The sequence below is a fragment of the Neoarius graeffei genome, chromosome 24, assembly GCF_027579695.1.
Source record: "Neoarius graeffei isolate fNeoGra1 chromosome 24, fNeoGra1.pri, whole genome shotgun sequence".
NCBI lineage: Eukaryota > Metazoa > Chordata > Actinopteri > Siluriformes > Ariidae > Neoarius > Neoarius graeffei.
The window spans coordinates 10,869,613-11,013,791 of NC_083592.1; the positions used below are offsets into that span (position 1 = coordinate 10,869,613).

The following is a 144,179-nucleotide window of genomic DNA, read 5'->3' on the forward strand; positions in this document are numbered from 1 at the left end:
GAAGCCATGGCCTAATGGTTTGAGACCAAAAGGTCACAGGTTTGATGCCCCGGACCAGCAGGAATGGCTGAATTGCTCTTGAGCAAGGCATCTAACCCCCAACTGCTACTCTGGGTATGTTGTACATTGCTCTGGATAAGAACATCTGCTAAATGCCTGTAATGTAATGTAATGCCAATGGATTTTTAAAATAAATTAAATAGTCTTTGTTTGGGTGGAATGGTGGTGCAGTGGTTAGCACTGTTACCTCATAGCAAGAAGGTTCCAGGTTCTAACTTCACAGCAGACAGAGTTTGCATATTCTCCCCGTGTCTGCCTGGGTTTCCTCTGGGTGCTCCGGTTTTCTCCCACAGTTCAAAGATGTGCAGATTTGCCAGTGTCTGCTTAGTGCTGGTCCCGAGCCCAGGTAGATTGAGGAGGGTTGAGTCAGGAAGGGCATCTGGTGTAAAAACCTATGCCAAATCAAATACAGTATTTGGAACAGGATCTGCTGTAGTGACCCCTAACGGGAGCAGCTGCAAAAGGAAGAAGAAGAAATAGTCTTTGTTTGAAGGCAGGCTAGGAAATTGATGTACCTCCTGGGGGACAGGATAGAGAAGTCTTGGTGCATGCCTTCCTTGTACCTTGAGGGACAGTGGGTCCAGTGGAGCCATGGTAAAAGCTTAAAGGGAGCATGTTGCAGAGTGGAGCATGATAACTGCCTTCGGGTACTCCAGGCCGGTCCATTTTTGGCTTTGTAGGCATCAGTGTTTTAAATCTGATGTGGGCAACTACAGGAAGCCAAGGGTGGGAACAGAGCAATGGGGTGATCTGGGAAAACTTGGGAAACAAATCTTGCTGCTGCATTCTGGATCAGTTGCAAAGGTTGGAAGGAATGCAGGTGTATGCCAGGAGTGAGTTGCAGCAGTCCAGTCATCTCGTTATATAAACTGATTGAAATTTCACAAGGAAAGTACAGGCTTTGAAGGTTAGAAGTGGACAGCTTTGAGTACCCTTGGAGGTCACTGAATTTTTGCTTATGCCAAAAAGGCTGCCAAATGCTCTGGCACTATTCCAATCATTCCTCAATGACAGATGGTAATATGGATAAATGACAGTTGCAACTATTCTGCCACCCTAGATGATCATATTCAACATGTGTATAAGTTTCTAAAATTATGAGTACTCTTCATAAAAGCCAAGAAAGACCTTTTCAGAAACATCCAGAACCCAAGATGGTGTATGAATTACAATTTCTCAGATTCTACCAGTTTCAATTACAGATTCAGTTGTAACTTCAGTGTCGAATTATGCTGTTCTATGTTCTTACCCAAAAGAGGTCCACTTCAGCCACTGTCCAAACTTTTCAGAGTCTTAAATAACATCTTATATTTGCTTAAATATCCTGATCCAAGTGTCACTTTTACAGTAGAAGCAGACACCACAGAGATGGGATTCATTCATCTTCAGTAGCCACTTTATCCTGGTCAGGGTCATGGTAAACTCAGAGTCTACAAATAATGGGATGCAAGTCCTTCACAGTGCATCACACACTCATTCACACCTAGGGGCAATGAATAGGGATCGACCGATATGTTTTTTTCAGGGCCGATACCGATACCGATTATTATGGAATTGGGATGCCGATAATCGATATGTGCAACCGATAAATGTAAACATTATAATTCACATGAAATTAAACATAGCACACACTGACACAGACCTTCATATCCATGAAATGTATGTTTAATTGTAAAATTGAACGAAATTTTGTGCAGGGAGATGCCAGCAGCATTTGTATAATAAAGTCAAACATTAGTTAGAATAAAATGAGAAATAAAATAATAATAATAAAATAAATATTCACGAATAAAAAAATAAATCACTCCCTACTATATTACAGCTCACCATTTTCAGTGGAAAATAAATGAAAATACACTCTGGGTTCTTTTACACTAAGAACTAAGTAAGACTTACCAACTTCAAGTAGTTTTTAAATAACAAATCAAGTGTAGGGAGCTGCCTGCAGCATTTTTTAAAAAGTAAAATCAAACATAAAATAGGCTATCACTCCCTATTATGTAACAACTTAACAAGTAACCATCTACATTCTAATGCTTTTAATGCCCAAGCCTAATATTCCCAATTTAGGAGGATTATATTGTAGTGAAGGAAGCATTACATGTAGTTTCAGCGAGACTAGTTGATTGTAGGCTAATTCAAGTGCTTCCTTCCGTAAGCTAAGTTTGCCTGGCTACACAGATGCAAATGGACAATTTTAACGAGTAGTAGATGAAGAATGTAAACATATAATGATGTTGTGCTTTTGCAACTTGTGTGTTTGTGACTTATTGCGGCAAAAGCAGCGTGTCCTGACCTTGAAGTGGGATCTGCTTCTGCCCGAGTGCCCATACGGCCGCCTTGAAACAGTTCACAGCGTTTAGCTACGCGTGTTGATTGGCTATATCTCTTATGCCAAACAAATCAGATGTTGCGGTGGGCGGGACCGTGTTCTTGAACTCAGAGAGGCGAGTGCAGGAAAGGACGTGCAGTGACAGTCGCGTTAGGAACGAAATGGCTGTAAAAAGGCATGCCGGTGGAAATTATGGCTGATACCGATAACCCTAAAAATGCAGAATATCGGCCCGATATATCGGCCAGGCCGATTATCGGTCGACCCCTAGCAATGAAGAATAGCCCATACTTGGTGTTATGTTTTCGGATTGTCGGAGGAAACCAGAGAACTTGGCGTAAACTCAGCCACTAACCCTCAGGTTTGAACCAGGGACCCTGGAGCTGTTAGTTGGAAACTACCCATTGCATCAGAGGTGGCAGTAGGGGCCACTCCATCGAAATGCCAAGGTGATCCTCACTATTTATACCATTGCTCATATTTCTCAAAGAAAAAAAAAAGGCAAATCATGGTTCTGACTGGTTGTCAGGTAGTTCAATATTTGCTTTGGGTCAAGAACTGAATCTATTAGATTTTAGGTACACAGCAACAATTTAAGAGTCAGCAAAAGTAACAGCTTCTGATGGGGGAATGGAATGATGGATGAGAAGACAGGAGGGTCAGATGTTTGTTGTGAATATATGCATAAGTAAATGTTTTAAATGAACAATTTTTGAACTTTTGCCAATTTTGATGGCCTAGCTGAAATAGTAAAGGCATAAGAAAACCAATGTGGGTCAACAGTCTTAGGAAATTTGTTGTTAAAAATTTTTAAAGGTCTTATGTGGAACACTGCAATGCAGGGAGTTTCAAAGAAGAATCATTTTAGGGGGAAGCAACCCTTATTACCCAATAAATCCTTTAAAATAATAAAAGATGAATAATAATGATGAATTAAACAGGAGCTTGGAAAGTACGGCACTGAAATATGAATAGAAATCCAGGCCATAAATTGACAAATAATTCATAGAGTGAAATTCAAAAACTTTCAGCTGAAGAAGTTGACGTAAAGGAGAATATAAAATGTGCTGATAACTTTTTGAGCATGAGAAATTTTATCCCATCTGCCAACAGATTGTTACCTATGCCAACTTTGTTGGAGGGGGTTATGGTTTTGCCTCAGTTTGTTTTCCTGTTCCCAGTGCAACTCAAAAAGTAGTTTACGGATTTTAGTGAAATTTGGAGGAAAGGTGGACCATGGGCCAAGGAACAATTGATTCAATTTTGACGCAAATCCGGATATGTATGTGGATCCAGGATCCAGATATGTACGTGGATCCAAGACTTTGTCTCTTCCCAAAGTAACCCAAAAAGTACTGAATGGATTTTGATGAAATTTGGAGGAAAGGTGAGCCACAGGCCAAGGAACAGTTGATTAGATTTTGATGACAATCCGAATATGTGGCTTGGCGGAGGTATGTAGATTAAATCATGCGCAGAGGTGGCAACATTGCTAAAAAGAAAAACCTGGATTCTATTGACGCACAACACTAAGACTTGTGCATTCAAGCTAGACGGCCTTTTAATTTCATAAAATCAGTGAAATTTAGTTCTCTCTGAAATTTGGTCATTGTGATATATGTTTATTTCTGTAATATCTCAAAAAAAAAAAAAAACAGCCGATTCTGTGGCTGGGAAGGGATTTAATTTGAAGGGCTTCCCAAGCAAATATTGTGCATGAAATCGCTTGCTTCGCACAGTCAAGCAGACAGAGTAAGTCTGTGTGTGCATGTGCAGGTTTACCTTCAACTTCTTCTTTGGGGTTTTACAGCAGCTGGCATCCACAGTGTTGCATTACTGCCATCTACAGGTTTACCTTTGGGCGTGCACTGACAGTTCCATCATTCTGTCGCTAAACGAACAGCTGATCACACCGAGGTGCTCGCTGACCGGAAAGCCCACCATGTAATGCATGACATAGTATCTTGAATTGGGTCATGGTGAAGCAGGAAAAAATAGCGGAAAATTTAGGGCCATGTGACCTTGAATTCATTAATTGTTCTATTAAAAAAAAAACTAATAACATTGGAAGTCTGTGATTCGAATTCAGTAGCTTTCGGTCCACTAAACAAAAATAATTGGGTGTCGGGAAAATTCTTTTTGTGACCTACACTTGAAAAATCTGAAAAGCAGCCTACCTTTAATAGGTCACCTTGATAAAATCAGTGTCAAGCAAAAGTAATTACTACCAGAAGCACGTGTGTCTTTCATGGTCTGTGTCCTTTCCCCTTCAGTGATTCGACTTTTCTGATAGGTGAATTTGATTTGAAAAAGTAGGGTCACATTCAGGCGTCTCCTGTCTTGCCGGAGAAACGTATCAAAAAGAGTAAATGCTACAATTAAACATGTGATGCTGACATATCTGCATACATGAGACATTTTTTTTAATAGACAATACCTGAGTAAATTCTAATTACTTGAATTTTTCATGGAACATTCCTGACTGGCTCGTCTGTCTTCTTGCTTGTTTCCCGTTATCTTCCCCCCCCCTTGGGGCTTCCTGCTATTTAATGTGGCAAAAGCAAAAAAAATTCAACCAAACCACAAGTTACAAGAAAAGAACAGGATATGCTCAAGCAAAAAAAAACAAACACAGCAACGTGCAAAACAGGGACTGATGAATACACTTAGACCACTTAAGAGGGCTGCAAGCGTCTTTTATTCGATATTTACACTTGATCGCATGATCCACAGCACAAGGAGGGAGTGTGTTCAGGCAGAACTGAAGCTTGCTCTCTAGAAGGGAACACACCACCATTCACATACAGCTTCAGTGCAACAATGAGCAAACTGAATTACTCAGACTTTGAGAACATTTATGCTGACTTGTTCGTGCACAGAATCGGCATCGTTAATATCAAATGTTATTAAAAATTTTTTCTAATATTAAGATGATGAATCATCTTAAAGGAATAGTTCAGTAAACAATCAAATTTACACATTTCCCCTTAGAGCTTGAAATTAATCAGCCATCAGGTTGGTGTTTGACATTAGTTTTTTGGAGCTATGTGCGAATCAAATAATGGAAGCCTCATACAAAATTCTCCAAAACGCATCCAGCCCTTCAGACTTTCTGATGTGGATTAGGACACAGTGGGACTTCCTGTATATAAACATCTATAAGCATGAGCCAAACTTCATCGTGTAGTGTGAACATCTGGCTATCTTGGACAACCAGAATCATGTTTCTCCTGAGCACAGCTGCATGCTCAACCAAAATTGTATCAAAGTTTCAAAGATAAAAGGACTCTTCCTGGAAAGCTGAATTTCAAAGCCTCGCAATGTCATTTGTGAATTTACAGAAGATTTTGGGTGAGCTACAGTACAATCATCTCATAGCTCCAGAGCAAAAATCCTGCTAGGACAATTTGTACCACATGAGTACAACGGCATATTAGGGCCATGGAAAAAAAAAAAGGAGCTGAGGTGGGGGTAATATTCTGAGAGGGAAAAAAATAAACTTGCAAATTTATGAGAAAAAACTTGGATGTTCTCTGAGATTCAAGAAAAAAAAACTCAGAAGTTCCAAGATAAGACAATCACAAAATAGTGTTTTTTTCTTTTTTGTCAAAGAACTAGACTGCTTCACTGTGCAAGGTTGGGTCAATGTCATCGCACCACAGACGTCACTTTCCTCCTTGATCATGCAATATAAAAAATTATTATACATCCAGGACACTTTTTCCATGGAATAAAAACATGTTCTATTCCCTTCGAGTGGGTTTCATTCATTTGGTTCGATAGCATGCAATATTGTTAGCATATCGTTTATCCTACGTGTATTATGTCACTCTACCCATTGGAGAATGAGCGTTGAATATGGTTTACAACATCATGACGTCACACATTGGAGACATAAAACTTTCACACTAGTGGAAACAAACATGGCCGCCAGGTTTGCTTCGTTAAATACGGAAGATTTTGAGAGAATTTTGAAAGAGAAAGACGCACTGAACACCCAAAAGGAATGTGTACGTATAATAGTAATAATATTAGCTGGCTGTTTTTCGTGGTATATCAGATATATTCCATTCAGCTATCATGATATTGAATGAGTCGAAGACGAGTAGCTGAATGGAATATATCTGACATACCACTCAACGCCAGCCAATATTATTTAAATAATGTGCTAAGAGATTTTCAACTACATCTCTCAGAATGCACTGCAGCCAGGAAGCGATAGTTTTGTTCTTGTAAAATTGGGACTTCTTAATCTTGGTATTTCTGCGTTTTTAATTCCTGAAGTTTTTTCTTGGAATTTCTGAGGGATTTTTTTTTTTTTATTCCTGATGAATTTGATTTTTGATGACTTTTTATGAAGTGTTTCTTTTTCTTGTAAATGTACAACTTTAAAGCGAGACAGCCTTTCGATTTCATAAAATCAGTGAAATTTAGTTCCCCCTGAAATTTGGTTTATATGTTTATTTCTGTAAGTTCTCAAAAAAACCCCAAACAAACAAACAAAGAAAAACCCCAAAGTTATTTCATTTGAGGGGATTCCTGAGCAAATAATGTGCATAAAATCTCTTGCTTCGCGCAGTCAAGCAGACAGAGGAAGTTCGTGTGCGCATGTGCAGGTTTACCTTCTTCTTCTTTTGGCTTTTACGGCAGGTGACATCCACAGTGTTGCATTTCTGCCATCTACAGGTTTACCTTTGACCGTGCACTGACAGTTCCATCATTCTGTCGCTAAACGAACAGCTGATCACACCGAGGTGCTCGCTGAGCACCGATATTTATTAGTTTGGTCCTGTGTTTCCTTTCCTTCGTATATAACATAACGTCTTTTCTTCTCGCTTTCTTTCCATTACTGTAGTCGGTCTTTCACGTGTCATTCGCACACTCACGTCCTCTATTTTTCTTTCCTGTTTCAAATTTGTATCCCACAATGCTTTGCGCGAATGGGGAAAGCCCAGCACATGATGCATGATGTAGTATCTTGAATTGGGTCATGGTGAAGCAGAAAAAAATAGCAGAGAATTTAGGGCCACGTGGCCCTAAATACATGAAATTTTCTATTAGGAACAAAAAAATCTAATAAAATTGGAAGTCTGTGATGTGAATTCAATAGCTTTTGGTCCACTAAACAAAAATAATTGGGTGTCGGGAAAATTATTTTTATGACCTACACTTGAAAAATCTGACAGGCAGTCTAGCTTTAATCTTGAAAATTGGAGTATTTTGGAATCCTGGGAGTATTTTTCTCAGAACATTACCCCTTGTCTCAGCTCAGTTTTTTTTAACCTACAGTGGTCCTAATACACCATATTAAACACGCTGAGAAAAAAAAAGAAAGAGACACTAATAGAGAATCAATAACATTTTTATGTGCTGTTTGATGACAATAAACTACATCTCATAACCAGGAAAATGTAGCATCAATGATGTGCCACATAAATTTTATCCGAAGTCAATAATAATCCGAGACTTGTTTCTCTTAGTCTGTCCTACTGTACTAATACTTTATAACATTACATTATTTGATGAATGTAGACTCTCTGTACTCCTGGACAAATTAGATTCCATAGCTTTACAATGCCATTTTCGCCTCATAGCTCACGTGTACAATTAAATAAGTGAACGGGGAAATTGTGCATAATTTTTTTTCTGAACTTTTCCTTTAAAAACTCAAATCACTCTCAATATTATATAATGCATCCGTTGTTCATAGTAAAATAAGCATCAGATTAAAAAAAGAACAAATATCCAGACACATAACCAACTAAATGACTTTCAAACATACACAGCAAGTCGTTAATGACAAAAAAATAAATGCTATTTTTTCTAATAATAAATAAATAATCTAATCCATTCATTATAAAATGGCAATGCAGTTCTTAGTTTGTTAATTCTCCATAATATTGATACCTCTAAGAATTTAATAGTCACACTTAAAAATGTAGCATATACTGTATCTATTAAAAGAAAATGAACTTTTGTTTTGTAATATTAAAAAGAACACAGTCACAATACTTTTAAAATGAGACTGAATCTTAAAACTTACACAAGTTTTCTCATTAGCACAAACATAGTTGATTACCACGTTTTGGTGTCTGAACTTTGCTTTGGCATGCAGGTAAACGATGCTAAACTGGAGGATTGATGCTTTTCATACTTGTGAACCTCGAAGCTCCAGGGTACAAAAAAAAAAAAAAAAAAGCAAAGATCGGACACCAAACATTTTGGCTGATCCACTATATTTTGGACAAAATGAGGAACTTTGTGTAAAAAAGTTGTTGCACAAGTCAATTTAAACCCTTTATTAAAGCCAAAGACCTGGTGAGATCTTTGTATTACAAACCCTGATGATATGGCCGTATCTCCTATCACACTACCCACAATGCCCTTGTTGTAGAATGTGAGATGCACGTACATCCGGCTTTAAAGTATTTAAAGTACTATTTGTCATTTTTCTCTTTCAGTGTTGCTATTAAATCAGAATCCATTTCACTGATAATACATTTGACAGATTCTCCATACATATTGCTTAGCTGGGATGAAAATAATAATTAAAAAAAAAAAAAAACTCGCTCATGCACGCAAAAATCTGGCTGACAGAATGCAATGCAAGTTGAAGTCGTTCAACCTACAAACATACAAAGACGAGACAGAGGATACGATTCCCACCAAGCTGTAAGTAATCCCGCAAACGTGACATCAACAATGCAGTCTATGCATTTTCAAAGTCAGAACAACAGAACATAAAGTGCGCTGAAAGTCTAAAAAAAAAACCAAACAAACAAACAAAAAACTTTTGTTTGGTCTTCCTGGTTGGGGTGGACAGATAAAGAGAAATGGAGAACCAAACAGACAGAGGGAGGAGGCAGAGATTTCAGAGCGAGCCGATCAAAGCCCGTGTGACATCAATCAATCTGACGGTTAGCTTCCTGCACGGCTTTACTGGACACATCACTGATTCTTTAAGCTGTGAGAGAGAAAGACAAAGAGAGTTGCACACACCATCAGCACACAGTAAATACGAGCGTACAGTGTAAATATAAACCATACGACCTCAGAGCAATCATTTATTCTCTCTTCAGTTTCTCCATCAGTACTGAAGATGGGACATGATAAATAACATGTTCATCACACACTCATTGATCTCAGCTCATTATCTGTAGCCGCTTTATCCTGTTCTACAGGGTCGCAGGCAAGCTGGAGCCTATCCCAGCTGACTACGGGCGAAAGGCGGGGTACACCCTGGACAAGTCGCCAGGTCATCACAGGGCTGACACATTGACAAAGACAACCATTCACACTCACATTCACACCTACGGTCAATTTAGAGTCACCAGTTAACCTAACCTGCATGTCTTTGGACTGTGGGGGAAACCGGAGCACCCGGAGGAAACCCACGCGGACACGGGGAGAACATGCAAACTCCACACAGAAAGGCCCTCACCGGCCACGGGGCTCGAACCCAGACCTTCTTGCTGTGAGGTGACATCACTAACCACTACACCACCGTGCCGCCACTCATTGATCTGGGGTTTTGAATATATATTTTAGCAGTCAATAATACTGCCTATAGCTCTTTTATTCAGAGTCAGTTAATCCAATAAAAAAAAAGTGTCAATATTTTTGATTATTATTCATACAGGACACTTTTTCGATGGAAGAAATACGTGTTCTATTCCCTTCGAGCGGGTTTCATTCATTTGGTTTGATAGTGTGCAATATTGTTACCATATTATTTATCCTACGTGTATTACATCACTCTACCCAATGGAAAACGAGTGTTGAATATGGTTTACGATACTGCATGGTTGTTAAGACAACATGACGTCACATGCCGGAGACGTAAAACTTCTGCGCTAGTGAGCGACTGGGACAATTTGTAAACAAACATGGCCGCCAGGTTTGCTTCGTTAAATACAGAAGATGTTGAGAGAATTTTGAAAGAGAAAGACACCTGAAAGGAATGTGCATGTATAATAATAATACTGGCCAGCATTTTTTCGTGGTATATCAGATATATTCCATTCAGCTACTCGTCTTTGACTCGTTCAATATCATGCTAGCTGAAGGGAATATATCTGTTAGACCATGAAAAAAAAAGCCAGCCAATATTATTTAAATAGCATCTAGCCTGCTGTCTACCCTCTTATAATTCTGCAGCTTATAAAATAGCTGCTGTCGTCGGCTGTCCATCGCTAGCAATGATGACTGCTTCATTAGGATGTGCAGAAACATACTGTAGATGTCGCACCAGAGTCGTCCGCAGCAGCGGCACGAATGGCCCGGCTGAGCCGCCACTGAACATCTGGTCTCATGAGCTCCCGCATACTAGTCTCCTCTCCTAGCGAAGCACCTTGCACAGGAAGGTAAGACAAACGATGTCGTGTCCCTATCGTGTTGTCTCTAGGGACCTCCAGACCTGATGCTAAGCGGTGCACAAAAGTGCCACCGACCTGACGGGTATGGAAGTTGCCCCACAGTGACAAATGACTTGCTGAGTGATGCCATCCATTGGCCATTTGAGAGGCTCTTCCGCATGCCATCTGGTGGTGTGCCATTGACCCTGTTAGGTTCATCTGCCACACTGCAACAAAAAGCACCCTTTTGTTAGCACCTTATTGGTGATATGCTATTTAACCCATAGCTGGAACACAGGCAGGTGCTACCACTCTGGGTCACTTTCCCCAATACTCAAGTCCTCCTGGACCTGAGACTCCCCACCGGTTGCAGTTTAAAGTCATACCCAGGACTAAATATAAAATAGCACTTGATCCAGCACATTATACTCATTTATATTTTATTATTTCATATCATGCTCCAACAGTTACTCATGCCACAAGATACTAAATCATGGTCATGAAATCATCCTCCGATTGGCATATAATCTGTTTGATCAATTTTGTTCATTAATAGAAAAAATGCCTTTAGCTAACAAATTCATGATTTGTCTGTTCATGTAGTTCACTTGTCAAAGGCCACACCTCCTTTACTGAGACTGACCGACACAGACACCAACCCCACTTCCCCACTCCACTAGCTGTCTTTGCTCTCACATTAAGCCTTATCTACATGGGCACACTCTCATGCTCCTGCTCTTTGTCATGTTGCTGTTAACAACATCCCTCTTACTGAATCTGTTATCACACATAAGGAGCTCAACAACAGTCCCTCATACTCCTTGTGCAGTAACTGGAGGTTAATTGAGTGTCATTTATGTGTACTCAGGATAATGATACCTTGGCTAGAATGCTGCATTGAAGACATGTCTGTACAGGATTTAAAGCATGTCTTTATGATCTTTATAAAACTTCAAGGACAGTTTTAGGACCATTTTTTAAAATATATGTTTTATATATAGATAGAAAAACTCAGAACCTTTTTGTTCTTCTGGATTTTTACATTTTTCAAGGTATAAAAGTTGTGCTGGATAAAAACACATGTTGAATATGTCAATTATATGAATTATTATGGGTTTGCAGCATGGTTTAAGCTGCAAAACCAAATAAAAGCATTTGGAGTTAAGTCAAGGATGTCCAGCTTGCTCAAGCGGTTATCAAACCAACAGGAATTACATCTTTCTTATGAAGGTTCTCAACATCTATTACTTATACAGCACTTCCCTTCCTGATGACTTTCTTGAAACTCAGAAGTATTTGCACAAGATCATCACTATTATACCAAAAAGACTGAGCTTCACCAGTGCAGCCTTCCATATTGTCAGATTAGATCAGACCAAATAGGGAACCCATCCTCTTCTGGGTGACGCTGAATAGTAGGATACAAATATAGAAGAGTGAAGACTAGCGCTGTAGTCCGACCACCTAAACCGAGACCAAGTCATGACCAAGACCAAAGTGTATACTGTAGAGACCAAGACAAGATCAAGACTTTCAGAGGTTGAGATCAATCAAGACCGAGACCAAGGCAGGACGAAACCGAGTCAAGACCAGGACCAGACCAGTGTGTGTGAAGGGGTGACAGCCGTTAACAGGAAGAAAATTTTCAAATTAGCAATGAGTCATGTTGCATATGAAGCAGGAAATTTTACATCCAGTCACAGTAACAATGTTAAAAATCAATTAGGCAAAGCATAGGCAGTTTACTGAAATCCCAGCAGTTGTGGTCTTGACTGGTCTTGAAATGAAATCCCGAGTCCTCTATATCTGAGTAGACCAGACCGAGTAAACATGTGGTCGATACCGAGACCTTCAAAAAGTGGCCTCGTGACCGGTCTCAAGGCCAAGCCCAATCTCAAGTACTACAACACTAATAAAGACAAATAGAAATGTTTGCCAAGTGTGTTGAAAGGATGTTCAGTATGAACAGATTATGAATAAGTGTCCTGGGATGAGAACAGGACAGTCTTTATGAATACATCAGCTGTTCTTAGGTACAAATCAACAGTATCCAGGTGGGATTATCTACTGAAGCAAGGATGACTATTGGGCATAACTCATTTATCTTCATTAACTGCATTATCCTGGTCAGGGTTGTGGTGGGTCCGGAGCCTATGCTAGGAACACTGAAGTGAGAACACACCCTGAATGTGACACCAGTGACACCATCACAAGGCTCCACCTACCAGCATGTTTTGGTAGTGTTGTAGACTTGAGATCGATCATGGTCTCTTGGTCTCAGACACTGAGGACTCTGGTTTTTATTTCAAGGCCAGTCAAGACCACAACTGTGGGGACTTCAACAAATTGCCTGTGCATTGTCTGATTTATTTGTTAACATCGTTACTGTGATTTGGTTTAAAACTTCCTGCTTCAAATGCAACCAGTAATGTGACTCATTGTTAATTTGAAATGTTTCTTCCTGTTAACAGTTGTCACCCCTCCCCTCCCCCATCCCCTTCACATCCACTGGTCTGGTCAGGGTCTTGACTTGGTCTCGCGCCCTCAAAGTCTTCATCTTGTCTCGGTCTCAATAAACTCTGATCTTGGTCATGACTTGGTTTCAGTTTAGGTGGTCTAGACTACACACTAGTTTTTGAAAGGTGAGAGGAAACTGGAGAACCTGGAGGAAACTGGGACACAAGAGGAACATGCAAAACTCCACATAGGGAGGAACCCAAGCTCAGGATCAAACCAGGGACTCTGGTGCTGTCCTGGAGGAATCATCGCATCGCTCCTGTGGAGGGCGGCCCCATGTGGACAGTTGGGGGTTGCACCTGGAGGACGCTCTGGACTCTTGCAGTGGTGTTTTTGTGGCTGGGGACTGCAGTTGACTTGCTGACTTTGGGACTGCGGTTGTCATGAACGGTTGTGCACTCGGGTTTCCGTTGGTGGGAGGTTTATAGCATCAACGAAGCTGACTTTGTTAGGATGTTATAGTCATGTTGTCTGTTGTTGCCCGGATGGGGATGGGTTCCCTTTTGAGTCTGGTTCCTCTCGAGGTTTCTTCTTCGTGTCGTCTGAAGGAGTTTTTCCTTGCCACCGTCGCTACAGGCGTGCTCGTTGGGGATAGACTGGGAATAAAATTAGCTCATATTTTAAGTCGTGGGGTGGCACGGTGGTATAGTGGTTAGCGCTGTCGCCTCACAGCAAGAAGGTCCGGGTTCGAGCCCTGTGGCCGGCGAGGGCCTTTCTGTGCGGAGTTTGCATGTTCTCCCCGTGTCCGCATGGGTTTCCTCCGGGTGCTCCGGTTTCCCCCACAGTCCAAAGACATGCAGGTTAGGTTAACTGGTGACTCTAAATTGACCGTAGGTGTGAATGTGAGTGTGAATGGTTGTTTGTGTCTATGTGTCAGCCCTGTGATGACCTGGCGACTTGTCCAGGGTGTACCCTGCCTTTCACCCATAGTCAGCTGGGATAGGCTCCAGCATGCCTGCGACCCTGTAGAACAGGATAAAGCAGCTAGAGATAATGAGATGAGATGAGATTTTAAGTCGTTCAAATTCTGTAAAGCTGCTTTGCGACAATGTTTATTGTTAAAAGCGCTATACAAATAAACTTGACTTGACTGTGGCAATGCTACCAGCAGCACTGCTGTACTGTCTCTTGGAACTGTAATTGTATAAAAATGATATGGTGAGGCCAAACCCTGCATATCCTATCAAAAGCATGCAGCCAGACACATGTAGGGAGTTGCAAGGAAGAATAATAGCTCAAGAAAACAAGCCCAATGGGTAGGTTTGCACTGTGGATATTGCAAATCCTTTTGCTATTTATTTTTTCTCCAAAACAGCAAAGACATTGGCTTTGATTCACACCTAAACCCAATGTATCATTTGCACATGAAAACTGGTGAGGCAATTTGGGCAATTTGCCTGTGCTTCCAAATAAATCATCTCATCTCATCTCATTATCTCTAGCCACTTTATCCTGTTCTACAGGGTCGCAGGCAAGCTGGAGCCTATCCCAGCTGACTACGGGCAAAAGGCAGGGTACACCCTGGACAAGTCGCCAGGTCATCACAGGGCTGACACATAGCCACAAACAACCATTCACACTCACATTCACACCTACGGTCAATTTAGAGTCACCAGTTAACCTAACCTGCATGTCTTTGGACTGTGGGGGAAACCGGAGCACCCAGAGGAAACCCACGCGGACACGGGGAGAACATGCAAACTCCGCACAGAAAGGCCCTCGCCGGCCATGGGGCTCGAACCCGGACCTTCTTGCTGTGAGGCGACATCGCTAACCACTACACCACCGTGCCGCCCCAAATAAATCATCTCATCTCATTCCTTCTACAGGGTCGCAGGCAAGCTGGAGCCTATCCCAGCTGACTACGGGCGAAAGGCGGGGTACACCCTGGACAAGTGGCCAGGTCATCACAGAGCTGACACATAGACACAGACAACCATTCACACTCACATTCACACCTACGGTCAATTTAGAGTCACCAGTTAACCTAACCTGCATGTCTTTGGACTGTGGGGGAAACCGGAGCACCTGGAGGAAACCCACGCGGACACGGGGAGAACATGCAAACGCCGCACAGAAAGGCCCTCGCCGGCCATGGGGCTCGAACCCGGACCTTCTTGCTGTGAGGCGACAGCGCTAAACACTACACCACCGTGCCGCCCCAAATAAATCATCTCATCTCATTCCTTCTACAGGGTCGCAGGCAAGCTGGAGCCTATCCCAGCTGACTACGGGCGAAAGGCGGGGTACACCCTGGACAAGTGGCCAGGTCATCACAGGGCTGACACATAGACACAGACAACCATTCACACTCACATTCACACCTACGGTCAATTTAGAGTCACCAGTTAACCTAACCTGCATGTCTTTGGACTGTGGGGGAAACCGGAGCACCCGGAGGAAACCCACGCAGACACGGGGAGAACATGCAAACTCCACACAGAAAGGCCCTCGCCGGCCCCGGGGCTCGAACCCAGGACCTTCTTGCTGTGAGGCGACAGCGCTAACCACTACACCACTGTGCCGCCCCCAAATAAATCAATATTATTTAAATACTGCATTGTATAGATGCAATAGAATTAATAATTCCTAAAGAGGACATGGTGGTGCAGTAGTTAGCACTGTTGCCTCACAGAAAGAAGGTTCTGGGTTCAAGCCCAGTGGCCGACAGGGGTCTTTCTGTGTGGAGTTTGCATGTGCCTGTGTGGGCTTGCTCTGGTTTCCTCCCACATTCCAAAGGTTTATATGTGTACCCAGCCACCAGATGAGGGTTTGGGTCCCTCTAGTGTGCTATAATTACCCAGGAGAATTCATGGAAGCTAGCTGACAGCTTCCTGGATCGTCGACCCACAACTGTGAGGATGGCAGCAGACAGACAGACAGACAGAGGACAATTTTAATTGGTGTCTGTACTTTAAAAAAAGCCAAAGGAGATGTTCCTATTTTTCAAGATAGGAAACAAAGCATCAGTAACTTGTATGACATTTTAAAGGTCTGCTTGATGCAGGCAATAGACAAGGAGTGGCACTGTTTGTCCATTACCTTGGCAACAGAAAACACCTGATGCTTTTCGACAGGACTGTCCTGTATCCCAGTCAATTGTTCATTCTGTTCAAAATGCCAAGCTTAAAGGGCAGCATTTGGTTTGTAAAAATGGCCATCTTTCTAAAACACAAAGGGGCATTCCTCTTTCTGCTGGTATTCAAAAACATCTGCATAATTGGATATTTAAAGAGGAAACAAAGACATTTAGATGGTTTAAAAAAAGTCCATCCATCCTTAAGATAGTAACCAGACCTCAAATCTCCAGAACTTCCATTCCTGAGTGTTTGGACAACCTTTGAAATGGTCTGTAAAGTCCCAATGTTTTCCAGTTGCCCTTACCAGTAATTTGATCTCTAGTCTGGTCTGAGAAATGGCAGCACATTATTCATCTCATTCCCAGCACGTGCCATCTACATATTAATATGCTGTACGAAAATTCAAATCCTCAGTTCACTGTAGTGAAAAAGTACCATGGTCCTTGACTGGGGGTTCATTAATATGCATGAACTCCAAGCATTTCTGAGTGTGCCACATGATGTCTGTTTCTTCAAAGATGGAGGAATTTGCAAGAATTATGTATTGCTGAGTCTTACCAATTCCCACCAGAAAGCAGTTGGATAAGCTGCTCTTGGAAATGCTGTGTAGGCTTACATACAAGCCAATGATAAATGCATTGTATCAATGAGTCGGCGTAGTTAATTCCACTGGTGTCCTAGCAATGTGCAGCAGTGCTGTTCAAACAAACTGTGAATGGTGGAAGATATAGATTCCCTACTGGAATCGTGTGTGTATTCATCAGTAGGCGTTCTTTCAAAGATGCCATTTGTGTTCTAATATGGGGGAAAAAGTGTCTCACTTGATGTGAATAAGATAAGATAGCCTTTTATTATCCCACAAGGGGAAATTTACATTGTGTACAGCAGCAAAATATATAAAGAGAAAGATAAGGCAGTGAAGGAGTAGTGCAAAAGTACTAAGTATACAAAAAAGGATATATATATAAAAGAAATAAGCTACAAATTTAGAGATAAAAAAATTAACAAATTTGCATAAATTAACAGGTTTGCAGATATACAGTGGTGCTTGAAAGTTTGTGAACCCTTTAGAATTTTCTACATTTCTGCCTAAATATAACCTAAAACATCATCAGATTTTCACACAAGTCCTAAAAGTAGATAAAGAGAACCCAGTTAAATAACTCAGACAAAAATATTATACTTGGTTATTTATTTATTGAGGAAAGTGATCCAATATTACATATCTGTGAGTGGCAAAAGTATGTGAACCTTTGCTTTCAGTATCTGGTGTGACCCCCTTGTGCAGCAATAACTGCAACTAAACATTTCCGGTAACTGTTGATCAATCCTGCACACTGGCTTGGAGGAATTTTAGCCCGTTCCTCCATACAGAACAGCTTCAACTCTGGGATGTTGGTGGGTTTCCTGACATGAACTGCTCGCTTCAGGTCCTTGCACAGCATTTCAATTGAATTAAGGTCAGGACTTTGACTTGGCCATTCCAAAACATTAACTTTATTCTTCTTTAACCATTCTCTGGTAGAACGACTTGTGTGCTTAGGGTCGTTGTCTTGCTTCATGACCCACCTTCTCTTGAGATTCAGTTCACGGACAGATGTCCTGACATTTTCCTTTAGAATTTGCTGGTATAATTCAGAATTCATTGTTCCATCAATGATGGCAAACCGTCCTGGCCCAGATGCAGCAAAACAGACCCAAACCATGATACTACCACCACCATGTTTCACAGATGGGATAAGGTTCTTATGCTGGAATGCAGTGTTTTCCTTTCTCCAAGCATAACGCTTCTCATTTAAACCAAAAAGTTCTATTTTGGTCTCATCCGTCCACAAAAGATTTTTCCAATAGCCTTCTGGCTTGTCCATGTGATCTTTAGCAAACTGCAGATGAGCAGCAATGTTCTTTTTGGAGAGCAGTGGCTTTATCCTTGCAACCCTGCCATGCACACCATTTTTGTTCAGTGTTCTCCTGATGGTAGACTCACGAACATTAACCTTAACCAATTTGAGAGAGGCCTTCAGTTGCTTAGAAGTTACCCTGGGGTCCTTTGTGACCTTGCTGACTATTACACGCCTTGCTCTTGGAGTGATCTTTGTTGGTTGACCACTCCTGGGGAGTGTAACAATGGTCCTGAATTTCCTTCATTTGTACACAATCTGTCTGACTGTGGATTGGTGGAGTCCAAACTCTTTAGAGATGGTTTTGTAACCTTTTCCAGCCTGATGAGCATCATCAATGTTTTTTCTGAGGTCCTCAGAAATCTCCTTTGTTCATGCCATGATACACTTCCACAAACGTGTGTTGTGAAGATCAGACTTTGATAGATCTCTGTTCTTTAAATAAAACAGGGTGCCCACTCACACCTGATTGTCATCCCATTGATTGAAAACACCTGACTCTAATTTCACCTTCAAATTAACTGCTAATCCTAGAGGTTCACATACTTTTGCCACTCACAGATATGTAATATTGGATCATTTTCCTCGATAAATAAATGACCAAGTATAATATTTTTGTCTCATTTGTTTAACTGGGTTCTCTTTATCTACTTTTAGGACTTGTGTGGAAAATCTGATGATGTTTTAGGTCATATTTATGCAGAAATATAGAAAATTCTAAAGGGTTCACAAACTTTCAAGCACCACTGTATAGTTAACATAAGTGTATTACAAAGGTGGTATTGCACGTGTAAGTATTGCACAGGTATTATTACCAGTATTGCCCAGATAGTATTGCACAAGTAAGTCGGTATATTGCACAAGAGCCATTTTAACCATGTCTAGCTAGCAGTTTGCTGTACTGATGCTGATAGTCAGTGCACACAGTATACGTTCAGAGGGGTTTCTATGGATGTAGACGTGATCTGGACAGTATTGTTGATTATTGTGAGGAGTGTCTGGTGCTGTGCTTGGTGAGATGCTGGTTGTACAGTCTCACAGCAGGAGGGAGGAAGGAGCTGCTGTATCTCTTCTTAACACACGCAGATGGAGGAGCCGGTCACTGAAGGAGCTGCCCAGTGCTGCTACTGTCTCCTGCAGTGGATGGGAGGTGTTCACCATTAAGGATGACAACTTGGCCAACATCCTCCTCTCCCCCACTACATCCACTGAGTCCAGTGCACAGCCCAGGACAGATTCTGCCTTCCTAATCAGTTTGTTCAGTTTTTTCCTCTCTGCTGTTGTGATACTGCTTCCCCAACAGACAACTCCATAGAATATGACTGATGCCACCACAGAGTCATAAAAAGAATCCAGAAGTGGACCCTGTACTCCAAAGACCCTGAGCCTCCTCAGCAGGTGGAGTCTGCTCTGGCCTTTCTTGTACAGGGCATGTGTGTGATCAGTCCAGTCCAGTTTATTGTTCAGATGAACACCCAGGTACTGTACTTGTAGGTATGTTGTAATGCTGTAACCATAACTACATTACAAATCCAAGCGAACTAGCTTGGTCTCGAGATTAGATTTATGGTGATGAGCAGGTTGTTTGTCTTTGCTGTAATTCTGGCAGGACAAAAATGAAGAGAATGTGAACTGCTTGTGTGACTTGACTGTACGCAGCTACAGTTAAAGTGGGATGTCACATTGCATACGAATAAAAATAATCCAAAATTTACAAGCTACATTGCAATATTGGAAAATTTTCTATTCAATTTCATAAATCTACTCATAATCAGAGTCGATACTCTCCATCAAGACACATGCCTCCAGTTTGCTTTTCTTGCTCATCAACCAATGTGCAACCTGATTGGTTGGGAGTAAAGTAAGCCCTCGATATCAGTTGGTGCTTTTGTGAAAAGTATCATTTTTCATAAAACTGGAAAGGATATTTTAGCAATGACAGGAAAATCAACTAGCGCACAAGGATACCAAAGAGTACAAATGTATTTATGCTACAGCTAAGGTCCAACATGGACACATCCCATAGAATAACATGTTCTGGCAGTTGAGGAAACAAATACCAGCAGGTCTGAAAGTCGTCAGTGGCTGTCCATCGCTAGCGATGACAACTGCTTCATTAGGATGTGCAGAAACGCAGATGAGCCGCGAGGCCCGCACCAGAGCCGCCCACAGCGGCAGCATGAACGGCCCAGCCGAGCCACCATGGAATGTCTGGCCTCACAAGCTCTCATATACTATTCTCCTCTCCTAGTGAAGCACCTTGTACAGTAAGGTAAGACAAACAATGTCGTGCCCCCATCGTGTTGTCTCTGTGGACCTCCAGACCTGATGCCAAGTGGTGCACAAAAATACCACAAACCTGATGGGTATGGAAGTTGCCCCGCAGAGAGAACTGACTTGCCAAATGATGCCATCCATTGTCCATTTGAGTGGCTCTTCCGCATGCCATCTGGTGGTGTGCCATTGACCCTGTTGCGTTCATCTGCCAAACTGCACTGAAAAGTGTCCTGCTGCCAGCACCTTATTGGGGATGTACTATTTAACCCATAGCTGGAACCCAGTCAGGTGCTACCACTCCAGGTCACAGCGGACCTGGGAGCAATGGTGATTAAGGGGTAACTCCACTTTCCCCAATACTCAAGTCCTCCCGGAACTGAGACTCACCACCGGTTGCAGTTTAAAGTCCTACCCAGGACTATGACTAGGTCTGAAAGTAGTCAAAATATTTCTCAGTGTTTAGCTATGGACTCACCAAAGAGTACCTTTCATTGAACCTTTGAGGAATTGTTCGCAGAACCGCTTATGTTTTAGAGGATCCACCTGCCATATGGCTTGTTTTGGTTTGTGCTCTCACTACAAAGTGAATATCTAATTACTCGAGGGAAAGAAGGTCGACTTTGTACACGAATTAAAAGGGAAAGATGGAGCAGATGGTGCCTATTAGCAGGCAAAACTCCGATATTCCGGTCGCTTACTGTGTTATGGAGGATGAAAAGACATCTTGGGTACTTCAGAGCTCTCTATGGCTTTATACCTCTTTTCTTCTCAGCTTGCCAGCAAAGACATGAGAAGGCTTTTTCTTTCCTGTTTGTCCACTGACGGTTTGTGTTTCAGTACACAGTCAGGGGAAACCCCCCCCCAAGCTGTTGGGTTGTTCTCAATTCACCGGGCATGGACACGGGTTTTCGGAGTGGTGCCAGGCTTGCCTGATGAGGATCTCAGGAGAGTTATGAAAATTGATTTTCACCATTTTCTACTTCTTTCCTTACACGGTCTTTGCTTTTTCTTTATAATAATTATTACCATTGACTCATGTACTTGTTGTAACATTAAAACATTGACACGTTAAAAGTTTCTCATTTGTCTGAGGTACAATTCCCTGCCTTACCCAATTTGTTATTTTTATCTTAATTATTAATTTATCCATGTATATAATGATGGTTGTTAATATTAAATTATAATTTATTGAGAATTTCCATTACATTTTAATTTACACAATTTTCTGTTTTGTCATTTGAGCTGCATTTGTATGCACTGATGTTTTGTTTCTTTTTTTAATGTATTTGTGTCTTTCAACATTTTTTATTATTTATTTAATGGTTGCTTTATTGAATTTTCTGATTCTTCTGCTTATGTATTCATGTAGTATTATTTGACAGTTGATAAGCCATTAATGATTTTATTTGTATTAAATACTACATCAATTATTATTATTATTATTACTACTACAACAGCCTTATCATATCTTCTTGCATTACAGATGAGCACTGAACAACAGCACTGACTGCTTTACACTTCACACTGAACACCAACTGTGGTGATCAGCCTCTTTTCATTACCTCCTCTTTTCTACTCTACTTCCTGTCCTCACCATGCCTTTTTGAGCGGGACACTGAGCTTTAACCTGGGAAATGAGGAGTGGTGTTTGGCGATAAACCAGCAATCCTGAGGCGCGCTCAAGTCACACTTGCGGGCTTTAGAGAGATCGCAGAGTCTCAAGCTACATCCGTCAAAGTCAAACATCAAAAGCTTATATTTTCACCAAAGCTGGAGGGTTAAGCGGGTGGAATAAAGGTGGATTTGTGAGTATGAGTCACATTCTGCAGCATTCTGACACATGGAAGCCAAAAAATGAAATGAAATGAAGCCTCAAAAATGAAGCTTATAGCTGCCAGTGTAGCGTTAAACACACTTGAAGAGGCTTTTTTTTTGTATGCCTGAGCCAAAAAATTAATACATGAAGAGTTTAAAAATACAGTGTCTTGCAAAAGTATTCATCCCTCTTGGTGTTTGTCCTGTTTTGTCGTATTACAAGCTGGAATTAACATGGATTGGGGGGGGGGGGGGGGGGGGGGGGGGGGTTAGCACCATTTGATTTACGCAACATGCCTACCACTTGAAAGGTACACATTGTTGATTTATTGTGACACAAGAATTAACATGAAAAAACAGAAATCTGGAGTGTGCATAGGTATTCACCCACCCCCCAAGTCAATACTTTGTAGAACCACCTTTTGCTGTGCTGCAATTACAGCTGTAAGTCTCTTGGGGTATGTCTCTATTAGCTTAGCACATCTAGCCACTGGGATTTTTGCCCATTCCTCAAGGCAAAACTGCTCCAACTCCTTCAAGTTAGATGGATTGTGTTAGTGTACAGCAATCTTCAAGTCATGCCACAGATTCTCAATTGGATTGAGGTCTGGGCTTTGATTAGGCCATTCCAAGACATTTAAATGTTTCCCTTTAAATCACTCCAGTATAGCTTTAGCAGTATGTTTAGGGTCATTGTCCTGCTGGAACATGAACCTTCATCCCAGTCTAAAACCTCTGGCCAATTCAAACAGGTTTTCCTCCAGAATTGCCCTGTATTTAGTGCCATCCATCTTTCCTTCAATCCTGGCCAGCTTTCATGTCCCTGCAGATGAAAAACATCCCCACAGCATGATGCTGCCACCACCATGCTTCACTGTAGGAATGGTGTTCTCAGGGTGTTGGGTTTGCGCCACACATGGTGTTTCCCATGATGACCAAAAAGATCAGTTTTAGTCTCATTTGACCAGAGAATCTTCTTCCATGTGTTTCAGGAGTTTGCCACATCCTGTTGGGCAAACTCCAAATGTGTTTTCTTATTTTTTTTTCTTTAAGCAATGGCTTTTTATTGGCCACTCTTCTATAAAGCCCTGCTCTGTGGAGTGTATGGCTTAAAGTGGTCCTATGAACAGATACTCCCATCTCCGCTGTGGATCTTTGCAGCTCCTTCAGTGTTATCTTTGGTGTCTTTGTTGTATCTCTGATTAATGCCCTCCTTGCCAGGTCTGTGAGTTTTAGTGGGCGGCCTTCTCCTGTCAGGTTTGTAGTGGTGCCATATTCTTTCTATTTTGCTATAATGGATTTAATGGTGCTCCGTGGGATATTCAAAGTTTGGGATATTTTTTATAACCCAACCCTGATCTATACTTCTCCACAACTTTGTCTCTGACCTGTTTGGAGGCTCCTTGGTTCTCATGTTGCTTGCGTAGTAGTGTAGCAGAATCAGGGTCCTTCCAGAACAGGTTGATTTATACAGACATCATGTGACCGATCATGTGACATTTTGATTGCGCACAGGTGGATCTTAATCAATTAATTATGTGACTTATGAAGAGAATTGGTTGGACCAGCTCTTATTTAGGGGTTTCATATGAAAGGGGGTGAATACCTATGCACATTCCAGATTTGTTTTTTCATCTTAATTATTGTTTGTGTCACAATAAAACAACAATTTCCCCCTTTAAAGTGGTAGGCATGTTGTGTAAATCAAATGGTGCTAACCCCCCAAAAATCCATTTTAATTCCAGCTTGTAATGCGACAAAACAGGACAAACACCAAGGGGGATGAATACTTTTGCAAGACGCTGTATGTGGCTCACGTGATGTGCACAGAAACCATAAAAAAATGTAGTCCTGGCTTGTAGAACAGCTAACTACCTCACCTAGTTCGTGCTCGAGATTAGTGTTATGATCAGTAATGCAGATGTAATACAGATGGGCGTGACGTGATGAGGAGGATGAATTTCCTTTGCTGTATCTTGGAAACGCTGTTATTTTCTTTTGAAATGTTGAAATATCAGACAATTCAACATGTCAAAAATCTCCTCGTGTTCATGCATTCACTTTGTACTCCCTGTTTGCTTTCCTCTCTTGCCCTCCAAATTGTGATCTTATTGGTCAGGATGTAAAAATGCGCTTGGCATCACTCTGCTCTGCACTTTTCTAAAAAGTTGAACTTTTTTCAACTTTGGAAGCGCCGCACCATGTGACCTCTTCCCATAGGACTGTGTGTAAAATATGTGCTGGCAGCTGAAGGTAAAAAAAAAAAAAAAAAAAAAGGCTGGTGTGAAAGTAACAATCAATACTTCTTGTTTTGTCTCTTCTCTCTGTGGAGATGTGTTTATTTTTCACATGGATAAACTGCAGGTCTCCACTGCACATTCGAAATCAAGAACGGGCTATAACGGGAGACAAGAGTTTCCACCAAGTTAAGAAAACTGGAATGGTTATTTTTGGCCAATAGAGAGCAACGTCATGACAGAGCATGAGCTCGGCTATTTATTTTCCTGTCAAAGTCCGACAGGAAAATAAGTTTATTCGATTGATCATTTGTTTGTTTGTTTCAATGCATTTGATCAAAAAAAAAAAATTCAATAGTAGAAGCTCCATCTAGATAGCCAGACCATCAAGGGTTTGAAAGGACATCAACTGGAATCTTCTGCCTCAATTGTGTCATTAAATATTATGGAATGAGTGTCATGTGACTTGTCCATATTAGCTTTGAAGTTATTAACGTGAGGTTATGGGTGACCTAATTCGCTAACACTGTTTTCAATCTGGAGAGTCAATGGCCCTTCATACACGGATATGGTTGTAAATGTGGCCAGTAAGATTGTGGGGGTGAAGTTTGATAGTTTAACTGAATATTTTAATAAGCAGGTGTTTAACAAAGCCATTCAAATCTATCAAGATCCAGCTCATCCCATGTATTCTGAATATGTGTTTCTGCCATCTGGTCTACGTCTCAAAACTCCCATTGCTTTCAAACAAAGGTACAAAAACTCTTTCATCCCCTTTTCTATCTAACTACTGAATGCACATATCAGAAAAAGATAGCTTTGTCCATTAAGTACCTATTTCTTCTTTTTATATGCATCTTATTTATTTATTGAGCATTTTTATCTTGTTTGTAATGTGCTGTGTATATTGTGGTGTGGTATGTGTCCTGTCTAGCAATTGGATTGCTAATTTGTGCTGTGTCCATGGTGGTGTGGTATTGTATGTGGTCCTGTCTGCAATCAAATTGCCCATTTGGGATAAAGTAATAAACTGAACTGAACTGAATGGCTAGAAGGAAGTATGTATCATGTTGTGAGGTTGTAGATGGAAGACAGAGGAGGAAACTGAGAGCTACATTAGAAGATTCCACTGATAAGACAAAGGAAGTAGGTGTGAATGGAAGGAGTCCTCGAGAAGGTGATGGACCATGTTGTGAGGTTGAAGATGGAAGACAGAGGAGGAAACCAAGGGCTATATTCGAAGACTCCACTGGGACGACAAAGGAAGTAAGTATGAATGGAAGTAGGAGTTCTCGAAAAGGTTATGGACCATGTTTTCAGATTGTAGATGGAAGACAGATTAGGAGATTGAGGGCTATATTAGAAAATTGCACTGATAAGACAAAGGAAGTAGGTATGAATGGAAATAGGAGTTCTCGAGAACGTTATGGACCATGTTGTGAGGTTGAAGATGGAAAACAGAGGAGGAAACCGAAGGCTATATTAGAAGATTCCACTGATAAGACAAAGGAAGTAGATGTGAATGGAAGTAGGAGTTCTCGAGAAGGTTATGGATCATGTTGTGAGGTTGTAGATGGAAGACAGAGGAGGAAACTGAGGGTTATATTCAATGACTCCACTGATAAGACAAAGGAAGTAGGTGTAAATGGAAGTAGGAGTTCTCAAGAAGGTTATGGACCATGTTTTCAGGTTGTAGATGGAAGACAGATTAGGAGATTGAGGGCTATATTAGAAAATTGCACTGATAAGACAAAGGAAGTAGGTATGAATGGAAGTAGGCGTTCGCAAGAAGGTTATGGACCATGTTGTGAGGTTGAAGATGGAAAAAAGAGGAGGAAACCGAAGGCTATATTAGAAGATTCCACTGATAAGACAAAGGAAGTAGATGTGAATGGAAGTAGGAGTTCTCGAGAAGGTTATGGACCATGTTGTGAGGTTGTAGATGGAAGACAGAGGAGGAAACTGAGGGTTATATTCAATGACTCCACTGATAAGACAAAGGAAGTAGGTATGAATGGAAGTAGGCGTTCTCAAGAAGGTTATGGACCATGTTGTGAGGTTGAAGATGGAAAACAGAGGAGGAAACCGAAGGCTATATTAGAAGATTCCACTGATAAGACAAAGGAAGTAGATGTGAATGGAAGTAGGAGTTCTCGAGAAGGTTAAGGCCCGGTCCCACTGCACTTACGGATGCAAAGAGGATGTAAAACGTAAAAAAATCTTTGCCATCCATTGGAAAACGCTATGCATCCGTTGTGTACTCATTGCATACATGCTTCATACGCTCTATCCATCGAGCATCCGTCCACTGTGATTTCATCCGCGCAAAAAGTTTTGAGCTGCACAAAACTTTTAGAACGGATGAACTTTCCGCCGTGTACGATGTAAATCCACGACATATACGAGCAACAAACGTTCTATGTCCGTTATCCTCCGTTAAACGTCTGCTGTATCCTCTCTGCATCCTCTGGGCATCCTCGCAACTCACATCCGCTGCAGCTGAAAACGGAAAGAGGGAGGAAAGATAAGGTACATGAAACGTCTATTCATCGTTAGTAGCACGGAAATAGAAAGGATGTAAGCGTATGCATTTCGTATATAAAGTATTCAAAACGGACAAAGCGTTTATATCTGGGATGTATCTCGTATATTTAGGATGTCTGGAGTATGTCTAGAGTATGTAGAAGGACACCTAGCGGACAATCGATATTTTGTATAAAAAGGGGGTTGAAAATCATCTGGATCTCAGTATGAGTCGAACAGCCATGGTGTACAGATCTCATCACCCTTGGTCTTGGTCGTAGTAGAGATGTATCGATGTAGCCGCCAGCACGTCTTTCCGCTTTATGCTGACGGCGTGCGTGCTGCATCCAAATTTATATCCGCGGAGCAGACGCAATTCATACCCCCCGCATGCGCAGTGAACGGTCTGCATCCGATATACATCCGCGCAACATCCCCTTTGTTTCCGTTAGGCGTACGTGATGCATCCCCTTCATCCGCTATGCATCCGCTCTTTCTGCTATGCGTCCGCTTCTCAGTTATCACCGGTAACCCCTTCGGAGCTGTCATCCACTTCCATCCGCTTTCATCCACTAGGCTTCCTATGAACATGCGTTTAACATCCCCACTATATACTACCCACGTTCGTTCTTCTCCATTCTGTTTTCGCAAATTTTCGCCAATTTTGTCCATTTCTGGAGTGGATGAAAACGGATAGAGCCACCCCCAAAATTTTGCTCGTCCGCTGTGTCCTTTTTGCATACGTTTTGTGTCCATCGGCCAGTGGGACCGGGCCTTTATGGACCATGTTGTGAGGTTGTAGATGGAAGACAGAGGAGGAAACTGAGGGTTATATTCTATGACTCCACTGATAAGACAAAGGAAGTAGGTATGAATGGAAGTAGGCGTTCTCAAGAAGGTTGTGGACCATGTTGTGAGGTTGAAGATGGAAAACAGAGGAGGAAACCGAAGGCTATATTAGAAGATTCCACTGATGAGACAAAGGAAGTACGGTAGATGTGAATGGAAGTAGGAGTTCTCGAGAAGGTTATGGACCATGTTTTCAGGTTGTAGATGGAAGACAGAGGAGGAAACTGAGGGTTATATTTGAAGACTGCACTGATAAGACAAAGGAAGTAGGTGTGAATGGAAGTAGGAGTCCTTGAGAAGGTTATGGACCATGTTGTGAGGTTGAAGATGGAAGACAAAGGAGGAAACTGAGGATTATATTCGAAGACTCCACTGGGAAGACAAAGGAAGTAGGTGTGAATGGAAGTAGGAGTTCTTGAGAAGGTTATGGACCATGTTGTGAGGTTGAAGATGGAAGACAGAGGAGGAAACTGAGGATTATATTCAAAGACTCCACTGATAAGACAAAGGAAGTAGGTGTGAATGGAAGTAGGAGTTCTCGAGAAGGTTATGGACCATGTTGTGAGGTTGTAGATGGAAGACAGATTAGGAGATTGAAGGCTATATTCGAAGATTCCACTGATAAGATAAAGAAAGTAGGTGTGAATGGAAGTAGGAGTTCTCGAGAAGGTTATGGACCATGCTTTCAGGTTGTAGATGGAAGTTGCTGGAAGTGAGTGTATATCATGTTTCAGCATTGTGGATCCAAAATGCAGGACAAGTTAGCTTGTTGGAAGAGCACCAATCGGCAATTTTTACCGTGACGCCTTTTCTTTATCCAATAATAAGGGACAGAATTAGATTTTGCGCATGTGGCTTGTCGCTGATTTATGCATGGAAGAAAGTTTTCCTATATTAGGCTGCATTATAGGGCTGCTGAAGGATGAGAGAATTTAATCTGCACCACCTGTGAGCCAAAATCTATCAGGGACAGCATGACAGATATAAGAACTGACATTTTACACATACTCACAAAAACTCAGCTGGGAGCTTGTTAGACAGCACACATACATACACGCGCAACATATCTCCTTGTCATTCCGGAACCTAAATACAGCAGTGTTTGAACATTATCATCAGTGTGTATTGAACGAGTGTATCCTCACTTGTTTTGGTGTTTGGAGCCCTGCAGATGTGCATGGTATTGTGCCACCGAGTTGAGTGTCACGCTGCACACGTCGCAAGTGTAGCTGCGCTTCAGACCTGCAACGACAAACCAGAAACACACACACACGCATGGTTAGCAAAGAGGATGCAGCACGACACAACACACACAGCAACGCATAATAGGCAAGCGAGTCGTGTAGCTCAGATCCGTTTCTGGGGACCGACGGAAATGAGCTCTAGAGAGAAGAACATAATTAAAATGTATGATGTTGGGAGATCTTTATTAATGTGACATCAGAGGTCATTAAGAGACACGGAATTAAGTCACGGAATATTAAATCCGGAGCTATTTCCATAATGCTCTATTTCATAAGTGTGATTAAATGGAGGGGAAAAATGATCTATCAGCCGTGTGAATGAGAGAGATGACACAATATAAACAAGATTCTGTAGAGACCTCCTAGAGATACACTCTTATCTAGAAGAACACACACATACATCCACACACATGCAGACTTCTGTTATTATTTACTGCGGTTTATCCACTGACTTGTGTATTGCATAGCTAACTTTTGTTTATTTATAAATTTTTTTTTTATCCTTTAATGCTTAAATGCTTGTGGGCGGCACGGTGGTTTAGTGGTTAGCGCTGTCGCCTCACAGCAAGAAGGTCCTGGGTTCAAGCCCAGCAGCCGGCAAGGGCCTTTTTGTGTGGAGTTTGCATGTTCTCCCCGTGTCCGCGTGGGTTTCCTCCGGGTGCTCCGGTTTCCCCCACAGTCCAAAGACATGCAGGTTAGGATAATTGGTGGCTCTAAATTGACCATAGGTGTGAATGTGAGTGTGAATGGTTGTCTGTGTCTATGTGTCAGCCCTGTGATGACCTGGCGACTTGTCCAGGGTGTACCCCACCTTTCGCCCATAGTCAGCTGGGATAGGCTCCAGCTCGCCTGCAACCCTGTAGAACAGGATAAGCGGCTACAGATAATGGATGGATAAATGCTTGTTGTAGGGGGTGTGGCTATCCAAGCTGTGCTTGATCAGCAGTAGGTCTCACGGCCATAACATCTGCAGGTTCTGATTCTCTAAACTCATCTTTTTAAACGTCATCCATATGTATTGTTCTGTCTTAAACTCAGACAATACTTGGTTTCATTTTAATTTTGGTTGAACATGATAAGAAGAAAAAGAAATCCAAGCGCTTCCTGGAGTGTACCATTTATACCGAAGAAAAAGCGACATAACAGAATTTTACCAACATGTTAATACAGACGTGATATACCATGTTTTCGTATAACCTCATGGCTGATCAGTGCAGGCTGATCATGCATAAGTACTGTATGATTAAAAAGAATGAATGACAATGAACCTCCCACATCTGTTCAGTAACAGGCAGATGGTGTAAAAATAATAATCATGGCAAGCTGATCTGCGATTGCCGATCCTAGCAGATGGGAAGGACAGCATAATTAGTTTCTTACCTTATTGAGCGGAAATATTGGAAGAGTTAAGCACTGAGGGTTCCTAGGACTCTACTGTAAAAACTGCACTAGATTAGTTTTTGAGGCCCATAGACCTCAACAACTAGACCATCTCTCATAGCTGCAGCGCTCACATTTCTTCCTCAAAAAGTATTGAAGCAACAAGATGTACTATAATAATAATAATAATAATAATAATAATAGAAGGAAGACGAAGATGAATCATCCTTAAGTATTGGCTGGTGGTTTCACTGTGGTCACCAAAAGTAAACAATATTAATAATCCAGTGGAAAATGATGAATGATATTAAAGGCTGGCTAAAGGCAAGCTAGAAAAGGTCAGCTCAAGAAGATTCTCAGCCTGGCTGACATTTTAAAGGAGAACAGATCTATGTGTATATATATATATATTTTTAGTTCAAGGATACAAAAATCAAAGTGTATAATGTCACTCAGAGAAACTGTGATTAAGAAAAACAGATAAACAAACAGTGCGGGGGAAAAAATGCCTCGTCATTGACACTGACTGACAGGCAGAGAGATTGGACTAAATGAAAATACTGGAGTGGGTAAAAAAAAAAATGGACACAGTTGCTACGGCAATCACAGCAGCCCTTGATAGAAAATGAGAACCTACTGGTTCACAACAAGTGAGAACAAAAAACACTGGCAGTTTGAAACCTGTGAATTTCTGCTTGAATACATACAGTGTAGATGTTTGGGAATTCCTATTTTCATAATTCCAACATGTCAGGTATCAAGAAATTTCTGCTCCAGTATTTCCAATGTGTCAGGTATCAAGGAAGTTCTGCTCCAGTATTTCCAACGTGTCAGGTATCAAGGAAGTTCTGCTCCAATATTTCCAACATGTCAGGTATCAAGGAAGTTCTGCTCCAATATTTCCAACATGTCAGGTATCAAGGAAGTTCTGCTCCAATATTTCCAACATGTCAGGTATCAAGGAATTTCTGCTCCAATATTTCCAACATGTTGGGTATCAAGGAAGTTCTACTCCAACATTTCCAACATGTCAGGTATCAAGGAATTTCTGCTCCCATATTTCCAACGTGTCAGGTATCAAGGAATTTCTGCTCCCATATTTCCAACGTGTCAGGTATCAGGGAATTTCTGCTCCAATATTTCCAACGTGTCGGGTATCAAGGAACTTCTGCTCCCATATTTCCAACGTGTTGGGTATCAAGGAACTTCTGCTCCCATATTTCCAACGTGTCAGGTATCAAGGAATTTCTGCTCCCATATTTCCAACGTGTCGGGTATCAAGGAATTTCTGCTCCCATATTTCCAGCGTGTCAGGTATCAAGGAATTTCTGCTCTCATATTTCCAACGTGTCAGGTATCAAGGAATTTCTGCTCCAATATTTCCAACATGTCGGGTATCAAGGAACTTCTGCTCCCATATTTCCAACGTGTCGGGTATCAAGGAATTTCTGCTCCCATATTTCCAACGTGTCAGGTATCAAGGAATTTCTGCTCTCATATTTCCAACATGTCAGGTATCAAGGAAGTTCTGCTCCACTATTTCCAACATGTCAGATATCAAGGAAGTTCTGCTCCAATATTTCCAACGTGTCGGGTATCAAGGAATTTCTGCTCGGCATATTTCCAACGTGTTGGGTATCAAGGAATTTCTGCTCCCATGTTTCCAACATGTCGGGTATCAAGGAATTTCTGTTCCCATGTTTCCAACGTGTCAGGTATCAAGGAATTTCTGCTCCCATATTTCCAACGTGTCAGGTATCAAGGAAGTTCTGCTCCAATATTTCCAACGTGTCAGGTATCAAGGAAGTTCTGCTCCAATATTTCCAACGTGTCAGGTATCAAGGAAGTTCTGCTCCAATATTTCCAACGTGTCAGGTATCAAGGAAGTTCTGCTCCAATATTTCCAACGTGTCCAGTATCAAGGAATTTCTGCTCCAATATTTCCCCTTTTGCCAGGTACCGTATCAAGGAATTTCCAGTGTGATGAGTATGGTACAGCTTCTGCTTTTGTAATTCCATTCTTTGGAAAAGTTTCTGCTCCCCTGATTTCAATGTGGCAGCCAATTCTACTCCACTTAATTTTGGCAACAATGTAAAAGTATCTGTTTCTATTATTCCAGTGGGAATGCTTTGGAAGCGTTTCCACTTCCCAGATTCCAGTGTGGGAGTTTTGGAAGACTTTCTGCTTCCCTGATTGAAGTGTGGGAGCTGTAGAAATATTTCTGCATCTAAACTTTAGTATGACACCCAAGTAAAATCATCTGTGACCATAATTCTACTGTAATAGCTATGAGAAAATCTCTGTTCCAATTATTTCTAGAAGAGTTTTTCCTGTCCTGTGAATCCAGTGCAGTGATTTAGAAAAAAATATATATGTAGACTTCTACAATTTCAGTGAGCTTTTCAGTTCTGCTGTAATAATTTCACTATGATAGCAATGGGACAATTTCTGCTCCCAACATTCCCTGGTGACAACTACAGCCAGCGTAAAGGCCGTTTCCATTATTCTACTGTGGTGACTGCAAAATAGTCTCTGCTCCGCTAGTGTCATTGTTATAATTATGAAAGGAGATTTTGTGCTCAGCTCTTTTAATTGTGGAAGCTACGAGATAATTTCCCATAATTTCAGTATTGCACCCCAATAAGAGTTTCTGCTCCCATAATTTCATTAGGGCACTCCTATAAGAGTTTGTGCTCCCATGATTTCAGTGTTGCACCCTATTAATAATTTCTGCTCCCATAATTCCAGTATGGACCCCAATAAGAGTTTCTGCTCCCATAATTTCATTAGAGCACACCAATAAATCTTTTTGCTCCCATGATTTCATCAGAGCATGCCAACAGGAGTTTCTGCTCCCATGATTTCATCAGAGCATGCCAATAGGAGTTTCTGCTCCCATGAGTTCAGTATTGCACCCCAATATGAAGTTCTACTCTAATCATTTCATTATGGCACCCCAATAAGAGTTTCTGCTCCCATAATTTCAGTATGGCACCCCATTAAGAGGTTCTACTCCAATCATTTCATTATAGCACCCCAATAAGAGTTTCTGCTCTCATAATTTCAGTCTGGACCCCAAAAAGACTTTCTGCTCCCATAATTTCATTAGAGCACACCAGTAAATCTTTCTGCTCCCATGATTTCATTAGAGCATGCCAACAGGAGTTTCTGCTCCCAAGAGTTCAGTATCGCACCCCAATAAGAGTTTCTGCTCCAATTATTTCTGTATGGACCGGGTGCTCCGGTTTCTCCCACAGTCCAAAGACATGCAGATTAGGCTAATTGGTGGCTCTGAATTGTCTGTAGGTGTGAGTATGAATGGTTGTTTGTCTCTGTGTGTCAGCCCTGTGATGACCTGGTAACTTGTCCAGGGTGTGCCCTGCCTCTCGCCCATAGTCAGCTGGGAGAGGCTCCAGCTTGCCTGCAACCCTGAACAGGATAAGTGGCAGATAATGGATGGATGGATAGATGGAATAAGAGTGATAGGTAGGGGTCAAAACTGAGCAACACCCACAGAGAAAGTCACACACAAACACAAATAAACAAACAACAGCCAAAAAAGTCAACTCAAGGGTAAGCCATGCCACTGAAAAACTATGAATATTTTATCATATGGCAAAGTCTTCTTCCAGCTTTCTATTGTGCAGTAGAAACTCCCTCAAAACACGAAAAGGACACTGCAGAGCTGAGGATGGGCAGGAAAGAAAAAATACAAATGCTGAAAAGGGTGGCGAGAGAGACAATGAGCGAGAACAAGCTGATCTTGCAGCTGACTCTACACTCATTGTGTGAAAGATGAGGCTGCTTCCAGCAGTCCGACGAATTACACAACCCCATCTCGTCCTTCGACTGGAGTTACTCAGCCGTCACACCATTGTTTCTCTCTCCTTTTAAAGGTTATAATGATTTGCAACATCATTACTAATTGATAATTGTGATGGCGAGGCTCCCTCATTAGGACCATGTTGACATTTACAGCCCGAGGAAATGGCCGCATGACTTTATCAAACAGCAAGCCAAGACAAACACAGACTTTCTTATTAGGAAGGAGAGGGAGGGAGAATCTGCAGTTACCACAAGACATGATTTGTTTGCACTGAATAAATTCTCAAAATCTCCAATATGCATTATTCAGGGATGGATGTTAGTCCAACATTCTTCACATTAGATCATAAACCATTCATCGACATACAGGGCCGTAAAACAGGATCAAAATGTTTTTAATAATAAAGTGTGCATGTGAACTTCTCGAGTGTGTACATTTTGACGAAGACAAAAAGAAGCTATGTCCCACAAGCGCCGGGTGGTTACTGTAAAACCCCTTATATACACAAAAGAAACCACCCGAAAATACATGAAAAATAAGTGTTCTCAAAGCTAGTTATGACCAAAGTCATATTTCACTAACATTTTTCAAAAACACAAGGCTATTGTGGGTTTTCCCATCTAACCACTGTCTCTTCCTGCAATGTCTAACATGACTGGCAACATTTATGGAAGGATCTTTGACTATTCTGTTATGTAGAGCATTTCAAGCTCCATAATATTTCTCAGATTTTGTGTAAGTGGAGGCCATGTAGTTTCAGTAGGGGTCAAATCCAGCGACAAAGATGGGTGCTGCCGAACAGTGATTTTGAGTTCCAGTAACCACTTCTGTGACGATTTTGGTGTAGGTCTGGGGTCATTATCTTGTTTGAACCTCATAGTAACCAAGGCAACCAGGTCTTGGGCTCAAATAGGTACTTTCAGAATACATGATGCTATTAATCTTCCCAAGGGTCTGTGCACCACCAACTACAAACCAGCCCCAAATCCTTAATAATTCACCTCTTCATAGCCATCTGCTTCATTTGAGCTGAAGTCTATTTTTTTCCAATTATGGATGATGTGATTTGACACGTCTCAGAGAAACAGAATATAGACAAAGGCAACAATATATTATTTTTTCTTCCAAATTAAATGGAATTTATTTTTACATGTTTATAGGAGTGTCAATATTTTTGTATACTTGTATTTTTGGAAGAAAATACTGACATTTAAAAATGATTTTTATATATATATATATATATATATATATATATATATATATATATATATATATATACACACACCCAGATAGATAGATAGATAGATAGATAGATAGATAGATAGATAGATAGATAGATACACGCACAATATATATCTGGAGCAGGCTGTATGATTATACTATTAAATATTATAAATTAAATATTAAAAATTATACTATTAAATATCAAAGATGAAATTATACAATTAGATGTTGATGTATTACTGAGTACATAAGTATTGATTGCTTAAAGCATCACCAAATATAGGATAGTAAATAAAGTAACTAAGTAATTAAGTACAACCCCAGTTCCAAAAAAGTTGGGATGCTGTGTAAACTCTGAATAAAAACAGAATGCGATAATTTGCAAATCACGGAAACCCTATATTTCATTGAAAATAGTACAAAGGCAACATATCAAATATTGAAAATGAGAAAGTTTATTGTTTTTTGAAAAATATATGCTCATTTTGAATTTGATGTCAGCAACACATTTCAAAAAAAGTTGGTACAAGAGCATGTTTACCACTGTGTTGCATCACCTCAACTTTTAACAATACTCTGTAAACATTTGGGAACTGTAGTTTTGAAAGAGAAACGCTGTCCCATTCTTGCCTGATCTACAATTTCAGTTGCTCAACAGTTCGGGGTCTCCTTTGTTGAATTTTGTGCTTCATAATGCACCAAATGTTTTAAATGGGAGACAGGTCTGGACTGCAGCAGGCCAGTTTAGCACCTGGACTCTTTTACTACGGCACCATGCAGTTTTAATATGTGCAGAAAGCGGTTTGGAATTGTTTTGCTGAAAGAAGGAAGGCCTTCTCTGAAAAAGATTTTGTCTGGATGGCAGCATATTGCTCTGAAACGTGTGTATATATATATATATATATATATATATATATATATATATATATATATATATAATTCAGCATTAATGATGCTTTCCCAGATGAACAAGCTACCCATGTCATGTGCACTAATGCACCCTCATACCATTACAGATACTAGTGTTTGAACTGTGCACTGATAACAAGCCGGATGGTCCCTCTCCTCTTTAGCCTGGAGGACGTGGTGTCCATGATTTCGAAAAAGAATTTCTGCTTTTGATTCGTCAGACCTCGGGATAATTTTCCACTTCGCCTCAGTCCATCGTAAAAGAGCTCAGGCCCAGAGAAGGTGGCTGTGTTTCTGGATATTGTTGATATCTGGTTTTAACTTGTATTTGTGGATGCAGTAATGAACTGTTTTCACAGATGATGGTTTTCTGAAGTGTTCCTGAGCCCAAACAGTGATTTCCACTACAGACACGTGTCTGCTTTTAATGCAGTGTCGCCTGAGGGCCTGAAGATCACAGGCATCCAGTGTCAGTTTTCAGCCTTGTCTCTTGCGTACAGAGATTTCTCCAGATTCTCTGAATCTTTTAATGATATTATGGACCATAGATGATGTGATGCCCAAATTCTTTGCAATGTTATATTGAGGAACGTTATTCTTAAATCGTTGTACTGTTTACCCACACAGTCTTTCACAGAGCAGTGAACCCCTCCCCATCTTTACTTCTGAGAGACTCTGCCTTTCTGGGATGCTCTTTTTATACCCTATCATCTTACTGACCTGTTGCCAATTAACCAAATTAGTTTTTTTTATTTTAGCATTACACAACTATTTCAGTCTTTCGTTGCCCCGTCCCAACTTTTCTGAAATGTACTGCTGACATCAAATTCAAAATGAGCGTATATTTTTAAAAAAACAATAAAATTTCTCAGTTTCAACATTTCATATGTTGTCTTTTGGACTATTTTCAATGAAACTTAGGGTTTCCATGATTTGCAAATCTTCACATTCTGTTTGTATTAATGTTGTACACAGTGTCCCATCTTCTTTGGAATTGGGGTTGTAAGTAAGTAAGTAATTGAACAAATAAAATGCTTGTTTATATACTCTGTTGAAGGAGACCCTCCCATTTACCGATGAATAGGTTTGGAAATTATTATTGATAGAGTATTTGTTGAGTAAATGCACAAGTTTTCAGAAACTGGTTTGATCCCCCATTTCATCAAAATGAGTGGACACTGGCAAGAGACATTCTGGGATGGAATGATGGTGCCATTTCCCACTGTGGGACTTTCTGTGAAAATTTTTGTGCATTGGTGGAAAGTTAGACCAATAGGACGATGATTTTTTGGAACCATTCCCAGTCAGAGATAAGGTCTGGTCAGGGTGGAGAAAAGAATATTAAGTGATGAATCACCTTGAGAAGTGTAGTTCAGTTTATACCCAGAAAAGTCATTAAAGGACACTGATCCAATGCCATTTCCCCCCTCATGTTCACTTAGCTCAGACTATGTTTCTATGATCGTAGCCTTTTGTACCTCTTTTGAACACGCTACTTTGTTTTAACACCACTCAAGGACACCTCAAGGTTGGATCCAACAGTATCAGACATTTCTCAATACCGTGATTTTATTGTAACCTGACTAGCCATTTTTACACCCAATCACATCACTCTGGATGTTTTTCCAGCCACCAATTTGGCCTTTACCGGACTTGTTCACAAGTAGTGTTAAAACATGTTTAACATAAGAACTTCTTATGGGACACCATTACAAGTTAAGGATTCAGGGACTTAGTTAGTTGTTGTATCTTTTCTTTTGATTTACATCGAATCCAGTGGCTCGGAAAAGAAAGTAATTGTATGAAAATATGTATGTTATATTGTTGATGAAACTAAATAAAAATTAAGTAAAATAAAAAAAAGAAAGAATCCAGTGAATCGATTAGTCTTTCACTTGTCATGAGATCAGAAACAGACGTGAATGCCAGTATCCCAAAAACGCTAATTTCTTAAATGATGAATGACCTTTTAAGAAGACGAAGAAGCCTTTATATAAATCACATACACTACCATTCAAAAGTTTGGGGTCACTTTGAAATGTCCTTATTTTTGAAAGAAAAGCACTGTTCTTTTCAATGAAGATCACTTTAAACTAATCAGAAATACACTCTATACATTGCTAATGTGGTAAATGACTATTCTAGCTGCAAATGTCTGGTTTTTGGTGCAATATCTCCATAGGTGTATAGAGGCCCATTTCCAGCAACTATCACTCCAGTGTTCTAATGGTACAATGTGTTTGCTCATTGCCTCAGAAGGCTAATGGATGATTAGAAAACCCTTGTACAATCATGTTAGCACAGCTGAAAACAGTTTAGCTCTTTAGAGAAGCTATAAAACTGACCTTCCTTTGAGCAGATTGAGTTTCTGGAGCATCACATTTGTGGGGTCGATTAAATGCTCAAAATGGCCAGAAAAATGTCTTGACTATATTTTCTATTCATTTTACAACTTATGGTGGTAAATAAAAGTGTGACTTTTCATGGAAAACACAAAATTGTCTGGGTGACCCCAAACTTTTGAACGGTAGTGTATACAGTACAGTGACATTTATCAAGGTTCTTCAGCTAAATAGTGCCTAAGCCACTTAACTTGAAGCCTTGGTCAAACATCTTCCATCACTGACTAAGTACATTATGTACTTGCTGATTGAAGACAGAGATGTCATTTTCACATTTTGGTCATTTTCACACAATCACACATGGTGGTGCAGTGGTTAGCACTGTTGCCTCACAGCAAGAAAGTTCTGGGTTCGAGCCCAGCGGCCAATGGGGGCCTTTTTGTGTGGAGTTTGCATGTTCTCCCTGTGTCTGCATGGGTTTCCTCCGGGTGCTCCAGTTTCCCCCACAGTTCAAAGACGTGGTTAGGTTAACATGGGGCAGCCATGGCTTGAGGTTGGGCTGAAGTGCTCTTGAGCAAGGGCACCGAACTCCCACCTGCTCCCCGGGTGCTGCAGCATACAGTAGCTGCCCACTGCGCTGGATATATGTATATGTATGTGTGCTTATTGCTCACTTGTGTATGTATATGTCACTGCTTCAGACGGGTTAAACGTAGAGGTTAAATTTCACTGTGCGCTTGAGTGTACATGTGACAAAGGCTTCTTGGCTTCTTCTAAAAATAAGTGAATCCTTTCATTTGTATAGGCTAATCACGTCTTTATAAAGCCTGTTGTTTTTGCACTCTTGATGAATATTAAGTCTTGTGCTTTTGTAGAACACAGCATCTGTTTTGTGTCTTGGTTTTTCCCTGGTATGCATTTCAATCTGAGGCAATCTATATGAGGCAAAATGTGAAAAGCTGACTAAATCTGAGAACCAGCACTGCTTTAATAAACGTGCAGATATGAGACTTTGCGTCCACTAAGTTTATCATGCTAACAAACTTTATTTAGTCATAGACCAAACATAACAGTAATAATCTCATCTCATCTCATTATCTCTAGCCGCTTTATCCTGTTCTACAGGGTCGCAGGCAAGCTGGAGCCTATCCCAGCTGACTACGGGCGAAAGGCGGGGTACACCCTGGACAAGTCGCCAGGTCATCACAGGGCTGACACATAGACACAGACAACCATTCACACTCACGTTCACACCTACGGTCAATTTAGAGTCACTAGTTAACCTAACCTGCATGTCTTTGGACTGTGGGGGAAACCGGAGCACCCGGAGGAAACCCACGCGGACACGGGGAGAACATGCAAACTCCGCACAGAAAGGCCCTCGCCGGCCACGGGGCTCGAACCCAGACCTTCTTGCTGTGAGGCGACAGCGCTAACCACTACACCACCGTGCCGCCCACAGTAATAATAATAATATGGACAATTTATAGCGAGATGGCACCAAAATAATGCTCTTCTTTCAATGAATGATGGTTGTGACTTTCACACTAGAAAGCCTGAACCATACTATAAATAAAAGGTTACGATCCTATTGCAGAAAGCATTCAGTCTGGAGTTGTTTGGAAAAGATGATTCTAGTAGTTTTATTTACCGCCAGAAATGACCATATGATCAGAGTGTGGCAGGAATAAACACTTGATGGAACGCCAGTCCATTGCAGGACACACTAATTTAAACAAGCAGCGGTTTTGTGGAGCCAATCCATCTGCTGGTATGTTTTTTGGTTGGTGGGTGAAACTAGAGAACTATTGAGGAACATGCAAAATTCCAGCATTACCTTTCATTTCACCCATATCCAGCGTCTTGCCGAGCTGTTCCAGCAGGTCTGCGCGTGCTGCGTTCTTCTTGTGCTTCTTGCCATCATAGTGTTGTCGTGCCATGCCTGGGTTGTTGAACCAAGCGTGGCACAGCTGGCAGTAGCGATCCGAGTCCCCGTTCAGCTGTGGCCAGCTTTCAGATGGCATTTTAACTGGACTTGGTGCCACCTCTGAAGAACAGAGTGAATGAAAAGTGTCAGTTAAGGATGGGGTTGGAGAGCTTGCACATTTTCTTCCCTTCCCTTTCTTTTTCCATCCCTTTTCCTTCCATTTTCAAGTGAAAGCTAGAGAAGAATCGAGCAATTATTTAGGAATTGTGCGAGACGGCTCCTTCAGCCTGATACTGTCATCTGCAGCATTGCCACGGGCCTGGAAATAATGAGCTCTTGCCTTAATCTGTCGCATAAGCAAGAATGCCTGACAATTGGGGTGAAAAAAAACTTGAACCCTAATCTGCTTAGTGCTGCTTGCTTATCTTTTGTGTATATAACTGTTAACATGACTGACCTTGTGCTGGTACGACGCAACAAGCCATGAAAACATACATTCGGTTCTTTTTGTTTTCCCCCGCCAAAGCTTGGTGTTGTATAAAGAGTCATATTTGGATACGTTTGCAGAACGATGGTATGTCTGTCTTCCACGTTACAGAACTCTCAGTAAGACACCATTTTGTCTCACATTTAAAAAAATCTCAAATGACCTCACAGTAATACTAAACATTAGACAGTAAACTGGCTTAGCAATTTCCATATGTTTATCATTACAAGCCAATCGAGTCAAATGGAATTTGTTATACTACCAGGACCAAATTTGAGACTTTCATACCATTTGACATCACTAGAGAAGCAAAACTAATGTTTATTTTTTTCATCATCACGTAGACAATACCCAGGCTGATTACTACAATGCTTTCATTTATCAGCATGAGCGCAGAATCTGGGACACAACCGTAAACAGCAGGCATGCAGAAATATCCTTTCATCCCACTGAGATAATCGCACCATGCCAAGAGCTGCGATTTCTTTCTTCCGTCTCGTTTTTTTTTTACAGCATTTTTTTCCCCTTGCCATTGTTCTTAAGACTTTGAAATGGCGCGCTCTTGGGTTTGGGCAAAATTTAATTCGGGTAATTAGCCACTGTGAATAAAATGACGATGAGTTCTGAAAGTGAATTAACTCAAGAGTCAAGAGGGAAGCATGGCTTACCGCCGTTGGTGGATCATGACAACGTAACAGAATGAAATGAAAGCAAAGCGATTCACTTCAATGGAAGATCATTTCATCGTAATTGGCACATTTGCTTTTTTTCCTTTTCTGCCAAGGTATTCGTGCAGCTGCTGTTGATCGAGATCCAGATGACCTAGATGCATTGTTTAATAATTCAAATGAATTCACACAAAGATGGTAATGACTCGTTTGTTTGGAATGGCGAGCTGATGATACATTATCGTTTTTTATCATTTAAATTTTCCATCACAAGAATGTCTTCAGGATAGCCGACACTGTGCTTTACAATGCGCAATGTGTTCCCGGTATGCAGTGGTCAGTACCTAGTCAAGTCAAGTCAAGTTTATTTGTATAGCGCTTTTAACAATAAACATTGTCGCAAAGCAGCTTTACAGAATTTGAACAACTTAAAACATGAGCTATTTTTATCCCCAGTGAGCAAGCCTGTGGCGACGGTGGCAAGGAAAACTCCCTCAGACGACATGAGGAAGAAACCTCGAGAGGAACCAGACTCAAAAGGGAACCCATCCTCATTTGGGCAACAACAGACAACATGACTATAACATTAACAGTCCTGACATAAAGTCAGCTTTGCTGATGCTATAAACCCCCCACCAACGGAAACCCGAGCGCAAAACCGTTCACGACAACCGCAGTCCCAAAGTCAGCAAGTCAACTGCAGTCCTAAAGTCAGCAAGTCAACTGCAGCCCCCAGCCACAAAAGTACCACTGCAAGAGTCCAGAGCATCCTCCAGGCGCGACCCCCGACCTACCAAAAGTGGTCCAAGGAAGGACAACCGGTGAACAGGTGACAGGGTCATAGATGTCGAAGGCTCATTGATTCGCATGGGGCACGAAGGCTAGCCCATATGGTCCAATCCAGAAGAACAGAAGAGCTACTGTAGCACAAACTGCTGAAAAAGTTAACACTGGCTAAATCAGAAAGGTGTCAGCATCAACTTTTTCAGCAGTTTGTGCTACAGTAGCTCGTCTATTCTTCTGGATTGGACCATATGGGTGAGCCTTCATGCCCCATGCGAATCAGTGAGCCTTTGACACCCATGACCCTGTCGCCGGTTCACCAGTTGTCCTTCCTTGGACCACTTTTGTTCTGTACTAATCACTGCATACTGGAATACCCCACAAGAGTCCATTTTGGAGATGCTCAGACCCAGTCATCTAGCCATCACAATTTGTCAGAGTCGCTTAGATCCTTACACTTACCCATTTTTCCTGCTTCCAACACATCAACTTCAAGAACTGACTGTTCTCTTGCTGCTGAATATATCCCACCCCTTAACAGGTGCCATTATAATCAGATAATCAATGTTTTTCACTTCTTCACCTGCCAGTGGTCAGAATGTTATGGCTGACCGGTATAACTGTAAATGGATAAAAAGAGTGCTCTGAGAGCACAATATCTCCCACTGGCAACTCTGCCATAACTGGTAAAATGAGACTGAATTGAACGAAATTACAATATGCGTATTACCGACATTGAACAAAGAATTCTGTCAAGTTTCGTGAAATTCCTCAAAAAATTGTGAGTTGATTTCAGAAAGTGAGTACCATTCCTGGGATGGACGGACAGACGGACGTCGCCAAGACATAATCCCCCTTCAGACCTTTCAGCCTGCGGGGGATAAAAATTGTGAGGGAAGTTGATTTCAGAAAACAAGCACACCTTGATGAAATTGCCAAAGTACACGTTTGTTAATAATCAAGGTCATAACTCTGGTAAAATGTGCCCAAATTAAATGAAATTTCAATATGCGTATAACTGTCATATAACAAAGCCTTTTGCCAAGTTTGGTGAAATTCCTCCACAAATTGTGAGAGGAGTTGATTTCAGAAGAACGCACACTCTCATGAAATTGTCAAAGTACAAGTTATTTAATCAAGGGTCAAAACTCTGGGAAAATTTTCACAAACGATACTAAATCGCAATATGCGTATTACTGTCATATACAGTGGGGCAAAAAAGTATTTAGTCAGTCACCAATTGTGCAAGTTCTCCCACTTAAAAAGATGAGAGAGGCCTGTAATTTTCATCATAGGTATACCTCAACTATGAGAGACAAAATAAGAAAAAAAAAAATCCAGAAAATCACATTGTCTGATTTTTAAAGAATTTATTTGCAAATTATGGTGGAAAATAAGTATTTGATCAATAACAAAATGGCCTTTTGCCAAGCTTCGAGAAATTCGTCCAAAAATTGTGAGAGGAGTTGATTTCAGAAGGCAAGTACACCTTCATGAAAGTACAAGGTGGTTAATCAAGGGCTGTAACTCTGGTAAAATGCGACCGAATTGACCAAAATTACGATATGCGTACTACCAACATATAACAATGCCTTTTGCCAAGTTTTCATCCAAAACTTGTGAGAGGAGTTGATTTCAGAAGGAAAACACACTCATGAAATTGCCAAAGTATAATTTTGTTAATCAAGGGCTGTAACTCTGGTAAAATGTGACGGAATTTAACAAAATTACAATATGTGTATTACCGACATATGATGATGAATCCTGCTAAGTTTCATGAAATTCCTCAAAAAATTGTGAGAGGAGTTGATTTCAGAAGATAAGCACCGTTCCCAGGACGGACGGAAATCGGCATGACATAATCCCCCTTCGGGCCTTTCGGCTAGCAGGGGATAAAAAGTACAATGTATTGCTGTCTGATGAAAAAACAAATCAGAAATGTTGGAAATTTCTGTGGCATGAGAGGAATATAACTTTGGGACATGCTGTTACAGCAAATTAATCAACGTCGGTATACTTCATTTGCTTTGTATCACAACACCATGTTGTTGATTTTTTCACAACTTCCAAGTGGTTTATTCTTTACCATAAAACAATGAAATAGGAAGGGTTAAAAAAAAGGTCTTGGAGCTCTGCTGTGCAACAGAAGAACCAGAAACAGGGAACACAAAGAAGAGAACACAAGGGAGATTTGGGAATATTGAAATTAGCAAAGTGTGATGGAGTTTCTCCCACGTTCTAAAAAATGCACCCTTGTTAGTTGGTCTGATGCTAATCCCATTTTGTGCCAATGCCTTAAATGCAGTATAAACATGTAGCTCAGTATTAGAACTGTGTTTGAGTAATGCAGACATTGCACTCAGTGTCACTTCCATTTTTTAGTAACAGGAGGAGCAGCATGAGCTAGCAGTGAAGCACGGCTGACGCATGGCTTTTTAGGAGGAAACATCTGTCAGGCTGAAAAAAAGAAAGGCGAGACCATTGTTTCCAGCAAACAAACAAAACAAAAAAAAACCACCCGAGTCCACCATGTTTTATTGTGTGGAGAGGAAGAAATCTTTTGTTTTATTACCCGAGAGAAGGGAATGGAGAGGCCGTTTATCAATCAGCGAATCTAGAATGAAGCACTGTGTGTAGAAATGAGTTTGAACCGTGTGTCAGGTTCAAACTCCATGCTGATGATCTGACCGAGGTGTTTGCTTGGGCTTGATGGCTTTTGTCTGGGTCGTGTGTGAAAATGTTTGGTCTTTTTCTACACTTTGAAACTGCCATAAATCCTTTTGTATGGTGTGCAGATTTGTGCCAGTAAACAGTATAAACAGTTCAACATTCTTCAGTTGTACCACACACGATAGGCGCTTTTGGCTTCTTCGTAGTTCTTAGAACTGTTGGAGTAAGTGGCCCCTTTTTGTGTGTCCGCATTGCAGGAACTGAGGACGAATGTAGTTCTTAAAACGGCATTTTTTTTTAAAGCTCTGACTTCAGGGTAGGTTCTCTCCCAGCACAATGGGAACCACGAGTGATGTACAGTGATTGGTCCAGATGCAAGTGTATGTTGATTGGTTGAACACAAATCAATGCAGCACCGGCAACCACCATTTTTAAAAATCCATGTAAAATGTTAGCTGGAAAAAAAAAAAAACAGACAAATGGACAAACAATGAAGTTCAAGCTTCATTGAGCGTATTTGCAACAGAGGAAACTAGTGTTGTAGTCAAGACCACCTAAACCAATATGGAATCAATTTTGTGCCAAAATGTTCATACAATACTTTTGAAATATCAAACAAAAACAACAAATCAAAATTAAAAAAAAAAATTCAAAAATATCAGTCTATTACTCTTCAGAAACCTTTTATTTTTGTTCCGCGTCTTTCTCAGTTTTGTTTGATGTAATTTATTTTGGTTGCAGTTCCAGCTTTCTCGTTTGCGCTCCCTGACTTTTTGCTTGCAGTTTTGTCACAAACTTCACGTGTGGGTGGGCTGTCCAGGAATGCATTCCCATTGGCTAACTTGTGTTTGACTGACAGCTACGCTCAGCCATTCCCCCGGAAGCTGTTGCGGCCATTTCCTACTCGGATTCTGGCGGACTGTTTGACGAGTGACCGATCCATTGACGGTAAACAAGGATCGAGTGGACTTCAGTGGCGACTATGATATTGAATTAATTCAACAAAGTGTAAGTACGGGACAAATGTGTTGTATGTGTTGCAGTAGTACACAAGTCCACTCGATCCTTGTTTACCGTCAATGGATCGGTCACTCGTCAAACAGTCCGCCAAAATCTGAGTAGGAAATAGCCGCAACAGCCTCCGGGGGAATGGCTGAGTGTAGCTGTCAGTCAAACACAAGTTACCCAATGGGAATGCATTCCTGGACAGCCCACCCACACGTGAAGTTTGTGACAAAACTGCAAGCAAAAAGTCAGGGAGCGCAAACGAGAAAGCTGGAACCGCAACCAAAATAAATTACGTCAAACAAAACTGAGAAAGACGCGGAACAAAAATAAAAGGTTTCTGAAGAGTAATAGACTGATATTTTGCACAATTACACGAATAATTTGTTTGCCAGTCTAAAAAAAATTAACTTTTTTTTTTATTTTGTTTTATCGTTTTTGTTTGATATTTCAAAAGTATTGCATGAACATTTTGGCACAAAATTGATTCCATAAACCAAAAGCAAGTCATGACCAAGACCAAAGCGTATCAAGGCCAAGACAAGACCAAGACTTTGAGGGGTTCAAATCAAGTCAAGACCAAAACCAAGGCAGGACGAGACCAGGACTAGACCAGTGTGTGTGAAAGGGGTGGGGGAGGGGTGACAGCCGTTAACAGGAAGAAAGATTTCAAATTAGCAATGAGTCACGTTATTGGTCACATTTGAAGCAGGAACTTTTACATCCAATCACAGTAACAACGTTAACAAATAAATCAGACGATGCACAGGCAGTTGCGGTCTTGACCAGCCTTGAAATAATATCCCGAGTCCTCAATGTCTGAGACAAGACGAAGCACAAAAAGTGGTCGATTCCGAGACAAGACCAAGACCTTCAAAAGGTGGTCTTGAGACCGGTCTCAAGTACTACAACACTGGAGGAAATACTCCGCAATTTTGACACGTCTAAGCAAAATATTAAAATCTTCAACACTGCCTGACATCACACTAGCAAGCCGGCTTACGCCACTTCAGCGTTCCTACAAATGGCGCAAATGCAAACAGATGAAAAGCCCTTGAAGGTATGTAGTTTTCAGGGGACCTCCCTAGTGTGTAGTTCCTCTCAATAAGTCCCTGGAGCTATTTGGTCTGAAAGCACCTAATATTGCGATTGTACGAAGTGAACGATTGGAATAACATTTTTAGAGTTACACTATAAGATACACTATCTTTTCCCTGATGTACCTTTAAAGAATTCCATTATCTACCTCATCTCATTATCTCTAGCCGCTTTATCCTGTTCTACAGGGTCGCAGGCAAGCTGGAGCCTATCCCAGCTGACTACAGGCGAAAGGCGGGGTACACCCTGGACAAGTCGCCAGGTCATCACAGGGCTGACACATAGACACAGACAACCATTCACACTCACATTCACACCTACGGTCAATTTAGAGTCACCAGTTAACCTAACCTGCATGTCTTTGGACTGTGGGGGAAACCGGAGCACCCGGAGGAAACCCACGCGGACACGGGGAGAACATGCAAACTCCACACAGAAAGGCCCTCGCCGGCCACGGGGCTCAAACCCGGAACTTCTTGCTGTGAGGCGACAGCGCTAACCACTACACCACCATGCCGCCCCCCGTTATCTACCGGTACCTTTACTCTCTAAATGAGATACTTAGTGCTTTTGTTAATACCATGATGATACTGAAAGCTGCAAAAGGTTAGATACGGTGGGCAGGGCACATTGTCAGAACGGAAGATTCGAGGATACCCAAGGAAGTGTTTTATGATCAACTAAGGAGTGGCAAGAGGCCAGTCAGAAGACCACGGCTGAAGTACAAGGAAATACTCAAAAAAAAAAAAAAAACATCTGAAGGCTTGTGGAATCCCCCTAAATACCTGGGAGGCAAGGGCTCAAGAATGTGTGCAGTGATGCAATACCTGTTTTGACAGGGTTTCTTGCTTTGAGATAAATCAGACCATGTGAATAAGTAAGAAAAGAGTGGGCTAACATCACTCAAAAGGAAGAGATCAAGTTTCTTTCCAGAATCTGGACAGTGTTCCGCTCCGAGACACTTCAAACCTGGTGAAACAAGAAATTTGGGCACTCCGGCTTCTGATACGTACATCAAATTGCAAAATATAAATGTGAAGATGTGGAAGAACATGGTGAGCTTAGTGTTATTTCACTGTACTGAAAGTTACATTACATTACAGGCATTTGGCAGACACTCTTATCCAGAGTGACATACAGCAGACCCAGAGCAGCCTGGGGAGCAGTCAGAGGTTAGGTGCCTTGCTCAAGGGCACTTCAGCTATTCGTGCTGGTCCAGGGAATCGAATCAGTGACCTTTTGGTCCCAAAGCTACTTCTCTAGCCATTAGACCATGGCTTCCCCAAGTCCTTAGTTGACCATAGTTGAAAGTAAAATCGCTCATTGGCTCAATTTTAGATGAATTCAATTCGATACTTGGGAATAACTAAATAAACGCCTTACAAATAAATGTTATAACGGTTTTTCGCCCTCCTATGCATTGCATTCACAGAAACTGATTTAAGCTTCCTAGTGCCTTTGCTAATGTACGTATTTGTAGCCTGCATTATACGATAACAGCTGCCGTTCCTTCACTTTATTTTACTACATGTAAATTAAATACCATTTTGCATAACAGTACTCAGGGCGGCACGGTGGTGTAGTGGTTAGCGCTGTTGCCTCACAGCAAGAAGGTCTGGGTTCGAGCCCCGTGGCCGGCGAGGGCCTTTCTGTGCGGAGTTTGCATGTTCTTCCCGTGTCCGCGTGGGTTTCCTCCGGGTGCTCCGGTTTCCCCCACAGTCCAAAGACATGCAGGTTAGGTTAACTGGTGACTCTAAATTGACCGTAGGTGTGAATGCGAGTGTGAATGGTTGTCTGTGTCTATGTGTCAGCCCTGTGATGACCTGGCGACTTGTCCAGGGTGTACCCCGCCTTTCGCCTGTAGTCAGCTGGGATAGGCTCCAGCTTGCCTGCGACCCTGTAGAACAGGATAAAGCGGCTAGAGATAATGAGATGAGATGAGATAACAGTACTCTATTTAACAAGCTGTTTAGAAAGAAAACTCCCTTTATTTTAATGTTTTCCTTTCCAAAATGAGAGGAAAAGGTGAGGCCGGTGAGGAAATGACTGGTTATAGCTGCTGTAACATAAGCAATAATAGGAACTGACTTGTTTTGTGGACGTCCAACAATACGTAACTATAAACAGATAGAAGTATGTGTCACTTCTTATAAATTAAAAGAAAATGTGCATTAGCATTGGCAAGTTCCTGTCAATTACGTGGAATACATCACTTCAATGACTTGCTGATACTGTTTATTTCTTATATCCTCAAGCCTTAATTGATTATAACATGCAGACTATTTCTCAGGAAGATAGATAATGCCTAATGCATAGAACCTTCCACAACAAGTTCTATTTTTGGCCAACGGTCCTGGTCGGTGTTATTTGTCATCATAGCTGTCTTCCCTCTCCTCTACTCTCTCACCCAATGGCATTATAAGAACTTCACTCCTGGCTTAATGGCCCTTCAGAGCTTCCAAATTAAGTTCTCTTTCTTTCACAGAGACTCCTTGGACGCTGAAGGATCCATTAGTATCAAATCAGTTTTTGTTAACGTTTTTATGTTCAGCAGGGGGAAGGACACTGCCATTTGTTTTGCAACTACTTTTAACCTTTTCTCTTCTGTTCACTGCTTAGCAACTGATGTACTGTTCAAATATTTCCATTTAAGCCGATATGATTGTCAGGTTGTCATTTGAAATACTCATCTCAGTGGTGATAGATACCGGTATTTACAGTTAGACCACATTGCTGTCGAATTCAAATCCAAATTTGACAGGTCAGAAGGATCCAGTGTGAACACAAAATGACATCTTCTTTAGTAAATTAAACTAGAAGGATACTCGGTAGAGACACATATTATCAACATCAAAATCAAATGACTTGAACCATGGATAATACTAAAGCTGACCACCAAATTTCATCCAATTCTGTTCACTACTTTTTGAGTTACATTGGGAACAATTTAAAAAATCCTGGATTCGCATACACATCTGGATCCACATACATATTGGGATTTATATCAAAATCTAACCAATTGTTCCTTGGCCAATGGCTCACCTTTCCTCCAAATTTGACCCAAATCCGTTCACTACTTTTTGAGTTACATTGGGAACAATTTAAATAATCCTGGATTTGCATACATATCTGGATCCTGGATCCACATACATATTGGAATTTGCATCAAAATCCAATCAATTGTTTCTTGGCACATGACTTACCTTCCCGCCAACTTTGACCCAAATCCGTTCACTACTTTTTGAGTTATGTTGGGAACAGACAGACAAACAAATGGAGGTGAAAACATAACCTCTTCTCACAAAGTTTGCGGAGGTAATAAAACACTTCAGGACTCGCTGTTATAAGAAAGTAACTGATTTCGGCTTGGTAGCAGTAACTCCAGTTCATCACACTACCCTGGTTTTGATTAGGTTTCTAGAACAGCACACACTGTGGTGTTTTATTCCTTACTTATAGATTAATATTCAAGCAGTTTGGACTTTCTTGCTTTTTCAAAACCAAGTTTTTCAGTTTTATTCATAACGGTCTAGGATTCAGGTAGATGAACGAAGATCCCAATAAATAATAACCGAAAACAGCAGCCATCATTAGCATCATGCTGCTTTCTCCCTGACTCCCTGGCAGATGGGAGCGAAAGACCCGCTGCTTCCGGATGCCTGAGAGGTATTATCATCTATCTCTCTGCTGGCTGAAGAACTCACACAGAGGCTCCTTGTGCATGAAAAGCACTTTGAAAGCACTTAGAAAACTCTCGGGATATATATATATATATATATATATATATATATATATATATATATATATATATAAATTTTTTTAAGGGTTAGAGATGAGGAAAGAACAGCTGAGATTAAATCTAAATGAAAGTTTCCAAGTATATGTTGAAGGACAGAGGAGAATCTAATAATGACGGCGGCTTCAAAGTGAACTCCATGATTAAATGTCAGTCAAAAGGAGAAAAAAATAATCGATCCTGTACCAACATTCACCTGTCACTTGCAGCCAATCTCTCTCTCGCGCAATGGGGAAAAAACTTTTGCGGATACGCACTCTGCTTAAAAAAAAAAACGCCTCTGGGCGGCACGGTGGTGTAGTGGTTAGCGCTGTCGCCTCACAGCAAGAAGGTCCGGGTTCGATCCACGTGGCTGGCGAGGGCCTTTCTGTGTGGAGTTTGCATGTTCTCCCTGTGTCTGCGTGGGTTTCCTCCGGGTGCTCCGGTTTCCCCCACAGTCCAAAGACATGCAGGTTAGGTTAACTGGCGACTGTGGGTGGTAGAAATGGGCAACTGGACTTGCTTGAAGATTCTTGAAAACGTTTCACCTCTCGTCCAAAAGGCTTCCTCAGTTCTGTCTGACTAATAGGGAGTATCTCCCTATTGGATACTCCCTATTAGTCAGACAGAACTGAGGAAGCCTTTTGGACGAGAGGTGAAACGTTTTCAAGAATCTTCAAGCAAGTCCGTTGCCCATTTCTACCACCCACAGTTTACTATGACCTGGATGATTGAGAATCTTCACAGACATGTTAACTGGCGACTCTAAATTGACCATAGGTGTGAGTGTGAATGGTTGTCTGTGTCTATGTGTCAGCCCTGTGATGACCTGGCGACTTGTCCAGGGTGTACCCCACCTTTCGCCCGTAGTCAGCTGGGATAGGCTCCAGCTTGCCTGCGACCCTGTAGAACAGGATAAAGCGGCTACAGATAATGAGATAAGAAAAACTGCCTCTTGGCTTCTGCATGACTGATATTTTCCCCCCCTCGGCTCTCCATATTCTGACAAATAAAATAATCATCTGGTGACACCTGCGTGTCAGGGATTTGTGAATTTAATGAGTCTCTTTTAGGGAAAGGAAGTTTCAGAAGTGCTGCACGTAAACACCAAGTGACACTTCAGGCAATCAGGAGGCTCAGGAAGAAAAAGTCAGAGACGTTCCGGAGACTTCCAGCAGACAAATGAGGCACCCCCTGAATTGTGAAACACATAAAAACGACTTCCTATACATTTCTTCATTTATGAGGTTTTTTTTGGTTCGTCTCTACATTGTAAACTTTCTTTTCTCTAACTACAAGTTAAGAAATGCAAATTTTCCACTTTTGAAGTCTGGCGGTGTCATTTTTCGCTTATTAGTGTTTATGAAAACCATTCTGTAAAATCGACGTGTGAAATGTGCTGGGGGATGCGCTTCATACTCGCAGCCCTTAAAAAAAAAAACATTTTGAATGTCCAAAAATGATTGAACATTAATCATAAAAAAAAATGTGCAGTGAAGCATTCCACATCCTTTCCCTGTTTTCTGGCATAATGGTGTAAACTCAAGAGAACCACAATCAAAGAGGAGATGATCAAAGTCATTTCTGAATATACGATAGAAGAATATTTATTCTTTCTCCCTGCATCTCCAAAAATTTATTCCTTTTGGAGATGCAGTTATCCTTCATTTCAGCAGTCTGGCTAAAGCTTGCTGGATCTACTGAACAAAAAAAAATTAAAAATGGTGAAGAAACAAACTTGAAGAAAAAAAACCTGAGGATTGCGTGAGATGATGTATACCGTACAGGGTGAGTCAAAATTACATTAACACTTAAAGATCATAGGCAATGGTTTTCAATTTATGCACATTTGAAACTTTATATGTTAAAAAACCCTCTGTAATTTTCTTCTGGTCCCAAGAAGTATTGTTAATAAGTAATAATTAAAATAAGTTAGCGCGGATTGTGGCGAATTTCTGTTCTGCGATTTTTGTGACCACTCGACACGTGACGTCATTCAAGGCAAACAAACCGCTTGAGTTGAGTCCACTTCCGTTTACTTGCATTGCCGTTCGGCTTGAGTACAGACGTGTGTTCGGTAATTTCCAAAGAAAAAAACATGCCTTATTGTTGTGCAGTGAACTGTAACAACGGGACCGCTTCAGGAAGAAGTTTTTACCTTTTTCCGAGAGAGGAGAAGAGGCGGAGAGAGTGGATTGGCTTTTTCCGGAAGAAAAGAGGCGGAGCGAGAGGATTGGCTTTTTCCGAAAAAGGAGAAGAGGCGGCGCAAGTGGGTTGGCTTTTTCTGAAAGAGGAGACGAGGCAGAGAGAGTGGATTGTGCGCGTGAAGCCAGAGGGTTGGCTTTTTCCGGAAGAGGAGACGAGGCGGACAGAGTGGATTGTGCGCGTGAAACAAAATCAAGCAGTCAAAGAAGAAACGGAGCAGCAACGCTCAAGCAAAAAGGAGAAGATTGGAGGTAAACATTTTTACTTTTGCTTGCAATTGACAAGTCAAGAATCCTGAGGGATCCTGTACAATCATTGTGGAAATGAGACAAAGGGATATTTCCTCGCTTAGAGTCGGCTATAAATAGTATAATGCCGCGGATGGCAGGCTAATGTGGCCTACCGGCGCACTGTCCAGTAATCGTTCCCTATATCCACTAGGGAGGGCAGTTTAATTATTCTTCAAAAGGGCTCTTATTTAGTATTACGACGAAAGTAGGAATTTATCATAACTACCAGGATAAATCGTTTGGGCGCGAGTCTTGTTGAGGTTCGGGGTCAACGCGATCACAGTCGGCCGAGTCGCTGTCCGATTCCGAGGCTGCACGGTCAAACCAGTGAGCCACATTCACCGACTGCTTCACGACAGCCATAGGTTCATACATATATGGTTTTACCTCTCAATATTCAATTTGGAGAGTTCCTACTTCAAAATCGCTCTCGCTTTCAGACATTTTACACAACCTCTCACGACCAAAGTCCGTACACGTGTGCTCGGTTCACAAGTAAACACAGAGCTGCTCCCAGTCTGTTTGGCTTGAATGACGTCACAATGACGGTCCCCTGGCGGTGAAAGTGCGCATAAGTGAGATGTAAACAAACCTTCGGAAATTGGGCAAAACAGTATATTTTAACCGTTTTATTCAATTTTAGGGTGCAAATTAGACACCAAGAAGATTGAATTCGCTTTTTGGGTCGTTCTTCTAGACAATAAAGTTGATATTCTACGTTTCACCTCCGACACTGGGCGGCACGGTGGTGTAGTGGTTAGCGCTGTCGCCTCACAGCAAGAAGGTCCTGGGTTCGAGCCCTGGGGCCGGCGAGGGCCTTTCTGTGTGGAGTTTGCATGTTCTCCCCGTGTCTGCGTGGGTTTCCTCCGGGTGCTCCGGTTTCCCCCACAGTCCAAAGACATGCAGGTTAGGTTAACTGGTGACTCTAAATTGACCGTAGGTGTGAATGTGAGCGTGAATGGTTGTCTGTGTCTATGTGTCAGCCCTGTGATGACCTGGCGACTTGTCCAGGGTGTACCCCGCCTTTCGCCCGTAGTCAGCTGGGATAGGCTCCAGCTTGCCTGCGACCCTGTAGAAGGATAAAGCGGCTAGAGATAATGAGATGAGATGAGACCTCCGACACTTGCTTATGACCTTTAAATGGTAGAAACCAATCGGATCTGTAGTGGAAGTTCGTCAATAGCATACTGCTGCACCATCTGTTAGTAGACGTCTGACGTCACTGCTGGGGTGTCAAAAAAGTAGGGCCCAATTACGCCAGCAGCGGTCATGGCGCACCACACATTCAGGAAAAAAATAATCCATTGGTGTTAACATAATTTTGACTAACCCTGTATATTCTCTCCACATTCACTGGATATAAGCAATCACGTGCTCTGATTGGCTGCTCTACTACTTAGCTATCAGCTCTATACTGCAAGTAGAGAAACACAAAATGGTGGCGCATGTTGCTGAACCAACCGGGGATGAAATAAAAACTAATCGAAAACAAAACCACAAAAAAAAAGTTTTTAAAAAAAGCAACAAAATATGGAATAAATGTATTTGATAGTAAGAACGTATCTTTTTTTATTTTTCAAGAATTATTATTATTATCGCATTTTTCACAAATTGCTCCTGTCACTTCGTCGGTTTGTTGACATTCTAAGCGGGAAATATTTTGTCGGACGTTCTGTATGAAGCTTTTATTGATCAAATTTGCAAAAAAATAAAAATGCTTTGTTTCTCGAAATGTAGTGAATGTGGATAGAATAAAACAGTTATTCTACTCAATCTCGTTGTACATGGTTTATAGCCAACTTAGTGCTATGCGCCTTGTCGGCTATCAGCTCATGTATGATTCGATTTCATGGAATAACGGTTAATTAGTACAGTAGATACAGTAGTAGGCCTACTGCTCATTAAAAGTAAAATGTATATTAATACAGTAGATAAACCTGGCAACTTGTCCAGGGTGTATCCCGCCTCTCGCCCATAGTCAGCTGGGATAGGCTCCAGCTTGCCTGCGACCCTGTAGAACAGGATAAGCGGCTACAGATAATGGATGGATGGATGGATGGATGGATGGATGGAATACAGTAGATACAGTAGTATGAATAATAAACTGGACTAACTGTACTAATTATACTTGTACAGTTGATACAGTTGAACACACTAAACTTCATATGCTTTGCCACTTCTATACCATATTCTAGGTTGCATCACATACAGAGAGAGAGAGAGAGATAGAGAGATAGAGAGACTAGCCTGGGTGAAAGCTTCCAGTTGAGTTGCTCTTTTAAGCTCTACTTACATTCTCTCTCAGGCCCTGTAACTCTGAAATACACACACACACTTCTCTGAGCACACAGTGGAAAGGATGACCCACAATGACCTGATCGGATACGCTGGCACACAGATGATGTGCAAGCACATATACACTCACCATAATACACTCCTTTATACATTTATACAGCAGTACCTTAGCTCTCATACACACACACACACACACACACACACACGTTTTGTGGCTGTAATGACTTTTTCTCCATATCTCTCGCTCTCTCTCGCTCTCACACACACACCTTTGTAGTTTACTGTTCAGAGGTGAAACATAATAAGAACAGGACACTGATGAGTGTATCAATTTCATCCAGCAATATCTCATATCCAGTGTTGCCAGATTGGGCGGTTTTGAATTCTACTTTGCGGGCAAAAAATGGCTTGGGCTGGTTGACAAAAATTGGGCGGGTTTGACATTAGTTCGGCGGGTTTTTATCAGATGTTTATAAATATTTCGCACCAACATTCTGTGTGAGAATGCAGCCAGAGACACTTATGTAACTTTAGAAGGACTTTGATGCAGCACATTCTATGTACTATCTACGTCCACTAGTCTACATCCAATCCAATCCATATTAAACACTTCTGTGACCCAATCAGAGATCGTGGGCATCACACGACATAGAGTGCAGTTAGTGAACAACGGCTAGTCAAGATCCCAAAGTGGGCAAAATACAAAAAAAGTACAGAAAGGAGTGGGAATGCACTCAGAATGACGCAATCCATTCTCCATTTTCTCTTCTCATGTTACATTCAGCCATGCATCGTAGCCTAACTTTTTTTTTTTAATTGAAGTATATAAAACAGGTACAATCTAACAAATCCACAAAAAATCAGGATAACAGATGAAGAAAATACATGGATGTAGACAAAAATAAATTAAGCAGAATAACTAGGCCTATAAAATTAATAAAACAAACAGGATAAATAAAAAGATAAATAAATAAAAGACAAATAAAAAATAAATAACCTCAGCAATGCAGATGTTAGATATGCATCGTAGCCTAAAGCCTAGGTCACAACCGGACGTACGATTTTTTGGCCGTGCGATTTTTGGCGTTTCCCAAATCGCTGCGTTTTTGTTCGTGGAGAAAGACGCATGTTGGCCGTAAGTTTGTCTTGCAACCTAAAAAAAACCGTAAGCGCCCGTAGAGTTTGTTTGACATGACAAAGAACCTCTGCAGCCAGTCTGCAGCCAGTCTACGGCTCGAAAATCAGCACGTCACACGCGCGCCCTCCGTGCGTTTCTTGCGTTTTTTGCACGTAGACTGGCCGTAGGAGCACGTACGGCCGGTTGTGACCTAGGCTTAACATAGCCTACATAATATTGTGTGTGTGCGTCACCTACTGGTGCATGTAGGATTCAGAACACAGCAGATGATTGCAAAGTTATAATCTGATTCAACCACACGGAGCCGAGTACCAGACAGCAGATTTTTCACCTCCAGCACTGACGGTCTCATGTTGCCATTTAGAAGTTGTTTGCATTGTTGTTCGATTTACAAATAGTGTACTGGTCTTTAGCTGCATATTTTTACTTTACAAGATAGGCATCAAGTACATTTTACATTTTGGGTGGTTTTAAGTGCATTTTGGTGGGTTTTGAACATATTTTGGGCTGGAAAACGTCAGCAGTATCTGGCAACACTGCTCATCTCTCAGAGCAAACACACACACACACACACACTCTCTCGAAGACAGACAGACTGTTAGCACTGTCACATCTCTACTTTAATTTTGCTTAAATTTAAATGTACTTTTCTTTCTGTAATAACATTCAGCTAAACCTGCTGCGCTAACTGAGCAAACAAAGGCTGCACCACTAACTGAGCAAGCTAAGACAATAAAGACCATAAAAAATGTTCTCAAATGGTGTTTAAACATTGTGCAGGGATGCAAACAGCGCGCCTTTTGGCAGATGCCGCCTTTTTCACGGCTGAATCGTGCAGATCCGATTTTTTTTTTTTAGGGGGGGCGTTGGAGTGTCTGATTATAATTTCAAAGTAAATTCTGTATTAAAATTACTAAATAAGCAAATGCCATTACAGTCCATGAAACATAGGAAGTATAAGTATGAGAAGAAAACAGTAAATCAGAAATCTGCGCACGTTTGCGCGAAAGCTGCACAAATGTGCGCAGCTTTCTGATTTACTGTTTTTTTCTCATACTTACACTTCCTATGTTTCATAGACTGTAACGGCATTTGCTTATATACAGAATTTACTTTGATGAAATTATAATCAGACACTCCAACGCCCCCCCTAAAAAAAAAAAATCGGATCTGCGCGATCCAGCCGTGAAAAAGGGGGCATCCGCCAAAAAGCGCGCTGTTTGCATCCCTGATTGTGGGAACCCTGCTGCTAGGTGGAAATGAGACAAAATCACAGAGAATACCAGCATTTACCTCAGATGTGTTGTTAAATTACTAAGAAAAGACTCAGAACAACTAAAATCACAGTAGAACTGTGCTTAGCGTCGAGTGCTAACTAAACTTCTATGGGAGCCGCCATATTGGGAAATGTCACCATGGTGCCACAACCTGTGAGACCAGACTAATCAGAAAGTTCTGAATACCAAAAGAGTTGACCTTTTGTATGAAATCTTCTTGTAAAAACACAGCACACAATGGGGTTTTTGTAAAAGACAGCATTTGCTTAAAAAAATAAAATTAAATCAAACAAACAAACAACGTTAACATACTCTCATGATATAAGGACAGATTTCTTAATAGGTTGTAATAATCTCCCCCAAATGTTCACGTCTGCGTGTGTGTGTGTCACCTTTTCCTGTGATGCCAGGCTGCTCTCCCAGCACTAGTTTGAGTCTCTTAGCGTGGATCTTGCCCTGATAGTGCGACTGGGCAACCACAGCTGAGGTGAAGGACATGTTACACAACGTGCAGCACTTATTCTTGTCCACATCTCCTTCCTCGCTGCCCTGCAACACACACACACACACACACACACACACACACTTGTATGAAAGATTACTGTCGCCTTCAGGTCCTGCACTGGCTCTTCTAAATTACTACTGATACAGAAAACACTAAGAACACAGCTTCAGCTGACTGTTACAAAGCTTTGACGTTGGAGAATCCCTTCCCATACATGAACATTAAAGAAATGGTTCTTACAGAACACTTTCCATCTGCTGCACATGGCCCTGGGAAGCCTTCTCTGTTCTCTCGTTACTACAGAAACGATAAGCAGCGCTACTGACAGAGCTGCTGTTCTAGAAAATGAATCGACACCTTTTGAGCAATCACGGCTGAGAATCCAACGGTGCCGTGGTGTAAATGATATAACTGAGGATAAATGAGAGAGAAATGCGAGAACATCAGAGAGACACAGAGAGATGATGAGCACCGCTTAGGAATAGCTCATTTACCTGCTCCGTGTGTGTGTGTGGCATCAATTTAACACTTCCTAACATGTGAAGTGTGTGAAGAGCTCTCCCATCATCTCCCTGTGTGCAGTGTGAGTGTGCGTGAGATCCATGAACCACAGACTACAGGGAGTGTGCCCAACTTGCCAACCAACCAATACCTCCCCCCCACACACACGACTGCCTCCAAATAACCAACCAACCCCCCCCCCACACACACAGGCACCACACACACATACAAGACTGCCTCCAAATAACCAACCAATACTCCCCCCCCACACACACACACATACAAGACTGCCTCCAAATAACCAACCAATACTCCCCCCCCCCCCCCCCACACACACACACAAGACTGCCTCCAAATAATCAACCAATACCCCCCCCACACACACACACACAAAGGCACCACACACACACAAGGCATTCTGTGCTACGCACTCCCTGGTTCCCGAGTTGTTTGCGACAAGTCTTTTTTCCGTGAGTGTTGGCATTAATTACTAATCTCATCTCATCTCATTATCTCTAGCCACTTTATCCTGTTCTACAGGGTTGCAAGCAAGCTGGAGCCTATCCCAGCTGACTACGGGCGAAAGGCAGGGTACACCCTGGACAAGTCACCAGGTCATCACAGGGCTTAATTACTAATCTTTTTTATTTTTTCTACAAATAATTTTCCAGTATCCTCTTCATTTTTTTTTATTGTATTTTCGCTTTCCTTTTTGTACTTTCCACTTTCGCTTTCCTTTTTCCGTGTTTTTTTTTCAGGAGAACGCCAAGACCGAAAGCTTTCTTTTTTTTTTTCCTCCTCCTGTGTAAAGGCCACAAGCGGAGGCCATCCACATCGGATCTGCTTTAATATCAACAGATCTTCGATTAAGGTACGTGAATCTTTTCATCATGGCACACCTTCAGCCTGTTCAGTGTGCTGAGTGCAGGATGTTTAGTCATTCTTCCTCCATCGCTAGCGATAGCTTTATTTGTGATAAGTGCAGATTAGTTAGCTCTCTGACGGAGAAGATTATAGTGTTAGAAGCATGTATCCAGGCTTTAGAGAAGGTCAGTGAGAATGAGAACAGTGTAGTTTCTGTAGGGGAAAGTCTGGATGGCCTAGGTGGAGTTAGTAATCCCCCAACTCTGGCATTAGAGCCCTTACAGTGGGGGGAATGGGTGACGACTCGGTGGCATAAGCATAGAGCCAAAGCTACCGCTAAGGCTCGCCCACGGGAGCACCACTCCTCTCCGCGTCACGTGTCGAACAGGTTTGCTCTCCTTAGTGATGCACCTGCTGAGAAACCTGAAAGAGCTCTGGTTATAGGGGACTCTGTCATATGGCACGTGAAATTAGCTCAGCCTTTAGGGGCACCAGCAGCTTTAGTCAGGTATATACCGAGAGCCAGGGTGCCGGACATAGCAGGTAATCTTAGGGTCCTAGGCAAGCACAGGTTCTCAAAGATAGTTATCCATGCAGGAACTAATGATATATGCCTTCGTCAGTCTGAGGTTACTAAGAATAACTTTGTAGAGGTGTTTAAATTAGCAAAAGGCGATGTCCGATGCTGTAGTATGCTGTGGCCCCATCCCAATGTGGCGTGGTGATGTAGCTTACAGCAGGTTATGGTCGCTGAACTGCTGGTTGTCCAGGTGGTGCTCTGAAAACAGTGTGGGCTTTATAGATAATTGGGCTAATTTTGAGGGCACTGCTGGCCTGTTAGGGCGGGATGGTATCCATCCCACTCGGGAAGGTGCTGCTCTCATTTCCTGCAGCATAGGTCATAGTCTCAGACCAGGCCTAGTTAATTTCTGACAATCCAGAGCCAGACGAACAGGCTAAACAGACTGTCTGCTAGCTGCACAGAGTTGTCACTCAGGGTCCACTACATCGAGACTGTGTCTGTTCCCCGAGCTCAACAAAAAAAGTAGAAATACTCAGAGAGTTTGTTCCAGTAACCTAATCAATATAAAATTAGATCATATTGACTGTACAGCCACTGCCAGCACCTTTGATCTAAAGGTGGGGCTATTAAATATTAGATCTCTTACATCTAAAGCACTAATGGTTAATGAACTTATAACTGATCAGGAGTTTAATGTATTTTGTTTAACTGAAGCATGGATTAAGCCAGTCTGTGTCTATGTGTCAGCCCTGTGATGGCCTGGCGACTTGTCCAGGGTGTACCCCGCCTTTCGCCCGTAGTCAGCTGGGATAGGCTCCAGCTTGCCTGTGACCCTGTAGAAGGATAATGAGATGAGATGAAACATGGATTAAGCCAGTCTGTGTCTATGTGTCAGCCCTGTGATGACCTGGCGACTTGTCCAGGGTGTACCCTGCCTTTCGCCCGTAGTCAGCTGGGATAGGCTCCAGCTTGCCTGTGACCCTGTAGAAGGATAAAGCGGCTAGAGATAATGAGATGAGATGAGATGAGATGAGATGGATTAAGCCAAATGAATATATAGCATTAAATGAAGCGAGTCCTCCTGGATACAGTTATATACACCAGCCTCGTCTAACTGGCAGAGGAGGAGGCGTCACGGTTATTTATAATGATTATCAAGGTGTAACACACAAACCTAGTTATAAATTTAATACATTTTAAGTTCTTCATACTCATATAATGTATGTAGCCTCAAAAAATAAGTCTACCCAGTTAATTCCGTTACTTATTATTTACAGGCCCCCGGGGCCATATTCTGAGATTCTTTCTGAATTTGCAGATTTTCTCAGATCTGGTTATTTCCTTAGACAAAGCTTTAGTTGTTGGAGGTTTTAATATTCACTTCGATAACCCAGAAGACCCTTTAAAAACAGCGTTTGTGTCCATTTTAGATTCAGTAGGGATTAATCAGAATGTCACAGGACTGACCCATAATGGTGGTCACACCCTCGATCTAATACTAACATTTGAGTTAAACGTAGAAAATATAGTCACACTTCCACAGTCCGAAGTTATCTCAGATCATTATCTCATCTCATTCAAACTATGTCTGAGTAATAATATATGCACCTCACCACGCTACTGTATTAAACGTACATTCACGTCAACTACTGCACAGAGCTTTATAAATGATCTCCCAGAGTTATCAACTTTGATTGGGTCACTGTCAGCCCCTGCAGAACTTGATCAGGCAACTGAATGCTTAGAGTCAACATTCCGCCATACTTTAGATAATGTAGCTTCTCTTAAATGGAAAATGGTCAGAGACAAAAAATTAGCACCCTGGTATAATGATGACACTCGCACTTTAAAACAGACCACTCGAAAATTGGAACGTAAATGGCGTCAAACAAAATTGGTAGCGTTCAAATTAGCATGGAAGGAGAGCTTCCTGAAGTATAGAAAAGCTCTTAGTGCTGCGAGATCAACATATCTCTCCTCCCTAATAGAAGATAACAAAAATAATCCTAGATTCCTATTTAATACTGTAGCAAAATTAACCAGGAATAAGTCCACTATAGACACATGCACACCTGTAGTATGTAGTAGCAACAACTTCATTAATTTTTTTAATGACAAAATTGAGAATATCTGACAAAAAATTCAAAACTACTAATTTAAGGTCAATGTAAGTGACCCTGTAGTTAACAATATAACTGTATCAGATCAGCAATTAGAATGTTTTACTCCCCTTAAAGAAACTGAATTACTTTCATTAATCTCGGCATCAAAAGCCTCAACTTGCGTACTACAGTAGATCCCTTACCTACACATCTATTCAAACAGATAATACCTGAAGTAATTGAACCGCTTCTAAAAATAAAAAATTATTCTCTTAGGATTGTCTATGTGCCCAAATCCTTTAAACTAGCAGTTATCAAACCCCTGATTAAAAAAACCTAACCTTGGTCCCTGTCAGCTGTCCAATTATAGGCCAATATCAAACCTCCCCTTTATCTCCAAGATCCTTGAAAAAGCTGTGGCACAGCAGTTATGCTCATATTTACATAGGAATAACATCCATGAAATGTATCAGTCAGGATTTAGACCTCATCATAGCACAGAGACAGCTCTGGTTAAAGTAGTAAACGACCTACTGTTGGCATCTGATCAGGGCTGTGTCTTGCTGCTTGACCTTAGTGCAGCATTTGATACCACTGATCATTCCATTCTTCTGGATAGACTAGAAAATGTTGTGGGAGTTAAGGGAACGGCCCTCTCCTAGCTCAGGTCTTATTTAACTGGTCGCTATCAGTATGTTGATATAAATGGTGATTTTTCTAGACATACTGAGATAAAGTTTGGTGTTCCACAAGGTTCTGTCTTGGGTCCACTGCATTTTTCTTTACATATGTTCCCTCTGGGTGATTATTATTCGTAAACATTGTATGAATTTCCACTGTTATGCTGATGACACACAGTTGTATGTTTCTGCAAAACCTGATGAGAGACACCAGCTTAATAGAATTGAAGAATGTGTGAAGGACATTAGACACTGGATGCTTATTACCTTCCTTCTGCTTAACTCTGACAAGACTGAAGTACTTGTACTAGGACCACATGCAGCTAGAAGTCAGTTTTCTGATTACACAGTAACTCTGGATGGCCTTTCTGTTTCTTCACGTGCAGCAGTAAAAGACCTCGGAGTGATTATTAACCCCAGTCTTTCATTCGAAACTCACATTGATAACATTACCCAGATAGCTTTCTTTCATCTCAGAAATATTGCTAAGGTAAGAAATTTAATGTCACTACATGATGCGGAAAAACTAGTTCATGTTTTCGTTACCTCCAGGTTGGATTATTGTAATGCCTTACTGTCTGGATGTTCCAATAAGTGCATAAACGAGCTCCAGTTAGTTAAAAATGCAGCAGCAAGAGTCCTTACTAGAACTCAAAAATATGACTACATCACCCCTGTCTTATCCACACTGCACTGGCTCCCAATCAAATTTCGTATTGATTACAAAATACTACTATTGACCTTTAAAGCACTGAATGGTCTCGCACCACAGTACCTGAATGAACTTCTGGTTCTCTATGACCCACCATGCCTATTTAGATCAAAAGGTGCAGGCTATCTGCTGGTACCTTGTATAGTGAAGGCTACATCAGGGGCCGGAGCCTTTTCTTACAAAGCCCCACAGTTATGGAACAGCCTTCCAAGTAGTGCTCGGGACTCAGACACAGTCTCAGCATTTAAGTCGAGGCTGAAAACATATCTGTTTAGTCAAGCCTTTTGTTAATGGTGTTTATGAGGTAAAGGAGGAGATCTGGAGGATCCTCAGACAGAGTGTTTTGGTAAACTGGGATGTATGGATGCTGTCAGTCCCCCACTCGCTTGCTCACTCGAGTTTGTTGACGGTGTAGTGGCTGCTGCTTTATGTCCCGCCTCAGACAGAGTGTTTTGGTAAACTGGGATGTATGGATGCTGTCAGTCCCCCACTCGCTTGCTCACTCGAGTTTGTTGACGGTGTAGTGGCTGCTGCTTTATGTCCCGGGGCTCCCTCAGGCCTGTGTTACCTTCTGGCTCTCCCCTTTTAGTTATGCTGTCATAGTTAGTTTTGCCGGAGTCCCTGCTTGTACTCAGTGCAATATGTATACTGTTCCTACTTATTCAGGTGACATTGGGCATACCTAACAACCTGTGTTCCCCCCGCAAATCTGTCCCTCTGAGTTACATGTCAATGCTGACCTCTTCTGCTCCTCGGACCTGCCTGATCCATCCTGGTGCCCTGTGTCTGGTTGGAGTCTCATCGCATCACTCCTGTAGAGGACGGCCCCATGTGGACAGTTGAAATTCACACATGGAGGATGCGCTGGATTCTTACAGTAATGCTTTTATGGCTGAGGACTACAGTTGACTTGCTAACTTTAGGACTGCAGTTGTCATGAACAGTTTTGCACTCAAGTTTCCATCAATGAAAAGTTATAACATCAACGAAACTGACTTCATGTTAAAACTGTTAATGTTATAGTCATGTTGTCTGTTGTTGCTCAAATGAGGATGGGTTCCCTTTTGAGTCTGGTTCCTCTCGAGGTTTCTTCCTCACGTCGTCTGAGGGAGTTTTTCCTTGCCACCGTCGCCACAGGCTTGCTCATTGGGGACAGATTAGGGATAAAATTAGCTCATGTTTTAAGTCGGTCAAATTCAATAAAGCTGCTTTGCGACAATGTTTATTGTTAAAAGCGCTATACAAATTGACTTGACTTGACAAGACTGCCTCCAAATAACCAACCAATACCCCCCAAAACACACAAAGGCACCACACACACAAAGTACCATCTTCAAACAAAGTAAACACACACACACACACACACACACATAAAGTACAGACACAGATACAAAGCACCAGCTTCAAACAAAGGAAGCACACACACACACACACACAATACAGACACACAGATACAAAGTACCATCTTCAAACACACGGGATGCACACATACACACACACACACACACACAGATACAAAGTACCAGCTTCAAACAAAGGAAACACACACAGATACAAAGTACCATCTTCAAACAAACAAACATGCTCGCGCGCGCGCACACACACAGATACAAAGTACCATCTTCAAACAAAGGAAACACACACACACGCACACAAAGTACAGACACAGATACAAAGCACCAGCTTCAAACAAAGGAAGCACACACACACAGTACAGACACACAGATACAAAGTACCATCTTCAAACACACGGGATGCACACACACACACACACACACACACACACACACACACACACACAGATACAAAGTACCAGCTTCAAACAAAGGAAACACACACAGATACAAAGTACCATCTTCAAACAAACAAACACGCTCGTGCGCGCGCACACACAGATACAAAGTACCATCTTCAAACAAAGGAAACACACACACACAGATACAAGAGCTGAGAAAGTGTTAATTTTCAGTCCAGTGTCTTGTTTGTGTATTTTGTGTAATTTTGTTTTTCTGTATTCTGTTGTTTCAGAAACACAGCAGACATGAGCTACATTTTCAGGAAGAAGTCAGAGATAAGAAAAGATGAGATGCGATCCATCACATTTTGCACAGACGTGCACATCTCAGTTCTCATCGCTCCATATGGTGAGCAGAAATAATGGCACCCTTCCAGAGCGCAGTGTGTTTCTGTGTTTCAGAGCTGCACTGTGATACGACTCGCTACAGCAACTCGTAACATATGTACTGAGGAATAAAATCAATGCAGCCAGCAAGTTCACTTTCAGTACAAGGACACCGGGGGGGAGGGGGGATTTAATATAGAGGCATGGACATCTGCTGTCATTGTACTCGCACTTACTTTCGTGTGAAAGTAAAAAGACAAGAAAGGGATCTACCTCAAATCACACAATTGCACATTACTGAGGAGAAATGATTCACTAGAAATTACTCTTTCTTTCGAAAGTTATTAAAATGTACATTCTATATTTCATCTTTGCTTTTGAATGCCAACTGGTTTCTCCTCCTACAGCTTCTGAAGGATGGCTGAGAGGAAGAACTTTCATGCACTTTCTTAACCTGTGTGTTCCGCGTGACAATCCCCAACCCCCACCAATCTCTCTTGCACCGAGATGGACAATAAGTGTGTGGATCAGGTGTCTTCACTAAGAGATGGAATTTAACTCGGCAGCGCGCTCCGAGACATCAGAGAGGGAATGTGCTCAGGAATAAACACGCCACTTCATGGAGAACCACTTGGCCTGCGTTCTTGACTGGCAGCCAGGTGTTTGTACAGCAGCATCTGCCTCGAATCATCTTCTTCACAATGTCACACACTCCATACACCTGCGAGTAGGTCGCACCGCGTTTGACATCCTTTCACCGTCAGTGCATTTTTATCAAAACAAATATGGAGAGTTCAGATTTCTGAGAGCTCTTTTATCATAATGAAGGCGATTTCATTCAGCTCCATTACAGCCACAGAGCGTAATTAAAATATGTAATACATAGTTAAAGAGCGAAAATGACACCATATTTATTTTGAACTTTTTTTCCTGATTCTGTAGTGATCACCGTGCTTGGAAAATGAGCAAAAGATCTTATTCCTCAAAATTTTCTTCTTATTACTGTATTTATTTATTTTTGGTTCTGTGATTAAACCTGATCGAACCACTTAACGCACCATCTGCAACCCCAATGTTTGTTCTGAGGATCATTTCTGGTCGTACTGAGGTACTGTGTATGTTTGTGATTTATAAATTCCATAAGGAATATATTATAGACAGTTCCTTCAGCAGCTTCTCTTTTTTCCTCTCTTTTTCAGTGAAAAAAATGCAGCATGACATGTTACTGAGAAAACCGCAAAGTGTAAACTCCTCTGTCCTGAAGACTTTCATGTGGTGGAAAAACTTAGACTCTTACAAAGCACTGAAACTGGAGACTCCTTCCATCAATAAACAAACCAATCCACCATGTCAACAATTAGGAGATTTTTTTTAATATAGATGCCATACTAATAAAATGATATAATATTGATTGCATTTTCCTTTCTTTTATAACACAGTTAATTATTTATTGCTCTGCTGAAGCAGGTTTAACTGAATTTTATAGTCAGTCTAAATTTGTGTGTGCTAGGTTTGGTTCAGTAAAAATATTTGAGCTCTGACAATCTCATCTCATCTCATTATCTCTAGGTGCTTTATCCTGTTCTACAGGGTCACAGGCAAGCTGGAGCCTATCCCAGCTGACTACGGGTGAAAGGCGGGGTACACCCTGGACAAGTCGCCAGGTCATCACAGGGCTGACACATAGACACAGACAACCATTCACACTCACATTCACACCTACGGTCAATTTAGAGTCACCAGTTAACCTAACCTGCATGTCTTTGGACTGTGGGGGAAACCGGAGCACCCGGAGGAAACCCACGCGGACACGGGGAGAACATGCAAACTCCGCACAGAAAGGCCCTCGCCGGCCACGGGGCTCGAACCCAGAACCTTCTTGCTGTGAGGCGACAGCGCTAACCACTACACCACCGTGCCGCCTAGCTCTGACAATAACATGGATATTACATTATTTAGTGATACCTACTGATACTATGAGTATTTTAGGCTGTACAGAGATATGCATAATTATTCTACCCACATTCACTGGATATGAGAAATTGCGCTCTGATTGGCTACTCTACTACTAGGCTATCAGTTCATATTGCTGGGTTTCACGTGACGCCTCATTAGTTCTTCAAAACTTTAGCTGGTGGTCTACCAAAGCTCAGTTGACAAAGCGTTTGTACGGAGAAGGTGCATTGGTCGCATGAAAAACGCCTTACGCTTGCGTTGTTTTAGGTTGTTCGAATCGATCAAACAGTGAAACTGATAAAAGTTTCTTCAGGGTTCCCCGTGAACTAATAAAAAAGGGTGAACGAACACAGGATTTCACAAAAAGACGTCGAGAAAGGTGGCTTTTGAACCTCTCTCACTGAAATCGAAGGGAGCCGAGTCGAAGCATGCTCGAGTTTGCAGTGATCACTTGGTGAAAGGTTTGTATCTCCCTCTCAGCCATGGCCTTAGTGTTTTCCAAGTACTTTACTTGCTGTGGGTCATTATTTTACGTAACTTTTTTTAGTCACGAAGTGCTAAAGTCCCCAGCTGTTTCTTTGTTTACTCCTCACAAAGTCCATAGACATGAAGGTCGCAACAAAATTCTTCCCCAGCCATACAGTTACAATGCGCCGTGATCACTTCTCCGTCTTGTTTAACTAAGATCCAGGTCTTTAAAGGGGTTTCTGATGATCTTTCAAGATTTACCTGAGAGATAAGAGCCAACAGAAGTGAGAATCACGCGAACTGTTGTTTGTTTCCACTTCAGCTTGCAGTGCTTCGTTGTAAAGACGCGAACAGAAAGCTTTAAAAAAAAAAAAACTTACACGGGCAAAAACAATCCAGGATTCATTCGGCAACAACTTGATAATGAGGTCCTTTACCCAGCCACGTACAAAAAAAAAAGTTGTAAGCCTCCATACTCTTCCACACTTTCATCTGTTTTGCGGTGTAGAAGGACGTCTGCAACACCAGATAGTTGGAGATGTCGGGGAACTCGACTGAAGGGTAGTTTTTGAGATCGTATAACAAATCCTTCTTTCCCAGACTGTCGGGGCCGATTCCATTGCACATAGCAATCTTCTGAATATATCTAAAGCCAGCAGTGGCTTCTAGATTACGAGCGTACTCTGATAAATTATCGCTAGTTGTTTGCACTGTGGCAGCCATTTAGACCACCAGCTATTTCACTTCCGGTAAAACCGCTGAGAAAAGTCACGTGACTGAAACCCAGCAATACCGTAAGTAGAGAAAAACAAAATGGTGGAACGTGTTGCTGAACCAATTGAGGATGAAATAAAAACTCTACTCGGAAACAAAACCCTAAAAATGATCAAGTATTTAAAAGAAACAGAAATGGCTAAAAGAATATAGTTTTTTGCCCCCTCACCCCACCAATATCACCTGTTCCACACTCCAGCCCAGTCAGTGGTGGTAATGCACCGTTAAGTTGGTTTGCCAATCGCCAAAAAAACCCTAAAGAAGAAGAAAACCCCCCAAAAATGCAAAAAAAAAAGCAATAAAATATGGAATAAAAGTATTTGATTGTAAGGTAAGAACATATCTTCTTTTTTTTCCAAGAATTATTATTATTGCATTTCTCGCAAATTGCTACTGTCATTTTGCCAGCTTGTTATAAAGTTTTGCATAAAGTTTTTATCGAATTTGCAAAAAATACAAATAAAAATGCTCCGTTTCTCAAAATCCAGTGAATGTGGATAGAATAAAATGGTTATTCCATTCAAGCTCATCGTACACGGCTTATAGCCGACTCAGTGCTACACGCCTCATCGGATATCAGCTCATGTAGGACTAGATTTTGTGGAATAACTGTTAATTATACTGTATATTCCAGTACTATTGCAAACTAGTGGAGTAAAGAAACCTAGCTGTAATTATTCTCTCTTTCTTTCTCGTCGTGCAGTGGTGCTTGAAAGTTTGTGAACCCTTTAGAATTTCCTATATTTCTGCATAAATATGACCTAAAACAACATCATATTTTCACACAAGTCCTAAAAGTAGATAAAGAGAACCCAGTTAAACAAATGAGACAAAAATATTATACTTGGTCATTTATTTATTGAGAAAAATGATCCAATATTACATATCTGTGAGTGGCAAAAGTATGTGAACCTCTAGGATTAGCAGTTAATTTGAAGGTGAAATTAGAGTCAGGTGTTTTCATTCAATGGGATGACAATCAGGTGTGAGTGGGCACCCTGTTTTATGTAAAGAACAGGGATATATCAAAGTCTGATCTTCACAACACGTTTGTGGAAGTGTATCATGACACGAACAAAGGAGATTTCTGAGGACCTCATAAAAAGCGTTGTTGATGCTCATCAGGCTGGAAAAGGTTACAAAACCATCTCTAAAGAGTTTGGACTCCACCAATCCACAGTCAGACAGACTGGGTACAAATGGAGGATATTCAAGACCATTGTTACCCTCCCCAGGAGAGGTCGACCAACAAAGATCACTCCATGAGCAAGGTGTGTAATAGTCAGCGAGGTCACAAAGGACCCCAAGGTAACTTCTAAGCAACTGAAGACCTCTCTCGCATTAACATTAGCCAATGTTCATGAGTCCACCATCAGGAGAACACTGAACAACAATGGTGTGCATGGCAGGGTTGCAAGGATAAAGCCACTGCTCTCCAAAAAGAACATTGCTGCTCATCTGCAGTTTGCTAAAGATCATGTGGACAAGCCAGAAGGCTATTGGAAAATGTTTTGTGGACAAATGAGACCAAAATAGAACTTTTTGGTTTCAATGAGAAGCGTTATGTTTGGAGAAAGGAAAGCACTGCATTCCAACATAAGAACCTTATCCCTTCTGTGAAACATGGTGGTGGTAGTATCATGGTTTGGGCCTGTTTTGCTGCATCTGGGCCAGGATGGTTTGCCATCATTGTTGGAACAAGGAATTCTGAATTATACCAGCAAATTCTAAAGGAAAATGTCAGGACATCTGTCCATGAACTGAATCTCAAGAGAAGGTGGGTCATGCAGCAAGACAGCAACCCTAAGCACACAAGTCGTTCTACCAAAGAATGGTTAAAGAAGAATAAAGTGAATGTTTTGGAATGGCCAAGTCAAAGTCCTGACCTTAATCCAATGGAAACGTTGTGGAAGGACCTGAAGCGAGCAGTTCATGTGAGGAAACCCACCAACATCCCAGAGTTGAAGCTGTTCTGTACGGAGGAACGGGCTAAAATTCCTCCAAGCCGGTGTGCAGGACTGATCAACAGTTACCACAAATGTTTAGTTGCAGTTATTGCTGCACAAGGGGGTCACACAAGATACTGAACGCAAAGGTTCACATACTTTTGCCACTCACAAATATGTAATATTGGATCATTTTCCTCAATAAATAAATGACTAAGTATAGTATTTTTGTCTCATTTGTTTAACTGGGTTCTCTTTATCTACTTTTAGGACTTGTGTGAAAATCCGATGATGTTTTAGGTCATATTTATGCAGAAATATAGAAAATTCTAAAGGGTTCACAAACTTTCAAGCACCACTGTATTTACAACTACTGTAGTACCTGACTGCAATTTAATGCACTGTAATTATTTGACAGTGTTGTTCAGCGTTTGCACAATATGTTACTTGGATCATCCTAATAACGCACATATTGCACTTTACATATTCACAATTCCTCCTTCTTAGTGCAGGTTGTAGTTCTCGGCACAACAAGCAAGCATTTTGTTTTGGGTTTATGTTGTGCTTTTGTTTACATTTCCATGTGCCTTTGTTTCTTTTTCAGTCTTGTTACCTGACTGTGTTCACCTGTTCCGTGTTAGTTCTTTGATTAGTTTGTCTAGATTCATTGGTCCATACCGTTTCTTAGTCTCTTCATGAAGTCTTGTCATGCTGTTTGCTATGTTAAGTCTAAGCACTGTATTCTGTTACTAGTTGTACTTCCTGGTTTCCCATTTCCTGTAATTTGTATTATGGATTATCATGTATTAAGCCTGATACTGACTACAATTTCTGGGTTTCCCATAATAAAACACACTTGCGTGTTGCCTCAAATACGGAAGCCGCGAGAGGCCCTTCATATAATCTTTTTTTATTCACCTTGTTATCCCGAGATAACGACATCGTTAATTCAGGATCTCGAGAAAACAACACAATTAATTCGAGATCTCGAGAAAACAAAACCATTATTTCGAGAGCTCGAGAAAACAAAACAATTATTTCATGATCTCGAGTAAACAGCTGAGAAATGGTTCATTCATGTGCGCCAAGAGACTTGTGATATGCTGACTTTGGGGCTATTTCTCATTCTGTATAGACACAACTTTGGTCATTAGAATGTCTGGAATAATTGATCACCTAATAAGGCAATATTTTGATCAGGGGTTGAGACAGGGAGACATTGCATTAAGTCTTTTAATAAGGGATAATTTCAAAATTAGTCCGCGGCACCTCCGCAGAAGACTGGCCCGGCTTCGTCTCTACCGACGGAGATACAGTGATCCAGCTGAGATCATGAAATAATTGTTTTGTTTTCTCGAGATCACGGAATAATTGTTTTGTTTTCTCGAGATCTCGAAATAACGGTTTTGTTTTCTCGAGATCTCGAATTAGTTGTGTTGTTTTCTCAAGATCCTGAATTAATTATGTCGTTATCTCGGGATAACAAGGTGAATTAAAAAAGATTATATGAAGGGCCTCTCGCGGCTTCCGTACTCAAACACAAAACACAAGTTACAGTCTTATAGGATTACAATAAAACCCTTTTCACTTGACTTTTATGCTTGGCCGGAGTGAAGAAGTCAGAATATCAGTTTCATCTTGTCCTCCTGCTTTGGAAAGACCAGACCAGGTTTGGGTCCATTTAAACACCACTAATTAGACTGCTAATGAAACCCCAGATGGGACATCCCAGCAGCTCAGAACACGTCCCAGGATGCTAATTATGTCCTCGTTAACAGGCCTGTGTGGAGTTTTAGCAGTTTTGTGGTTTTTAACACATCCTCTGGGAGCGATATAGGTATCGATATCACGGAGGTCTTTCTTTCATGATCCTGAAGGAAGGAGTTCATCATGTGGAAAGTAGCGACTTGACAAAACCAGGACTTGACAGCTTTTTCCTTCCAGACAGATATGTAACAAGAGTAACATAATAAATAACAAAATCCTTCGACATCCGTGTGAAGGCAGAGCTATTGTGACACTTTTACAGTAAATATGAAGAAGCAGAAATTCCGAAGTATTTAGAGTCTGTGTGTTTTAATCTTCTTAAATCTTACTTTGTCCAAACATAAGCAACTTTCTTGCATCTAACTGCAATAAGATGAAGATGTAAGAAAACACACACACACAATAATAATAACAACAGCAAAGTTATTCTCGCCTTCAAGCAGAAAAAGTGTGAAAAACAACATTCAGAGGACGAAAACAAGCCTGGTGCTCAGCATTATAGAAAAACACATTATAGTATTATGCATCATAGTAATCTGCAGTTTCCATCAGTACGCATGCAACAGTGGCCATGCAAAGCGCATTGATCCAGGCACTATCGCACACACACTAACACTGTGCGAAAATAATTGCTTCCACCGCGACACCGTTTCCTCTCATTCCCATCAGCAAAGTGCTGACTTTAAACTCTGTCGAGATCATGACTGAGAGAAACAAAACCAAAGAGTTTTTCATGTTAAAACCAGATGAAATACTTTACTGTCATGGTGACATGCATCATTCAGGCATCTATACATGGTCACCTCATGTTCAGAAACATTGAGTGAAAACAAAGACACTAGCTGGAGTTGAATGTTATTTCATGTGCGATTTTGATGTGAACTCACTTCCGAAATGTTACCCAGAAAGCTTTTTGTTAACATCCCGAACATGATGCGCTACATTAAAAACATTGTAAGAAGAAGATAACGATTACCGTACATGTCCATTATTGTTTTCCTATAGTCCGTTCTAATGCACTTAACTAGCTAACTAGCTCACCATGTGAGAGTACTAGGCATGTAGCCATACTGTATATCAAATGATGATAAATCACGATCAATATTTATGATGATGCAAATCAGTGAAATAAAAAATGAATCGTGATTATTATCAGTCTGTGTAATCTCTTCGGGTTTTTTTCCAAGGGGTAATTGTATTGTTTAGACAGCAGAGGGTGCTGTTTTATAACATAAAATAGCAGGAATACATGTGACTTCACCGTAGGCGGAAGTCACATAGCTCTAATACTGCGAAAACACAAAAAGACTAGATCTAAAATGGGAAAGAGCGTGTTTTCATTTTTCATTTCGAATAGAGGGAATATTTTAGTTAATAGGCTATTTTTTTTTCGCAGTCCGGTTTCCATCAAATCCTGCGCTCTGATTGGCTGGCGAGTGGGTCCGTATCCTACGGTATGGATCCCAATTACGGACCTCTGGTGACTCGCTCGTTCACAACAACGACAACAACAACAACAACAACAAACGTCGTAACAATTTCTGTCAACATTTATTTTCGCATTTCTCAGGAGAATAGCATTAATTTTACAGCATGGATAGCGATAACGACAGTGTTTACAGCGAAAGTGAGTTTTACTACCCTGAGGAAGACAAAATAAAAGAAAACATTTCAGGGGAAAGCTAAAAACTTGTAACTGTTGCTAACGCCGAGCAAAAACATGGCTGAATCCTGAATGACTCAATTTTGTATAAATAGGGGACTACATAGAGGAAGCAATTTGCATTACAGCCGTGAATGAGGATTCAAAATGGCGGCTCGGCTCGGTTTTCCCTTTCAGGCGCTCTCGTTTTCTGTTAGAATTTGGTAAAGAAAAAAAATATTATTTACCAGCTTAAGGTCGGTCCATATGGTGAAATACCGTGACCTCGGCCTTAAATACTGACCTCGGCCCAGAGGGCCTCGCTCAGTACTTTCAAGACCTCGGTCACGGTATTTCACCATACGGACCTCCCAGCTGGTAAATGACATAGATACATATATGTATGTATATATATATATATATATATATATATACACACACACACACACACATACACACAGTGGTGCTTGAAAGTTTGTGAACCCTTTAGAATTTTCTACATTTCTGCATAAGAGAACCCAGTTAAATAAATGAGAAAACAATATTATACTTGGTCATTTATTTATTGAGGAAAATTATCCAATATTACATATCTGTGAGTGGCAAAAGTATGTGAACCTCTAGGATTAGCAGTTAATTTGAAGGTGAAATTAGAGTCAGGTGTTTTCAATCAATGGGATGACAGTCAGGTGTGAGCGGGCACCCTGTTTTATTTAAAGAACAGGGATCTATCAAAGTCTGATCTTCACAACACATGTTTGTGGAAGTGTATCATGGCATGAACAAAGGAGATTTCTGAGGACCTCAGAAAAAGCGTTGTTGATGCTCATCAGGCTAGAAAAGGTTATAAAACCATCTCTAAAGAGTTTGGACTCCACCAATTCACAGTCAAACAGATTGTGTACAAATGGAGGAAATTCAAGACCATTGCTACCCTCCCCAGGAATGGTCGACCAACAAAGATCACTCCAAGAGCAACGCGTGTAATAGTTGGCGAGGTCACAAAGGACCCCAGGGTAACTTCTAAGCAACTGAAGGCCTCTCTCACATTGGCTAATGTTAATGTTCATGAGTCCACCATCAGAACACTGAACGACAATGGTGTGCATGGCAGGGTTGCAAGGAGAAAGCCACTGCTCTCCAAAAAGAACACTGTTGCTTGTCTGCAGTTTGTTAAAGATCACGTGGACAAGCCAGAAGGCTATTGGAAAAATGTTTTGTGGATGGATGAGACCAAAATAGAACTTTTTGGTTTAAATGAGAAGCATTATGTTTGGAGAAAGGAAAACACTGCATTCCAGCATAAGAACCTTATCCCATCTGTGAAACATGGTGGTGGTACTATCATGGTTTGGGCCTGTTTTGCTGCATCTGGGCCAGGACGGCTTGGCATCATTGATGGAACAATGAATTCTGAATTATACCAGCGAATTCTAAAGGAAAATGTCAGGACATCTGTCCATGAACTGAATCTCAATGAAGGTGGGTCATGCAGCAAGACAACGACCCTAAGCACACAAGTCATTCTACCAAAGAATGGTTAAAGAAGAATAAAGTGAATGTTTTGGAATGGCCAAGTCAAAGTCCTGACCTTAATCCAATGGAAATGTTGTGGAAGGACCTGAAGCGAGCAGTTCATGTGAGGAAACCCACCAACATCCCGGAGTTGAAGCTGTTCTGTACGGAGGAACGGGCTAAAATTCCTCCAAGCCAGTGTGCAGGACTGATCAACAGTTACCGGAAACATTTAGTTGCAGTTATTGCTGCACAAGGGGGTCACACCAGATACTGAAAGCAAAGGTTCACATATTTTTGCCACTCACAGATATGTAATATTGGATAATTTTCCTCAATAAATAAATGACCAAGTGTAATATTTTTGTCTCATTTGTTTAACTGAGTTCTCTTTATCTACTTTTAGGACTTGTGTGAAAATCTGATGATGTTTTAGGTCATATTTATGCAGAAATATAAAAAATTCTAAAGGGTTCACAAACTTTCAAGCACCACTGTATTTTACTGTAACCTTTACAAATAGAGGTAAATAGTTATTGTTAGTTATAAAGAAAATATTAAACAAACATTTTGTGGTTTTTTTTATTTAGCAAAAGGAATATTTAAAGGTAGACCCCCTTTCAGATTTTTCAAGTGTAGGTCATAAAAAGAATTTTCCCCGACACCCAGTTATTTTTCTTTAGTGGACTGAAAGCTAGAGAATTCGAATCACAGACTTGCCATTTTATTTGGCTTTTTTAACAGAACAATTAATGTCTTTAGGGCCACGTGGCCCAAAATTCTCTGCTATTTTTTCCTGCTTCACCATGACCCAATTCAAGATACTACGTCATGCATCACGTGGTGGGCTTTCCCCGTTCGCGCAAGGCATTGTGGGATACAAATTTGAAACAGGAGAGAAAAATGGAGGACGTGAGTGTGTGAATGAAACGTGAAAGACCGACTACAGTAACAGAAAGAAAGCGAGAAGAAAAGACGTTATGTTATATACGAAGGAAAGGAAATGCAGGACCAAACTAATAAATATCGGCGCTCAGCGAGCACCTCGGTGTGATCAGCTGTTCGTTTAGTGACAGAATGATGGAACTGTCAGTGCACGCTCAAAGGTAAACCTGTAGATGACAGTAATGCGACACTGTTGATGCCAGCTACTATAAAATCCCCTCAAATCAAATAACTTCCCAGCCACAGAATGTCAAAATTAAATTGTGAATCAAATATCGTGAATTGAATCATGAATTGGGTGAATAGTCACAATAGCTACTTTTATCCTCAGGAGTTTAGTTTTCTAGAGGGGTGTTCACACGGCAACTTTTACTCCGGTGTAGCACCGGGGCTGCCCCGGTAGAGCGTTCACACGGTACAAAGTTATACCGGTGTAGCCCCTGAAAGCTGCTTAAACCGGTGCAAATCTAACCCTGCTCGGGAGGTGGTTTAAGAAATTTACTCCGGAGTAAATGCTAGTTTGCGGGGCAGCACCGATATAAAATGGGACGTCTGAACACTACAGGGGTAGACTCGCTACACGTGAGGAGAGTTGATTACATACGGGCATTGCATAATTTGCATCCTGGTATTTTGCGCTTCCAAAATGGCGAATATCAACAACAACAGAACTGCGTGTCTTCCAGTGTTGCCAGATTGGACGGTTTTAAGTGAATTTTGGCGGATTTGAACATATTTTGGGCTGGAAAACGTCAGCAGTATCTGGCAACACTGGTGTCTTCATCCACGTTGTTTTCCCGGCACTTGGTGATGGCATGACAACCAGGAAAAGGAAGTACATTTTCACGCATGCGCATATTTCATTTCCGCATTATTACTATCGTATAGCACGGTCGCAAAAACTGCCGTGTGAACGCAAGTGGGGCTGCACCGGTACTAACACGCTTCTCTCTAGTAAGCAGGTTTGTGATGTGTGAACCACAAAATTTACACCAGTGTAAGATATATCGCAACAAAATACATCGGTGCAGCATCGATGCAAATATGTGCCGTGTGAACACCCCTTAGGCAACGTAAAACATGGATCTGGAGTTTTCACCTGGTGGCCTTGCGAATTAATTCATTACTTTACTGCCCACACCATGACGGTGAAGTATTGTTCATGTTTATACATGAGAGTAAGTAATCTTCATGAAGAACTGAATAACTGGATGCAACTCTTGGTATATCTTTAAAAAATTTTTCACCCCATGCTAGTTTACGTTAGCTCCCTATGTAAGACACCAATCATATTTTGGCTGACTGACTCCATCTGAAGCGGAAATTTCATTTTCCGCCTAACCATTTCGTTAACAGATGGCTGATAGAGATTAAACACTGCAGGGATTTCATTCTCAATGCTCGATTCAGCCCTGACTGTTACGTCTTTATTGTCACAGCACATTTATCCGAGCTGCCTTTTCCAGGTGGCTTGTAAACAATGTTCTTTGTCTACAACAACTGCAAGCAAGCAATTTTTTGTTTAGTATTCAAAGTTCAAAACTTAAAAAAAAAAAAAAGTTCCTTGATTTAATCACATTATAGCATTTGCATCTCAGGCTTCTCTTTCAAATCAACACTTAAAGGCCATGCTTGGCCACATAGAGGGAGCTCTTTTATGGGTGTGTTTAGATGCAATGGGATGTTAAATGCAGCATCTGCGAGCTCCACAGGCATCGCACACTGCAGGAACACAGGGAGGAGAGCAGGAGGCTGAGAACAGCGCAAAAAAAAAAATGAACAAATTAAAACACAGGCATGTTTTTTTTTTTAATTAAAATGCCTCATTGAAAGCTTACGGTCAGGAAGCACACTGCTTTTTTGCTGAACTGACACAAAACTCTCGGGTGGTATGTCTCGTGAATTGTGAGCAAATATGAGGAAAGGCATTGGAAAAAAAAAGTGCAACAAGATTGTGTTCACAATTTTTTTTTTTAAATACACGAACAATGCATCATTTATTCCAAAAATCCACTCACAAGCACCATTTATCGCATTGCTTTGACATTTCTGAAATTTGAAATTTTGCGAAGCTTTAAAGCTAGATAGCCTTTCGGTTTCATAAAATCGGTGAGATTTAGTTCCGTCTAAAATGTGGTCATTGTGATACATATGTTATTTACCAGCTGGGAGGTCCGTATCGTGAAATACCGTGACCAAGGTCTTGAAAGTACTGAGCGAGGCCCTCTGGGCCGAGGTCAGTATTCAAGGCCGAGGTCACGGTATTTCACCATATGGACCGACCTTAAGCTGGTAATTTTTTTTTTCTTTACCAAATTCTAACAGAAAACGAGAGCGCCCGAAAAGGAAAACCAAGCCGAGCCGCCATTTTGAATCCTCATTCACGGCTGTAATGCAAATTGCTTCCTCCTCAGTATACAAGTGCACTTCCATGGCAGGAAAAAAAACTACATTTTGCCGCCTATGTAGTCCCCTATTTATACAAAATTGAGTCATTCAGGATTCAACCAAGTTTTTGCTCGGCGTTAGCAACAGTTCCAGGTTTTTAGCTTTCTCCTGAAATGTTTTCTTTTATTTCTTCTTCTTCAGGGTAGTAAAACTCGCTTTCGCTGTGAACACGGTCGTTATTGCTATCCATGCTGTAAAATTAATGCTATTATGCTGAGAAATGCTGGCAAACATTTATAAGATTTTTGATAAAAATCTTATAAATAAATCTTATAAAAAAGATAAATGTTGACAAAAATTGCTACTATATGTTTGTTGTTGTTGTGAACGAGCGAGTTGCCAGAGGTCCGTAACCAGGGTCCGTAGTAGGATACGGACCCGCTCGCCAGCCAATCAGAACGCAGGATTTGATGGAAACCGGACCGTGAAAAAAATAAATATGTTTATTTCTGTAATATCTCACAAAATAATATCAGGCCATTCTGTGGCTGGGAAGTTATTTAATTTAAAGGGATTATGTGCATGAAATCGCTCGCTTCGCGCAGTCAAGCAGACAAAGGAAGTCTGTGTGCGCAGGTTTACATTCTTTTTCTTCTTTTGGGTTTTACGGCAGCTGGCATCCACAGTGCTGCATTACTGCCATCTACAGGTTTACCTTTGACCGTGCACTGACAGTTCCATCATCCTGTCGCTAAACAAACAGCTGATCAGCTGATTACTGTAGTCGGTCTTTCACGTTTCATTCGCACACACACGTTCTCCATTTTTCTCTCCTGTTTCAAATTTGTATCCCACAATTGCCTTGTGTGAACAGGGAAAGCCCACCACGTGATGCATGACGTAGTATCTTGAATTGGGTCATGGTGAAGCAGGAAAAAGTAGCGGAGACTTTAAAGCCATGCGGCCCTAAAGTCATTCATTGTTCTGTTAAACAAACTAATAAAATTGGAAGTCTGTGATTTGAATTCAGTAGCTTTCGGTCCACTAAACAAAAATAATTGGGTGTCAGGGAAAATTCTTTTTATGACCTACACTTGAAAAATCTGAAAGGCGGTATAGCTTTAAAGCCATCAAAGAAAAAAGTCTAATCAGGTTTTAATCTAAACTTTTAGTCGAAATTTGCATTGGTTGGTATCTAACTCAAATACAGAACCAACCCAAAAGTTCATATTGTACTTGTAACAAGAGCACGTAAACACCACTGGTGTAAAACGTCCTCAGTATAGAAACAGTTTCTCTTTTTGCCATCCAGTTTTCACCCTTTGTTGGCTACAGGCTGACAGCCCGACAGTGTTTCTGCTGTCATAACGCAAATTGTACCCTGTCTTACTTTGAGCTTGAAGCATTTTCTTTTCTCGCTTGGTGGAAAATTGGAATGATGCTCAAACTGCTCCGAGTATGCCTCACTCGTACATTCAGCCAGCCAGAAACAAGGCCGTTTAACCATTCAACACATACACAGAATCAGGGGCTTACTTTCAGTAACACTGCTACTACTACTACTACTACTAATAATAATAATAATAATACTCACATTGTGTGTCCGTAGTTTCTTGGCTGGGCAGCCTCCATCCACTGGGTGCAGCATGTAGTAGAGACGCACTTTATTCGCATGTTTTCGACTCTGTGAAGGACGTGATATAGAAGTCAGAGCACATTCTGAAGGTTAACGTAAGGAATAACACACTTTGGAGTGTGTGGAACAGGAAAATTATCAACACCTGGGTGATAACTGTAATTCCACAAGTAAAGAATAAGCCAGTAAAAACCCTGACGTGAAATGAAGCTACTGCTACCACCATGGAGTTGATTACTGTCCAATAACCACATGACGTGAAGTGTTTTTTTTCTCTTCAACCACCTCAGATTGCCAACTGATACATTAAAAAATATTAAAGAACACCATATTATACTTTCATCCATTTATGCTTACATGTATCTCCACTAACTCTGTTGGAGGAGGTTATGTTTTCGCCTCAGGTTGTTTGTCTGTTCCCAGCGTTACTCAAAAAGCGGTGAATGGATTTTGAGGAAAGGTGGGCCATTAAAGCCCACCTTAAAGAAAAACTGATGATGTGATCATCAGTTCGGGCATTGAACCCGACCAATTGAACTGAACTGAACTGGGCCATGGGCCAAGGAACAAATGATTCAATTTTGATCCAAATCTGGATATGCATGCAGATCCAAAATCCAGATGGATCCAGGATTTTTTTGTCTGCTCCCAACATAACTCAAAAAGTAGTGAACGGATTTGGATGGAATTTGGTGGACAGCTTTAGTATTATTCTCAATTCAAGCGATTTGATTTTGATGTTGATAATATGTGGCATGGTGGAGGTACACTACCGTTCAAAAGTTTGGGGTCACTTTGAAATGTCCTTATTTTTGAAAGAAAAGCACTGTTCTTTTCAATGAAGATCACTTTAAACTAATCAGAAATACACTCTATACATTGCTAATGTGGTAAATGACTATTCTAGCTGCAAATGTCTGGTTTTTGGTGCAATATCTACATAGGTGTATAGAGGCCCATTTCCAGCAACTATCACTCCAGTGTTCTAATGGTACAATGTGTTTGCTCATTGCCTCAGAAGGCTAATGGATGATTAGAAAACCCTTGTACAATCATGTTAGCACAGCTGAAAACAGTGTAGCTCTTTAGAGAAGCTATAAAACTGACCTTCCTTTGAGCAGATTGAGTTTCTGGAGCATCACATTTGTGGGGTCGATTAAATGCTCAAAATGGCCAGAAAAATGTCTTGACTATATTTTCTATTCATTTTACAACTTATGGTGGTAAATAAAAGTGTGACACTTCATGGAAACCACAAAATTGTCTGGGTGACCCCAAACTTTTGAATGGTAGTGTATGGACTCTACCACATGCCCTGCTAGTTAATTTTGTGGCCTGTCCATGAGACAAGTTAGTTCCTGTTATCAATTACCTTGTAGCAGCTGTATAGCGCTTTGCTAAAATGGCAACAAAATGACCCAATTTTCACAACAATTAGTGTATTGTTGAGATAGTGCTTAACTGTAGAAGCTGAATAGAGCTGATCACTTTTCTCAATGATACAAAAAAAAAAACACTGTACAGGCCACACCCACAAGAGACAAACAACACGTTACATTAATGGTCTTTAGCAGACACTCTTATCTAGAGTGGCATACAACATACAGTACACCAAGCAGCCAGTTGGTGGTTAGGTGCCTTGCATTTCAGCCATTGTTCAGGGATTTGAACCAATGACCTTCTGGTCCTAAAGCTGTTTCTCTAACCATTAGGCCACAGCTTCCCACTTGTACACTTATATAAAAGAATACATACAGAATGATATGAATGCTGAGGCTAGAGTACGACATAAGAGTTGGTTCAAATGCTGAGGCAGATCAAAGTGAAAGCAGCTTGTCTTCACAGCAAAACGACGAGACTAGACTAAATTGATTCATCACAGCTTGTCTATTTTTTTGCTCACACTATTTCCAGACTTTTCATTGTGACAAAGTGGGAAACTATCTATCTGACATCAATGAATACTGTGACTAAATGACTAAATAAACTGTTCTTTCCTGAGATCGAGATTTTATTTCTGTTAACTGGAACCGAACAAATAATACGCACAGCTGGAACAGACACTGACTGGGGGATGGGGGTGGGGGAGAAAAGAAAAAAAGACTGATCCCTCTGTTAAAATATTATCGCAGCCACTATTACAACACAATGGATCACAAAGCCGTCAATGCCTTCAGCTTTCACGTAGAAAATCGATTCACTCCCTTGGTTTATGTAAAAATGACGCCATTTGGTAAGAAGACTGTGGATGTTCATGTGTTAGAGAGAGAGAGAGAGAGAGAGAGAGAGAGAGAGATGGAAAAGGGCAGCAGAATAATGAAGAATCGAAAGTGAGAGGGAGAGAGAAAAGGACAGCAGAATAATGAGGACTCGAAAGAAAGAAAGAAAGAAAGAAAGAAAGAAAGAAAGAAAGAAAGAAAGAAAGAAAGAAAGAAAGAAAGAAAGAAAGAAAGAAAGAAAGAAATGGAAAAGGGCAGCAGAATAATGAGAAATCAAAAGAGAGAGAGAGATGGAAAAGGGCAGCAGAATAATGAGGAATCGAAAGAGAGAGACAGACAGAGAGAGAGAGAAAAGGGCAGCAGAATAAGGAGGACTCGAAAGAAAGAAAGAAAGAAAGAAAGAAAGAAAGAAAGAAAGAAAGAAAGAAAGATGGAAAAGGGCAGCAGAATAATGAGAAATCAAAAGAGAGAAAGGGCAGCAGAATAATGAGGACTCGAAAGAAAGAAAGAAAGAAAGAAAAGAAAGAAAGAAAGAAAGAAAGAAAGAAAGAAAGAAAGAAAGAAAGATGGAAAAGGGCAGCAGAATAATGAGAAATCAAAAGAGAGAAAGGGCAGCAGAATAAGGAGGACTCGAAAGAAAGAAAGAAAGAAAGAAAGAAAGAAAGAAAGAAAGAAAGAAAGAAAGAAAGAAAGAAAGAAAGAAAGAAAGAAAGAAAGAAAGAAAGAAAGAAAGAAAGAAAGAAAGATGGAAAAGGGCAGCAGAATAATGAGAAATCGAATGAAAGAACAAGAGAGAGAGGAGATGGAAAAGGGCAGCAGAATAATGAGGAATCAAAAGAGAGAGAGAGATGGAAAAGGGCAGCAGAATAATGAGGAATCAAAAGAAAGAGAGAGAGATGGAAAAGGGCAGCAGAATAATGAGGAATCGAAAGAAAGAAAGAAAGAAAGAAAGAAAGAAAGAAAGAAAGAAAGAAAGAAAGAAAGAAAGAAAGATGGAAAAGGGCAGCAGAATAATGAGAAATCGAATGAAAGAACAAGAGAGAGAGGAGATGGAAAAGGGCAGCAGAATAATGAGGAATCAAAAGAGAGAGAGAGATGGAAAAGGGCAGCAGAATAATGAGGAATCAAAAGAAAGAGAGAGAGATGGAAAAGGGCAGCAGAATAATGAGGAATCGAAAGAGAGAGACAGACAGAGAGAGAGAGAAAAGGGCAGCAGAATAAGGAGGACTCGAAAGAAAGAAAGAAAGAAAGAAAGAAAGAAAGAAAGAAAGAAAGAAAGAAAGAAAGAAAAGGGCAGCAGAATAATGAGAAATCGAATGAAAGAACAAGAGAGAGAGGAGATGGAAAAGGGCAGCAGAATAATGAGGAATCAAAAGAGAGAGAGAGATGGAAAAGGGCAGCAGAATAATGAGGAATCAAAAGAAAGAGAGAAAGATGGAAAAGGGCAGCAGAATAATGAGAAAGAAAGAAAGAAAGAAAGAAAGAAAGAAAGAAAGAAAGAAAGAAAGAAAGAAAGAAATGGAAAAGGGCAGCAGAATAATGAGAAATCAAAAGAGAGAAAGGGCAGCAGAATAATGAGGAATCGAAAGAAAGAAAGAAAGAAAGAAAGAAAGAAAGAAAGAAAGAAAGAAAGAAAGAAAGAAAGAAAGAAAGAAAAGGGCGGTAGAATAATGAGAAATTGAATGAAAGAGAGAGGAGATGGAAAAGGGCAGCAGAATAATGAGGAATTGAAAGAAAGAAAGAAAGAAAGAAAGAAAGAAAGAAAGAAAGAAAGAAAGAAAGAAAGAAAGAAAGAAAGAAAGAAAGAAAGAGCCAGAGGTCTCTGGGTCAAGGTGCAAAGTTATAAGTTTAATAAGGCTAATTACAGCTAGAAGGCGGCATGGTGGTGTAGTGGTTAGCGCTGTCGCCTCACAGCAAGAAGGTCCGGGTTCGAGCCCTGTGGCCGGCGAGAACCTTTCTGTGAGGAGTTTGCATGTTCTCCCCGTGTCCGCGTGGGTTTCCTCCGGGTGCTCCGGTTTCCCCCACAGTCCAAAGACATGCAGGTTAGGTTAACTGGTGACTCTAAATTGACCGTAGGTGTGAATGTGAGTGTGAATGGTTGTCTGTGTCTATGTGTCAGCCCTGTGATGACCTGGCGACTTGTCCAGGGTGTACCCCGCCTTTCGCCCGTAGTCAGCTGGGATAGGCTCCAGCTTGCCTGCGACCCTGTAGAACAGGATAAAGCGGCTAGAGATAATGAGATGAGATTACAGCTAGAATCACATTCACTGATGGTTAACCCTGTTTCTGGATATTTACCTTCCTCCAGAGTTTAACTGCATTACTATAAATCCAATCTGGCAAATCAAGTCTGATTTTCAGAATTCTATTTGGAAGGGAAACATTCTAAAACTAGCAGGGCACTCGATAGAGTCCATACCTCTGCCAAGCCACATATCATCATCAACATCAAACTCAGACCACTTGAACCAAGGGTAATACTAAAGCTGTCCACCAAATTTCATCCAAATCCGTTCATTACTTTTTGGGATACGTTGGGAACAGACAACAAATACTGGATCCGCATTTGCATCAAAATCTAATCAATTTTCCCTTGAGGTACGTTGGGAAAGACAAACAAATTGAAGGGGAAACATAGCCTTCTCCAACAAAGCTGGTAGAGGCAGTGTTGTAGTCGAGTTCAAGTTCAGTCTCGAGTCCCCAGTGTCCGAGTCATTACAGAAAATTTTGAGTTGAGTCCGAGTCGAGTCCACTACTGATCTGAGTCGAGTCCAACACAAATGACACAGCTGTCACACACGCACACTCTCAGAAACACACTGATAGCTTTGAGTAGTGTGAAGATGTATGTCCCGCACTATAGCCTGCAATCAATTCACATATCATACATACACACAGCAGTGCATTTTTTCCCACTGCTCAAGAAGTCTGTATAAGCAAAGCAGACAATCTTACCGGTGTTCTCTCCAGGCATTTTAGCGCCATTAATGTTAGTTTGTTCCTGAACATGACGTATGAACAGGTGAATGTGCATTCTCTTGCACGAAATTAGTATAAAAATTAATGTAGATATAAATATTTTATGCCAAATTATTATGGCATGTTACAAAAAAATAAAGAAAAAAAATCAGAGTCCTCATCTCCAATTTACAAGTCCGAATGCAGTTAATGCACGAGTCCGAGTCATCAGTGCTCAAGTCCAAGTCAAGTCACAAGTCCTTAAAATTAGGCTTCGAGTCGGACTCGAGTACTACAAGCCTGGGTGGAGGTAACAAGGTTAGTGACTGATACCTTAGATCATAATGGTTACCACAAGGAACATTCTAACCATATACCCCCTACTACCAGGAGGAACATTACCGTTACTGCAGGTCTCCGGAATATGGGCTGAGGTTTCCTTAGAAACAACCTGAACAGAACCAGATTGAACAATGGAAGTATTCATGACTCTGTTTAAAGTTATTTTGTTGCCGCTAAACCTTATAAGGCTGAGTCAACAACTCTGCCTGCAGCGCGATATAGCTGTTACATTTAGGAAAAACTGCCTTCTGTCTCTCACCTTTTACAGATGAAACCAAGTGTGAACAAGACAGAAGCAGTTGGATAGAGGCGGAAAGACTCTTAATCACAGTCAGCATGCATTTCCAAGGTTAAAACAGGCTGAGAACCTTATTAGGTACCTCTAGTTTGGACCGCTTGTCGTTTTCACATATTTGGGTGGATAAACTAAAAGCTTAAACAATAGACCAAGCTAGAAGTGTGCATCAGGATTGGAAGGCCAACAAATAATTGTGGGAGAGGGTGGCTTTTCTTTCACGTCGGTACGAGGAGGTGGCCAGATGTGAAAGCTTGGAAGATGTTCATAGAAAGGCCACGTTCATTAATAGAGGAACATATTGGTTATAGTAGGTTGCTTGCATGCCGTGGCTCAAATCTTGTTTACTGCATTCAGTCATCTTCAGTATAGGCTTTATTCTGGTCAGGGTTACAGTGGTTTAAAGGGGAACTGAAGGCAAATTTCTTATTATCAAAATTCTATTTATCTAATTTTATTAAATATAGGAATGCATTTTTGATCGCTATTTTGTCACTGCTATAGCAAGTTATGAGTGTTTGAAACATGCTATGTAATACAGTGGTGCTTGAAAGTTTGTGAACCCTTTAGAATTTTCTATATTTCTGCATAAATATGACCTAAAACATCAGATTTTCACACAAGTCCTAAAAGTAGATAAAGAGAACCCAGTTAAACAAATGAGACAAAAATATTTTACTTGCTCATTTATTTATTGAGGAAAATTATCCAATATTACATATCTGTGAGTGGCAAAAGTATGTGAACCTCTAGGATTAGCAGTTAATTTGAAGGTGAAATTAGAGTCAGATGTTTTCAATCAATGGGATGACAATCAGGTGTGAGTGGGCACCCTGTTTTATTTAAAGAACAGGGATCTATCAAAGTCTGATCTTCACAACAAGTTTGTGGAAGTGTATCATGGCACGAACAAAGGAGATTTCTGAGGACCTCAGAAAAAGCGTTGTTGATGCTCATCAGGCTGGAAAAGGTTATAAAACCATATCTAAAGAGTTTGGACTCCACCAATCCACAGTCAGGCAGATTGTGTACAAATGGAGGAAATTCAAGACCATTGTTACCCTCTCCAGGAGTGGTCGACCAACAAAGATCACTCCAAGAGCAAGGCGTGGAATAGTCAGTGAGGTCACAAAGGACCCCAGGGTAACTTCTAAGCAACTGAAGGCCTCTCTCACATTGGCTAATGTTAATGTTCATGAGTCCACCATCAGGAGAACACTGAACAACAATGGTGTGCATGGCAGGGTTGCAAGGAGAAAGCCACTGCTCTCCAAAAAGAACATTGCTGCTCGTCTGTAGTTTGCTAAAGATCACGTGCACAAGCCAGAAGCCTATTGGAAAAATGTTTTGTGGATGGATGAGACCAAAATAGAACTTTTTGGTTTAAATGAGAAGTGTTATGTTTGGAGAAAGGAGAACACTGCATTCCAGCATAAGAACCATATCCCATCTGTGAAACATGGTGGTGGTACTATCATGGTTTGGGCCTGTTCTGCTGCATCTGGGCCAGGATGGCTTGCCATCATCGATGGAACAATGAATTCTGAATTATACCAGCGAATTCTAAAGGAAAATGTCAGGACATCTGTCCATGAACTGAATCTTAAGAGAAGGTGGGTCATGCAGCAAGACAACGACCCTAAGCACACAAGTCGTTCTACCAAAGAATGGTTAAAGAAGAATAAAGTTAATGTTTTGGAATGGCCAAGTCAAAGTCCTGACCTTAATCCAATGGAATTGTTGTGGAAGGACCTGAAGTGAGCAGTTCATGTGAGGAAACCCAACAACATCCCAGAGTTGAAGCTGTTCTATATGGAGGAATGGGCTAAAATTCCTCCAAGCCGGTGTGCAGGACTGATCAACAGTTACCGGAAACATTTAGTTGCAGTTATTGCTGCACAAGGGGGTCACACCAGATAATGAAAGCAAAGGTTCACATACTTTTGCCACTCACAGATATGTAATATTGGATCATTTTCCTCATTAAATAAATGACCAAGGATAATATTTTTGTCTCATTTGTTTAACTGGGTTCTCTTTATCTACTTTTAGGACTTGTGTGAAAATCTCTTGATGTTTTAGGTCATATTTATGCAGAAATATAGAAAATTCTAAAGGGTTCACAAACTTTCAAGCACCACTGTACATCAGTCCATGTGTCAAAGCAATGGCCGTAAACAAGATTCGTTGAGACCTGTGTGAGACATTGTAGGACGGAAGTAAAACGTACAGCGGAAATCAAAATGGCCAACGTTCCGTGTCCAAAATTGCTCACTCGTTCACTACTCCCTATATAGGGAATTACTACTGTATATAGAGGACTATATAGTGAGCTCATTGGTAAAATGAAAAAAAACACTTTTGGACACTAGTCCGTCGCGCTGGTATTTACGTCATTACCGTTGCACAATTAAAACGTGCCAGATCAGTCGGCTGGTGGGTTTTCAAAATAATAAATACATGCATGTGTTTTCGTGATAAATCCATATTATACTGAGCGCATTTCCCACATTAATAAATACAAAGTACCTGCATCTTTCAGTTTTTTTAATCAAGGCTGAATACTTTCTACTTTGCCACTGCCTTTTATTAAATCAAACTTGAGACTTTTAATTTGATTTCTTTCTGTGCGACCGCAAAAAAAGACGTGCATGCCCTCTTTCGAATGCTGATGTAATCAAGCCGGAGGTTTTGTTTGTTTTGATAGCAGTCAGGAAAGTTTGGAAAAAGTAGGCAGTAATCATCATTTAAATTCGTTTTTGTGCAATATTTTGTTTGGAAAACAGTTTTCAAAATGGCGGCACTGACACCTGGCTGACACTTCACGTTTCGAAGTCTTGCACAAGTCTCGTGAAGATCGCACGGATAAGCGACGCCTGCCGTGGACCAAACGAACTAAATTCAACATGGCTAAAAACCTAATAGGCCGATAAGTATAATATTTAATTGCAATTAATTGCCAAGACGAGTCACGATATAAGGTTACTAAAACCGAAAACGTAATTGAATAACACGTTAATTAAGAAATAAAGCAAGTTTAAAAATGGCTTCAGTTCCCCTTTAAATGACTAATTTATAAACAGAGCCAGCCAAGTGGACACACATCAAAATAATAAGTGCTGGAGCAGCTGAGATGAGTCAGAATTCCTCTGGGAACAGGTGGGATTCTTTGGGAATTCCTTTGGGACTGGGCTTGTGTGGGATTTAAAAAAAAAAAGTCCTACACACACCTCTAGATTGAACTCATTAGCTGGAGAAAGTGTGAGAGAAAGATCAGCCTTGCTCACCAGTTCTTCTTCAAATTTATAATGATGACTGAAAGTCTGTCAGAACGTTCCTGTTTGTTTTCTTCTCTCTTGGGAGTCATAGATAGGGAGGGTGGTTATTGAATGGAGGAAAGGAAAGAAAGTTAAACAGTTGCCTCTGAAAGTTATTGAGACTGACAAACTGAGGAAATCAGGAAAGCCATCTGGGGCCTTGCTCCTGTTTCTGGACTAGTTTCAAAGCAATTCTTGGTTTCTCCATTTTTAATGCCCCAGAACACAACAGTGGTGAAAATGTAAACAGCATGACAAGTAAACAGGTTATTACTAGGTTACAGCTTCAGTTAATAATCAGATCAAATATCTGGATGGGGGGAAAACGTGATCTCGGGGACTTTTGTTTGTACCAGACATGTTGGTTTTTCAAAGTATTTCGTAAACTGTTGGTCTGATGAAAAAAAAAAAAAACAGCCAATGAGTGAGAGTTCTGCAGGAAGGAACCTTGTTGACGAGAGAGTTCAAAGAATAGCCAGATTGGTTTGAGTTGACAGGATAGCTACTTTAACTCAAATAATCACTCTTTACGTCCGTGGTAAACAGAAAAGCATCTCAAAAAGTGCAATGCACCAAACCTCCAGGCAGATGGGCGACATCAGTGTTTCTGAGGAGTGTGTGTTATAGCCTGGATGACTTTCTTCCAACACTGTATAGATTTCCTTCTTCAGTCTTGGTTATATTCCACAGTCAATATTGTCATCACAGAGCAGAGTATAAAAAGACTGTAATCCATTTCTCCATTGTTCTTCTCCATTTTTCACTATGTCAGTCTTTTCTCTCTACCTCAATGTTTTTGCTGATGCTGTTTTAAAATCTGTTTTCCGATGAAATCCAAGCTCAGACGTTACCCGCTGTGATGTCCGTGTCCAGACAGTAACCATACAGGTAATAAATGCTGTACGTCAGCCGTTTAAGCTGCACCGGATTGTTCCTGTCAGACAGTACACATTCCCTGCTGAATTTCAAGAATGATTGACATCAGGATGCACAAATTAACAGCAATTGAAGTGGAATTGATGAGACGCAGTTGGTGTGGCCTCCTGACGAGATTCCTCAGACAACCTGATAAGAAGCAAACTGCAGTCTTTTGTTGACTGTCTCCTCAAAAATGCTGTCCTTGTAAACAGAAAGTTGCATCCGGAGAGGTCAATTAATCAATAAATCCATACTATTCATTAAAAATCAGTGAGCTCTGTTGTGTTTGTGTCCAGACATCGCTTGCTTTTACCTCACCATTTTCTCATACTTAGTTCCGAGAAACAGTGTTTCTTCTCAGATTTTTTTTTTCAGCAGCAAGGGAGAAGGGTTTTGTTGTATGTGGGTGGTACGTGTGTGTACTACGCTGGCAGTCGGGATGAATATCAACAGGTAATAAAAAAATATGAAATAAAGTGACACTTGACTCTTGCTTCACTCACTCACTCGCTCTCCGACTCCACTCACCTCCACTACTCCTGCCTAATAAGGTTACATTTGAGAACATGTATGTAACAGTTCTAACGACGGGTGGAGCACAGAGGACGGCAGGACAGAGATCAGGTTCGTAAACAAGGCTTTTATTGTCACACTTTTCAGTGAAACATCAGTGACTAACACAGACACACACACACAACCGGCGTCTGGTTCGGGGATGCCCTCTGCTCTCACTCTCGCTCCTTAAGTAGGGCGCAGTCATTGGGAAGACATACACAAACGCAGGTTAATTGACATCAGGTGTAGTGATTCTGCCACTTACCTTCCCTGACTCCGCCCTCCTGTCACAGACCGGCGCTTGACCAAGCCCCTGCTACCACATACCCCCACCGCCCGACTCAGGCCGGGCGGCTGTCCGGCCTGCAGCCGACTCCCCCCCCCGATGGGAGAGGAAGTCCGCCACGACCATCTGCACCCCCGGCTTGTGGACCACCTTGAAATTAAAGGGTTGGAGTGCCAGATACCAACGGGTGATCCGCGCGTTAGCATCCTTCATGCGGTGGAGCCACTGGAGGGGTGCGTGGCCCGAACAGAGGGTGAAAGGGCGCCCCAGCAGGTAGTAACGGAGGGCGAGGACCACCCACTTGATTGCCAGACACTCTTTTTCTATTGTGCTGTAGCGCCCCTCACGCACCGACAGCTTCCTACTGATGTATAGGACTGGGCGGTCCTCCCCCTCCACCTCCTGGGACAAAACAGCCCCCAGCCCTCTGTCCGACACATCCGTCTGTAATATAAAGGGGAGAGAAAAGTGAAAAGTGGCCCCCCACACAGTGCAGCCTTTACCTCAGAAAAAGCCCGCTGGCATTGCTCAGTCCACTGGACCGGATCTGGTGCCCCCTTTTTAGTGAGATCAGTCAGCGGGCTGGTGACGTCCGAATAATTAGGTATAAACCTACGATAATAGCCAGCCAGCCCCAGGAACTGTCTCACCCCCTTTTTGGTCTTGGGCCTCGGGCAGGCCGCAATTGCTGCGGTCTTGTTAATTTGGGGACGCACCTGCCCGTTGCCCAAGTGGAAGCCCAGATACCGTATTTCCACCCACCCAATCGCACACTTCTTCGGGTTGGCTGTGAGACCCGCTCGCCTCAGCGACCTAAGGACGGCCCTCAGATGTTCGAGATGCCCTGGCCAGTCATTAATATAGATGATAATGTCATCGAGGTAGGTGGCCGCATAGGTGGCGTGGGGGCGGAGGACCCTGTCCATCAGCCGCTGAAATGTAGCGGGCGCCCCAAACAGCCCGAACGGAAGTGTGACGAATTGGTGTAAACCGAACGGTGTGGAAAAGGCCGTTTTTTCTCGGGATAGTGGAGTCAAGGGGATCTGCCAATATCCCTTCGTTAAATCCAGCGTCGAATAAAAACGAGCAGTGCCTAGTCGATCGAGCAACTCATCAATACGAGCCATTGGGTACGCATTGAATTTAGACACCGCGTTGACTTTTCTATAGTCCACACAGAACCGGACCGACCCGTCGGCGTTGGGTACCAAGAGCACCGGGCAGCTCCAGTCACTGTGGGACTCCTCGACAATGCCCATTTCGAGCATGGCCTCAAGTTCTTCCCGAACCACTTGTTTCTTGTGTTCGGGTAGCCTGTAAGGGCGGCTACGCACTACCACCCCCGGGGGCATCTCAATGTGGTGCTCTATGAGGTTGGTGCGGCCGGGCAGGGGCGAGAACATGTCCGAAAACTCGGTCTGCAACTGGGCAACCTCCGCGAGCTGGGTCGGGGAGAGGTGGTCTCCACAGGGGACCGGAGAGGTATGTGATGCCAATGTTCCCTTTTGAACCTCCAGCCCCAGCTCCGCCTTCTCCAGAACCACCGACACCAACGCCACGGGGACCTCGTTCCAAAGTTTGAGTAGGTTGAGGTGGTAAAGCTGTAGCGCCCCACCCCTGTCCGTTCGCCTCACCTCATAGTTGACGTCCCCGACTCGCCGTGTGACCTCAAAGGGTCCTTGCCACTTGGCGACTAATTTAGAGTTCAATGTGGGCAACAGTACGAGTACTTTATCTCCCAGTGCGAACTCTCTAAGGCACGTACCCTTGTCGTACAGGCGGGTTTGCCGTTCTTGGGCCTGCCACAAATTCTCCTGGGTTAGGTGCATGAGTGTGTGGAGTTTTGCGCGCAGGTCAATAACGTATTGAATTTCGTTTTTATTTGGTGAAGGTCCCTCCTCCCAATTTTCTCGCAGCACCTCTAAAATGCCGCGCGGCTTACGCCCATGTAATAATTCAAACGGGGAGAACCCCGTGGAGGCTTGGGGGACCTCTCGCACTGCAAATAACAAGGGTTCGAGCCATTTATCCCAGTTACGTGCATCCTCACTTACAAATTTTTTAATTATGTTCTTGAGGGTGCGATTAAACTGTTCAACTAAACCGTCCATTTGTGGGTGATACACGCTGGTCCGGATCGGCTTAATACCCAACAACCCATACAGTTCGGTCAGTGTTCGTGACATAAACGAGGTGCCTTGATCAGTCAGAATCTCTTTCGGGATTCCAACTCAGGAGATGACGCGGAAGAGTGCCTCCGCAATACTGCGTGCTGAGATATTGCGAAGAGGCATGGCTTCCGGGTATCGCGTTGCATAGTCCACCAGAACTAATATAAAGCGGTACCCTCGTGTTGACCGATCTAATGGCCTGACGAGATCCATCCCAATTCTTTCGAACGGGGTCTCGATTAACGGTAGAGGGCGCAAAGGCACTTTTGGAATGGCCACTGGATTTACTAACTGGCATTCGCGGCACGCCGTACACCACCTACGGACATCGCCGTGAATCCCCGGCCAATAGAATCGGGCCATTATTCGGGCTAGTGTCTTATCCTGCCCTAAGTGTCCAGCCATGGGATTAAAGTGAGCTGCCTGGAATACCAATTCCCGGCGGCTCTTCGGAATTAAAAGCTGCGTGACTCGCTCTTTTGTCTGAGTGTCCTGCGTCACTCGGTATAATCTATCCTTCATAATCGCGAAGTAGGGGAAGGACGGGGTGGCGTTCGGCGGGAGCGTTTGACCATCGATTACTCTCACTTGGTAAAATGCATGCCGCAGAGTCTCGTCTCACGACTGCTCTAATGGGAAATCCACGAGGGATTCCCCAACAGAGAGAGGAGGGGCCGACGGCTCCTCACTCTGACGCGGAGATGACGTAGACGGCTCTGCGACAGCTGCTCCCGCCAAAGCGACACCGGGACCTCCCCCTGTTAAATGGCAGGACCCACTCTTCACTAAGTGTGTCATTAAATCCCGAAATCCCAGCCAATCAGTCCCCAAAATTATAGAGTGGGTAAGGCGAGGATTAACCGCCGCCTTCACTATAAATTTTTCCCCTCAGAAAAAAATGTGGACCGACACCAAAGGGTAGCTGTGAACGTCCCCGTGCACACACAACACCTTCACCCCCTGTGCTCCCCCCAATGCCTCGTTTTGCACCAGGCTTTGGTGAATTGAGGTCTGATTACAACCAGAATCCACCAACGCCGGATATGTATCCCATTGAATACTCACCGGTATGCGATACGCTCCAGCCCGATTGAGGGCGGCTCCTGGCGCGTCGGGGATCCGAACCACCACACCCACCTCCATTACCGTGCACTGTTGTTGGAGGTGGCCTGGCTCCCCGCAGCGCCAGCAAACCGGCCCGGGCTTCCTCTCCGCACCGGTGTTCTGGGGCTCACTCACCTGAGGGGGGGGGGGGGGGGGGGGGAGAGACAGACACAGAAGGGAGAAACGGGAAGGCACCGCGGGTGCGGTGGGCCGGCACAGGTGGCGCCGGCCCCCGCCTCCGTGGTGGGGGAATGGGGCGAGGACAAGACACAGGAGGAGAGGGGGAGAGAGAGAGAGAGAGAGAGAGAAGAGGAGAGAAGAGGCTGTCTGCTGTCCTGCCGCCGGGACAGCCGCCATATGGTCCTCCGCCAGCTCGATTACCTGATCCAGCGACGCCGGGCGGTGGCACTGGACCCACTCCGCGGTTCCTGCTGGCAAGCGGGTGATGAATTGCTCCAGTACCACCTGGTCGATGAGCCCCTCGGCGTCGCGGTTGTCGGCCCTCAACCACCGCCAGCAGGCGTCCCGGAGTTGCTGGCCAAATGCGAACGGCCGGCCGACTTCCTCCAAGCGCAAAGCGCGGAAGCGCCGACGCTGCTGCTCAGGGGTGCGCCCCACACGCTGGAGGACGGCCCGGCGGAGGTCCGCGTAGGCCAGCCGGTGGTCGGCGGGGAGCTGTAGCGCGGCCAGCTGCACCTCTCCCATTAGCAGGGGAAGGAGGTGCGCCGCGCACTGCTCCATCGGCCACCCCGAGGTCTCCGCGACTTGCTCAAAGAGCGTGATAAATGCCTCGGGGTCGTCCTGCGGGCCCATCTTGGTTAGGGTGAGGGGGGATGGGCCCACGGTGGGAGCGCTGGTGGACCCCGCCGACGCAAGGAGGTGACGGAACGCCTCACGAGCTTCTTGCTGGGCCAGCACCAGGGCCTCGAAGTGCTGTTCCTGTTCCTTTCGGAGGGTGACTAGTGCCTGGTGCTGGCTTTGCTGGGCCGTGGCGAGGGCATGGACCAGTTCAGCGAACGGGGAGGACTCCATGGGGCTGATCGACTGCTGCACTCCACGTCCCGGGTTTTGGCACCACTGTAACAGTTCTAACGACGGGTGGAGCACAGAGGACGGCAGGACAGAGATCAGGTTCGTAAACAAGGCTTTTATTGCCACACTTTTCAGTGAAACATCAGTGACTAACACAGACACACACACACACAACCGGCCTCTGGTTCGGGGATGCCCTCTGCTCTCGCTCTCCCTCCTTAAGTAGGGCGCGGTCACTGGGAAGACACACACAAGAGCAGGTTAACTGACATCAGGTGTAGTGATTCTGCCACTTACCTTCCCTGACTCCGCCCTCTTGTCACAGACCGGCACTTGACCACGCCGCCGCTGCCACAATGTAACATTAAAATATTGTCGTAGCCACCACTAATGTTACATATTTTAAAACCAGAAGGCATTCATTTCCCTTCAAAAGTTCAGGGTATAGCAAAGAACCTTAAGCCCCTCCCGAGCTAAACTTACCAGACAATGTTCCTCATTGACATAAGGCATCTTTCTCTTCTTGGAGAAATACAAGGTGTGATCCAAACTTTCCGAAACTGTTCCTGTTGCAACCGAATGGAGCGTGACATGGTCAGCAGTAACTTTCGTGAGTCAGTATGTCGTGTGATGTCACAGTGTCAACATCAGGACCTGCATTACACACATTTTTGTAACAATGTTCACATGTATATTTGCGATTTTACTATGGACCTCAAACTTGAGCAGAGAGCAAACATCAAATTCTGTAACAAATGCGATGGTACAACAAGCCTGAAAAATCACCTGAATGTTAACATTACCTAGCTAATGTTAGCTGGACCATTACTTCATGATCTCATCTCATTTCATCTTCTTCCGCTTATCCAGAGCCGGGTCGTGGAGGCAGCAGTCTGAGCATGGAAGCCCAAACTTCCCTCTCCCCAGACACTTCGGCCAGCTCCTCGGGAAGAACACAGAGGCATTCCCAGGCCAGCCGAGAGACATAGTCCCTCCAGCGTGTCCTGGGTCTTCCCTGGGGCCTCCTCCCAGGGGGACATGCCTGGAACACCTCCCCAGGGAGGCGTCCAGGAGGCATCCGAAAGAGATGCCCGAGCCACCTCAGCTGATTCCTCTTGATGTGGAGGAGCAGCGGCTCTACTCCGAGCTCCTCCCGAATGATTGTGCTTCTCACCCTATCTCTAAGGGAGTGCCCAGCCACCCTGCGAAGGAAACTCATTTCGGCCGCTTGTATCCACAATCTTGTTCTTTTGGTCATTACCCAAAGCTCATGACCATAGGTGAGAGTCGGAACGTAGACTGACCAGTAAATCGAGAGCTTCGCCTTTTGGCTCAGCTCTTTCACCACGACGGACCAGTAAAGCGACCGCATCACTGCAGAGGCTGCACCGATCCGCCTGTCGATCTCACGCTCCATCCTTCCCTCACTCGTGAACAAGATCCCGAGATACTTAAACTCCTCCACTTGAGGCAGGACTTCTCCACCAACCTGGAGAGGGCAAGCCACCCTTTTCCAGTCGAGAACCATGGCCTCGGACTTGGAGGTGCTGATTCTCATCCCAGCCACTTCACACTCGACTGCAAACTGCCCCAGTGCATGCTGAAGGTCCTGGTTTGAAGAAGCCAACAGGACAACATCATCCGCAAAAAGCAGAGATGAAATCCTGTGGTTCCCAAACAGGACTCCCTCCAACCCCTGGCTGCGCCTAGAAATTCTGTCCATAAAAATTATGAACAGAACCGGTGACAAAGGGCAGCCCTGCCGGAGTCCAACATGCACTGGGAACAGGTCTGACTTAGTGTCGGCAATGCGAACCAGACTCCTGCTCCGTTCATACAGGGACTGGACAGCCCTTAGCAAAGAGCCCCGAACCCCATACTCCCAAAGCACCCCCCACAGAATACCACAAGGGACATGGTCGAATGCCTTCTCCAGATCCACAAAGCACATGTGGACTGGTTGGCCAAATTCCCATGAACCCTTGATCACCCTATGAAGGGTATAGAGCTGGTCCAATGTTCCATGGCCAGGACAAAAACCACACTGTTCCTCCTGGATCCGAGGTTCGACTATCGGCCGAATTCTCCTCTCCAGTACCCTGGAGTAAACCTTCCCGGAGAGGCTGAGAAGCGTGATTCCCCTATAATTGGTGCACACTCTCCGGTCCCCTTTCTTGAAAAGAGGGACCATCACCCTGGTCTGCCACTCCAGAGGCACTGTCCCCAACCGCCATGCGATGTTGCAGAGGCGTGTCAGCCAAGACAGCCCCACAACATCCAGAGACTTGAGATACTCAGGGTGGATCTCATCCACCCCCGGTGCCTTACCACCAAGGAGCTTGCAAACCACCTCAGTGACGTCGGCTTGGGTAATGGACGAGTCCACCTCTGAGTCATCAGCCTCCGCTTCCTCAATGGAAGACGTGACGGTGGGATTGAGGAGATCCTCTAAGTATTCCTTCCACTGCCCAACAATATCCCCAGTCGAGGTCAACAGCTCCCCACCCACACTGTAAACAGTGTTGGCAGAGTACTGCTTCCCCCTCCTGAGGCGCCGGACGGTTTGCCAGAATTTCTTCGAGGCCAACTGATAGTCCTCCTCCATGGCCTCACCGAACTCCTCCCAGTTCCAAGTTTTTGCCTCCACAACTGCCCGAGCTGTGGCACGCCTGGCCTGCCGATACCTGTCAGCCACCTCAGGAGTCCCGGAGGCCAACATGGCCCGATAGGACTCCTTCTTCAGCTTGACAGCATCCCTTACTTCCGGTGTCCACCACCGGGTTCGGGGATTGCCACCACGACAGGCACCGGAGACCTTGCAGCCACAGCTCCGAACAGCTGCGTCAACAATGGAGGCAGAGAACATGGTCCACTCAGACTCAATGTCCCCCGCCTCCCTTGGGAGCTGGGATAAACTCTCCCGGAGGTGGGAGTTAAAGACCTCCCCGACAGAGTGCTCGGCCAGACGTTCCCAGCAGACCCTCACCATACGTTTGGGCCTGCCAGATCTGTCCGGCTTCCTCCTCCGCCAGCGGATCCAACTCACCATCAGGTGGTGATCAGTTGACAGCTCAGCCCCTCTCTTCACCCGAGTGTCCAAGACATAGGGCCGGAGATCAGATGAAACGACAACAAAGTCAATCATCGACCTCCGACCTAAGGTGTCCTGGTGCCACGTGCACTTATGGACACCCCTATGCTTGAACATGGTGTTTGTTATGGACAAACCGTGACTAGCACAGAAGTCCAATAACAAAATACCACTCGGGTTCAGATCGGGGAGGCCGTTCCTCCCAATCACACCCTCCAGGTGTCACTGTCATCGCCCAAGTGAGCGTTGAAGTCCCCCAGTAGAACAATGGAGTCCCCAGTCTGAGCACCTCTCAGTACCTCTCCCAGGGACTCCAAGAAGGCTGAATACTCTATACTGCTATTTGGCCCGTAGGCACAAACAACAGCAAGAGCCCTCTCCCCGACCCGAAGGCGCAGAGAGGCGACCCTCTCGTTCACTGGGGTAAACTCCAACACATGGCGGCTGAGCTGTGGAGCTATAAGCAAGCCCACACCAGCCTGCCGCCGCTCACTGTGGGCGACTCCAGAGAAGTGGAGAGTCCAGTCCCTCTCGAGGAGCTGGGTTCCAGAGCCCAAGCTGTGTGTGGAGGTGAGCCCGACTATCTCTAGCCAGTACCTCTCAACCTCCCGCACAAGCTCTCCCCCCCCGTGAGCAAAGGCCTGGCCACCAGGCGCTCGCATATGAGCCCCAACCCTGGGCCTGGCTCCAGGGTGGGGCCCCGGCTGCGCCATACCGGGCGACGTCACGGCCCTTGTTTTATAAATTTCCATAAGAGGTTTGGTGAACTGCTCTTGGTCTGGCCTGTCACCTAGGCCCTGTTTGCCTTGGGACACCCTAACAGGGGCATAATGCCCCGACAACATAGCTCCTAGGATCATTCAAGCACACAAACCCCTCCACCACAATAAGGTGGCAGTTCTAGGAGGGGTATTTCATGATATATAATTTAATAATTATTATTAAAATTAATTATATATACGTCATGATATATAATTAATTTTAATAATAATAATTATTTGGCCAGGGTGGCACGGTGGTGTAGTGGTTAGCACTGTCGCCTCACAGCAAGAAGGTCCTGGGTTCAAGCCCAGTGGCCAGTGAGGGCCTTTCTGTGTGGAGTTTGCATGTTCTCCCCCTGTCTGTGTGGGTTTCCTCCAGGTGCTCCGGTTTCCCCCACAGTCCAAAGGCATGAAGGTTAGGCTAATTGGTGGCTCTAAATTGACCATAGGTGTGAGCATGAATGGTTGTCTGTGTCTATGTGTTAGCCCTGCGATGACCTGGTGACTTGTCCAGGGTGTACCCCACCTCTCGCCCATAGTCAACTGGGATGGGCTCCTGAGACCCTGTAGGACAGGATAAGCGGCTAGAGATAATTGATGGATGGAATTATTTGGCCATGAACATCAACAGACAATCCATTGTAAATGTTGATTTCAACTGTTAAATCTATCTCTATGTACCATTAGCTAGTTAAATCTACCTTTCTCTTTCTTCTTCTCTTCTTTCCCTCAATTCCTTTCATCTTGGCCAGGTGTCACCATTTGTCTCCACTTCCTATATCCTTTGTTTCAAGAGTCGTGTAATTGCGACTTCATGACATTTCAGACCAGAGCGTAAGCGACGCAGTAGCTCACACGGCCATACCATGAGAAACCAGACTCGTTTATAATTAGCTAAGTTAGTCTTCATTAGAACAATGTGATCTTCCAAACAAAACCATGAGAATCAAAATCCAGTGAAAACTCAAGGAGGACTGGCGAATTTCCTGAAAGTTCGTTTGCTGGCCTAATTAGCAACTTGTTAATGGGAAACCACAAAACCAGGGAGTAACTTCTGTGCAGACTGATTCGATCTTCCAAACAAAACAATCAGAATCAAAATCCATTGAAAACTCAGGGAGGAGGAGCAATTTTTGTGAATTGTGGACGGACAGATGGATGACGGACAATGCGTGATGGCAATAGCTCACCGGCCTATGGCTGTGTAAGGTAAAAATAAATAAAAAATTCTGAAGCAATAATTTTGAATGACCGAGTTTGATGATTCAAGCACCTTTTATGGCAAAATCAGGGACAATGATCACAGATTTAAAAAAAAAAAAAAAAAAGCATCACACACAGCAAATTCCTCAGTGTTGAATTAACACCCAGAGTGTTTATATTGGTCCAATTGGAGCCATGAAGGGAATGTTTGAAGCTGAGACTGAGACCAGGCTGGGCCTGACGACTGGAGTCATTCCAGACGGGAATGTAAACGCAAGTTTGTAGGTGGACTAATAGGTAATCAAAGATGTAATTATAATTATATATGTATGTTCTTCAGGGAAAAAAAAAAAACAGTTCATAGCAAACCAGGAAATCAATTTAAACAAGGAAAAAGCTGTACATTTGGGGGAAATGGCTTGGACTGCATCTGGTTTGGCATAAACAGGAAAAATAAGGAACGCACAACCGGAAAAGGGACAAATAAGTGAATGGAGTGTGGGTCTGAATCAGGACACTATGGGAAGTCCTAATTACAGCCATGTGAGAAATCATTTTTGCTGCTGGGTGTGGCCAAATTAGAGATGCTCCACTAAGAACATATGGTGGTGACCTAAAAACATTCCTGGCCTATGAATGAGTGGATATACACTCCTGGGCAAAGAAACCCAGTGGACCAATGGACCAAACCCAAACCATAACTGTTTAAACATCATTGCTGTAGTATAAGAGGAAGAACATTATATCTAGAATATCACTTTGGGACATGCTGTTATTGGTAAATCCCTGTAACGCCCCACAGTTTATTATTTTCTTATAACAGCATGCCCGAAAGTGCTTTACTCCTGACTTTAATCAAGCTGAAAAGCGAACTATATCTATATACACCCATACAAAATGTCACCAAATACTCATGTGTCAACAACAGTCATGTTTTATATTCACCCTTGCTAATTTTTGGTTGGAAGGTGTCCATGAAAACTAGGTCACAGTGGCTACCTTCCTTGAATACCTCGAGTTTCAAGCCCAGAAAAAACACTGCGAGTTTTCATCTGCAATGAAAAAACCTCAGTATAAAGGGCTTGAGCATTTCATACATATTTCAGTTCACCTCCATCAAGAAGCAAAATCACATCGGTTTAGAACGTCTGAAAAGACTTTTTTTTTTTTAAATCAGCATTTTGTTTTTCAGAGCAGCTCATCAGTCTCGATAAGAGTGAACCCAGCAAAGCAAAAAAAAAAAAAAAAGAGTTTCTTATTAATTAATTCCACTTAGTGATAATCCAACAATAAATCTCTCTCCACAGCTGACAGAGAAGCAGCAGGGAATGTTCCCTCAGGCAGACCGCTGAGGTAAAACTGGCTTTCAGAAGCATCTTGGTTAATATTCTGTGCAAGTCTTGGACGTACAAAACTCCACCATGATGCCCAGGGACTCACTTTTTATCCCCGGTGGCTTCAAGGATTGTTTTCCATTTAATCGCACTCTCTCCTTTCTATATGTTTCACACTTAAGCTCTAATGGTGGATTTGTACAAAAGTTGTATAAGGTACATGAAAATGGAAAGGGATTGTTTTATGCCTGCGAGGTTTACTGATGCGTCTAAGTACAAGTCAGTATTAAAAAGGCGGTTTAAGATGGCTTTAATGAAGAAATCCATGCTGTTGATGTGAAAAACTTTTCCCCAATTCTACGTCTGACCTTGTGTCATGTTTAAGGTGTCAGACGCTCGCTGGCCGTGCTGTGAAAATTGTGCAAGCAGACGCTCATTTAAGTTTCCAAATTTGTCACTGCTTTACTTTTGAATATTTTCTATTGTGAATGCTATCATTAAAAAGCGTATAATCTCTGCCTTCAAAGAAATGTATCTCGTTAAAGGGATAGTTCGGGATTTTTGACATGAATCTGTATGGCATCCCCATCAATAGTGTCGTGCAAACACACTGACTTACCCCTGACAGCATCCTGTGAGTCCAGTTCTTGTCCAGTTTTGGTCCAGACGAAAGTAGTCCGGCAAGTTTGTTGGGGTCACGAAAGTAAAACGTTTTTCGTCTCAAAACAGTATGTGTTCAAAAGAGTGATATATTTGCATCACAAAACCGTTGTCAAATAAAAAGTCAGACCTCGAAATCGCTTGGCACTATTTTCTCTCCCTTCTTATCACTGCGCGCTGCCGCCAGGTGACAGCCACGGCTGTTTCATTCATTGTTTACTAGTGATGGGAATTTCGGCTCTTTTGGCTCTTCTTACTATAAGGAGCCGGCTCTTTCGGAAGATTTTTTATAATTATTTCTCATGACTTGTACATTCACATCGAGTACACATATCAATGCAAATTAACACGAAGGGATTTACTAGACCAATTTACAGTGGTGCTTGAAAGTTTGTGAACCCTTTAGAATTTTCTATATTTCTGCATAAATATGACCTAGAGCATCATCAGATTTTCACACAAGTCCTAAAAGTAGATAAAGAGAACCCAGTTAAACAAATGAGACAAAAATATTATACTTGGTCATTTATTTATTGAGGAAAATGACCCAATATTACATATTTGTGAGTGGCAAAAGTACGTGAACCTTTGCTTTCAGTATCTGGTGTGACCCCCTTGTGCAGCAATAACTGCAACTAAACGTTTCTGGTAACTGTTGATCAGTCCTGCACACCGGCTTGGAGGAATTTTAGCCCATTCCTCCATACAGAACAGCTTCAACTCTGGGATGCTGGTGGGTTTCCTCACATGAACTGCTCACTTCAGGTCCTTCCACAACATTTCCATTGGATTAATGGATCAGGACTTTGACTTGGCCATTCCAAAACATTCACTTTATTCTTCTTTAACCATTCTTTGGTAGAACGACTTGTGTGCTTGGGGTCGTTGTCTTGCTGCATGACCCACCTTCTCTTGAGATTCAGTTCATGGACAGATGTCCTGACATTTTCCTTTAGAATTCACTGGTATAATTTAGAATTCATTGTTCCATCAATGATGGCAAGCCGTCCTGGCCCAGATGCAGCAAAACAGGCCCAAACCATGATACCACCACCACCATGTTTCACAGATGGGATAAGGTTCTTATGCTGGAATGCAGTGTTTTCCTTTCTCCAAACATAACGCTTCTCATTTAAACCAAAAAGTTTTATTTTCGTCTCATCTGTCCACAAAACATTTTTCCAATAGCCTTCTGGCTTGTGCATGTGATCTTTAGCAAACTGCAGACGAGCAGCAATGTTCTTTTTGGAGAGCAGTGGCTTTCTCCTTGCAACCCTGCCACGCACACCATTGTTGTTCAGTGTTCTCCTGATGGTGGACTCATGAACATTAACATTAGCCAGTGTGAGAGAAGCCTTCAGTTGCTCAGAAGTTACCCTGGGGTCCTTTGTGACTTCGCTGACTATTACACGCCTTGCTCTTGGAGTGATCTTTGTTGGCCTGCCACTCCTGGGGAGGGTAACAATGGTCTTGAATTTCCTCCATTTGTACACAATCTGTCTGACTGTGGATTGGTGGAGTCCAAACTCTTTAGTGATGGTTTTGTAACCTTTTCCAGCCTGATGAGCATCAACAACACTTTTTCTGAGGTCCTCAGAAATCTCCTTTGTTCATGCCATGATACACTTCCACAAACGTGTTGTGAAGATCAGACTTTGATAGATCCCTGTTCTTTAAATAAAACAGGGTGCCCACTCGCACCTGATTGTCATCCCATTGATTGAAAACACCTGACTCTAATTTCACCTTCAAATTAACTGCTAATCCTAGAGGTTCACATACTTTTGCCATTCACAGATATGTAATATTGGATCATTTTCCTTGATAAATAAATGACCAAGTATAATATTTTTGTCTCATTTGTTTAACTCTTTATCTACTTTTAGGACTTGTGTGAGAATCTGATGATGTTTTAGGTCATATTTATGCAGAAACATAAAAAATTATAAAGGGTTCACAAACCTTCAAGCGCCACTGTATTGAGGTATTTCACCTGACGTCACAGGGTCACGTGACGCCCCGGTGTCCACCATTTTGGACGGCAAGCTAGCTAATGTCAACAACAGTAGCTAGTATGTTACTGTAGCAATATTTACGTTCAGTCATTTGGATGACTGTTAAAACCTTTCAGTCTCAAGTTTTTCCTTTACTGTATTTACTAGTTTAGTGAGCTAGCGCGCGCTGGCTCCCGGCTTGGCCGGCTAGCGCGCGCTGGCTCCCGGCTTGGCCGGCGAGCGCGCGATGGCTCCCGGCTTGGCCGGCGAGCGCGCGATGGCTCCCGGCTTGGCCGGCGAGCGCGCGATGGCTCCCGGCTTGGCCGGCGAGCGCGCGATGGCTCCCGGCTTGGCCGGCGAGCGCGCGATGGCTCCCGGCTTGGCCGGCGAGCGCGCGATGGCTCCCGGCTTGGCCGAGCGCGCTAGCTCAGTAAACTAGTAAATCCAGTAAAGGAAAAACTTGAGACTGAAAGGTTTTAACAGTCATCCAAATGACTGAACGTAAATATTGCTACAGTAACATACCAGCTACGATGTTGTTGACATTAGCTAGTGCTAACAGCTAGTTGCTAATACACTGCTACAACTACACCGACCCTAATAATACAGTTCTTAGTCATTGCCTGGTAACAGCAAATTTATAACGGGCCATGTCTCAACAGACTAAGAAGTTATTTCAATGACATTTAATAACATTTTGTTTATCCTGAGGACCGAAAGTAAATGAAAATGTGAACAAACCTTAGCTGTAATCAGATGGCGACCACCGGCTCCAGGGACGACCCGCTGATGTAGGCATGTTACCCAGCCTGACACAAAATATTTGTAGGCATCCAAACTCGTATACGCTTTCAGATCAATACCTGTGTATGGCGATGGGTTTTTAACGACATAGGTATACAGATCATGTGGGCCGAAGTCAGGTAAAGACGAGGGCTTCATGTACTTCCGTACGTCAGTGAACAATCCTGGTGGAAGCAGGTAAACGTCGTTCTCTAAGCCTGCTAACCTCAATTTTTGCAAATACCTCTCCCTCTGCTCGCCCTGTAAATGCCCTACGTCGCTGGATCGTGAAGGTGTTTTCTGCATCTCGCTCCTTTTTCTTTTATGTTTTTCGTTTGTCGCCTTCCTCGCATTCAAACTGATTCGAGCCGTGCCGTCCAAAATGGCAGCATCACATGACTTGGTCACGTGAGTGAAATACCTCAATATCTGGAACTATTTTCAGCCACAGCACAGGCAAAGCACCGCTGCAGGCGCAAAGACACCGCGCAGCGCCTGAAAACGGGTGCGCAGCGCCTGAAAATGGGTGCACAGCGCCTGAAAACCCGTTTTCAGGCGCTGCGCGGTGTCTTTGCGCCTGCAGCGGTGCTTTGCCTGTGCTGTGGCTGAAAATAGTTCCAGATATAAATTGGTCTAGTAAATCCCTTCGTGTTAATTTGCATTGATATGTGTACTCGATGTGAATGTACAAGTCATGAGAAATAATTATAAAAAATCTTCCGAAAGAGCCGGCTCCTTATAGTAAGAAGAGCCAAAAGAGCCGAAATTCCCATCACTAGTAAACAATGAATGAAACAGCCGTGGCTGTCACCTGGCGGCAGCGCGCAGTGATAAGAAGGGAGAGAAAATAGTGCCAAGCGATTTCGAGGTCTGACTTTTTATTTGACAACGGTTTTGTGATGCAAATATATCACTCTTTTGAACACATACTGTTTTGAGACGAAAAACGTTTTACTTTCGTGACCCCAACAAACTTGCCGGACTACTTTCGTCTGGACCAAAACTGGACAAGAACTGGACTCACAGGATGCTGTCAGGGGTAAGTCAGTGTGTTTGCACGACACTATTGATGGGGATGCCATACAGTTTCATGTCAAAAATCCCGAACTATCCCTTTAAGATCTGTTCAGTACTTTAGGAGTAACAGCAGGTTGAAGTCGGTACAACAGAGTAAAAACTCTGCTCGCATGACATCAGGAAACTGCCAGTGCTTTTCTTTGAGTTACGGGAAAGTGCTCAGGCTCTCTCTCTCTCTCTTCTGATCGGTTTCCGACTGGATTACTCGTGAATATCAGTCAGATAACTTTTATAGGAATGTTCTCTCGCTCTCACTGTTTCTGATGAAGTATTCAGCAAAATTTTCCCTCTACTAGTTTTGATGTTAGGATTCATGAGAGACTTTGAAGTGAGTTTTCATAGCTTTACCTACTTATTTTTTCAAATCAAACCGATTCATGTAAATAAATAACTATTTTTGAATATTTGTTTTGATAAAAAAAATATTGAGATCTTAGTGGTCGGAATGAGATTTAAAAAAATAAAACGGAAGTCATAAACGCGAGTGTTAATTTAAATGCTGTTAATGTGAATTGTTTATTGGATGTGGATCAGACAGTTTTTTCAAAGTTTGCCTTGAAAGCTGTGAATATTATCATTTATATTCTTTAATATAAAGACTAGTAGGTCCTGCGTTTGAGAAATACAAAGGCCTACAGAGCACAAAGAGGATATTAGAAATAATATTTTATTACTTTATTTTCATAGAGAATGGTAGATGTGAATGACATTCAATGCTTATTTACGCATATTTTATAACTAACATTGATCCCTCCTTCTTTGTGATGTATAAATGAGAGTTAAGATCAGCTTTATATTGCTTAAATAAAGCCATTTGGTGAAACTTTGAAGAAGAGAGTGTACCGATTTAACGTTTTTACCCAATTAGCATAATTAATACTAATTAAATACGAATTTGCAGAATGTGTTTTTACTAACTTTTCAAACTTTGTATTCAGTATACAACCATCTATGTGCCTGCCAATTTCCATGTAGTTATCTTGAAAAATATAAAAGTTATGAAGAAAAAACATTTGATTTTATCGGTTAATGAGGCCCATATTGGACCATGTGATCCTCATACAGAATATTACATCAGTTTTTGAAAAATTAAGCTGTTTTTTCAATCTTTGATTTGTAATATCTCAAGAACGGATAAACATGTTTTAATTCTGTCAAAAGTATGTTGTTCTGCGTTCAACAAGAGCAGTTTCAAGCAATTTGGATTGAATTTGAATTTCACCTGATATGCTAGCCTGGCAAGCCAGACTAAATGTGAATATTTAGTCTGGTCTCGGTCGTAGACATTTCCGAAGGGTGTGGGTAGGAACAACCCGTTGTCTTTCAAACTGTCTCTGTGCGTATAGGCCAACGCTCTGACCAATCAGCGCAACAGTGACTGTGACGTAGTCAGAGTGACAGAAAGCAGTGGGGGAGGGTAAACAAACAGCATGTGGAGAGGGACACTAGCCTGGCAAGCCAGACTAAATGTGAATATTTAATAATAATACGTTCTTCTTGAAAAGGAATGAGCAGAGAACCTCTTCCTGCTCATGTTTCAACGAAAACTCCAAGTCTAATTCTTCTAAAACTGATTCCAAAGCGGAGTCAAACGAGTGCTGTTCAATAGCCGTAGCCATCTTTCCTGTTGTGATTTCTCCAGCATCGCGCAGCCTTGTCGTCACTCCTGCAAAAGCCTGCCCAAAGAATCCAAACAAAAACCTTGCGTTGTGATTGGCGTGCACGATTTGATGCCCGGGGTGTGTTGTTGATATGGTCCGAGGCTAGACCCACTCGTAGGCAAAAATATTTTTGGCCGCTAGGCGGGTGGGTCTAGTTTACTAGGTTACTGATATGCCTAATTTAAGGAAACTCAGTCTGCATGTTTCAACCAAACATTGCAACTATACTAGCAATCTCTCAAACAAACAGCAGGCTAATGAAGCTTTCAAACTAGCCGCTAGTCAGCAAAATGTATTTTTCTGCTCTTCTACCATCCATGAGGCGATGAAACAAAACCAAGATTTCCATGGAAACCATCTCAGCAAAGAAACTGACTTTTTCCAAGGAGTGTTTGACAGATCGGTTCAATGTAATTACTGAAAAAGTTTCATCTTCCCTGTAGGGACTGAAGCAGCTCGCGATATCGTTTCACAATTATGTGAAATACAGTCCACTCCTGGTGTAATTTGCTCAGGGTGTTCATTATTCATGAAAATCCAAAGAAAGTAATGAGGTGGGGATGATCTTCCAGATGCATATTCATTTTCCGCTATTTTCTTCAAGATCATTTTGGACTTGACGGTTTCTTGGCAACATGACTTTTTTTCTTTTGTTTTAATCAACTTAATCAAGAGAACACTGAGGGGACATCAGTTTTATTTATCACTGCTATAATGTAAGAGGAACTAACTTTGATGTAGACATTTTGTTCGCATTCTACCAAATTAAACGTCACCATAAAAGGAAAACACAATGTGTCGCACATTAAATTTAAATAAATAAATAAATGGGATTATATTAAGAAAAATTCACTTTTTCAGTACTCTGGAGTCTCTACCAAGCTACAAACTCTGAAATAAAACACCCAGTCACTTTCTTTTGGGCTCCCATTTCAGAAAACATCTGTTTCAAAAAAATCGTTCAGATTCAGCTCCTCTTTCTAAGTCACGAGAGTTACCTCAGCCCTTCATTCGAGTATCTCCACTCACGGCTTGAGAACTGCCTTTGCGAATTAATATTCATGAGGAAAGTGCTACCTGATTGCCCGGTGGAAGAGGGGGTAGGGTGAGAAGTGTCTCATTATCATTTAAAGGAACAGGACGTTCCATAAATCGGCCATTTTGAACAGGGCTGTTTAGACAGGGTGAAAAAGGAGCTGTGGTGATTCATCCTTGTAGTATTTTGACCAAAGAATGTCACAGACATTTAATTAAGACCTCAGGGAACTGTGTCAACTTGTGGAAACAGGGTAAAATATGTAACCTTTAATTGTTAGCAAGAACGAGCACCCTGTCATTGATAATATTCCTACAATAGCAAGTCTGAGTACATTTTTTATATGTTGCATTAAAAGTAGATGGCTTTTCAGATTTTTCAAGTGTAGATCATAAAAAGAATTTTCCCAGACACCAAATTATTTTTCTTTAGTGGACTGAAAGCTACTGAATTCGACTCACAGACTTCCAATTTTATTAGTTTTTTTTAAAAAATAGAACAATTAATGAATTTAAGGCCATGTGGCCCTAAATTCTCCGCTATTTTTTCCTGCTTCACCATGACCCAATTAAAGATACTACGTTATGCATCACGTGGTGAGCTTTCCCCGTTCGTGCAAGGCATTGTGGGATACAAATTTGAAACAGGAGAGAAAAATGGAGGACGTGAGTGTGCGAATGAAACGTGAAAGATCAACTACAGTAACAGAAAGAGAGCGAGAAGAAAAGACGTTATGTTATATACGAAGGAAAGGAAACGCAGGACCAAACTAATAAATATCGGTGCTCAGCGAGCACCTCGGTGTGATCAGCTGTTCATTTAGTGACAGAATGATGGAACTGTCAGTGCACGGTCAAAGGTAAACCTGCACATGTGCACAAGGACTTCCTCTGTCTGCTTGACTGGGCGAAGCGAGCGATTTCATGCACATTATTTGCTTTAATCCCTTCAAATGAAATAACTTCCCAGTCACAGAATGGCCTGATATTTTGTGAGATATTATAGAAATAAACACGCATCACAACGACCACATTTCAGACAGAACTAAATTTCACTCATTTTATGAAATCGAAAGGCCGTCTAGCTTTAAAGAACTGAAGTCATTTTTAAACTTGCTTTATTTCTTAATTAACGTGTTATTCAATTACATTTTTGGTTTTATTAACCTTATATCATGACTCGTATTGGCAACTAATTGCAATTAAATATTATACTTATCGGCCTATTCAGTTTTTAGCCATGTTGAATTTAGTTCGTTTGGTCCACGGCAGGCATCGCTTATCCGCGCAATCTTCACAAGACTTGTGCGAGACTTCGAAACGTGAAGTGTCAGCCAGGTGTCCGTGCCGCCATTTTGATAACTGTTTTCCAAATGAAATATTGCACAAAAACGAATTTAAATGACGATTACTGCCTACTTTTTTGAAACTTTCCTGATTGCTATCAAAACAAACAAAGCCTCCGGCTTGATGACATCAGCGTTCGAAAGAGGGCGCGCACGTCTTTTGACAACGTTGGCAGATGTCGGTCATTTTGATTTCCGCTGTACGTTTTACTTCCGTCCTACGATGTCTCGCACAGGTCTCAACGAATCTCGTTTACGACCGTTGCTTTGACATATGGACTGATGTATTACAGAGCGTATTTCAAACACTCAGAACTTGCTATAGCAGCGACAAAATAGCAATCAAAAATGCATTCCGATATTTAATAAAATGAGATAAATAGAATTTTGATCATAAAAAAAATTGCCTTCAGTTCCCCTTTAAGTATAACTAATTTAAAAATAAACCTACAGTTTGGAGATATGTATACATGGGTGTAAAATTAGTCATAAACAAATGAGTGATAAGGATTTATATAGGAAAAAACTTAATTCAGAAAAATTCTAATAAATCTGTCCAAAGCTGGTCGTGTACATGAAATTGAATCTTTTTTTTAATGAGTTTTTTTATTAGATTAATTTGATATTTAATTAGATATTTTATTAGATATTCCAAGCCTCTTACTTAGCTCTCGTCTGCCTAAAATGTCAGTCTACCAAGGTCATACGAGTGCCTCCGTGAAGGTCGGACATCATGTTTTGTCTTCGAAACCTAAAGTAATTTGTGAACTTGTGAACCACGAGGATCATTTGCAGGAGAAATGTGAGTTATTTCTGTGTGTACACATGTGTGCGTTTTGGAGATATCAAACAAATGAGTCTAGACTATTTTGAAACACTAACATTGATCAGTGGTTTGTTTTTTTTTTCTTTTTCGAGACGCTCCTTGGGGAAAGCGTCTGCCTAGATAAAACAAAGAGGCGTAAGCATCCTGCGCAGACAAAATACAAAAAGTATCAACATAAATCTTAAAGCCCTGCAGTCTGCAGTACCGTTTCTGGCAATTTCAGAGAAGAGCTGGACATATTAGCTGCACTTAATACAATTTGAACAGAGTTTGCTTTGATGTTGCTGTATAATCAGAAAGAAGTGAGCATTAATCGTTTTAGCTAGCCATGGCGTTGGGAAATCAGACAATGCTGAGGATTTGTTGACTCCAAATTTGCATTAGTTTTGAAAGAAACCCAATTATCATCACTGGGCTGTTCTGTAGAAAGTGCCTTTTTTTTGGCTCCACTGTTAATATCGTGGGTGGGGTAACATGTGCATGCATCTGCTGTATTGAAATGATTTTTTCTTTGAGTCACAACCAAAGGCTGTACCAAAGTGTGCGACTATTACGGCGGTACTAAATGTGCTGCGCAGTCAGCTAATATGTGGATGAATTCATGGACGCTCCTCAGTGATTGCGAAGGAACTAATTATCACGGCTACATTTAGGGAGGACGATTAGACAGTCACACTGATCATCAGCAGGGTAATGACACAAGCTAAGTGATCACGTGAAGCAGCAGAAATCTCAGCCTGTTGTTCTCCTGCTGGAGAAAGACACGTGAAACACGTCTTTAAGGCTGCTTTCACACTCGAGAGAATTTTACATTCAAGTCTGGGATGTTTTACGTATCATCCGACAGGAAGTGACCGTTTTGCGAAAGTTTCTTACTTATTCCAGAGAAGCCTGCATGGAAAACTCGGACTATTACATTCGGGTGAAGGGGAATGTAGAATATCTCATCTCATCTCATCATCTCTAGCCGCTTTATCCTGTTCTACAGGGTCACAGGCAAGCTGGAGCCTATCCCAGCTGACTACGGGCGAAAGGCAGGGTACACCCTGGACAAGTCGCCAGGTCATCACAGGGCTGACACAGACAACCATTCACACTCACATTCACACCTACGGTCAATTTAGAATCACCAGTTAACCTAACCTGCATGTCTTTGGATTGTGGGGGAAACCGGAGCACCCGGAGGAAACCCACGCGGACACGGGGAGAACATGCAAACTCCACACAGAAAGGCCCTCGCCGGCCATAGGGCTCGAACCCGGACCTTCTTGCTGTGAGGCGACAGCGCTAACCACTACACCACTGTGCCGCCAATGTAGAATATATAAGAATTATATGAAAGTGGGAAGGTCTGTGTGTGTGTGTACAGTAGTGTGTCCTTGACAACTGCCGATATCGGCGTGATGGACTAAACCACCGCATCAGTTTAGTGCTCGTGAACAGAGCACTGCCTCAAAGAGCTGCCTGAGCAACAAGAAAGAAAGAAACGACTGGAAAGATTTAATGCAGCAAAACTAAAAGGGATCATAGTGTTTGTGTTTGGCAGGGGTTAGATGATACGGCAGCTTGCTTGAAGAGTTAGTAGGTTTATAACTTAAGTGTGTGTGACGTTGGACAAACATCAATGCAGAAGCTAGTCACGCTTCTGTAATATAGTGTCTTAAATCCTATTCAGATGGGATTAGTTTTAAATAGGAAAGAAGAAACATGTCAGGGAATCATTAGCTCTAGGATTTTAATCAAATTTAACTCTGGTACTAAGGGGTAGAATGTCCACATGTATACTATCTGATAGAGCACATCAGCCCAGCCGTCTGGTCACGAGAAAAACACACACACACACACACACACACACACACACACACACACACACACACACACACCACTGTGATTCTATATCGTCAAACTGGACAGACAGAAGCAGGTTAAGGCGAACAGATGGGAAGTCAGAATGATGGGCAGATTGGAAAAGAAGAGTCCTGACCTCGTAGTGTGCCACTCTCTGAGACTCGGAGATGAGCTGCGCACTGCACACTTTGCAGTAGGTGTCCGTGAAAAGGCCCTGCTCCACTTCCGTTGACTTCATCTGAAAGAAAGACAGAAAAATCACAAATCGTCTGTCATTTAGTGAAAGGAACGAGTTCTGTCGGCTTGATTCGTAGACAAACCATACGTCTATTAGCAAGCCCACCAGTCAAGCTCCAGTATCATGCCCAGGCCCATGTCTCGGGTTACTTGGAAACCAAACTGACCATGCTGAAAATATAATACAATAACAAGCAAATTCCCAGTTCCTTTAGTAGGCAGATCAGACACTCGCTGGCCGTGCTGTGAAAACTGTCCATGCAGACGCTCATCCAAGTTTCCAAATCTGTCAGTGCTTAACTCTTGAATATTTTCTGTCATGAATACGATCATTAAAAAGCTTATAATCTCTGCTTTCCAAAGATCTGTTCAGTACTTTGCGAGTAATGTCAGGTTGAAGTCGCTACAACAGAGTAAAAACTCTGCTCGCGTGACATCAGGAAGCTGCCGGTGCTTTTCTTTTTGAGTCACGGGAAAGCGCTCAGGCTCTCTCTCCCTCTTTTGATCGGTTTCCGACTGGATTACTCGTGAAAATCAATCAGATAACTTTTATAGGGATGTTCGCTCGCCCTCACTGTTTCTGATGAAGTATTCAGCAAAAATTTTCCATCTGCTAGTTTTGACGTTATGATTCACAGGAGACTTTGAAGTGAGTTTTCATAGCTTTACCTACTTATTTTTTCAAATCAAACTGATTCATGTAAATAAATAACTATTTTAGAATATAACTGGAGTTGTTTTGATGAAAAATACTGAGATCTTAGTGGTCCGAATGAGATTTAAAAAAAACGGAAGTCAGAAACGCGAGGGTCAATTTCAATTCAGTTAATGTGAATTGTTTATTGGATGTTGCTCACACAGGTTTTTTCGAGGTTCGCCTTGAAATCTGTGAATATTACCATTTATATTCTTTCATATAAAACACTCGTAGGCTCTAACTTTTGAGAAAGGCAAAACCCTACAGAGCACAAGGAGGGTATTAGAAATAATTTTTTATTACTTTTTTTATTGAGTGTACCGATTTAACGCTTTTACCTAATTAGCATAATTAATACTAATAAAATACTCATCTCATCTCATTATCTCTAGCTGCTTTATCCTGTTCTACAGGGTCGCAGGCAAGCTGGAGCCTATCCCAGCTGACTACGGGCGAAAGGCGGGGTACACCCTGGACAAGTCGCCAGGTCATCACAAGGCTGACACATAGACACAGACAACCATTCACACTCACATTCACACCTACGGTCAATTTAGAGTCACCAGTTAACCTAACCTGCATGTCTTTGGACTGTGGGGGAAACCAGAGCACCCGGAGGAAACCCACGCAGACACGGGGAGAACATGCAAACTCCGCACAGAAAGGCCCTCGCCGGCCACGGGGCTCGAACCCGGACCTTCTTGCTGTGAGGCGACAGCGCTAACCACTACACCACCGTGCCGCCCTAATAAAATACTAATTTGGATAATTTGTTTTTAGTACATTTTTAAACTTTGTATTCAGTATACAACCATCTATGTACCTGCCAATTTTCATGTAAATATCTTGAAAAATAGAAAAGTCATGAAGAAAAAAAACATTTGATCTCATTGGTTAATGAGGTCCATTTCGGACCATGTGATCCTCATACAGAATATTATGGCAGTTTCCTAAAAATTAAGTCGTTTCTTCAATCTTTGATTTGTAATATCTCAAGAATGAATAAACATTTTAAATTCTGTAAAAAGTATGTTTTTCTGCATTCAATTCCGAATTCAGGGCGGCACGGTGGTGTAGTGGTTAGCGCTGTCGCCTCACAGCAAGAAGGTCCGGGTTCGAGCCCCGTGGCCGGCGAGGGCCTTTCTGTGCGGAGTTTGCACGTTCTCCCCGTGTCCGCGTGGGTTTCCTCTGGGTGCTCCGGTTTCCCCCACAGTCCAAAGACATGCAGGTTAGGTTAACTGGTGACTCTAAATTGACCGTAGGTGTGTGTGTGTGAATGGTTGTCTGTGTCTATGTGTCAGCCCTGTGATGACCTGGCGACTTGTCCAGGGTGTACCCCGCCTTTCGCCCGTAGTCAGCTGGGATAGGCTCCAGCTTGCCTGCGACCCTGTAGAAGGATAAAGATCCACTGTGACCCTGACCAAGATAAAGCAGTTACAGAAAGTAAACGAATAACTATATAAGCTGTAAACAGCGAACTAAAATTGCATATTTCATTCGTCTGTCCTTCATAGGAGTGTAAAAAGAACACAGCACGGAAGCAAGCGAGAACACAGCAGGGCTGGCAGATGTTCCAATGTCTTTCTGCTTTCCAGACATCCAATGATCTCCAAAAAACCTACACTTGGCTCAGGTGGAAATGTTGATGCATCATTAAAGATGCTCTAAACGGTAACGAGACTTTTTAGTGACTTTTTAATGACTGTCTCGATGACTATGTGTGCGTTTTTTTTTTTTTTTCTGGGACACATCTGATGCCAACGTCTTGTCACTCCTTTTAATGCAACACTATGAAGAATTTCTGTGAGTCACCCTGACAGTCCTGTATTTCACAGTCAGTCAGTGATGTGAACTTGATGGGAAAGTTTACTCATACCTCATACTCCAGCTCAGATATGAACGTCGTCATGCCCCAAATTTAGACACAAAAGAAATCAGACTGCATTTATTTGTTCGCTAATTTTCTTGAAATCTAATGAACAATACATTTATCTGTTGTGGAATTTGCGTCATTAGCCAGTTTAGCTTGAGGACTAAATGATAGTGACGAGTGAGGTGTTGGTAAGTTTCGTGATGTTTTCTTTGTATTAACTCTTTTATATTGGGTGAGAGGGGCGGCACGGTGGTGTAGTGGTTAGCGCTGTCGCCTCACAGCAAGAAGGTCCAGGTTCGAGCCCCGTGGCCGGCGAGGGCCTTTCTGTGCGGAGTTTGCATGTTCTCCGCGTGGGTTTCCTCCGGGTGCTCCGGTTTCCCCCACAGTCCAAAGACATGCAGGTTAGGTTAACTGGTGACTCTAAATTGACCGTAGGTGTGAGTGTGAATGGTTGTCTGTGTCTATGTGTCAGCCCTGTGATGACCTGGCGACTTGTCCAGGGTGTACCCCGCCTTTCGCCCGTAGTCAGCTGGGATAGGCTCCAGCTTGCCTGCGACCCTGTAGAACAGGATAAAGCGGCTACAGATAATGAGATGAGATATTGGGTGAGAGTGAGTCATCAACTTGCCTTTAGTTTATATTTATTGCTTTGCATTTTAGCTAGCATGCTAACACTACAACGAGACTGTCAATGACGGTGTAGTTCACTCCGGTCCTGTCTAGTCCAGAAGGAACGATCTAAAGTGGGCCACCTTGTGCAGTTCTACTCTCAACCAGTCCAGCTCAAATATTTGCCAGAAAGAATCCAAAATGGCAAGGAACTGACCAAGAAGAAGCAATTTTTGTTGAACTGCTCATTAAGGCTTAGTCCATGACTTCATTAATGATGGTAATGAAGCAAATCTGGGTAGAAGTTATATGCATCCTAGGTACCCCTACCTTCATGCCAGAAAGAATAAAAAAATCAGTGAAGAATTGAGAGAGAAGTAGCGATTTTCATGAAATGTGGCCGCCGCCGGATGGACGACGGACAACACATGATGGCATAAACTCATCACCTGTCGACTGGATGAGCTAAAAATACAATAAGTACTAAGCTTCGGATCGATGCCTTTTTTCATGCAAATTTTCCTGATGATTATACAAAAGTGTAAATCAATAAATGAACCATTAATTATCTCAAGCTGCTTTTACACGGGCACTTGTGCCGGAACAAGTTGCTCTCAGAACAAGTTGCCCCGGCGCAACTGCCCGTCTAAACACAATTTTTTTCCAGAACAATTTGACGCCAGTGAGCGCAACTTGCTCCCCTTTTCGAGGTGGCATAACTTGTTCTGGAACATCTTGTTCCAGGCATAAGTTATTCCCGCTTACCGTCTAAACACAATTGGTGGCAAGTAGGAGGGCTTACACATGCACAGTAGCATTCATCCGGGTCATTTACGGTATCATCTGGACAAGACTGCTTTGCAACAAATTCAGTGGTCAGTTCTATACGAGTACTTTTGCCTATCAAAATTCACTTTTAATCGATGGAGTCCAGTGATTCCAAAGCCAATCACAGTGATAAATGGACTAAAGAGGAGGTTCTTACCCTCATCCAGTTGTGGGGAGATGCAGATACCCAGCTGGATTTGAAGAAATGGGGCCACAAAGAGCCGATGTACTGAGCGTTTAAACCGAGCAGTGAGAGGACAGTAAAGCAAGTTAAAATTACAAAAGAGGTCAAGACAATAACAAGTAAGTCTACCCACCATTTTGCTTGTGATCACTGATTTGCGCATGCGCACTTTTCTGTTCACCTGTCTAACTTCCGGTCTGCCACCGATAGAGAGTGAGCATGTAAACACGAAGGGAAGGGAGCACAAGTCGTTCTGGGTGCAACTTGTTCCCGCAACCCGTGTAAAAGCAGCATGATTTACGAAGGCTTATCAGTGTTCACTGTCATATAAGAAAATACCACTAGATGGAGCCATATTAGCCTGCCTGATTATGAGGCCTATATCGCCCTCTTGTGCTCTCCAAAAGCTATGATTCACAACTCTGTTAAACAGAAGGCCAAGTGAATGAACTGGAAAGCACACATACTGAATTAGGTGTCTGATTTCAGTGTTGGTTAATTTGAACACTTGGGGAAGCCAAGGCCTAATGGTTAGAGAAGCAGCTTTGGGACCAAAACATTGCCAGTTCGATTCTCTGGATTAGCAGGAATGGCTATAGTTCCCTTGAGCGAGGCTCTGAACCGCCAACTGCTCCCCAGGTTGCTCTGGGTATGTTGTATGTTGCTTTGAATAAGAGCATTTTCTAAATTCTTGTAATGTAATGAATGGATCAATGCTTCAAAAGCATATTGATAAAATAATGCATCCGATCAATAATCTATATCAATATTTCATGACATCCCTAATGATTAAACAATAAAACAGACAGAGAACACATACGAGGGATTGTTTAGTTCTCTACACTGTATTTTAAATAGCTAGCTATAGTTAGCTAGAGGGCTAGTTCTCATCTCATCATCTGTAGCCGCTTTATCCTGTTCTACAGAGTCGCAGGCAAGCTGGAGCCTATCCCAGCTGACTACGGGCGAAAGGCGAAGTACACCCTGGACAACTCGCCAGGTCATCACAGGGCTGACACATAGACACAGACAACCATTCACACTCACGGTCAATTTAGAACCACCAATTAACCTAACCTGCATGTCTTTGGACTGTGGGGGAAACCGGAGCACCCGGAGGAAACCCACGCGGACAACATGCAAACTCCACACAGGAAGGCCCTCGCCGGCCACGGGGCTCGAACCCGGACCTTCTTGCTGTGAGGCGACAGCGCTAACCACTACACCACCGTGCCACCCAGGCTAGTTCTTGCCAAACAAAAAAACAAACATTTAGCTTTTTCACCTGGTACTCTGTGAAATATTTACATTGTTGTGCACAATTACATTGCTTGGTTCTCCTAATGGTTCTGTAATACTAAGAAATTATATAATGTTATTTACCAGCTGGGAGGTCCGTATCGTGAAATACCGTGACCGAGGTCTTGAAAGTACTGAGCGAGGCCCTCTGGGCCGAGGTCAGTATTCAAGGCCGAGGTCACGGTATTTCACCATACGGACCGACCTTAAGCTGTTAAATAATTTTTTTTTTTTCTTTACCAAATTCTAACAAAAAACGAGAGCGCCCGAAAGGGAAAACCAAGCCGAGCCGCCATTTTGAATCCTCATTCACGGCTGTAATGCAAATTGTTTCCTCCTTGGTATACAAGGGCACTTCCATGGCAGGAAAAAAAAACCCCTACATTTTGCCGCCTGTGTAGTCCCCTATTTATACAAAATTGAGTCATTCAGGATTCAGCCATGTTTTTGCTCAGTGTTAGCAACAGTTACAGGTTTTTAGCTTTCTCCTGAAATGTTTTCTTTTTTTTAAGATATTTTTTGGGCTTTTTTCACCTTTATTGGATAAGACAGTGTAGAGACAGGGAGGGATCGGGAAATGACTTCAGGTTGGAATCAAACCCAGGTCCCCGGATTTATGGTATGGCGCCTTATCCACCTGAGCCATGATGCGCCTGTTTTCTTTTTTTTTTTGTCTTCCTCAGGGGAGTAAAACTCACTTTCACTATGAACACTGTCGTTATCACTATCTATTTTGAATCCTCATTCACGGCTGTAATGCAAAATTGCTTCCTCCTCGGTATACAAGTGCACTTCCGTGGCAGGAAAAAAACTACATTTTGCTGCCTATGTACAGTGATGCTTGAAAGTTTGTGAACAGAATTTTCTATATTTCTGCATAAATATGACCTAAAACATCAGATTTTCACACAAGTCCTAAAAGTAGATAAAGAGGACTCAGTTAAACAAATGAGACAAAAATATTATACTTGGTCATTTATTTATTGAGGAAAATTATCCAATATTACATATCTGTGAGTGGCAAAAGTATGTGAATCTCTAGGATTAGTAGTTAATTTGAAGGTGAAATTAGAGTCAGGTGTTTTCAATCAATGGGATGACAATCAGGTGTGAGTGGGCACCCTGTTTTATTTAAAGAACAGGGATCTATCAAAGTCTGATCTTCACAACACATGTTTGTGGAAGTGTATCATGGCACGAACAAAGGAGATTTATGAGGACCTCAGAAAAAGCACTGTTGATGCTCATCAGGCTGGAAAAGGTTACAAAACCATCTCTAAAGAGTTTGGACTCCACCAATCCACAGCCAGGCAGATTGTGTACAAATGGAGGAAATTCAAGACCATTGTTACCCTCCCCAGGAGTGGTTGACCAACAAAGATCACTCCAAGAGCAAGACGTGTAATAGTCGGCGAGATCACAAAGGACCCCAGGGTAACTTCTAAACAACTGAAGACCTCTGTCAGGCCAAGTTTACATTAGACCGTATCAGCGGATCATCAGATTAACGTTTTTAAAATGATTAGTGTGCACACAGCAACACCAATACATGGATACGCTCGGCTCCGCAGGCATTCTGCGCTCCAAATCACTCCGCCCTGAACAGCGAGTGCCCTCTGGAGGGTGAGCACGCCGGCCCTGCGCAGCTCACAGAGCGCGCGAGTATAGTGCACAAGCAGTGATTCGGGACTGAGCCGCTGTGTGTGTGAGATCACAGCGCATATCACTTACCACTTGCAAGTGGAAGGATGGCAAGCCTAAAGACAATCATAACTACACAATGGGCAGTATTTGCATCAGTATTTGCAGTATTTTCATACTTTTATACTCTTTAATGAAAGGTGATACAAGGCGGAAGTCCGCGCCGTTTTTCAGCAGTCGCGTCACATGACCAACGCCAGCGAATCAGGAAGGTGGATTTCACAGTGACGTTGTCCAATGACGACGCCAGCTAGAGCTCAGCACAGCGTATCCGCGTATTCTCAATGTTTACACAGCACCGGACCAGACACGATCTAGATTGAATAGGTGGACCCTGGCGGATTCCCGTTTCCCGGCGTTTTAATGTAAACGGACAGTGCATCCGCGAAGAAAACGAGACAGATACGGTCTAATGTAAACTTGGCCTCACATTGGCTAATGTTAATGTTCATGAGTCCACCATCAGGAGAACACTGAACAACAATGGTGTGCATGGCAGGGTTGCAAGGAGAAAGCCACTGCTTTTCAAAAACAACATTTATGCTCGTCTGCAGTTTGCTATAGATCACATGGACAAGCCAGAAGGCTATTGGAAAAAATGTTTTGTGGACGGATGAGACCAAAATAGAACTTTTTGGTTTAAATGAGAAGTGTTATGTTTGGAGAAAGGAAAACACTGCATTCCAGCATAAGAACCTTATCCCATCTGTGAAACATGGTGGTGGTAGTATCATGGTTTGAGCCTGTTTTGCTGCATCTGGGCCAGGACGGCTTGCCATCATTGATGGAACAATGAATTCTGAATTATACCAGTGAATTCTAAAGGAAAATGTCAGGACATCTGTCCATGAACTGAATCTCAAGAGAAGGTGGGTCATGCAGCAAGACAACGACCCTAAGCACACAAGTCGTTCTACCAAAGAATGGTTAAAAAAGAATAAAGTTAATGTTTTGGAATGGCCAAGTCAAAGTCCTGACCTTAATCCAATTGAAATGTTGTGGAAGGACCTGAAGCGAGCAGTTCATGTGAGGAAACCCACCAACATCCCAGAGCTGAAGCTGTTCTGTACAGAGGAATGGGCTAAAATTCCTCCAAGCCTGTGTGCAGGACTGATCAACAGTTACCGCAAACGTTTAGTTGCAGTTATTGCTGCACAAGGGGGTCACACCAGATACTGAAAGCAAAGGTTCACATACTTTTGCCACTCACAGATATGTAATATTGGATCATTTTCCTCAATAAATAAATGACCAAGTATAATATTTTTGTCTCATTAACTGGGTTCTCTTTATCTACTTTTAGGACTTGTGTGAAAATCTGATGATGTTTTAGGTCATATTTATGCAGAAATATAGAAAATTCTAAAGGGTTCACAAACTTTCAAGCACGACTGTAGTCCCCTATTTATACAAAATTGAGTCATTCAGGATTCAGCCATGTTTTTGCTCAGCGTTAGCAACAGTTACAGGTTTTTAGCTTTCTCCCGCAATGTTTTATTTTATTTCTTCTTCCTCAGGGTGGTAAAACTCGCTTTCGCTGTGAACACTGTCGTTTTCGCTATCCATGATGTAAAATTAATGCTATTCTCCTGAGAAATGTGAAAATAAACGTTGACAAAAATTGCTCCTATGTTTGTGTTGTTGTGAACGAGCGAGTCGCCAGAGGTCCGTAACTGGGGCCCGTACCATAGGATACGGACCCACTCGCCAGCCAATCAGAGCGCAGGATTTGATGGAAACCGGACCGCGAAAAAAATAAAAGGAAATAATTACATCCTCAAAGTCACAAATACTTGGGACACCACTAGTGTCATTTTTATGTTAGGTACACTACTTTGCGTGGATTTGAACGCAGCCCGATTTCACCCTCAATGGTGCTCAGAGATGGAAAAAGACAAGTCAAGTTTATTGTCAAATATGCGATACATGCTCGACATACAGCACAGTATGAAATTTCAGTCCTCTCTGAACCCACGGTGCAAACAGGCAATGCAATAAATAAAAATAGAATAATTGAAATAAACAATATAAACAGTATAAACGCTCTAGATAAGACGAAGATATTCTTCCACAAAGTAGTTCACAACTGCATTTTTACAAAATCTTGCATCAATTGATTGACTGATGATCAATTTGATGCTCAACTTTCAAAACTGATTTTATAAAACTTACTTTTTTTAAGAGCCCAATCATGCAGTAGGTCTAAATAAAAATGTCCAAACCCCAAACCTTCAGGTGTTGATTCCTTTTCTCAAAAATGATAAAGGAGGAATATTTGATTTGAAGTATTCATGGCATTTATGGCATGGTTTCTGAAAGAGGCCTTGAATATCATATGAACAGAAGTCCAGCCAAGGAAGCTGTGAAGAAAACTGAGAGTGTGAGAAGCAATCAGTGGAAGACTCAAACGCAGAAGGATGAACACACACCCACATAGAAACACGATCACTAGGTTGTGATGCTTATGATGCAGTGAAAGCAACTGCTGGGCTGAGTGAAGGTCTCTGTGTGTCTCTTTCTGACACATACACAGAATCTTGGCTTTTTTGCTGATGTCCCAGTTGAGCTCATTAGTATTCTGTGGCATAACATTAGAGAAAGAAAAAAGTGGAAAGAGAGACTAAGAGGGACACCAAAGAAAAAAAAATCAAAGACCTAGCAGTCTTTCACTGATCAAAGAATTACTACCACAGAGGTAAAATAAATGAAATGAAAAAAAAACCACAACATGACACCGTTTTCTCCTGCTTGGGCTATTAATAATATTCCATGCAGGAGATCAGACAAGGATGAACCAGAAAAATCCATGAGTATAATTACAATATCGTCTATACCAGATAACAATAGAATAAATGAAAGGAATAAAACTGACTGAAAACCAGAAGAGTTTCTGATTCTAATCCATGGCTTAGAATTGGTAAATTAGATGTAAAACTGTGCAAAGGCATGAGACAAAGGATTATATAGACACAATGGGGATAAACTAAACTGAAGAAGACATTCCATTGGCATCTGTCAAGTTTGAAGACAAGAAAAGCAGTCGCCAGTCAGGAATGTTACATGGCATCAGCAACTTAGGTACACCTTTAACATACACTCACAAACACCATTTCCCCTTGTAGAAGTCAGAGCGGGTGGGTGGAGCACAGAAGGACGGCAGGCCAGAACTGAGTTCCAAAAAAACTCTTTTTATTTGCACTTTTCAGTACTCACATACACTCTCCCAGCCACACACACACAAGTCATCTGGTGTGGAAGAGAGCTCTCCTCTACTCTCGCTCTCTCCTTAAATAGGGCGCGGTCACTGGGGAAGACACACAAACACGTTACTTAACCTCAGGTGCAGTGATTCTGCCACTTACCTTCCCTGACTCCGCCCTCCGGTCACAGACGGACGCTTGACCACGCCCCCGCTCCCACATACCCCCATCGCCTGACTCAGGCCGGGCGGCCGTCCAGCCTGCAGCCGACTCCCCCCCCCTTGACGGGAGAGGAAGTCCGCCACGACCATCTGCACCCCCGGGCTGTGGATCACCTTGAAGTTAAAGGGTTGGCGTGCCAGATACCAACGGGTGATCCACGCGTTGGCATCCTTCATGCGGTGGAGCCACTGGAGGGGCGTGTGGTCCGAACAGAGGGTGAAAGGGCGTCCCAGCAAGTAGTAACGGAGGGTGAGGACCTCCCACTTGATTGCCAGGCACTCCTTCTCAATAGTGCTGTAGCACCCCTCACGCACCGACAGCTTCCTACTGATATACAGGACCGGGCGGTCCTCCCCCTCCACTTCCTGGGACAAAACAGCCCCCAGCCCTCTGTCCAACGCATCCGTCTGTAACATAAAGGAGAGAGAAAAGTCAGGGGAGTGTAATAGTGGCCCCCCACACAGTGCGGCCTTTACCTCAGAAAAAGCCCGCTGGCATTGCTCCATCCACTGGACCGGATCTGGTGCCCCCTTTTTAGTCAGATCAGTCAGCGGGCTGGTGACGTCCGAATAATTAGGTATAAACCTACGATAATAGCCAGCCAGCCCCAGGAACTGTCTCACCCCCTTTTTGGGTCTTGGGCCTCGGGCAGGCCGCAATTACTGCTGTCTTGTTAATTTGGGGATGCACCTGCCCGTTGCCCAAGTGGAAGCCCAGATACCGTACTTCCACCCGCCCAATCGCACACTTCTTCGGGTTGGCTGCGAGACCTGCTTGCCTCAGCGACCTAAGAACGGCCTTCAGGTGTTGTAGGTGCCACGGCCAGTCATTACTATAAATAATGATGTCGTCGAGGTATGCTGCCGCATAGGTGGCGTGGGGGCGGAGGACCTTATCCATCAGCCGCTGAAACGTAGTGGGCGCCCCAAACAGCCCAAAAGGAAGTGTGACAAACTTGTGTAAGCCAAACGGTGTGGAAAAGGCCGTTTTTTCTCGAGATAATGGAGTCAAAGGGATCTGCCAATAACCCTTTGTCAAATCCAGTGTCGAGTAAAAGCGAGCTGTGCCTAGTCGATCGAGCAACTCATCAATACAAGGCATTGGGTACGCGTCGAATTTAGACACCGCGTTGACTTTTCTATAGTCTACACAGAACCGGACCGACCCGTCGGCTTTGGGTACCAAAACCACCGGGCTGCTCCAGTCACTGTGGGACTCCTCTACGATGCCCATTTCGAGCATGGCCTCAAGTTCTTCCCAAACCACTTTTTTCTTGTGTTCAGGTAGCCTGTAAGGGCGGCTACGCACTACCATCCCTGGGGGCGTCTCAATGTGGTGCTCTATGAGGTTGGTGCGGCCGGGCAGGGGCGAGAACACGTCCGAAAACTCGGTCTGCAACTGGGCAACCTCCGCGAGTTGGGTCAGAGAGAGGTGGTCTCCACAGGGGACCGGAGAGGTATGTGATGCCAATGCTCCTTTTTGAACCTCCGGCCCCAGCTCCGCCTTCTCCGGAACCACCGACACCAATGCCACGGGGACCTCCTCGTTCCAGAGTTTGAGCAGATTGAGGTGGTAAATCTGTAGCACCCCACCCCTGTCCGTTCACCTCACCTCATAGTCAATGTCCCCGACTCGCCGTGTGACCTCAAAGGGTCCTTGCCACAATTTGGAGCTCAATGTGGGCAACAGTACGAGTACTTTATCTCCCGGTGCGAACTCCCTAAGGCGCGTACCCTTGTCGTACAGGCGGGTTTGTCGTTCTTGGGCCTGCCACAAATTCTCCTGGGTTAGGTGTGTGAGTGTGTGGAGTTTTGCACACAGGTCAATAACGTATTGAATTTCGTTTTTACTTGGTGAAGGTCCCTCCTCCCAGTTTTCTCGCAGCACATCTAGAATGCTGCACGGCTTACGCCCATATAACAATTCAAATGGGGAGAACCCCGTGGAGGCTTGGGGGACCTCTTGCACTGCAAATAACAAGGGTTCGAGCCATTTATCCCAATTACGTGCGTCCTCACTTACTAATTTTTTAATTATATTCTTGAGGGTGCGATTGAACCGTTCAACTAAACCATCCGTTTGTGGGTGATACACGCTGGTGCGGATCGGCTTAAAGGAACAGTCCACCGTACTTCCATAATGAAATATGTTCTTCTCTGAATTGAGACGAGCTGATCCGTACCTCTCCAAGCTTTGTGCGACCTCCCAGTCAGTCAGACATGCTGTTACTCCTGTTAGCAATGTAGCTAGGCTCAGCATGGCCAATGGTATTTTTTGGGGCTGTAGTTAGATGCGACCAAACTCTTCCACGTTTTTCCTGTTTACATAGGTTTATATGACCAGTGACATGAAACAAAGTTCAGTTACACAAATTGAAACGTGGCGATTTTCTATGCTATGGAAAGTCCGCACTATAATGACAGGCGTACTAACACCTTCTGCGCGCTTCGACAGCTGTCGAAGCGCGCAGAAGGTGTTAGTACGCCTGTCATTATAGTGCGGACTTTCCATAGCATAGAAAATCGCCACGTTTCAATTTGTGTAACTGAACTTTGTTTCATGTCACTGGTCATAAAAACCTATGTAAACAGGAAAAACGTGGAAGAGTGTGGCAGCGGGGGCATGGCCAAGCATCGGTCTGTGACAGGAAGGCGGAGTCAGGGAAGGTAAGTGGCAGAATCACTACACCTGATGTCAATTAAACTGTGTTTGTGTGTCTTCCCAGTGACCACGCCCTATATAAAGAGAGCGAGAGAGCAGAGGAAGGCAGCTCTCTCTGGAACCAGTCAACTGGTGTGTGTTGTGTGACTGGATATATTTGTCTCTGAAAAGAACAAATAAATAACTTTATGGAACTTTATTCTGGCCTGCCGTCTTTCTGTGCTCCTCCCCCTCCTACGAACTGCCACAGTGGTGCCGAAACCCGGGAGGGAGCACAGGAAAAGAACAGACCCATGGAGTCCTCCCCCTTCGCGGACCTGGTCCACGCCCTCGCCACGGCCCAGCAGAGCCAGCACCAGGTGCTAATCACCCTCCGGAAGGAGCAAGAGCGCCGGTTCGAGGCCCTGGTGCAGCAGGATCGTCAGGCGTTCCGGCACCTCCTCGCATCGGCGGGTTCCACCAGTGCTCCCACCGCGGGCCCGTCCCCCCCTCATCCTAACCAAGATGGGCCCGCAGGATGACCCCGAGGCATTCATCACGCTCTTTGAGCAAGTCGCGGAGACCTCGGGGTGGCCGATGGAGCAGCGCGCGGCGTGCCTTCTCCCCCTGCTAACAGGAGAGGCGCAGCTGGCCATGCTACAGCTCCCCGCCGACCGCCGGCTGGCCTACGCGGACCTTCGCCGGGCCGTTCTCCAGCGGGTGGGGCGCACTCCCGAACAACAACGACAGCGCTTCCGCGCTCTGCGGCTGGAGGAAGTCGGCCGGCCATTCGCGTTTGGCCAGCAGCTCTGGGACGCCTGCTGGCGGTGGTTGAGGGCCAACAACCGCGACGCCGAGGGAATCCTCGATCAAGTGGTGCTGGAGCAGTTCATCGGCCGCCTGCCAGAGGGAACCGCGGAGTGGGTCCAGTGCCACCGCCCGGCGTCGCTGGATCAGGCCATCAAGTTGGCGGAGAACCATTTGGCGGCTGTTCCGACGGCAGGACAGCGAGCATCCTCTTCTCTCCTCTCTCTCTCTCCCCCCCTCTCCTCCTGTGTCTTGTCCTCGCCCCGTTCCCCCACCGCGGAGGCGGGGGCCGGCCCCACCCCAGCCGGCCCGTCGCACCCGCGGTGTCCTGCCGTTTTTCCCTTCTGTGTCTGTCTCTTCCCCCCCTCAGGTGAGTGAGCCCCAGGGCGCCGGTGCAGAGAGGAAGCCCGGGCCGGTTTGCTGGCGCTGCGGGGAGCCGGGCCACCTCCAACAGCAATGTTCGGCAATGGAAGTGGGCGTGGTGGTTCGGATCCCCGAAGTGCCAGGAGCTGCCCTCGATCAGGCCGGAGCGTATCGCATACTGGTGAGTATCTAAGGGGATACATATCAGGCATTGGTGGATTCCGGTTGTAATCAGACCTCAATTCACCAAAGCCTGGTGCAAGACGAGGCATTGGGGGGAGCACAGGGGGTGAAGGTGTTGTGTGTGCATGGGGATGTTCACAGCTACCCGTTGGTGTCGGTCCACATTTTGTTCCGAGGGGAAAAATTTATAGTAAAGGCGGCGTTTAATCCTCGCCTCACCCACTCGATAATTTTGGGGACCGATTGGCCAGGATTCGGGGAGTTGATGAGTCATTTAGTGAAGAGTGGGTCCTGTCATATTTCAGCAGGGGGAGGTCCCGGTGCCACCTTGGCAGGAGCCGCTGTCACAGAGCCGTCTGCATCATCTCCGCATCAGAGTGAGGAGCCACAGGCTCCTCCTCCCTCTCTCGGGGAATCTCTCGCGGATTTCCCGTTAGACCAGTCGCGAGACGAGACTCTGCGGCATGTGTTTGACCAAGTGAGAGTAATCGATGGTCAAATGCTCCCACCGAACGCCACCCCATCCTTCCCCTATTTTTCTATTATGAAAGATAGATTATACCGAGTGACGCAGGACACTCAGACGAAAGAGCAAATCACCCAGCTTTTGATTCCAAAAAGCCACCGAGAATTGGTATTCCAGGCGGCTCACTTTAATCCCATGGCTGGACACTTGGGGCAGGATAAGACACTAGCCTGAATAATGGCCCGATTCTATTGGCCGGGGATTCGTTGCGATGTCCGTAGGTGGTGTACGGCGTGCCGCGAATGCCAGTTAGTAAATCCAGGGCCATTCCAAAAGCGCCTTTGCGCCCCCTACCATTAATCGAGACCCCATTCGAAAGAATTGGGATGGATCTCGTAGGGCCATTAGATCGGTCAACACGAGGGTACCGCTTTATATTAGTTCTGGTGGACTATGCAACGTGATAGCCAGAAGCGGTGCCTCTTCGCAATATCTCAGCACGCAGTATTGCGGAGGCACTCTTCCGCGTCATCTCCCGAGTTGGAATCCCGAAAGAGATTCTGACTGACCAAGGCACCTCGTTTATGTCACGAACACTGAGCGAACTGTATGGGCTATTAGGTATTAAGACAATCTGCACCAGTGTTTATCACCCACAAACGGACGGTTTAGTTGAACGGTTCAATCGCACCCTCAAGAATATAATTAAAAAATTCGTAAGTGAGGACGCACGTAACTGGGATAAATGGCTCGAACCCTTGTTATTTGCAGTGCGAGAGGTCCCCCAAGCCTCCACGGGGTTCTCCCTGTTTGAATTGTTATACGGGCGTAAACCGCGCGGCATTTTAGATGTGCTGCGAGAAAATTGGGAGGAGGGACCTTCACCCAGTAAAAATGAAATTCAATATGTTATTGACCTGCGCGCAAAACTCCACACGCTCACACACCTAACCCAGGAGAATTTGCGGCAGGCCCAAGAACGGCAAACCCGCCTGTACGACAGGGGTACGCGCCTTAGGGAGTTCGCACCGGGAGATAAAGTACTCGTACTGTTGCCCACATCGAGCTCCAAATTGATCGCCAAGTGGCAAGGACCCTTTGAGGTCACACGGCGAGTCGGGGACGTCGACTATGAGGTGAGGCGAACGGACAGGGGTGGGGCGCTTCAGGTTTACCACCTCAATCTACTCAAACTCTGGAATGAGGAGGTCCCCGTAGCGTTGGTGTCGGTGGTTCCGGAGAAGGCGGAGCTGCGGCCGGACGTTCAAAAGGGCGCATTGGCATCGCATACCTCTCTGGTCCCCTGTGGAGATCACCTCTCCCCGACCCAACTCGCGGAGGTCGCCCAGTTGCAGACCGAGTTTTCGGATGTGTTCTCGCCCCTGCCCGGCCGCACCGACCTCATAGAGCACCACATTGAGACGCCCCCGGGGGTGGTAGTGCGTAGCCGCCCTTACAGGCTGCCCAAACACAAGAAAAAAGTGGTTCGGGAAGAACTCGAGGCCATGCTCGAGATGGGCATCGTCGAGGAGTCCCACAGTGACTGGAGCAGCCCAGTGGTCTTGGTTTCCAAGGCCGACGGGTCGGTCCAGTTCTGTGTGGACTACCGAAAAGTCAACGCGGTGTCTAAATTTGACGCGTACCCAATGCCTCGTATTGATGAGTTGCTCGATCGACTAGGCACGGCTCGCTTTTACTCGACACTGGATTTGACAAAGGGTTATTGGCAGATCCCCTTGACTCCATTATCCCAAGAAAAAACGGCCTTTTCCACACCGTTCGGCTTACACCAGTTTGTCACACTTCCTTTTGGGCTGTTTGGGGCGCCCGCTACGTTTCAGCAGCTGATGGACAGGGTCCTCTGCCCCCACGTCACCTATGCGGCCGCATACCTTGACGATATTGTTATTTATAGTAATGACTGGCAGCGGCACTTACAACACCTGAGGGCCGTCCTTAAGTCACTGAGGCAAGCGGGTCTCACAGCCAACCCAAAGAAGTGTGCGATTGGGCGGGTGGAAGTACGGTATCTGGGCTTCCACTTGGGCAACGGGCAGGTGCGTCCCCAAATTAACAAGACAGCAGCAATTGCGGCCTGCCCGAGGCCCAAGACCAAAAAGGGGGTGAGACAGTTCCTGGGGCTGGCTGGCTACTATCGTAGGTTTATACCTAATTATTCGGACGTCACCAGCCCGCTGACGGATCTCACTAAAAAGGGGGCACCAGATCCGGTCCAGTGGACAGAGCAATGCCAGCGGGCTTTCTCTGAGGTAAAGGCTGCACTGTGCGGGGGGCCACCATTACACTCCCCTGACTTTTCTCTCCCTTTTATGTTACAGACGGATGCGTCGGACAGAGGGCTGGGGGCCGTGTTGTCCCAGGAGGGGGAGGGGGAGGATCGTCCCGTGCTGTACATCAGCAGAAAGCTGTCGGTACGCGAGGGGCACTACAGCACGATAGAAAAGGAGTGCCTCGCAATCAAGTGGGCGGTCCTCGCCCTCCACTACTACCTGCTGGGACGCCCTTTCACCCTCTGTTCAGACCACGTGCCCCTCCAGTGGCTCCACCGCATGAAAGATGCCAACGCGCAGATCACCCGTTGGTATCTGGCACTCCAACCCTTTAATTTCAAGGTGATCCACAGGCCGGGAGCGCAGATGGTTGTGGCGGACTTTCTCTCCCGTTGGGGGGGGGGGGGGGGGGGAGTCGGCTGCAGGCCAGACGGCTGCCCGGCCTGAGTCGGGCGGTGGGGGTATGTGGCAGCGGGGGCATGGCCAAGCATCGGTCTGTGACAGGAGGGCGGAGTCAGGGAAGGTAAGTGGCAGAATCACTACACCTGATGTCAATTAACCTGTGTTTGTGTCTTCCCAGTGACCGCGCCCTATATAAAAAGAGAGAGAGAGCAGAGGAAGGCAGCTCTCTCTGGAACCAGTCAACTGGTGTGTGTTGTGTGACTGGATATATGAAAAGAACAAATAAATAGCTTTATGGAACTTTATTCTGGCCTGCCGTCTTTCTGTGCTCCTCCCCCTCCTACGAACTGCCACAAAGAGTTTGGTCGCATCTAACTACAGCCCCAAAAAATACCATTGGCCATGCTGAGCCTAGCTACATTGCTAACAGGAGTAACAGCGCGTCTGACTGATTGGGAGGTCGCACAAAACTCGGAGAGGTATGGATCAGCTCGTCTCAATTCAGAGAAGAACATATTTCATTATGGAAGTACGGTGGATTGTTCCTTTAATACCCAACAACCCATACAGTTCGTTCAGTGTACGTGACAAACGAGGTGCCTTGATCAGTCAGAATCTCTTTCGGGATTCCAACTCGGGAGATGACACGGAAGAGCGCTTCCGCAATACTGCGTGCTGAGATATTGCGAAGAGGCACTGCTTCCGGGTATCGCGTTGCATAGTCCACCAGAACTAAAATAAAGCGGTACCCTCATGTTGACCAATCTAATGGCCCGACGAGATCCATCCCAATTCTTTCGAATGGGGTCTCGATTAAATGGGAGAGGGCGCAAAGGCGCTTTTGGAATGGCCACTGGATTTACTAACTGGCATTCGCGGCACGCCGTACACCACTTACGGACATCGCCGCGAATCCCTGGCTAATAGAACCAGGCCATTATTCGGGCTAGTGTCTTATCCTGCCCTAAGTGTCCAGCCATGGGATTAAAGTGAGCCGCCTGGATACAATTCCCAGTGGCTTTTTGGAATCAAGAGCTGCGTGATTTGTTCTTTAGTTTGAGTGTCCTGCGTCACTCAGTATAATCTATCCATAATAGAAAAATAGGTGAAGGACGGGGTGGCGTTTGGCTGGAGTGTTGCTCACTTGGTCAAACGCATGCCGCAGAGTCTCGTCTCACGACTGCTCCAATGGGAAATCTGCAAGGGATTCCCCGAGAGAGGGAGGAGGAGCCGGCGGCTCCTCACTTTGACTCACTTTCCTTGGGGACCAACCTGAAGCAGGTTTCAGGTCTTTTCCCCAATCAAACAAGATGCCACCATGATGTCACAGCTTACAAAAAAGCTTCTGAAAGGTCGAGTCCCATACCTTCATAAACATGGTGTCAGACTGTGTGTACATACTAAAATATGTGGTGCATCACAGTGCATACTGGGTGAACTGGCCCTCGACTAGGTTCAAGCAGCCTTGCTGGTCTTACAAAACCCACCAAGATCTCTGCTATGCCACTGAATAATAAATAAAAGCATATACAATTTTGGTAAGTGGTTCATTTTGAAAAATAAATAAATAAATAAATAGATCAATCAGTAAATAAATAAATCTTTGTAGTGTAATTTTTAACTGTGTTTTTGTTGCCCAAGTTCCTCGATGTATGAATAATTCATGGTACAAAATTAAACAATTTTTTTCCCTGCAAGCTGTAATCTCCTTGGGCAAAAATGGGTGCACTCAATGAAACAGAATTTAACATCAACTGAGAATTTTTGGATCTTTTAAATTATAGTTTAATGATAATTTAAATAATGCCAAACAACTATGGAAAAGGAGGACTGTGGTTTTGAAGAGGGCTTGAGAATATTCATGAAGGAATGACAGCTGCTGTTAGAATTTTACAAACACAGATATGAGTGTCATTATGGGCTTTCAATAGGACTGCAACATTGACCACAATACCTTAATACCGCAGTATAGCAGGTGGCCCGTGGTATTGAGCTCGTCACCACAATTACCTTTTTTTTTTATTTCGAAAGCTCTTTTTATCCGAGAGTGCTGCCATCCTCCTGTAGCTTTTGGCTTGGTTTGTGGCCTTGTCTATATGCATCCAGATATTTTCAAAAACTCACTTTTTTCTATCTATCTAGATAGATATCTAGATAGATAGAGCTAAAGTCCTGGGTATGACTAAACTGCAACCGGTGGTGAGTCTCAGGTGCAGAAGGACTTGAGTATTGGGGAAAGTGGAGTTACCCCTTAATCTCCTTTGCTCCCAGGCCTGCTCTGACCCAGAGTGGTAGCACCTACCTGGGTTCCAGCTATGGGTTAAATAGTACATCACCAGTAAGGCGCTGGCAGCAGGGCGTTTTTCGGTGCAATGTGACAGATGAACCCAACAGGGTCAATGGAACACCACCAGACGGCACGCGGAAGAGCCACTCAAATGGCCAACTGATGGCATCACTCAGCAAGTCAGTTGTCACTGTGGGGCAACTTCCATACCGGTTAGGTCTGTGGCACTTTTGTACACCACTTGGCATCAGGTCTGGAGGTCCAGAACGACAACACGATGGGGACACAACATCGTTTGTCTTACCTTACTGTGCACGGCACTTCGTCATAAGGCCAGACATTCTGTGGCAGCGCAACTGGGACATTCATGACACTGCTGTGGATGGCTCTGTCACTCTGGTGCAAGCCTCGCAGCCCATCTCCATTTCTGTGCATCCTAATGAAGCAGGCATCATCGCTAGTGATGGACAGACGATGATGACAACAATCTATCAATCAGTTTTTTTCTTCTGATATTAACACAGGGTCAAAATTATACATACAGCACTCATTAGACTGACCAACATGCAGTGTTCAAGGAGCTCAGTGCAGATCTGAGAAAGAGGATCATAGATCTCTCAGAGCAACACTCAGGACTGTTGCTTGAAGCCATTTCCAAACACAAGATCATCAGTTCAAACAGTTGTATGTAAGTACAAGTTATTGGGAGGAGTAGCCACTTTGCCAAGCCACTTTGTTGGAAGAAGACCCAAACTGTCCCCCTCAGCTGAGAGAAAATTGGTTTGGATGGTCAGGAACAACCCAGGAAGCACCAAGTTACAGGCGTGCCATGAAATGGAAGCTGCTGGAGCACAAGTGAGTTTTACATCGCCATGGACTGAGAGTCTGCCGTCCAAGAAAGAAGCCCCTGCTCCAGAATCAACACCTTTAAGCTTGACTAAAGTGTACAGCTGATCACATGGACAAAGAAAAGCCTTCTGACAAAGACTGAGTTGTTTAGCCACAACGACCAAAAGTCAAGAGGAACACTGTGCCAACTGTTAAGCATGGTGGTGGCAGCATCATGCTCTGGGGCTGTTTTGCTGTGCTTAAAATTCTTAAACTTCTGACCACAACTGTTTCTAAAAAGAAAGAAAAAAACAGTATATAAAAATAGACTGTATAGTGCACATGGTACAAAAGATACCATTTTCTTATTAAATTCAAGGGGGAGAATAAATGAGGCTAATGAGGAAACAACTGTCTATAGCTGCTATAATGTAAGTGATAACAGGAAGTAACTCGTTTCATGGACATATGTAACTATCAATGGATAAAAAGAAGACTTGCTAGCTGCTTAAATTAAAAAATATGTGAACATTGGCAAACTGCTATGACATACCAGGAATAAAACACTTCAGAGCATGTAACAGCAGCGCCATTTCACCACATTACTCACTGATTATTTTCCTCTATCAGAACATGCTGAAGTGTTTTATTCTTTATTTAAAATATACAAGAGCTGAATATTGTGGAGGAAAACATCCTCACAGCAAAAGCAGTGCAATAACATTTTTATGCAAACTCTGCTTGCCACTAGTCAGGAAAAAAAATCTATCTATCTATCTATCTATCTATCTATCTATCTATCTATCTATCTATCTATCTATCTATCTATCTATCTATATATAAAAAGACAGATGATTCTGAGGCAAGTTTTTCAGAGACACCGAACCTCTGACAGATGTCTAAACCTGTAGTGTTTATGACAGGCACTGTGTCAGCTTGCTCATGAAGAAAAGAAAAAGACACAAAAGCAGCAACAACGAAGGACAAAAACAAAAGACAGAGGAGGGAAGGATGAAAGAAAGACGGATAGTTATATAAGTAATGAAATAAAGAAAAGAGAAAGACAGGAAACGAAGCAAGACATCGATGAACCCTCGGTGTCCTTGGAAAGTATTCATGAATTATCAGAAATAAAGATGCTCAGCCTGAGCTGTCATCCAGTTCAGCATAGCCCTGTGCGCACACACACACGCTCCCCAATTTAGAGACAATCATATAAATGCACATTACACCCATACAGGATCCCTAAACGCATCATCAGCTTTCTACTGTTACCGAAAACCTTGTCGTGTTCAGATGCAGAGAAATGCAGCAAAGCGATAAAACCTACTCTCGCTCCATCTCTGCATGTTTTTATTTCTCTTACTGCCTTGTTTGGGTTTTTTTTTTTCATAAAGGCTTCAACAATAGAGACACCTTTCAGATTTTACTCAGGTCATGTACAGGTGGTATGGGGTTTAGGAGAAAAAAATGCAGATCGGTATTTTTCCATGTCCAGCAGCAATTTGTGTACACCCAGAAAGTATCTACAAGAATCCCAGGAACCCTTTTGGTATCCATCAATGCTCAGTTCCTCCAGACAGTATTCATCAACCCCCTGTAAGCCTATAGACTATGCATCGAATGTCAGGAATGCCAGAAAGTTCTCACTGAGCCACCAGCTGGATGCTCATCCCATCCTCATCGAGGATTTCTCTTATTCAGAGCATGTCATCCGTACTGAAGAACAACATCCCCTCTGTTCTTGCATCATGAATTTTGGATTTGTAGCATGTGCAGACTCTGAATACGATTTTTTTTTCCAGTCATCGAGCAGACAGTGGGATCACATGTCATGTTTTATGTTTGAAGAAAGCTGAAAGGATATTACAAACTGTGAGGATGGAGTGATTGGCATCTTTGGATCGAACACAGGAAAGTGAACAAGGTAACGAGCTTGCCGTCAGGTTAAGCCAAAAACTCAAAGTCCCTCCCATGCCAGGACCTGGTCTTCCCAGGCAGTCTCCCATCCCAGTACTGACTAGTCTTTTGAGGTTCATTGGGCGGCACCAATCTCCATTTCTATAGCCCTCGGCCTCTCACCTATTACATAGCTACAGTGGTGCTTGAAAGTTTGTGAACCCTTTAGAATTTTCTATATTTCTGCATAAATATGACCTAAAACATCATCAGATTTTCACACAAGTCCTAAAAGTAGATAAAGAGAACCCAGTTAAACAAATGAGACAAAAATATTATACTTGGTCATTTATTTATTGAGGAAAATGATCCAATATTACATATCTGTGAGTGGCAAAAGTATGTGAACCTCTCGGATTAGCAGTTAATTTGAAGGTGAAAATAGAGTCAGGTGTTTTCAATCAATGGGATGACAATCAGGTGTGAGTGGGCACCCTGTTTTATTTAAAGAACAGGGATCTATCAAAGTCTGATCTTCACAACACATGTTTGTGGAAGTGAATCATGGCACGAACAAAGGAGATTTCTGAGGACCTCAGAAAAAGCGTTGTTGATGCTCATCAGGCTGGAAAAGGTTACAAAACCATCTCTAAAGAGTTTGGACTCCACCAATCCACAGTCAGACAGATTGTGTACAAATGGAGGAAATTCAAGACCATCGTTACCCTCCCCAGGAGTGGTCGACCAACAAAGATCACTCCAAGAGCAAGGCGTGTAATAGTTGGCAAGGTCACAAAGGACCCCAGGGTAACTTCTAAGCAACTGAAGGTCTCTCTCACATTGGCTAACGTTAATGTTCATGAGTCCACCATCAGGAGAACACTGAACAACAATGGTGTGCATGGCAGCGTTGCAAGGAGAAAGCCACTGCTCTCCAAAAAGAACATTGCTGCTCGTCTGCAGTTTGCTAAAGATCACATGGACAAGCCAGAAGGCTATCAGAAAAATGTTTTGTGGACGGATGAGACCAAAATAGAACTTTTTGGTTTAAATGAGAAGCGTTATGTTTGGAGAAAGGAAAACACTGCATTCCAGCATAAGAACCTTATCCCATCTGTGAAACATGATGGTGGTGGTATCATGGTTTGGGCCTGTTTTGCTGCATCTGGGCCAGGACAGCTTGCCATCATTGATGGAACAATGAATTCTGAATTATACCAGCAAATTCTAAAGGAAAATGTCAGGACATCTGTCCATGAACTGAATTTCAAGAGAAGGTGGGTCATGCAGCAAGACAATGACCCTAAGCACACAAGTTGTTCTACCAAAGAATGGTTAAAGAAGAATAAAGTTAATGTTTTGGAATGGCCAAGTCAAAGTCCTGACCTTAATCCAATGAAAATGTTGTGGAAGGACCTGAAGCGAGCAGTTCATTTGAGGAAACCCACCAACATCCCAGAGTTGAAGCTGTTCTGTATGGAGGAACGGGCTAAAATTCCTCCAAGCCGGTGTGCAGGACTGATCAACAGTTACCGCAAACATTTAGTTGCAGTTATTGCTGTACAAGGGGGTCACACCAGATACTGAAAGCAAAGGGTCACATACTTTTGCCACTGACAGATATGTAATATTGGATCATTTTCCTCAATAAATAAATGACCAAGTATAATATTTTGGTCTCATTTGTTTAACTGGGTTCTCTTTATCTACTTTTAGGACTTGTGTGAAAATCTGATGATGTTTTAGGTCATATTTATGCAGAAATATAGAAAATTCTAAAGGGTTCACAAACTTTCAAGCACCACTGTAGGGTTACAGTGGGGGGCTGGTCTTCTGGTAACCATGAGAGCGTGACTCCCTACTCACATCTGTATTGCAGCATGCCTCGCCAGATGTCAGTAGGTACCATTTTTATAATGGTCTCTGGTATTACCCGACCACGAGTAGAACTCGTGATGTCTCAGTCAAGAGGCGGACACGCTAACCACTAGGCTAGCTTGCAGTGTCATCAGGTTAGCTACAATGTTTTCACCCTTGTCAGTTTTGTTTCTAAGCAACCAAAAGAGGACTTGCCTGGTTTGCTAGCTAATAGACTTATGATTTGTCCACACAGTCATACTAAGTTTATCTTCTAACAGGCTGAAAACCATTATTTGATGGCGTCAAGCTTCTATTATCCACCAAACTTATGCCAACTACAAAACGAGCATCATCCAGCCAGGACAAGCTAACCTTGCTTCATAAATGTTGTCAGCATTTTTATCCGCGGTGTCTCTCAGTAAAGGTGAATTAAATGCAGTTTTAGAAGGAAGTTTCTCTTTGATATCAAACCCAAATCTAGTCCTAAACTCATCAAAACTGTGCATGTTCTACTTTGTGTTCCAACCACATTGACACCAAGATACACAGTTGTTTTTACTTCAAAACATTTGTCATTCCTGATGAGTTCCAAACATTCTTGGCGAGCATTTTTTCTCCACAAAGCAGACGTATGCTGGCAAGCACCACGCGAGCAACAAAGTCAATTAAGCTTGGAGTAATTAGCAGTCGTTAGCACACTTCCCTCGCTCAATCTTTCTCTCCAGCTCTGCTGTGCAACGGACGGAGAGTCTCCATTGGCAGCCACACAGCAAAAGGATGCTCAAGGGCAGGTGTTAATTACAAACCTTGTTCTTTCGCACAACCAAGAAACGCTCCATGAACAGAAAGTGCACGCATAATACAATTTCTTGTTTGAACACAAGCAGTGCTTGGAGATGAGCAGATGATCGGTTGGTTACTAGTGAAAACCCAAGCAGCTGGTCAGTAGTAAGTTATAAAACTCGGCTTCTTTTTCTAATTCTGTCAGCGACACATTCACAGCTGCTCCTGCTCCTGCCAAATATTCAGGGATGAACTTCAAGGACCAGTTTATATCCACAATCTCTCTCTCGCTCTCTCACACAGACACAGATGCACACACACAAGCCAAATTGTGGAGTTTTGGAGCTTTTCAGAGACCACAAGTTGCCATTTTAATCTGCGCTGTAGCTGAACACTGCAGGGAGGATATTAGCCCAGCTGTCTCCACCACACACACACACACTCTCTCTCACTCATCCGGTCTTTCTGCAGAGAATATGACCACACATTTCAAAATGTACAATTCTATAGCTGTGACACTGATGTAATCTTACACACGTGATATTTTGAGTTCAGGGTAAAATCCAATAAGGTCACACAATAGAGAGACATGACAGGGTTTAATGAAAAAAATAATAATAATAATAAATAATGGAAAAGCCCAAAATTAAAAAAATACATAAATATAGTAAGTATTTTGACATTTGTGTAAGATGGAAAAGTTGGTCTACTGCTCAACATCCATCCATCCATCTCATCTCATTCTCTAGCCGCTTTATCCTGTTCTACAGGGTCGCAGGCAAGCTGGAGCCTATCCCAGCTGACTACGGGCGAAAGGCGGGGTACACCCTGGACAAGTCGCCAGGTCATCACAGGGCTGACACATAGACACAGACAACCATTCACACTCACATTCACACCTACGGTCAATTTAGAGTCACCAGTTAACCTAACCTGCATGTCTTTGGACTGTGGGGGAAACCGGAGCACCCGGAGGAAACCCACGCGGACATGGGGCTCAAACCCAGGACCTTCTTGCTGTGAGGCAACAGCGCTAACCACTACACCACCGTGCCACCCCTTCTGCTCAACATAAAATGTGATAAGGCCATACCAATTTAATTAGTTGGTTCTCTGATTTTTTCAGGAAAAATATGAAGTGAGTGAGCGAAATAAAAATAAAATTTAAAAAAATGCTCTGATGGTAAAATTAGCGGTGGAAATAGACCAAACAATATAGGCAAACCAGTAAACAGATAGGCTAAATAAACGATTGAATTACAGTCAATTGAACATCTACAATGCACAGAAAAAAAGATTTGACCAGGAGTAGGCTACTTCTGATGGCTAAATACTTCGAATGAGTTTTTGTTTGCCCCTCACATCAATCAATTAAATATATAAATCAAACCCACCTCCACAGAGTTGTTGTCCAAGTTGGCACATCACAGGGTAACAAGCTCACAGCATCTTGAGTACAACTGTGCAAAGTTTTCCCGCTCTTGAATTTCGGCACACCTGTCAAAGATTTTATGCTTCTGTTCGCTGAATATCCTAACAATCACAAACAGGCTTTGCAGGATTCCCCTCCACAGGCATGTTTCTTCCACAAGTCTTTATCTACAGTGAAAGGGGCGGTTTGATTGGTTTTCGACGTCACGTGACCTTTTCTGTCGGCGGGAGTTTGATTTCGATTTTTTTTTTTCATCTTGCATTTTCTTCAAGCGGCAATTCCGAGAACCAACTAATCGAATTGGTGTGGCCTAAAATGACAGAGATGTGTTGTAGTGACAAGTTTCAGAACTATATCTAGATCAATATTAAAAGCGAACATTCATACACTTTTCTTCTCCAAACACAAGCAAAAAAAAAAAAAAAATCAGTCACACACTTTGGGTATTGTAGTCTTTTCCTGAAAAAAAATTAAATAAAATTGGCCATTTTGTGTAATTATCCAAACAGTCACTCATGTGGCATCAAGCCAACGCATACAATCCTATAGACAGGTTCAGTTAATTGTCTAATTAACTAAATATCTGATTCAGAATAGGGGTTAAGGTAATCTGGTGCTAGTTTGAATCTTTCAGAATCTGCTGATTTTCTGGAATTTTCTGGACTTCACACACACAAAAAAAATATATATATATATCGAGTGAGCGACAGATCTGAGAGGGTGGAAACGTCTCGTTGATAAGAGAGGCCAGAGGAGAATGGTTATGTTACAGGTCAAAAATTTTCAACCTAGGTGATTTTTTTTTTTTTTTTGACCCGGGTTAAAAATTTTAACCTAGTTCACTGATTCTTGGGATTTTGGGTAAAACAGGTTTTAATTTTGAAAATAAAAAATTACTTAAATTACAAAATCTAAAAGGTATATCATTATAGGACAAGGCCTTGGCTGTTCAGCAATGTACCGATGCAAGCTCGTCATTTTGTATTTTTTTCATAAAATAGGCATTTTTTCAGCTATTACGTACTTTGTTTTTGTCAACACCGTCAGACACAATAAAAAGCAAATTATTTTGTATATATTTGGTCTAATATGTATTTAGAGTTTTTAAATCATTGTCTGGCATTCTTAGCACACATATACACTTAAAAGTTGAATATTCACTTTTATTCAATTTTTATACAGTTTCACGTATACTCCTTTAAAGATCTAATATTATACAATATTTACTTTCAGCCTAAGGAGACAAAGTAATGTTTTTTTATTTAACAAACTTATTTTTGCATTAAAAGAGACTATTACTTTCATAACTCAACAGCACTGAAGAAACATGTTGTAAGCATATTCATTTAAAACAAATAAAACTCCCTCTGACGGTGCTGACAGTGGCTTCATTACAACATATAATTCCAAATTTCAATTCCAAAGTCAATGGCTTTTTGCTTAACAACTTTATTTAACTATTTGGTCCAAAAAAAATAACAATCCTGAGCAATGTAATAACATTTTTTCAAGGAATATAGGCCTAAGGTACAATTAAGCAATATCATTTTTAAAAGTACTCCATCCCCATATCATCAAATATCAAATCATCATAGTAAGAAATAATGTTATTACCAGTGGGAATAATGTACAATGCATCACTAACATCTTAAATTGTCATCAAAGTTGAGTGTAATGACTATGAAATTGAGGGAGATGTTATGAATGTTGGATTTGTTTAAAGGTCATTCCATTTCCATTTGGCTGTAGTCATTGGAGAAGGGACACTGTATACTATGTGCTATATAGGTAGGTAGTAGGTGCCCTATGTGCATCCCAAATGACATAAGCCAAATGAACATGGCATAATAGTGAATTGAGAGAGAGAGAGAGAGAGAGAGAGAGAGAGAGAGAGAGAGAAGAAAGGCACACTACATCCCCTAAGGGTTGGACAATAGGGAAGAGATATAGGAGGAATTACATAAATATAAAAGAGGTTAATGAAACATCACCTGTCATACTGGTATTTACTGTGATCAACAATTATGTTCTAGCCTCCGTTGAGGGCCATTTGGAGGTTTTTGTCACCACCGTCAGACTGTGCGTCACCACCGTCAGGTTTTCTGTCTGACGGTGGTGACGCACAGTCTGACAGTGGTGACAAAAACCTACTCTTTCACATGATATGCAGGAGTTGTTCACATTAGCCATCTTGTTTTCCCTCTGTTGCGAGCTACTTCGGACCTCTTCTTAAAAAGTATACATTTATGTCATAATCTAATCTAATATTTTTTATACAAAAGTGACGGTGTTGACATGCTATGGTTGTGACTGTAGCAGTGTCCAAAAATATGAACAAGTTTAAGAGAAAATACCAAACGTACAGGAGCTTGAGTAATCTGGAAGCGTGCAGTAGAGCTGAAGGTTTGAAAAGAGGGTCCTCGGGAATATAGTTGACCTTGTAGTTGCCTGATTTTATTGCTTTTTGTAAATATCTGACAGTGGTGACGAATACGTGGGACACGTTTTGAGCAAATAATAGTAAACATCGTTCAAAACTCACTGTTTGCAGTTTTAAATACATATAACAATGTATTCTTCCATGTAGTAAAGGTATTATTCAATTAAATTATTACTTTTTGTTTTTTTAATCAAGTTGAAATGATGAGCTCCGATCCGAGGACAACTGATTTTGTAGGCAGTGGCCAGCATATAATCATTAAATTAATAAAAATAATAAAAACAATCCTATAAAAGA

General features: G+C 42.8%; 1 protein-coding gene across 1 annotated transcript; it reads right to left on the reverse strand.

Moving 5' to 3' along the window:
* Positions 1-9,325: 9,325 nt before the first annotated feature.
* zmat4a (zinc finger, matrin-type 4a) lies at positions 9,326-114,589 on the reverse strand. The gene is made up of 7 exons (XM_060907603.1): positions 114,488-114,589; positions 81,494-81,583; positions 58,897-59,038; positions 45,585-45,621; positions 40,709-40,905; positions 29,091-29,187; positions 9,326-9,356 (listed from the first exon to the last, which is right to left on the reverse strand). The coding sequence occupies exons 1-7, from the start codon at positions 114,587-114,589 to the stop codon at positions 9,341-9,343; spliced, it is 681 nt and encodes a 226-aa protein (XP_060763586.1). The 3' UTR covers positions 9,326-9,340.
* Between the last annotated feature and the right edge of the window lie 29,590 nt (positions 114,590-144,179).

What these genes read in the sequence shown, in the direction of transcription:
- zmat4a (XM_060907603.1), bottom strand. Translation starts at nt 114,589, where the DNA reads ATGAAGTCAACGGAAGTGGAGCAGGGCCTTTTCACGGACACCTACTGC. An exon ending in AGAAACTACGGACACACAAT is followed by an intron (nt 59,039 to 81,493) that starts GTGAGTATTATT and finishes TGTGTGTTGCAG; the next exon opens with GGCAGCGAGGAAGGAGATGT. An exon ending in AGTGCTGGGAGAGCAGCCTG is followed by an intron (nt 45,622 to 58,896) that starts GCATCACAGGAA and finishes TTACTCCAACAG; the next exon opens with TTCTAAGAACTACGAAGAAG.